Source organism: Lepisosteus platostomus, chromosome 2 (assembly GCF_059453375.1).
Source record: "Lepisosteus platostomus isolate fLepPlt1 chromosome 2, fLepPlt1.hap1, whole genome shotgun sequence".
NCBI lineage: Eukaryota > Metazoa > Chordata > Actinopteri > Semionotiformes > Lepisosteidae > Lepisosteus > Lepisosteus platostomus.
The window spans coordinates 58,123,503-58,267,681 of NC_142612.1; the positions used below are offsets into that span (position 1 = coordinate 58,123,503).

At 36.4% G+C, this 144,179-nt stretch overlaps 3 protein-coding genes, 1 long non-coding RNA gene and 1 pseudogene across 8 annotated transcripts; 2 read left to right on the forward strand and 3 right to left on the reverse strand.

Moving 5' to 3' along the window:
* Window positions 1-24,468: 24,468 nt before the first annotated feature.
* LOC148676599 (uncharacterized) lies at window positions 24,469-48,688 on the reverse strand. Its single transcript, XR_015927794.1, has 3 exons — window positions 48,504-48,688; window positions 30,105-30,200; window positions 24,469-24,829 (listed from the first exon to the last, which is right to left on the reverse strand). It is a non-coding gene; the product is annotated as an uncharacterized LOC148676599 (long non-coding RNA).
* Window positions 48,689-48,815: 127 nt separating this feature from the next.
* Window positions 48,816-60,108, forward strand: pnpla4 (patatin-like phospholipase domain containing 4). 3 transcript variants are annotated; one of them, XM_088609375.1, is made up of 7 exons: window positions 48,816-50,241; window positions 50,890-51,074; window positions 51,634-51,728; window positions 53,749-53,884; window positions 54,765-54,830; window positions 58,563-58,715; window positions 58,955-60,108. In XM_088609375.1, exons 2-7 carry the CDS (start codon window positions 50,895-50,897, stop codon window positions 59,084-59,086), a joined length of 762 nt encoding a protein of 253 aa, XP_088465501.1. In that variant the 5' UTR covers window positions 48,816-50,241; window positions 50,890-50,894; the 3' UTR covers window positions 59,087-60,108. The 3 variants fall into 3 exon arrangements, with proteins under 3 accessions (XP_088465501.1, XP_088465506.1, XP_088465510.1); XM_088609380.1 differs by having other exon boundaries at window positions 48,817-49,480; XM_088609384.1 differs by having other exon boundaries at window positions 48,818-49,211.
* Window positions 59,478-61,493, reverse strand: LOC148676601 (cytotoxic T-lymphocyte protein 4-like). The gene is made up of 4 exons (XM_088609392.1): window positions 61,321-61,493; window positions 60,713-61,069; window positions 60,190-60,293; window positions 59,478-60,083 (listed from the first exon to the last, which is right to left on the reverse strand). The coding sequence occupies exons 1-4, from the start codon at window positions 61,376-61,378 to the stop codon at window positions 59,946-59,948; spliced, it is 657 nt and encodes a 218-aa protein (XP_088465518.1). The 5' UTR covers window positions 61,379-61,493; the 3' UTR covers window positions 59,478-59,945.
* Window positions 61,494-76,497: 15,004 nt separating this feature from the next.
* Window positions 76,498-95,092, reverse strand: sts (steroid sulfatase (microsomal), isozyme S). 3 transcript variants are annotated; one of them, XR_015927796.1, is made up of 11 exons: window positions 95,018-95,092; window positions 94,106-94,255; window positions 93,627-93,748; window positions 92,972-93,094; window positions 90,677-91,091; window positions 89,629-89,765; window positions 84,289-84,426; window positions 82,896-83,055; window positions 81,619-81,740; window positions 77,097-81,165; window positions 76,498-77,061 (listed from the first exon to the last, which is right to left on the reverse strand). XR_015927796.1 is itself a non-coding variant. In XM_088609401.1 (10 exons), the coding sequence occupies exons 2-10, from the start codon at window positions 94,249-94,251 to the stop codon at window positions 80,792-80,794; spliced, it is 1,737 nt and encodes a 578-aa protein (XP_088465527.1). In that variant the 5' UTR covers window positions 94,252-94,255; window positions 95,018-95,092; the 3' UTR covers window positions 76,498-80,791. The 3 variants fall into 3 exon arrangements, 2 of the variants coding, with proteins under 2 accessions (XP_088465527.1, XP_088465533.1); XM_088609401.1 differs by having other exon boundaries at window positions 76,498-81,165; XM_088609407.1 differs by lacking the exons at window positions 76,498-77,061; window positions 77,097-81,165; window positions 81,619-81,740; window positions 82,896-83,055; window positions 84,289-84,426 and adding an exon at window positions 87,188-88,645.
* A 9,833-nt stretch (window positions 95,093-104,925) lies between these two features.
* On the forward strand, window positions 104,926-108,211 carry LOC148676603 (uncharacterized; annotated as a pseudogene).
* The last annotated feature ends 35,968 nt before the right edge of the window (window positions 108,212-144,179 follow it).

Below are 144,179 nucleotides of genomic sequence, written 5' to 3' on the forward strand. Positions count from 1 at the left end.
AAATAAAAAACAGGTGCAGAGTGCTTGCTTGGGGGAAAAAATGTTGCTGTTTCTTCCTGAAAAGATTTTCTTCATATTGTCTGGTTGTGCTAAGGGTGGCCATGGTGGTGGGGTGTGTTGTTCAGCATTGGGGTGTCACAGCTTCCATGTTCCGGGTACAATTCCAGACTGATGTACAGTACCTTGTGTGTTTCTCTAGGTGCTATTATTTCCTTCCGCCTTCGAAAGACATGGCTACAAAGTTATATGTTGTTTCTAAACAGCTCTTTTGCAGTTCTTGTGTGTTCTGTGATGGCTGGGGTGGCAGGATGGCTGTGAAGGCAGGACCCCATCCTGTCTGGGGTCCCGCCTTGCTCCTGGGTCTTCTGGGATGGGCTCTGCTTTACTGTGACCCTGCATTGAATGAACTGCCCATGGTTAGCTCTTGAGTAAACCCTTGATAGAGGTTTCATTTCACATTTATTTAATATTATGTTCTGTGTTTTAAAAGTTGTGCGCGTTTAACAGGCAAGGGATATGAAATGTATTTTTGATATTGAATTACCTTGCAGCTTTATAGTTAAAAACACATCACTAGTTATTTCCATTGGATGCTGTTATCCGAGTTTTGAAACTCATTTATATTTCAGACTGAATACATTTTTTTTTAAATGAGAAATTTCCAGATGTTCATCCTAACCAAATAAGTATAGCCCTGACTTCAGGATTCATTCATTTTTCACAGTTCTGCTCAATAAAACGCTTAGCACTTTATCTTTTAGCTTTAGGCAATATGTGTAAGTGAAAATGAGTTAATGAGTTATTATGGGAGGGTGCAGAGCAGAGGGTACTTATCTAGTACATCAATTAGCCAATCTATTTTCTGGGTGCTGATTCTCTGTCATCAAATTTCCCATCATTGCTTCTTAATCGTGAAGCTTTACTTGGATTAGATTACTTCCAATCATGTGCCTTCTTGACATTCAAAATTAGATTAAAATTAATCTTGTTTCCAGGCACATCAAACCTGTCAGGAAAGACTAATATGATTCTCTTCAGCGATATTGATCGCAGTAACAGTTTTATCTTGTGATAACACAGTTACTGAAAGTCCATCAACATTTTATCAAACATATTTACAGAATACTTTAAGGGGATATTGATCTGAAAATCATATATATATATGTGTGTACAGCATGACTTTACTAAATTACTAAAGGTCATGCAACAACGTGAGAACTTGGATTATGTAGAATTACATGTGTTTGTTTTGTTTTCCCCAATACAGTTAAAATCATAGTGAGGATTTTTTTTGTACTGTAACATAAATTAGGCTGTTTCTCTCACTTTGCTATTTTGGTTATTTTTTATTACATCTCAGTGAATAGTGTCACAAAACCTTTAAATTAAGCCTTATGTCCACATCTCACATTGAGGATTTGTTTTATTTGTTGCCTCTGAATAGCTGAAAATTTGAAAGTACATTTATGATATTGGAACAAGTAATAGGTTTATTCCATGCTGAAAAAAAGAAAAAAGAAAACACAACGTTTCGGCCGTGGAGCCTTCTTCAGGTGTGAGCGGAAGATGATGTGGAGCTGTCAGCCGTAGAAATTCCTTAGCCTCTTTGATGTTGTTGTCATAATCTGTTTTTTGAGGGAGAAAATGATAGAGAGCATTAGTTTCCTAGAAAATTGTTTTAGAAGTCTCTGAGTGTTACTCTGGGTGGTATCAGAGTCAAAAGAAAAGGTATTAAATTTCAGGCGAAATTCATTAGGGATGATATTATGTTGACAACATCTGTAAAGGAATAGAAGGTGGTTAGAAAGCCTGGTCTTGGAACAGATAGCTGTGAAGAGACGGAATGCTGGTTTAGTGAGAGAAGCGGGCAAGTGGCCCAGGGAGGAAGAAAAGGTGTGAGGCTCACACCTGAAGAAGGCTCCACGGCTGAAACGTGTTTTCTTTCTTCTTTTTTTCAGCATGGAATAAACCTATTTCTTGTTCCTTTGCAGCCTACGCATGCTGACACAGCTACCCACCTGAACTATTTATGATATTGACCAGTTTATTCCTCTTGGTTTGTTGCTTATAAATTCATTTTCCTTTAAGGAAAACTCTAGGCTGTCTGTTGTTATCGACTGTCCTTGATACGCCTTTTCAAATTCATTTTTTCTTTTGCAACCAGTGTAAATTGTTTTGTACAAATAATATGTGTAACAAAGTGGAACAATGTATTTAAAAAAAAACCAACACCTTGAAAAACACCTGGATGATTATTCAAGAACATTATGCTTTGTTAATCCAATCAATTATAGTCTCCTAGTCAGTATCTCAAGCATTTTTTTCCAGAGCTCAATATATTCCCAGTTTTCAGAAACAGATAAAAATCAAAGCAGTTTTTTTTTTTTAAAAAAGCAAGTATAAAAGCAGATGCAAAATGGAAAACCATCTTCATAACTTATAAAACATGCTAAGGCAATAGTATTCTCGATAAATAAAGGAAAAAGGTGTTTGTAAAAGGGAAAAAAAATTAATGGAAAGGCAAAAACTGAAAAGGTACAGGAATAGAAAACTATTTACACTTCTCTGGGCCAATGATTTGCAGCTCTCAGGGGATCAGAAATCGAAAATCCTGAAAAAACCCTGTATGCCCTCCATGCAGAAAACAATAATTCACAGTTTCAATGACATAGACATAGACAACTGACAGCCAGGAGATGTACAGTACAGCATTCCTGAAAGGTCAACCCCACCTCCAGCAAAAGGCCCTAAAAATTGCCACTTCAAATACAAACCAGTGAAAAAAAGCAAGTCAATGCATTTAACCCAAAGCATTTCAGATGCACTTTTTTCAGCTGAGGAAAGACCGGGCAATGCATGCCAAATTTTCTGGAAGAACACATTTTACAAACAAGCTTTGAGGAGAACAAGATATTAAAAGCAATATTTATTGTATTAAGGGGTGGCATAGTGGTTAGCCTTGCTGCCTCACAGCTCTGATGCTCTGGGTTCAATTTCAGACCTGAGGTGGTATCTGTGTGGAGTTAGTATATTTTTCTAATGTTTACTGTATGTGGGCTTCCTCTGGGTGCCCTGATTTCCTTCGACACATAGACATACTTGTAGGTTAATTGGCCTTGGTGTGAGTGTGTGCACATTTGAGCGTCCCATCCAAGATGTATCCTGCCTTGCGTGCATTCCTTGCCTTCCTTGCTCCCCTGTGACACTGTATTGAATAGTGGTTAGAAAATGGATTGGTGAATGAATATACTGTACTACCTACTTAAATGGAAATTTAATTCAGCATAAGTCGCAATGCACAAGATAAAGCCCACACTTAAATTAAATGGCACATGCTTAAAACTTGCAAATGTACTGTACAACTGAGTGAGAGTAGGGGTTAAAGACAAATAAGACTAAAATCTGTATATGTGTTATATAAATATTGATTAAATATACTGTACCTTGATGACCTTTCCTGTTTGAATTCATACATAACTATTGTTGTTATAAAACTTTTATGTTAAAAGAAATCTCGAGGAGGCTTATGTAAAGACATTTCTGGTTGGCTTTTCTTCAGCATAATGTCATCAGGAGGCACAAAGACCTCTGATCTAAGGTTGGAATGACAAAGAATTTTAAATGTTGCTCCCTTTCAGTGCCTTTCTTATCGAAACTCTGCTCCTAGGACACACCATGAGTGAAGTTCCATTGGGCATCGTGAGCCTTTTGTAACACAATGTACTGGATTGAAAAACACAGATGGTTTTGTACAGAATATCCCCAGTGGGTTTGAAATATGTCTGGGCTAAAGGCAGAACTGAAAGAAGAAAACCCAGCAGGATTACTGGAGATGAAGCACATTTAGATTTAAGAAACCAATACTTATGAGGTGGAACCGCACATTCTGCTGCCAACAACCAAAGATAAGGAGAAAAGCAGTTTCAATAAATTAACTGATATGTAACAGTGATTCAGCTCTCATATTCAAAAGAAGCACATGAGCAGAAAATACCTGAAGATGTTAATGGTCTAATCAAATCTTAGAGTTCAGAACCTAATGGTGTTAAACTGAATATAATTATAATGAAGACTCTGCTTGAATAACATTTGCTTCACCTATCTTCTTTTTCTGAAGACCCAGATAAGCACCAGAGTTTGTTTAATCGCCTTTATTAACTGAAACTAACTAACTATGTAGAAAATGAGGACCTCTCCTTCCCCCTCCACCTCACAAAAGGAATATGCGACCCCTTATTTTTATACTATGTGTACTGAGAGGTATTAAAAATAGAACAGATGAGATTAGCATCAATGTTGAGTAACCAGAGGAGTCCCAACTGGTAGTGGTGTTTGTCTGAAAGTAGGCAGATCCCTGTGGTCATGTGTTCAAGCCTGGGTCATGTCAATGGCTGATAGTGAACGAGATTCCCCAAGAAATCATCACCAAGTAGAGTGGGGTTAATCAGATTTTCTCTCTCTTAGCTCCTGGTGACCTTGTGACCCCCTGTGGTGTCCAAGGTGCTTATAAGCTTGCAGTGCCTTCAGAGAGGGCCACACCTTTCCTGCCAACAGAGCTTGACCTTTGGTGCAGGTTTCTGCCACATTTGAAGTGTGGAAAGACGAGTGGCCCAATCATGGGCTGGAATCTTGGGAGATCAAAGGTGCAAAGTCCAGTCTGGCTTTTGATCAGGTCACACAGCTGAAACAACTCTACTCTCTGTTACCATTTCTCTTCACTCCTGCTTCTTCCCTCTACCCCATATTTTTCCTGGATGATCTCTTTCATCCAGCCTTTGACACTGTGGATCACTTCTGTTCTGTTTAAGAGTTGTGGAAATATAGAGCAATATACTGAGCAATGATGTTGAAAGCCAATACTTATAGTGCCATATTCTATATATCTATTTTCCTGTCTACACTGGCTGACCTAGGACTGTCACTGCTCATACCTTAAGTACCGCTTATACTTGGGTTTCCTCTTACCTCTTACGATTACACAATTTTATTTTTTGCTGATGATGTTCAACACTTTCTCTCTTTTCCTTCCTCTAATACTTATGTCTCCTCCTCCATTTCTAGCCATCTGCCACTAGATGCACTCCCATCTTTTCATACGCAGTCTCTCTAAGTCTGACCTCCTTTTTCTCCCTTCCTCTATATTCCCCTCAGTTGACTTTCCCACCACCCTCTTCTCTTCCTTCTCTGCCAGGAACCTCAGTGTCCCTCTTGATCCCTCCCCCTCCTACTTCTATCAGATTTATTCTTATTTATGCTCCTGCGACTTCTTCTTGAAAAACATTCACAAAATCCACCCCTTCCTTATCAGCTATTCTACATTCTACATTGCTCCTAATCCAGACCTGGTTCCCTCTCTCTCAGACAATTGTAACTCCCTTTTGACTGGCCCCATTGCCAACACTATCCAACCAGCCTAACTCATCTAGACTTCAGTGCGTCACCTTTGCTTTTCTAATGCCTATCCAGTCCTTCCACTGACTCCCTGTTGCTGTATGCATCTGCTTCAAAACTAAGATCTACTGTAGCTATTTGCTGTCTCATCAACTTTGGTCCCACCTATTTAAATTTTCTTAGCTCTCCTTTCTCCATCTTTGTGTTCTTTATATTTTTCCATGAAATTTAGTATTCATTTTATACAAAGAAAAAGGTACATGTGAGGTTTATGATGTTGAGTTGAGCTCACATCCCAGACTTAACAGTGGTTTTACTGTGCAAACACAGACTCAAATGTATTGCAGATTCACAATCTTAACAAGACAGAAAAGTTCCACAATTATACAAGGTCATAGGTGTAACACAAATGTATAGTGAATTACATGATAGGAGGTACTGAATTTTAAAAGCAACATGATAACACATTTCTGATAAGCTATGTCTGGTATCTCTACATAGTTACTGAAAGTTATCAGTAACACTGTACCAGTACCTTTCAGTGAATTTTACCCAGGTTCAGCTGTGAGAAATGTTATATATTATTATGAATATGTATTTGCCTGTTATACAATTTGGATGAATGGTCAAAAATGATTCAGAAGGCTGATACAGCCTCTTGTGCAGCCTCTATGAAGGTATTATGCTGTCTACATATGACCACATTCAAGCATTGCTGAACGGTCTCAGTTGAAGATTTATAATGCTTTAAGTGGTGATATTCTAGAGTCTGCTTCCAAAAGAATATAAAAAATGATCCTGTTTAATATTAAAGAAACATATATGCCAGCCTTAATCATGTGTTCAGGTATAGACCAGATAAATGCAATTGCCTTACTTTCATTTCCACTAAAAGTGACATGAAGTAAAGGTGTCATTTGTGCTGTTGCTTATATATTAAATTACAAGATGATGTGTGTAATGTGTCAACTGTTAAAAAAAAGAGTAGGTGCAAATCAAGCTTTGTAAATAGTAAAAAAATATTCATCTGTACTGTAAGTGCAGATATGAAACTTTGTCCATTGATTTGTCCTCAGAAGTTCAGAAATCCAGTCAATTTATAAAGGCAGATTATGAAAAATGCATCGCAATATATAATGAAAACAGACATGCTACTTTTAGAAATGAACCACACAGCATAGTGTTAGCATGGCTAAAGATGTCATATAGAAATAGAAACCAGACCTACTGTACATAATAAGTAATAGGACCCACCTGAACTACAGTACATAATGTTCACTATAGCGCTTCTACAAAAGTTTAAATTATATTTTAAAATAAGCAAGCATATGAGAAGAATGAAGTCACTAAAATGTTAGAAAAATCAATGTAATTGAAAAAAATATTTAGGCCATAATGTAAAGTTTCTGTGTAATGGATCACAGGTATTGACACAGTGCAGTGTTGTATAGTACAGCAATACTCAGGTGTTGTATAGTAACCCAAAGTAATAATCCTAACCTTATAAAAATGCAGATGTATGCATTTCAGGTCAATATAACACTTTTATGCAATTGATGTCTTTTTCGTTATTAGTTTTCTGTTGGATCTATTTCTTCTAAGTAAAATCCAAGCCTAAAATAATAGGCTGTGATATGGATGTATTCAAAATGAAACAGATACAAATGATCTTATTAAAGCTGGGTCTGATAATTCTACATCAGCAAAGTTTCTTCATAATAGAGCCAAGCTGGCAGAGTGAAATCTGGAACAATAATATGCAGCTGTGAATTGATGTCTAATTTTAAATAGTAACTCATATGCATTCATTTGCTATTGACTAATGACATTCATTATTAAGTACTGTGGGTTTATGCACGAAAAAATAACATTAATTTGCAGATAAACCAGTTATAAAATATAAACAACAGAAAGGAAAATCCCTCCTTTCCCTACAACATTTCTAATCAGCAGCTGATTTTTTTTTGTTTTACTATATAAGTCTCTTTTATTCGTAATTGGAATCCCCATGGTGATCTAAGCATCACATATTCAAATTTAGCTAATATAATTTTTTTATGAGATTTGAATTTGCCAGGATTCTTAATACCTAAATATCAAAGCACATGTTCCATCACAGCCATTTATTAACAATAAAATATCTAATTAATCTTGAATGCTAGGGAATTCTTGTAGCACCTACAGTATCCTGCAGAGATAGTGCATTGCACAACAGGACTTTTCTTGAGCAGTTTCCCTCTGATGGGCCAGGGAAAGTTCAGAAAAGTGCCAACATTGATTACATTTAATGGACTGCAAGACCTAAAGGTCCATCTCTGAATGGAAATGCTGTAGCGAAATAGACTGTTTCAAGAAAATTGGAACAGCAGCAATAGCCAGGAAATTGCTTCATTGGAGAACAAGAAAAGAAACTCATTTGTGAAATCATTTAGGGGAAACTGTAGAGAAGAAGAAAAGGCTGTTAAATGGAATGTAGCCAGAATGTATCAGTGGGTTGGCCTACAGTTCAGATCAATGGAATGCAGAAAATTAATTCTTTCACTTCTGGTGGCTGAGTAGGATGTGTTGATGTGTCATTTAAAATCTGGAGGCTCACTGGACTTTACAGGGTTCATTCCGACCAAAGTAATAAAGGTTCTTGACTTTTGTAACATTATAGTCCTGATGGTTCTTTTGTAAAATGCCACTAAGATTGTACATCATGAAAACAGAGAAGGGCTGGTTACAACAACCTTACTGGCTTCAGCAGTGGAAAGAGTTTATTGATTCCTCCTTTAGCTTTTGTGTGCTACTGTATGTGTGGAAAGTTTCTTGAAGAACTTTGCATAGCCTGTAGATGTTTCTATGTGTGCAAAAAAAATGTATGAGGTATTATTAAATGCATATCTGTTCTGACCTGAGAGTTTTAGAGTTGGAGAGAAAAAGTAAGTCTTACAATGCAAAGATTTCTATTGATTTTACTTTTGGCATTTTAGTTACACTGTCAGCCATAGAGTGATTAGCAACTGCCGCACTGTTGTACTGCATACAGTATACATAAATTCAAAATGAGCACAAAATCTGTTATTATTGAAAGAGGTTTGCTTATATTTATACAAATTAAATTATAACACCTGGTAACCATGTATGAGTATGGGTTTGCTTCAATTAGAAAAAAGTCTATACTTCTTTTATTTATTTTCGGGGTTTAAACAAACAAGATTCACAGATTTTCTCCCACCTTGCTCAAAGTTGACAAGAATTGCACAGCTACAGGGAGACCAAAAGTGCCTTAATAAGAAAACACCTTACTTTAAATGTCAGTGTTGGTGTTGACCCAAAGAAAGAAAACTACCATAAGCCGTTTCGTAAGTTATTGCCTTTAAAAATCTATTAAATAAATACAAAAATTACAAAGAACCTATGATATATGCAAGGATTCTCTGCCTCCAGAGAAAATTAATGACACTTTTTCCCTTTTGGCCAGTGTACCTTATATTCTCTATCAAATATGTTTTGCTTATACACTCCACTGCCATTATTTCTTCAGTGTTTTAATGAGGTTAGCCCTTAAAAGATCACACTCAGCTCCATTTTCCAAAATCTTTCCTTGCTTCGTCTGCGATGAAGAGATGAGATCAGGTACAATAGGATGTGACAGACACTGGGCACCAGTGTGTCATGACCAATGTGCACTCTTGCTTTCTAACCACCACTGTTGCTAGGTAACCTCTCTTTGATCTTTCTGTTTTCATGACAAATGGCATGAGGAGGGGCACGACCAGGAATAGGTTATGTATGCAGCACAGATACTGAATAATGATTTACAATGATTTTTATCTGAGACTGGCACTCCAGGCACTCAAAAACATTTTAAGCTTTTAAACAATTTGAGACACAATTAAGTGACGCATGAAGCATGCAGTATTTTTCAGGGCACACTGTGTTTTCAGGGCCAAGTTTCATTTCATTGAGTTACCTTATGGCCGGTGAATGTACTCTGAACAGCTAAGTGCGGCCAAAAACAAGTAAATAAATTAACAACAGGGCAGTAAGAAATGACCTTAGTGTCATGAAAAGTTCACTTTATCAATTTTCATAAACATATAAGACTAAAATGTCAGACACCTTAGCCACTCAGTTTTCTTCAAATACTGTCTTGTCATTCCTTAATCACAGATGTCAGTGACAATTAAAATGCAACAATCATTGTATTAGTTAAATAAAATAATCACTTTAAGCATCATTTTACTGGAAGCTATTACAATTATTTGGACAATAAATTACAATTTAAAACAGTTGATAGCCTTATCAGTACCTCCTCAACTCAGTAATTTAGTATGGTGACAAGTCTTTGAGTGTTTAATTGAAATACACATTCATGAATTTAAAAAGTCTTAAATAATTACACAATTCTTTTGTTTTCAGATTTAGGTCTTTTAGTGTTAATGTGTCTCAAGGACTACTGCACACCTTTTCAGTAGGGGCTATGTTGACAAATGAGCTAAATGTTTTATCCTGAGCATATCTTCCAAACACTAAAGCATTTGTCATCCCTGTCCTTCGTCAGATGATGAGCCAAGTATCTGAAATGACTTAGTGCCTCTGGATTAAATATATTGACTCGATTCCTGTGTGTTACACCTATGTGGGGCATTGACACCTTGTTCTTTTTTGACTCCAAAAAAGGCTATGTTGGCTGAATTCAAGTCTTCGTGTGAAGAGTGCACAAGGAGATCTTTATAAAAGAGGAAAGCGGTAATGTGATTGACAGGAGACATATTTCTTACCAATGAAACTCTGGGGATGCTGCCAATGACAACCTCTTAATATCTGAAACTTGAGTTAGAATCAGGTTTAGTGTGTTTAATGAGGTATCAGCTCTTACCTTACATGTAATATTAAGTGAAATAGGCTATATGTATAAGTCACAATGTTGAAATTGTCTTGCGTCTCTAGGTGATCTTGTCTTTTCTGCTTTACCTGTTATTTCCAACTTCTCTTTTCTTATTCAGTGCACTTATGCTGTGTTCTGTTACTCTGAACAAGAGTTTATATTAGAGCCTTGGATTTATGTAATAAAACTGGCATGAAAAAAATATTAGAGTTAGGGTTTTTATAAACTTACCTCTCTATTGTTTCTGAGAATGTCAGCTCACATTACTGTTTGTAATTGTGTGGGTTTAGACTCCATCTTTTTAAACCATTCTGTTCCTTATCACCCCACACACCTACAAACACTCATCGACAACAAAAACAATCTACAGGTTTTGGACATTTTTTAAAATGGCAGGGGACATTTTTTTGCGATGTGAGATATCTGATGCAAAGGTTTGCATAACTGTGTTACATAAAGCAATGTACTGTAATATGAACAATTTGATGACTTTCATAAGATTTGGGCAGTAAAACTGTTTTTGCATCATATTCTTTCATTAAAAAAACAATATTGCACAGATCTTATAGTGTAACTCTAGAACAGCTTTCTAAAATGTATTGATTTTGAAAGGAGAACTAAAATATTCCAAGGGACTCATTCTGCGAAGAGATGCTCCCACTACAGTATATGCTGAGCATTGTGGCTTAGATGTTTTAAGTTCAAGTCTGGGTGATGACCGAAGCTCGCTGCAACCAAGATTTCCCTAGTGAAAGTACACAAGTGTCAAAGTGTCCCTGGGGGAAGGGTAACTTTCTGGACACCTGTAGAATTCAGGTGACATCAATGACGGCTGTGGCTTTCTTCCAATCAATGCTAACCCTCCTGTAAGGTGGACAGTTTGGAGACATCTGTCTGCTCGACCTTCCAAATTGAAACAAAAAATGTGTTCAAAGTGTACTCATACTGTATATTACAATTCATCTAAGAATTTAAGACCTGTGACAGGATCATGCAAGTGAACTAGTATAAAAGTATATACAGTATGTGAAGGAACAGGTAGCGGGTTTATTCTTCAGGTCAATGCTCCACAGCTGAAACGCTGAATTGCCTTTCTTTTCAGCGTGGAATAAACCTGCTACCTGTTCCTTTGCAGCCTTCACATGCTTTGATGCAGCTACCTACTTGAACTACTTAAGTATATATGTGGTCCAGTGCTCAAGGAAAAGGTCCTGTCAGCATGAGTTGTACTATAAAGCCCTGGCTCTATCACTGACAAAGTGAGATATTGAATCTCCTTGTACTCCATCCTTTGGATGACTCATAAAACTGAGGTGCTATTGTAAGTGACTTTGAAGAAGCAGTCCTTGATATATAGCTCATCCCTGGTCTCTCTAAGTCATTCTGGATAAAAGTGTCTGCAAAATGATTCACTATTATTACTCTCTACCTGTGCACTAGCATTTGGGATTCCTTGCAGTCTTTACATAAACCTCCTCAGCTTAACAGCAGTTTACAGTATGCGAGGCTAAATGGCTCTTGAATCACACCACTGTGAGACAAGTTCTTCCTCCTGGAAAGACAAGAATTCAAAGTCCTGAGTCTGGCTTGTGTATTCTGCAGATACACCAATGTTTTTGCACAACATATAAGTATTGCTTTTACCTTATTTATGCTGAATTATGAGGGAGGGAAACTGAGTAGGGGGATTAGTGTCTTGATAGCAGTGAGTATGATTTGAGCAAAGCTATCAAAAGCCCAGTAATTAAGTCAAAATCTTCAAATTGATTGGTAACATTGGATAAAGTACACTATATAAGTAATTATGCATGAAGTGACAATTATTTGAGTTTACTAATCTTTAAAAAAAGGAAAAGGCTGCTGACAACTGCAATCTCAATAATTACGGTGTAGCATTGTATTTGCATACATTTACACTTTGATCGTTGTTCACAAGTTATGCACACAGAAAATCACTTGGCAATGTTCTAGATAAGTGCTAAATCAAAGCTCAGTAAAGTAATAATTACTGTACTAAACATCAATAATACTTAAAGAACACAGATCCACCCCACACAGGCAATTAAAATCTGTTGTCCTTAATCAAGGGATCATGCTACAGTTACTTTTTTTTCTGATTTTAAAAGATGTTAATTAACATACCTTGATTTAGATTGAAATTAAAACATTGCTCAAAACAACTGTAATGAATATATATTAACTACAGTATGATAACCTACTGGCCAATTTTATGCTCTTTTGTAATGTAATTGAATGAAATAGCTGAACATAAACATGAAGCAGTTACACAGCAGAATATGAAATACTATAATGTTTAACTGTAGAATAAAGTGTAGTCTGCATCTTGCATAAAACAACAAACTGATGTGGTACAGAACTTGCAGGACATTAATCCATCAGACCACTTATCAAATGTTGGATTTGTTTCAAGCAAATATTTTTTTCCAAATATGTCCAAATTTATGTCTTAGGATATGTTAGCTTGGTGAAATTGACAGGAATTCACTAAAGTCCGCCATCTTGTTATCACATTCATGCTCCTGAAAAGGGTAAGGAATTCCTGTAAAAAGTCATAGAACAATAAAAAAGAGAATAACTTACTGTAAATATGCACTTTACCATAGTTCGTGTCATATGAAGGTTGCTTCTCACTTGCAAATATTGGTAGTTTTACATTACTGTATATTGAGATTTGTTTGGCATATTCAAAAAGTTCTGCAGTTAACTCTGTTACCAGTTTATCTGTAGTAATATTACTTGAAGAATGGTCTCAAAAATATGCTTAAAGGAATGGATATCACTCACTCTTTTTTAATTCAATTAAATGAGTTGCTAGAGTACATTTTTGTAACATATACTGTAAAATGTCTCAATAAACATGCCATCTCATGATTAGAAATCGGTACTGTGTAGCTTGGAGCATGGCTATTATACAATCTCTGATCTTTGCTGCAAAGGTTCACTCTTCCTCCAAGCTATTTACAATAAGATTAGGATCTTAAATGTTTTCAAATTTCCTTTTTATCTTGTAAAATGAGCAAAAGACCTCATTAAATGTTGGAAATTATTTTTATAAAATGGTCTGCATAGATTAGCCCCAGTGAAACAGTCTTACTGACATACACAAAAATGTACTTGATATGACAATTACATGTACTTCTCAATGACTCATGCTACAGTTGAGGATATATCAAAATGATGTGATATTTGACATGGCATGGGACAACTCGGCTTCCAATCCCAGGTGAGATGCTGCTGTACCCTTGAGCAATGTCCTTCATTCAAACTACTCTAGTAAACTCTATGCTGTATAAATGGGGTTGTCAGTGTAAATGGGGATACGTAACCGACTTATCTGGGAAAGCAAAGGATTAATGTGTTTCATGCAAGATTATGTCTACAAGAATGGATGTTGGCAGTTTTATGAGCAAGGATACAAGATACAAAGGATACAGGTCTGGACATGTTACATACAGTATTTACTTTATTCTGTTAATGTGAAAATGGCACGATGGCATTCAGGCTGTGCTTTCGAATGTTTAAAAATGTATTTCATAAAAACCATGAATATTTGAGGTGGGGTTGAGATGATACATCTCAGACACTTTGATGGATTATAACAATAGTTGTAAAAACAAGATGACATTGATATAAATGGATTCTAAGAATCAGCTTTTCTCTACACAGCCCAGTAACTTGCACAAGGATTTGATTTTATTTTCAAAGGGAAAGGAATAATAATGAATGTATAATGAATTATTCTAGCTCGGACATTATTCTCCCTTTTGTACATCAATTTTACTGATTTTATGCAAAGGCATAACATAATTCAGGATATAGCCTAAATATAGGATCATGTGATGCGGAAGATAACTAGCAGAAACAGGAAAGTATACTGTATGTAACAGGTTCACACTGAGTCCTAAACATATATTTTCAATTCAAAGCTCAATTCTTCCTCCAAAACATCCAGTTGATCCAGTATTGCCAGTGAAAAGATGGTGTTTCAAGTGACTCTAGACTTCATTGTCCATTCCTTGCCCTGTGATTGTCCTCCTTACTCAAGAGGAACCTTTTGTGAACCTGCACCTTAATCCCAGTAGTAAACTGATGTAGCAAACCAAAGTTGTGCCCAAACCTTTCTGTATTCTGTCCCAGAGGTCCCAAAGGATATTACTGCCTAAAGCCTGTTTCATGACGTTTTTCTGGATGGATGGATCCTCATTGTAAACCTAATACTTTTCACCCAAAAACAATGTCCTTGTTCTAAGGGATTTGTCTGTTTAAGGACACTTACACAAGCTATTATGTTGCTCATACGTGAACATGTTACATCAGTTAAGATGTATGAAACGCATCCATTTTAGTGTCATCAAAGTCTTACATGTTATTTATAGCAGAATCTCCAATAAGTACAAGGTGAAAATCCCAGAACTGCAGTGGAGCTACAGTGCCATCAAGTGACTAAGATAAATAAACATGTCTCAGAAGGGCTTTGTGGAATACCCTTTTCCAGAACCCAAGAAGAAATCTTTATTTACACTGATGTAAATAAAAGAATGTTTTAAATGACTAGCTCATTGGGCAAATACATAAAGTTATTTACATTTAAAACAGTGAACAGATTTGTTGATTGTTTCAGCGTTGTTATTCCATGGGATAACACAATACTGAGCTCAGGCCATGTGATTTCATAAAAACACAGGTGTTCAATGTTTGGCATTTTATTTTAGTTAATGTTGCAAGAAGGAGTTGATTTACAATATTTACAAACTGCTATTTAACAGTTATATAAGAACAGAAAAATATATGATAATGCCCTGCCTGGGTAAAACGTGCCTGGTTACTAGCAGCATGATGGAAGGAGATCTTAAAGAGAAGTTACACAGATACTGAAATGCTCTGCTTCAGAGATCTGCTAACTAGTCCAGAGATACAGTACCAGGAAACCAACTCAGTGAGGGACATATCCAGGAAGGCAGAGTGTCATCATGCCATCTCAAGATTGTCACATCTTTCTCTGTAATCATTTTATACTGCAGTGGCAACAGCATGTTTAGTTCCATGGAGAAGTACAGTAAGTCTCCCAACAGCAAAGTAACTGTAGCTCACCGTATGCAGTAAAATGATCTGTATGCCTGAAAGCCATTCAGGAGTGTTCATAGGTGAAACAACTGTATTCTATTAGCCAGAATACATCTGGCAGACAGGGCAGGAGTGTATGATTTACCAATGAATGGCATTCTGCTTCTGACAGACATGAAAAAAGCTGTGTAGAAAAGATGTGCTGCACGCTATGTTGTTAGAGCCACCTTATTTTTCCATTATTACAGTGAGGATGGGGAGATTGTTGGTCAATGTTTGGACATTGGCTTGATGGCATCGCTCAGTTTTTTATCTGACATTGGGTGTCGCGTGAAGAATGCCTGCTCCCACTGCAAGCCATGAGAATTGTGAAAGAGAGATATTGCAGAGAGGAATTTCCTTTTGCATAAGAATAGCAGATTGAGGACAACGTGACAGCTTACTGACAACACTGTGATAACATGATTACATTGACAAAGTCCTTGAATCAGCCAAACTGGAAGTGCTAAATCTTCAACACAGCAAAGAAATTTAAATCCTTCCCTTTCTTTCTGCTTTGGGATAAAAGGATGCATCTTGAATTCATTATGCTTTCAGGGGGACATCTTTTTTATTTCCAGGAGGGTTTCTCTCATATCTTACTATCCTCTTTGCTCTTTTCCACTCACACCTCCCTAGGAGGCAACGGGGAGATTATGGGAAACATTTGGTGAGGCCAACAGGAGGGGTCTGCATTACAATAGCTTACTAAGTTTAAAAAAATAAATATAAAAAACTTTTATCAGTGGACAGAATTGTGATTTTTTCCTTCTCTTTCTGACATTCAGTGGACAGAATTGTGATTTTGTTTCCTTCTCTTTCTGCCTTTCAATCACAAAAGAAATGCATTTTAGCCTCTCTCTCTCCTTAAATCCACATTTAGATATTTATCAAAAGATTACAGAAAAACACAGTCCATGCAGTCTCTCCAGTCCACTGATGTGCTCCATGTATTTCAGCTCTTTACAAACAAATGTAATTTTACCTTGTGTGTATTAGAGATTAGAGGGTGATTGCAGTGTGCATTCTTGCAATATAAATAATATTGAGCTCAAGCGATGTGACATAAAAATGCCAGGTGCTCAGTTTTGGCATTTGCTAGGGTTCAACACTCTGGTGTTCTGGTGAGATTCCACTTTAGCCTTTCACAATCTGGCTTTCCTAAATTTCTCCTTTCTTCCAGCTGGTGAAACAATTCCTCATATCTCTACCTGATCTGCTGCATAAAGGGGCTGCTTCAGGGGTGGATGAAGCGGGACTCCCCTTATATTGTATGTAAAGTGCTTTGAGATTCTTTGGAATGAAGATTGTTATATAAATTAAATTTTTAATAGTTGCACTATCTGAATTGTAATAAAGTGACAAAATGAACTGATAAAAAATTGTAGCGATGTTTGAAATGTCCATCTAAAATTATACAAGGCAAGAGAAAGACACAACTATGTCCTGCTTGATTAATTAAGAGCTACTGGTTACTACCAGTATGACTAAATATGCTGGTGATGGGGTAGATTTACAGTTTACACTTCCACTCCCCATCAGCCACTGCATCATCTCATACCAGCAGCATACAAAAACCCTGGTGCTCTGTCCTGCCTGTGGCACTTTTGTCAGCCTGGGCAGAGAGAGGTCTTCGCTCTTAGTTTATCTTTACCTTCTTTCTGAAATCTAAAGTTCCAAAGGGGAACCCAGCAGAATACATTTTGATTTATCCAATAAGAATCTGTTTTCAACATCACATGGGGGTATAAAGTCTATGAAGAGATCGCAGACTGGAGGTCTTCTCTCCTTTGCATTACTAAAATATTGTGACAAATTCCCCTCATCTCATGAGGTAGTTGTTGTGGTATAAAATCGTGATGCAGTATACTGTATGATCAATAAGCACTTAATGTCTCCAATTAGCAGAATCTTTCATTTTCACTCTTGATATGATTTTTGCACATTTATCTTCACTGTATTAAATGTCTTTATATATTCATACATGCGTACATATATACAGTATACTGTCTCCTTGCCATTGCTGAGACATTGCCACTGGTGGTTACATCCCATGGAAATGGGATAATCAGAAAATGCAAGCTCAGAGAGGGCTTCTTATTGGGTGAGTCTACCTAAATAGACATCCATCCGCTTTCTAACCATTTTCCAGTAGTGGGTTGAAGGGGACCCCTCCTGGCAAGCAATGGGTGCAAGGCAGGATACTAGCTCATTGCAGGGGCACACACAGACACAAACACAGCACACACTTACACCAGGGCCAATTTTCCCAGGAGCCAATTAACTTACCAATATGTCTTTGGACTGTGAGAGGAAACCAGAGCTCCCGGAGGAAACCCACACGAACATGGGGAGAAAATACAAACTCCAAGCAGATGGCATTCCAGAAATTGAACCAGGAACTCAGCACTGCAAAGTAGTAGTGCTAACCACTGTGCTACCGTGCCACTTCTAAGACAGATACAGATAAATCTCCAGCTTTAGAAATGTTATAAATATATGTTACAGTGTAATTATAATATTGTAATTTTACAACATTTTGTTTTAATGTTGTCATTTTTTAGCTCCTAAAGTGTGACCAGAATCTGAAAGTACATGTAAAGAATGTTAACCTAACTGTTAATTATCAGCAATTTATGCAGCTGATGCTTTTATCCAAAGGACGTTTATGCACATTTTAAAACTAAACAGTTTATTGCAATAATCTTAAAATACTGTATCTTGCTCAACAGAAACAGCAGTGTCCCATGAAGTATATAAGTCACCACCATTACAGTGAGAAGACCACAACCCTGACCCCTATTGCCCACTGCTGCATGTTGGATTGTCTTTATTATGAGCAGAATTAGAGGAAATATAAATGTGCAAAAAAATTATTTGAATGACATGCCTTCTAAACCTGCTTTACAGATGTAATCTTTAAAATACATATGTATTCTGATTTAAAAGCTACCTGAAAAAGATGTATTTTTAACATGCAGTAGGTACAAATTTGAAATAACCAGATGGTAGTTTCCAGCAATTCTAGATATTTAAAAAAGAATAAAGAGGTCATGATCACTTTAGGCATTGACTCTGTAACAAGCTTGTAGGGCACAAATGGAAAATGTATTTTACCAGCGAGAGATGTTAAATTTTTTTCAACCTGACTCAGAGCGGATTAAGAAGACTCTGAGAAATTTTCCTTTAAATAAGGGAACCATAACTTGATTTCTTCAGCCAAGCTTCAAGGGTCCAGCTAATGTGACCTATTTGAGAACTTCATTCTTAATAATAGTATGAATACTACAGTAGGAATCATTAATTATGTATGTAAAGGTTTTAATTTAATCTATAGAATTTATCTGTAAGCAATATGAAATGGTTATGCACCCAAGCTTCCAAACGGTTTTGTCATGAGCTCAATTTATGTCATCTTTCCACAATCTGCATACTGCAACAAATTACTTGCTATTTAGCATTTTGTGTTTTGTTGTAATGGGAGTTAAGGAGCTTTGCTAGTATAATATAGAAAGCCATTTAACATCTGTTGGAGGATTTTCATATAGTAGGAGTTTTCAGTTATAAATATACAGAGAGGTATTAAAACTGCAGCAAACATCTACTGGTTCCAACACTGATTTGTAGCAATTATATTGCTTCTCAGTATATTTAATGCTATGTAATTGCTTTGATTTTGATAGGAAATAATTAATCAGATCTTGCTCTGATTATAACTTGTATTTAGAGGTTGAAATATGATATGTTATTGCTATAAATATTTATGATTAAGATTCAGTGTAGACCATTTAAAAGTTAATACACAATAAAGCTTCTGTGTTTCTGTTTTTTCTTCAGTCTGACAGACTTACTTATGGTAGTAACAGTGAATATTATCAACTGTGTTTGTCCAATTTCAGAGTCTTTGAGAATAGATTATAACCATCAAAAAATTTATTATTATTATAATTGTATGATTCAATCCTGTAACACTGAAACCTAAAATTTGACAAGTCTATAACAGAAGCTACCCAGAGTTTGAAAATAAGAATGCTCAGAGGTCAGAGTGATGATGTCAGGAGGAATCTCTTTTAACACAAGATCATGGCTTAAGACTGAAGAAAACCTTACAGCTTACTGATACACTGACAACTTCCTAGAATTGAAAACAGTTTTTGTGTTCTAACACGGAATCTCACATTTCTAGCAGGACAATGCAACAACACATAAAGATTACAATGGAATGACTTCATGAAAACTATAACAAAATCTTGGCATGAACTTTTTTTTTATCGTGACCTGAATCCAAAAGAACACCTGTCAGACAAAATCACCAATGCTATCAACAGGACACAATCATGACCGGCCAGCATTTCCAGTAGCACAGTAAGAGTGGTGGAAAACCCTTTAGCAGTCTGCCCAGAGGATAATCACTTATATGTGTCAAGATTGTCAGGACTGTGTTAATGTTGAGAGAAGAACCTATCAGTTCTAATGTGATAATGTTTTCATTTTGATCAGATTACGATTCTTTGAGTTGTATTTTTCTGCACATTTTTCCCTGCTTTTGCTTGGTGTTATTGTGTTGTGATCTTATTATATTTCATGAAATCTATTAGGTCTAATCATTGCATTTATTTTGTGTCTTATTAATATTTTTCTGGAACATGAAGCAAATTGGATTGTGCTTAGATGTTTGAACTGACATATTTTAGAAATACACATTACAGTTAAAAGTAATATGCCAAAACCCCTCAGAAAAGGCTGACAGGTGAAAACTAGAAGTGCACGTTGAAATGTTCAACATAGATCAATGGCCTTTAACCTAGAAACTGCTGTCTTCCAGTTTATTTTTTTTCTAAAATGCATAATGCTGATATCAGCTGTGCACTTCAACTTGGTACGTAGATAGCACCACTCTTCATTACTGACTTCCCCATTAAAGACACTCCTGATGTTTTTTTATTAATACACTTATTATCATATGATATTATTATGTGATGATATACACTAATGATAATGTATACTGGTGATAAATATTATCTCATTATGATATTATACTATTGGTTCTACAATACTTTTCCACAACGGTAATAAAGAAAGAAATATTATTTTACAGTCCTGTTAAGCACAAATGATTGGATGAAAAAAAATGTTTTGATTTACAAAGAATGAAAAGATCCTGTGAATGATATGCATGCATCTCCAGCAATGAAGGCTCTGATAATCATTTCATTGAAGCCATCTGCAACTGCTATGATACCCTCCTTTGGCACTTTAGCAGTATAGGCTTTTCAACTGATTGCTATCAAGGTCAGATAATTCCATCACCAAGTGACCTGCAATAAATAAAGTTGACTTTTATGTAAAAAAATAATGTAATCCATTAGATGCTACAATTGCTTAGTTTCAATGCCTAAGAATGCTTTATGTTTTATGAATACTCATTTAAAGCCATTATCACCTTGACATACACAAAATAAAAAGGTGACTTGGCAGTAATGTGATGATGGACTAGGCATGACACTGACGGTTATATAATTTCATCACCTAACGGGCTAAAAGAAAATTGATTATAATTTTTTATTATTATTTGCTGAAGTAAACTGAAATAAGGCAGTAAGTGGCAAAATGTATTTACATTTTTTTAAAGAATGATCTCCAACAATTTCAATCCCACCATGTACAGTATATATTGTTTATTATTCCTTCTGTATTTTTGCTTGGTGATATAAGTGGATGACACTACGCAGAACAATTACCTTCTCTTACAAAAAAGTAATGTGCTTTTGAACATATGACCTTGAAATACATAGGCCCATAGAAGAGTATAGGAATGAGGAATTGGCTCGCTGTAAGTTTGCGTGTACAGTATGTACAGTACAGTAAATTTGCATGCTTTTAAGGCATTTGCTCTCTAATGGAAGCACAAAATCAGTCTTTGGGAATAGAAAGGCACTGGTTCATCTACCAGTAAGGGATAACAAATAACTGAACTGAGTTAACTCTTTGTGAATGGTGCACAGCCCATTGTGCCATCTCATGCATGCTGAAGTCTTATGTGAGAGACTTTGCTGACTTACTCTGTATTCTGATCAGTCTATTTCTATGCTTCAGTGTTGCTGAGTTTGAATGCATGCTGCTGTTTCTGTGCAATTGAGACTGGGTTTTCTCTAAACAGGGAAGATAGGTAATGGATGACCTCTGTGGGCTAAATGGGCACACAGCATATGTGTATAAACTTGAAACCTGCTGTTGAGGAATTTCCAATTTCCGCAGAAATGGTAATAACGTCTGCCTTTGGATCAAAGGGTCATTCATTCATATCCTAGCCAGGGAGAGTACACAAGCAGTTCAGAAAGTTACAAAAAAAAATACCCGCAGAATGGGGCAGAAAATTACAGATCAGTCATCCATGTTTCTGAGCATCCAGCAAAAACCCTTGTGAACATGGTGAGAGCATACTGTTCAAATTGTGATATACTATACTGTAGCGACACTAACCGCCTCCTTTTCCTCAGAAGGTAACTGTCCTTAATAAAGAAAAATCAGGGCAGAACCAAATGTATTCCCTCTGTCTTCTTCCACTGGATATTATGCATATACAGTGGATTGCATATATAGATTTTAAAATCCAGTATACAGTATCCTGTACATACGTCCTAAAATAAACTACAATTATTGATTAATTCCTAGGATGTTTTCTTTGTGATTTGGTTACACTATTTATTGTCTCATATTGAGAGTTTAAACTTCCTCATGAGTCCTCCACTCAAATTACATTTGCTGATAAGTCTATATGTACATTGTAAATATGATATATGAGTACATACAGTACTTCCAGAAAATGTTTGTGAACCCTTTGGAACCCTCTGTATTTCTGCATGAATGGCTCCTAAAATGTTATCTGATCATCTATGTCATAATAATAAATAAAGACTTACTGTATAAATAAATAAAGTCTTATTTAACAAACAACACACACACAATTTACACTGCCATATCTTTATTGAACAAATGGTTTGAACAATCAAGGTCATTGATGGAAAAAGTATGTGAACCTCGAGGATAATGACATCTTGAAAAGAGGGTAATTGGAGTTAGGTGTTCCAATCAATTCAGGCCTGGGTTTGACCTTCCCTGCCGTATAAAAAATCACACATTTTGGTTACCTGCTCTTCGCAGCAGAATTCTGTTGAAGTGCATTATGGCCCAATCAAAAGAGATTTCAGATGACCTTAGAAGAAGGGTTGTTGAAGCTCACAAGACTGGAAAGGGTTACAAAAGGACTTTTAAAGACTTGGACCACCATTAGTCCACAGTCAGGCAGACAGTTTACAAATGGAAGAATTCCTAAGGGTTCACAAAGTTTTTCTCACAACTGTAAAATAATTTATAACAACCTCAACCCCACATAAGCTACACAACCTCAAAACCAAGTGAAGTTGCCTCAGTAATAAAAAGAGGCTGGTCAGCTTCCTGTCAGAGAACAATTTAATAAAAATTAAAAAAAGTTGTACTAGTTAGATTTAAGTCTAATGCTGTTGAAAATGTTGAGATTTGCACAAACAATTAAAGCACCAATATAGTTACGATTGTGTTCTGTGACCTGCAAAGTTAGGAATTTCTTCTCTTAAAGAAATCTAACAGCATTTATATAAAATCAAATTAAAACTAATTCCAAATGAATAATCATTGCTTTCAGTAAATTATATATATAGTTTTAGGGTTTGCTAGGTGTTTCTGAATTTGCATAAAATTCTTGGTAACACTTTGTATTATTGTATTTATTTAATGTAGAGGTTTCAAAGGTTTCAAATGTTATTTCTCATTGTTTTTGAATGAGTGTCATCAATATGATAATACTTTACATGAATAGCACCATAGATTAATCGCATGTAAGTAAACAAACTCACAACAATAGCCTTAACTACAGTATGCATAGTCTTCCATATATAATACTTTATCAATGTATTGACATCTGGCTTGTCCATTTCTGAACCTTTCATTTGAGTCTCTTGAAGTGTGATCAAAATAGTTTTATATCTATTTCACAGTTCTTCATAGTCTTCCATTATCATTGGAATATCTATAAACTACTATTTGTATCATATGACCCCCCCATAATGCACTGCCAACCTTACTTCTTAATACACATTTATCCATCCTTACACAGCTCATTAGCCATTACCAAGATGTAATAATGGCATTAACAGTTGGTATTACATAATGGTAAAGGTATAATTCGATATTATAAAAGGTGAGTCATTATTTTGAAATGTGTCCAGCATTTGTGACACCATACTAATAAATTGTTTTATTCAAAACAGTGTAGAGAACAGGGGGGTTTGAAATTATCTGAAATCACTTTGTTATCTATTCTTTCTTATTGCTTTATAACACAGAAGGACACTTTTGTCAATGTTAACAGTTATCAAAACAATGAGATTTTACTATGGGTTTCCTTCCTGGTGGTCAAGTTTAAGAATTATCACAACCACATCCTTTGGTGTTTAACTCAAGCAGTATTTAGAAATACGGCAGTAGATAAAAGCACACTAAGAAAAATGTGCCAGGTTAGAAAAAAATGGCTGCTCTTTGTGTCTATTGTCTATTGTTTTAGCCGGGAAATGCAAGCTGATATCCTGAAAATAGTTTTCATCCGAAAAAGCTCCAGTCAAATACATATCAAACATCAGACATGTAGTTTCATTATAAACAGTGCTTTGTCTATGCAAAATCATATAAAATCAATGTTTGTAACATTGAGGAGGAATGATGACAGCCAAAGAAGCCTTCATCTCTGCTCCTCTTTGTTATCCTCCATGATGTTACTTCCTGAAAGTTTATAAAAAATCCCAGCAAGACCTTTTCTACCTCACAGTCTGTTGCCACGCTCCTCTACATCATCTCCCCCTTTGCAGCTGGGCCATAGTTCACTCTTCTGCCTGCCAGCAGTCCTGACTTCCTTGTCCAATGGCCAGGTGGTGGAACCTCAGCCAGAAGGATTAAGCTAAAGCTCTTTATGTTTTCAATAAACATATTGGAATGCATATTCTTATCCGGTGTTGTTATTCTTCATGACATATAATACAATGTTTGACAGAACAAACTTTTTGGATTTTTTATAAGAGATAAGATATAAGATCACTTTATTCGCCATATACAATTTCTTGCATTAGGAATTTGTCTTTTCACGTACCCCAGCTTGCTCTCTATGAGACACACAGGCACACAGACAGGGAGAGAAGCTTGGGGTCAGATCGCAGGGTCAGCCATTTATACAGCACCCCTGGAGCAGTTGCGGTTAAGGGCCTTGCTCAGGGGCCCAACGGTGTAGGTTCCTCTGCCGGCCACGGGATTTGAACGGGTAACCTTCCAGTTCTGCCACAGATGCAGATCCTTAGCCACAGTGCCACCGCTCCACCCCTTGGAAGCAACTTAGCCACCTTAAGCAACCTTGAAAATACATGACATCAAGAAATTAAATAGGATTTATTGTATATACACATTAATGGATAGTAAGTGCACATATACAGTATGTGTTATCTATCATTAAAATAATATATATATATAATATATATATACAAGAAGAACAGTGTGACAGTTAGCATTGCTGCAGAACTGAGGACCTGGGTTCAATTCCAGACCTGGGGTGCTATTTATGTGAAGTTTGCACGTTCTCCCTGTGTTTGAGTAGGTTTCCCGCAGGTACTTTGGTTTCCTCCCACAGTTTAAAGACAGGTTAATCGGCTTCTGGGAAAATTGGCCCTAAGTGTGAGTGTGTGCGTGTCTGTATTTGTGTCTGTGTGTGCCCTGTGATGGACTGGTGATCCATCTAAGGTGAACCCTGCCTTGCACCCATTGTTTGCTGGCACAAGATCCAGCTCCCCATGTGATCCTATATTGGATTTTAGAGGTTAGAAAAAGGATTGATGGATAATGCAGCACTATCCTATTTTCAGTGACAAAAAATACAGCTCATAACTGCTCTGTTACTGAGCCTGGCATGTAGGGGTAAGAAAATGAACAGATAATAATGATAAACAAGGCTGACTGAAATACAACCTTGACAGGTTTTTCACTACAATAAAAATGAAGCAAATGCTTGCACACAGAGCTGGCCTTCGTTATTGTTCTTTGACAGGAATGATAATCATGAAAGGACTGTTCTGCTTCATTTTTGCTGTGTGAAAATGGTTTTCTTTCATGTGCTTTTCACTATTCTACTTTAGCATCAACGGTTACAGTTGATAAACACGCTGTTGCTATGCATTTTGACATTTCTTTCAACTATGTGGAGTTATTAATGGATTGTCTCAGGCAATAACATTCGAATTGTTATGTGTGATTCCAAAAACTAGTTTAAGCTGAGGCGTACTGTCAAATGTCTGATGGGAAGACGGACTTATTATCTCTAATTAAAAAAGTTTGGTCACGGCAGCCTCGTTACAGGAGGAAATCAACATTTGCAACAGCCACACAGTTCAGCAGTTTGGCATGATACTCAGAGCAAACAAACATCCTAGACATTGAGCACAATACTGTACTTTAAAATAACAAGGACGCAGGTTAGACCATTAATTCTGTCAGTTACAGTATATTATTATACTGCATTCAGCTACCAGTATTTAAACAGAAATCGCAGAACAACCATTAGCTTTGAATATTTTGCATTGGCTGTTTATCCTTTCATTTGTGAGAAAATTTCTAAACATGTATTTTGAACTATTGGCACTATTCCATATGTTGATTCTATAATGCATTTCCACTAACAAATATTATACCGTTTTGTGGTTTATGCTCTCATACCATGTCCTGTGCCTGTACTTTTTACACTTGACACTAGTGCTACATATTTCTGGGGGTAAAAATATAATTAAAGGTTTTTGGCTGTGTCACCCTTCATTAGTATTCATTTATTTTCATGTGTGTTCAATAAATAAGAAAATATACTATGACCATGGTCAACATCACAACAGAAATTAACTGAAAAAGACCAAAAACAATCTTACAAATACATTTAGCAATTGTTTGATAAAGATTATCTCAGATTAGGCTCTTACCTCAGGGTGTCCATGGAATCCTGGGCATTTTTTCATATGGACTTCCTTCTATTGCAATATCTTGCAATTGCGACTTAAAATCTCAGAATTACGACTTCATATCTCACAATTGTAACTTTATATCTCACAATCGCGATTTATAATATCATAATTGCGACTTCGTTTCTCGTATTTACAGCTTTATATCTTGCAATTGCAACTTCATATCTCACAATTTTGACGTCACTGGCGCCAGCAATGAATGTAGCTAGGCCAGGTTGCTCATCTGGCAAAAGAAGCCCATCGTTGTGTTATACCTTCTTGTGTCTCCTTTTGGAATGCTGTGTTTAGGAATATAATTTGAAAATTAGTTTGGGCAATTGCTGATAGATACTGTCTTACAAGATGACTTATGTGTATTTTGTAATAATGAGAAGGAATCTTTGTTACATTTGTTTGTTAATTGCACATAGTATATACAAAATTGTTTTGGATAGATCTGCAAAATGTTATTGCTAAACATTTAAAGGTAAATGTCAAATTTAAAGATTTTGATATTCTATATTTTGTTTGATCTGATTCGGATATAGGATATGTTTTTATTATTAATCTGTTAATTATTTTGCTTCATCCACAAAAGTAAATGGTCTAATACTTCTCCCTCTATTAATGCTTTTAAAGTAGAATTCCTTTTTTTATTTTAATTCTATTAGAAATTTAAAGGATCAAAAGGCAAGACATACAATGAAAATATGTAACAAGTATAATTTTCAGCTTTTATAATTGAGAATTCCTCTGGATGTGAAGTGTCTATTTCTGTGTCTTTTTTTCATATTCTGTCTCCTTTTTGTATTTCTGGTGTTTAAATAAAAACTTTTTTTTAAATCCCACCGTCCACTATTCCTTCCGGGTACTATGGAAGCCTCCCTGACGGAAATGGGTAATTAATTTGATTTTTATCAGGGCACTGTACAAGACAAGTCTTCAGGCCTATAGATCCTGCATGATTTATGAATATAGTGTAACGGAACGGCCGACATATACTGTAGGTTGTACGATCTGGTTGCAGTGTGGTGACGGCACCGCCCTCCACTGCGCATAACAGGGATGTTGACCGCTGGGGCTAAAAAAGGTCTTCTACAGCTCAGCTGGCATGGTTTGAGCCCATGCTGTGAGGGACGAACTAGGGTGGGAACGGCGAGGGCACAAGCCCTAGAACCCGAATCCGTTACAATAACAAAAGGACAGATAATGAGATGTGGGTTATTTCGAAGTCGCAAATGTGAGATAAAAAGCCGTAATTCTGAGATAAAAAAGACCCAATTGCGAGATATGAAGTTGTAATTCTGAGATTTTAAGTCGCAATTGTGAGATATAAACTCGTAATTCTGAGATACAATGTCGCAATTGCGAGATATAAACTCGTAATTCTGAGCTTCAGTGTCGCAATTGCGAGATGTCATAGCACTTTTTTTTTTACTCCCTGGCGGAAATAGGCTTCCATATCCTTCTGCTGTGTCCCTTTTCCCAAATTGCTATTTCTGTCCTTTTTGATGATTTGCATCTAGTCTTAAATACTTTTTTAAAAAATCTGGGAGTTGGAGAAATGACCGTGCAGATAAGTGAACTAAGTTTGTAACCTTAATGGAAAATGTAAAATATTACCATTAGGTGAACATCACTAGGTTCAACAGAGATAGCTGTTCATTTTGTAGAAAGAGCGAGGTCTTCATATCAGTCAACAAAAGTAAAGGTAATGGGTAAGGGACACCTTGTTCCTGACACCTATCAGATTGATCCAAGCACATTGATCCTTTGGCGCATCTAGTGAATCATATCTAACTGGACTATATTGTAAGAAAGTGTCAATCTGATTTAAACCAGTAAAGCTGAAGAAAATATTCCAGTGAAAATTAAATAGTAATATAAGCACACTTTGACTCAAAGATTCAAAATATGTGAATTTAAGCTAGAAATTTCTAAAAGGATCTCTAGGGTGAAGGAACAGACTGCTGCCTGTCTGCTTGTCTGTTATAGAGGATTGAGAGTCCAGCTGAGGTTTTAAATGTGTGTTACCCTACAAAAACCTAGTCCTAATATAACAGAGAAATAATAAATAGAAGAATGTAAAATATCTTATTTTGGTATTTTTTATTCATTTTTTATGAATACTTGGTTTAAATTAATCTAGTTCAAATATATTTTCCATTTTAAATGAGGATTTCGGCAATACTGGTGACTAGTTCTGGGACTGTACTGTATCTTTTATACTGAAAGGGATGGTGTGTGATGTAGGAGCAACAGAAACCGAGCATTCTTACAGACCTTAGAAGAGGTCGGTATATGTGTCAAGTTTCAGTCTTGAGCACTTGTTCACCTTGTGAGGCAGAATTACAATTATTCTCTAAAAAAAACAAAGCATTGGAATGTGATGAAGGTGTATTTCCTATATGATACAATAATAGCAAGTTATACGATCTGTACAATACTTTTCCTAAGTATAAAAACAGAGGTGAAGAGTAAAGCCATTTAACTGAAGGACAAAAGCGTGTGTGAAAGAAAAGACTCAACCAATCTCAAGAGATTGTCTATTTTTGCATCACTTCTGAAAGTTTGGCTTTCCATTACTGCCTTCTAAAACTTGATATTTAAATGTATTTCTTTTTATGTCTTCCTTTTGCATAGAGTGAATGAATTGAATGGTCTAGTGATCTTTTTGCCTTATATAACAACTTTTATTTTTAATACACATGACATAAGGAGGTTGGCAAAGTGGTACAGTGGTTGGCATCACAGAGGCCCTGGGTTCAATTTCTGGTGTGCTGCCTGCATGGAGTTTCTATGTTCTCCCTGTGTTTGGCTTTCTTTCAAGTGCTCTGGTTTCCTCTTGCAGTTCAAAGACATACTGGTAGTTTAATTGGCTTCTAGAAAAATTGTCCCTGCTGTGAGTGTGAGCATATCTGTGTGTTTGTATGTTTCCTATGAGTCCTGTCTAGGATGTATCCCTTCTTGAGCCCATTGCTTGATGGGATAGCTCCCTGAATTTGATGAGATTAACAAATAGATGGATGGGTGACATAAGAACAGTGGAAAACATCGAACTTCCTCTACCTTCCTGTGAAACATTCTCAAATCACCTCTATTAATATACCAGGATCTTGAGCAAGCTGAATATAAATAGATGGCATTTTAAATATGCACTCTCAAAACATAACAGGATTGTCCCATTTACCCACAACACTTCTGTACCTACAGCTTAAAAGTAGCTTTCTACATGGGCCTGTACATAAGCCCTTGTATGATACACAAGGCAACATAGTTATGGGAAAGCTCTGGAGACTCTATAAAACACATCCATTCAACGTCTGATATTAATTACATTCTACAGTGTATAGTGCTTTTAGTGTCAAAGGATTTTTTGTATAAAATACTTTTTACAGTATATAGGAGGTTACCCTCTTCACTGACCACTGAAGTGTAGCACTGACCTGCATTAGGCATGGCTGCCACTGTAAACCAGCCAGTCCTTCCACACAGGCGCATGCTGTAAATGCATGCTCAGAACTGTTAACGTAAACGAGTTCCAAAAATATAACTTGAGTGATTAAATGTCTTGATTTAAGCCAGAATACACATTTGCAAAACATTTCATTTTCTTAATTTACAAAAGAAATCAGCTATTATTTCACCTCTTAAGGCAGTTTTCACCCTGTTTCCCTCTTGTGTTCTCTCATTGTAAGGTGCTGCCTGCTGTGTCATTCTGCGCACCTCCTCCAGGTTGTTTTCTAAAAGAAATACATGACCAGAACTTTGTGACTACTCTTAAATCCTGTCAGAGGACTAGTACATAAGGTTCTGTACTTCCGTCTTGGCCCAAAATCAATATGACCCCCACTGTGTTCTTTTCAAGGCATCAGGGTCATGTCATGTGATGTGACCAGTGCATTAGCTGGTGTTTTTATTGCTTGACTAACAAATATGACCACATTGCACTCACAGTCCTTCTATGAGCCACGGATTTGGTAAATAACTAGCTTAGCATAAACTGTATTATGTTGGTTTGGGGAAAAACTAATGCTAATTGTGCACTTTCTTTAAAATAAGGACATTGTTTTTTTTGTGTGGATTAAGCCCAGTTGAAAAGGATCAGTGGAGAAGAATTTGTTGCATCTGCATTTTTGCTTAAGTATCCCCCGTTCTCAGGGAAAGAGGTGTGAAATGTAGAAAAAAAGCTGCCGCATCAGCGTTAAAAAAATCTAGTTTACATTTTAGATCATGCATGGCTTCGCATTTCAATTAGTGTGGGACAGCCTTCATTAGCGCTGATTAACATTCCATTTCACTGCACAACTGACCCAAGTGGAAATTCAAGCTTGAAGGTCTTCACTGTAAACATGCAGCTTCTGTAACTGAAAAAGTCAGCTCTCTTCCCATAACATATAGAGAATGTCTTTTTGAAAAGTCACATTTATATGAAACTGCACACATAATTATTTAAAAGCTGCATAAGGCAGTTGTTTGTAACCTCTACGTCTCTACAGCCTTTTTGGTTTTAAAATCTGCTTAGAGCGTTGTGTTCACAATGATTCTGATTGATTTGATCAGAAACGGCCACTTTATTTTTTATTGAATTTTGTAAGTAGTTTTCTGCGCTTCATTGTTTTTGTTAAATACACCTTTTTCTCACAGTTCTCACAAGAAAAAAAGCACTTTGTGCCCTCAGAAAATAAAATGTCACAGTTTATTTTGGCTGAAAATATAGAAAAGGAAGCTGAATTAAATATTTTTATTTAACATACTTTTTACTGTTTAAAAAGGTGCATTGCGAAGTAGTTTAAAAGCCGTTGTTTCCACAACATTAAATTTTAACCTCTTGAATGCTATTATCAGTACATTACATTTTTAGTTTTTTAGTATTGTATTTATAGAATTTAATCAGACCTTTTCTAATTAAGCTGATTACATGTTTAATAAAATTGTGGGGATGGTTACCTTATATATTATCTTTGGTAGCTTTTAAATACCACATTAAGCTGTTTTAACATCTAGCTTGCATTTTTCTACTAACATACAGAACTGTACTCTCACTGACAAAATATTGAACACTTAATGGATACACTAAGTGTAATACTAAAATCAGTGGATGGAATTCAAAAAGTACTTTTTCTAATGAAAAAAATGGAAACAAGTTTTCAAAAAAATTCAAAAAAAAATCATTTTCTATATTTTCTATATTTTTCTATAAGGATTCTATCCTTGGAAAAAATCCACTTATTTGTAATCAATACGTATTACGCATAGCATTGATCTGTGTCTCTGAATTGCAATTGCCACTAATTTTAGCTTTAATCATTTAAATACAGGGATCCAAACATTAGTCTTGTTTTATCACTTTTCCAATATCTCTTTATAATTCTGACATTTTATTATTAGAGTAGCATGATTATTTTTAAAGTAAAACATCTCACTCAGAATGTGATTGATTGTAAGGGCATATATCAGGACTAACACATTATATAGAATCTGATAAATTGCAGTAAAACAAATCTGATAAAATACAATGTGAAGCTTTTTGATAAGGCAAACATTTATTTGTGCATGTGACTTGCCCATGATAGTCGTAGTTGACCAGTCTTCTTTAAATATTCATGGCATGCATATCAGTAAAGTGAACATCGGAGACCATAGATAATGAATTCTTTTAAATATGTTAAATTTGGCCAAAGGATGTTTTTGTCCTATGAATAATAATTACTTTGTTGTTTATGTCATTCTTTTCTATCTTCTTCAGTATATAGTTTATAGGGGACACAATGTTTAGTTAAAACTAGTTCTTGACTAGCAGACATCTAATAAAGTTTGTATAGGTTTTAAATGTTTTAATTAGTTGCCTTCTCAATAATCATCGCAATGATTAACTGTATTAACTTGATGTTCATAAAAAGTAGGAGTACAGGATATACTGTATTTTTAATATTACTGTATGTGCTCAGGAGTTTTAAACCAGTTCTGAATATGTTTAAACTAAGATTAACAGACAGACTTATTATAGAATTATTTTGGCAGAAAGTTTTTTTTTATATATGTATCAGTAATCTTGTTCAAAACTCTAGAAATTTAGAAGGATTAGAGTCCTAAAAGAAATGTACAAACTTTTTAAGGCATTTTTACTTTTGAAAAATTACCTGAAAGGGGAAGGATACTTCATCAACATGTACTGTACTGAATAAATATATTTGAAAATTTACAGGATATTAGAGATTGTAGGTCCTGGTGTTAGTGGGAGAAAAGTCTAGTTCATATTTTATTATAAGGGAACATTGTTAAGTGAAAAGGATTTTATCTTGCACTTTTGTGAAGTAATTTTCTCAATAGCTTTTGTGTTGCAGGAATCACAGAAGAACTAGGAATGTTATCAGTCTCAGCCACCTGTCAGAAAGACAAGAGCCTGAATTTAACAGATTTTCTGTCTGGTTTTGTGAATAATGAATTATCAGATTAATACAATTCCTCTGAACCTGTGGAAGATAAATTTCACAAATATGTAAAATAAATAATTTTGTATTTAGCCATTATATTTTGTTGTCACGGTTTTAAAAAAAATGTCTGTATTGATTAGTTGCCCCTTATCTTTAAAAGAGCCTTCCTATGACCAGTATCATTGAAATTGATTGATAGATAATAATAATAATAATTAATAATTGCTTACACTTATATAGCACTTTTCTGGACACTCCACTCAAAGCGCTTTACAGGTAATGGGGACTCCCCTCCACCACCACCAATGTGCAGCATCCACCTGGATGATGCGACGGCAGCCATAGTGCGCCAGAACGCTCACCACACATCAGCTATCAGTGGGGAGGAGAGCAGAGTAATGTAGCCAATTCATAGAGGGGGATTATTAGGAGGCCATGATTAGTAAGGGCCAATTGGAAATTTGGCCAGGACACCGGGGTTACACCCCTACTCTTTTCGAGAAGCGCCCTGGGATTTTTAATGACCACAGAGAGTCAGGACCTCGGTTTTACGTCTCATCCGAAGGACGGCGCCTGTTTACAGTATAGTGTCCCCGTCACTATACTGGGGCATTAGGACCCACATGGACCGCAGGGTGAGCGCCCCCCGCTGGCCCCACTAACACCTCTTCCAGCAGCAACCTTAGTTTTTCCCAGGAGGTCTCCCATCCAGGTACTGACCAGGCTCACACCTGCTTAGCTTCAGTGGGTTGCCAGTTGTGAGTTGCAGGGTGATATGGCTGCCCCTTAGAACTAGATAGAACTTTAGATAGAATTTAGATAGAATAAAGATAGAACTTTATTGATCCCGAAGGGAAATTGAGGAAGAGAATGTACAGTATCTCAGATGCAATACCTAATAATACATGGTAGAATCAGACTCATATGTGAAAAGATCCTAAATTGTAAAAACTCGCATTTGAAGATCTATGAGACAAAGATTTTACTTTATTCTTTTGTATTTTCTGGAATATTATCTTTACCCTATCTTGTTTGCATTGCTTAAATTGTTGCTTTCCTATAATATAATAATGTAATTTATATAATTAACCCCAAGGGAATGGTAACCAGCTACCGTGACAATTTAGGAGGCAGGAATTTCCCCTGAAATATTTTCAGTCAGTCCCATCTACTGTAACTAACATTGTCTTTTAAGAAGACATCACAGAAAATAACATTATTGTACGGACTCAATCTAGATTTAACTGAAAGCTTCCTTGTTCGTAGTTGTGGAAATATTTTTTTCTTATTTTTAATCTGTGACTTTTGTCATTTATATTTACACTATATTCAGATGGAGTGTTCCTTGTAGTCTGTGAGATAAGCATTAACACACAACACACAGAGTTCTAATCTGCAGAGTATTAGTTATTGTATGGAAGCAGATTAGTGTTCTTTTACAAAGTTTTGTGTAGTAGGATTGTCTATTTTAAGAATTCAGTATGTAAAACTGAATCCTTTGTTTTGGGCTCTGGAACTCACTCTTGTGTATTTTGTGTAATTATTTAACTTTTAAAAACAGTACTCAAGTTAGAGCCAGGACTGACTAAACCTTATGTGTAATACTACCTTTTCCTAATGTAACAATACTAATAACTGTGCGCAACATGCTATTTAGAAAAATGAAATAAATACTTATTTTATTCCATTTGTTCTTCAAAATTCCATAAATTCACCAACCATGAACTACTGTTCACATAAGAATACACTTTTAGCTTAAGAGATAAAGAACTGTTGCCATCTAAGATGTCTCTCTCCTTCAGTAAATATTAGTATGCAGATAAGTCTACCAACTGCTGGCACTGACAGTCTCTGGAGTTCAAAGTAGTTCAGCAAGATGTACTATGAAAGGAACATGATATTAATGTACACATCAAAGGCAACTGCAGCTGTGCCATGACAGTTTAATTAATGAGACTGTAAAAACAGGACTGAATCTAATTGTATATTTTCCTTACGTTACAAATAAGAAAAAAAGTATTTTATTTACTAGTGTCTGACAGACAGTGGCTAGCAAGAGAGTTCAGTTATTTGCTTAACAAATATGCTTAGTACAGTTCTCAAAATCTGGGCCTGGGCGGTTCAGTCAACCAAGATCTCTAATTCTTACTTCTGACATTGAGTGTGTCAGTAACTGTTTGGCATTTCTCAAGTTCAAGAAAACCAAGTAAAATGAAAAAATAAAAGTAAAATACAGAAAATGTATAAGGCTTGTGACATTACCTCATATTCACAAATATTAGATGGAATTAAAAAAGCTTTACACTTCGGATGTGATAATTTTTAAGAACGGGTTTCTACCAGACATTGTCATACAGTAAGTACCATGTGTTATGGATTGCTCATCAAGCCAGGCACTTCTTGTTATTTTGTCTACTATTATTTTGAGCTGTAAACAGCACAAGATAGAAGCTGCACTCTATTTGGTTAATAAACCAGCTGCCAGTTCAGTGACATTAATTTGCACTTGTGGACCCAATTTGTACATACTGTATGTGTGCTTAAATGGGTTGAGTTTGGGCAATACAACCCACTACATAATGCAGTGAGAATCTTATGAACAATAAGATTACTCCTCAGCAAAAGAGGAATTTCTGCACAAGCCATGCCACCGCCAAAACAATGTAATTCCCCTACACAAGCCTTAACAAGTCCACTTGATATGTACCATAGATAAAAATAATGTTATTACTGCATTTCTGTGTGAGCATGTTCACAAAAGGAAAAGTACAATATATAAATATTTTAGATATTTATTAAATGTTTTTGTTGAATGTGAACCCTGGTGAAAATCAAGAAAGAAAAGCACAGAAAAGAGCCAGATCAAGAAATCAAAGCCTTCATGCCATCGGTATGATTGAGGCTGGATTAAATCTGTGAGCTCACGTTTGCCAGTCACTTCCAATCTAACAAAGTGTGGTGCAGTTCATCAATGATAGACTATGATCTGGGAGACCAAGAGTCAAAACAACTTACCATTTTGACAGGGAGGTCCTAATGGTCTCAGCAGATGATTCTAGTCAATACAGAACTCCACTAGTAGTGATTGATAGAAATCTAACAGCAGAGTGCTATACTGATCATGTCCTGGGGCCTTGATCACTTGCTGCCCTTCCTTCCTCCTCATTCCAGCAGGACTTTGCCTGTCCTCATGTGACAGCTGTCTTGATAAATGTGAATGTGAGAGTGTCACTGACCTTTGCGTTTGATGAAAGTTGGCATCTAGGGCTCAAAGAACAGTGAATGGAGATACAGTACATGCTTGTCCAATCTCTATGAAACAAATGGGAAAGCATCCCAGAATAACATATGCAATCTTGCACACAGATGTACAGCTTGCCTTGCCTCCAGCAGTGGCCACATACATTATTAGCCTGTGACTTTCACATTAGATGAACCTCATTGATTAGAATTGTTAATTAGCACAATTAATATATCTATGTCATGTCCAACCAATTAAATCCTGTGCCCCTGCTGCAAAAAGGATTTTATTATTTTACTGATAATAACTTGAGCTGATTTGTAGCCTTTACTTAACTGGTTCCATTCTTCACCCCTCTGCTCTTCTTAATACCATCTTCCACGGTCTCCTCTATTGTTATTGTTGTATTGTTGTAATTATAATTGTGTCCTGTCTTGTGAAATTTTCTTATTTATTGTTGTAGTCTTCTTATTTATTGTTATTGTCATCCTGTAAAGCGCTTTGAGAAGCCACCTTTAAAGGCGCTATATAAAATAAAGTTTATAATTATTATTATTTGTTGCAGTTATGAGTGCTTTCTTTTTATGCTTACTGTACATGCATTAGACAGGAGACAACTGGGTCTTATTATAATCACTGCTCTTTACCAATATACAGGGGACTGCAGAATTGCAATATGTAGTTCTGCACTGATGTACTGAGTCTTGGGTCCACTGATTTATGACATGATCTTTGAGGCACCTTATTTTGGTATAGGGTGCTGTTCTGGAGAAAACCACTCACAATTCACAAAAACAATTGTTATTATTCAATTCTTGGTTAAATGGGCATAAGTACTGGTTAATGTACATGTTTGTTGATTTACTGGGACATGGATTGACTAATGTGCATCTCTACTGGTTTGCTGGTAAACACACGAACATCCTGTTTAAATTTTAGACTGTGTTGGCTGTTAACTGCAAAGTTGGTTGGTCTAGTCAAAACCTTGATTGTGACCACAATGCATGAAATTCACTACCTGTACAACAGTTTAATCAGATCTGGTCCCATGGTTAATTGGAAATGCCATGGTCAGATTTCAATCTGTGATGGCTTGTGTAACGGGAGGTTCATGGCATACCACTGCATGTGTTCAGTGTCAGTGGTCATTGGTAATGACTTGACATAGAGAACCCCTACACTATTGATTTTCTGACATAAATATTGGTTTGTTTTTGCAGTACATACATTTTTGGTCTAAAGTTTTTTTTCTCACTTTTGGGGACAGGTGTAATTGTATTTCACTTATATATCACTTATATTTTATATTACATATAATTGACAGTGTTATGTTTATATCATGTTAATGTCTGCCATGGTGTTGAACGGTGTACAGTATATACGGCATACGGTAGGTTAATCAGGGACGTTTTGTGGATGACAGCATAAACTGTCAGATATTTTGAGAAACAAAGCAGAAACTGATCCTTTGGGAATGTGAGCACAACACGTCAATCACAAATGTATCAGCTCAGAAACATAATCTGCCTATGAGCACTTTGCAATATGTAAAGAGATTACTTTGTACCTTCATACAATTTCATTTAAACCTAACCGAATACAATTTGCTGAAGAACATAACAATTCTATCGATTGCTGTCCCTTTGGACTAATACCTAGGTGATAACCCATCTATTAAGGTGAAATTACTGGAACCAGATGTTGGAGGCTTTATATTATCTTTCATACCATTTTATTTTAACATCACTGGAATGTATCTCAGAATACAGTTTAAAGTCAAACTAAAAATTCAGTAGATCAAAAAACACAACAGCCAATATTCTTCTTCTACATCCTCTTAAACATAAATCACATTTTATCCTTTCAGGAATTTATTTTTAAATCATTTAAGGAAAGCGTGCCAAATATAAAAGTTCATATTAGGTTAATTGGACAGAACAATAGAATTACCATGGAATTTAATTACAGTAAATTGTTGGGAATAAATATATGGCTTTGCATTCAGTGTAAACAGAAGGAGATCAAAGGACTGGAAAAATTTGTCTAATTGACTTATTAAATAATCCTTCACATCATAAAGATACTGTCAAATGACAGAATACTAATTTACAAAGATAAATGACACTTGGGTATGTTCACATTGTCACCACAAAAACTGCATGCATCAGTGTTAAAAAAATTACAGATGACAGCTTTTCCCAAGCTGGTTCAAAACTAAATATTTATCCATCCTTCCTCTTTTATGCTAGTGTGGTGTGGACAAGAACCTATGAAGTTTAAATACACAAAGACAAGCCATGAAAGATGTTTAACAGTGACTGACATTCAGATTCATTCACAACATCTGTGTTAGTTTTTTATACTGACTTTTTTAGTAAGTGAAAGCAAAGGAAGCATATTTATGATGTTATAGTTTTATGGAATAAATTTATTGCAAAACTATCCATTAATTTGAAATATTGATATTATTTCTGATACGTTTCACACGTATTTATTTTTTTCTACTTTTCATTAAGTCCACATCCTATTGTCTTCAATATTTATTATATTGTTGGCATATAATCAATATTCTTGAAAAGCAAAAAAAAATATTTTGCTTTGATGTCTATTTTATAAATATTTCAACACCTATTAAATTTTTTATCACATAAAAGCAGAATACACATTAGCCAGTCAATAATGTTTAAATTGGGAAGTAAGCTATTTAGACGTACAATATATTTAGAATTTTACAATAGTTTTGCTGATAAGAATAGATTTTATATGGTACATTATCAGCTCACATACAGAAAATGCAGACTTACTGGAGAGCCCAAATTGTTTAAAAAATATTTCTAGTTATTTTTAAGTGTATCTTTGTTAATTAATTTTGTCATGGCAAATCAGAATCCTGAAAAAGACTCTACTACACAATACACAAAATGCTATAGTCAAAATCTTCAAACAAAGCTATGTCTAAAACCTAGATGCAGCAGTAATTTTTAAATAAAAATGCCTCCGAAGGTATCTAATAATATTGGGCCAAAGAGAGGATACAACCGCAGCCTCCTGCCTACCTTTGAAGGTAGTGAAAGCAATATCTTACATGTGCTGAAAAATAATGTGAGACAAATTCATCACACTGTAGTTCACATAGTCTGCATTAATAAAATATGACTTCGATATTGCTTTAACCTTTAAGAAGAAGATAATCGACTAGTTATCTTTCTAGATGTCACATTAGAACAGCGTTATGATGGATTTTCACAATTAATGGAATTTTAAAAGTTGTTTAGCTGCACAATCATATGCCGTCTACCAGTGTTCTACAGTGGAAAAAGCCTGAATGCTCCTGATCCTTAATTAAAAAGAATACACATATTATTTTAAAAGCACTTTACTGCTTTATTGCATGTAAAAATTCTACAAAATGGATAACTAATCCTAATAAACTACATATTTTTCCTTTAATGAAGTCAAAGAGACAGCAATGAATTTTATGGCCACCATTACTACTAATTGAATTTCTCTTTTCCTGTAAGTTGGCATTTAGCTAACAGACAAGAGTGGCAATGCTGTGTGTGAAGTTCTTGAAGCTAGCAATTTCACTAGTTTGTAACTTTTTTCTAAATTTCTAAAGTATTCTAAATGATCCATCACAGAGCAGATGAAGAAATATAAAATAGTCCAAAGCAGAGTTACTATGTATTATAGTGTAGGCAAGGGTTCTTAAAAAAATATTGAACCACATCTGACAACTACCATATTTGTGCTCAAAATGTGACAAGGGCATAAGGGAGAGTAGCATATTGCTGCAAAGGAAATACTAAACATAACAGACTGGCAAATCCTTTTGCCATTTCTAAAATAATTCCCCTTCCTTTTTTAATTTTTCTCTGAGATTTGTCGGAAGCACGTTATCATCATCTTCTATACAACTTCAGCTATATAATACCAAGATGCTGATTAAAAATATTAAAGTAACTTTTTACAATTTTGTCTCCAGTAGTTTATTACAGCTCGAGAATTCAATTGTTATCCCAACCAGTTGATATAAATTTAATTCCTAAGAGTTATGTACTTGTTTTGAGTATCTAATGTAGAAGTTATAACCAAGTTCATTTACAAAACGGTAAATGAGTTTAGAGGCATAGGTAGAATATAACAATAATCATGGCACAGCCACAGTTGCAAAGATGTGCAATGGTGTTTTATTACGAGTGAAAAAGTGAAAACCACAAACTAACCAGGAAAAAAGAAAACAACACAAACCTATAGTACAATAATATATACATTAATTACTATACAAAAAATAGATTGTTGTAGACAGATCCTATTCTACCCCCACAATCCACTTTCTCCTATCTCCCCCTCCTCTCTTGAAGAGCTCCTTTCTAGGTTAAACTTCTTCCCCTAAAATATTCCACTATAAAGCACAAAAAATAATTTGACAAAATAATAATCAATTGCATAGCGTCATAGTTCTCTGCTGCGTCTGTTGTGGCTCTTAGCTCGGAGTTGCTGGTTACTTATAAGAACCCTCTGTCGACAATCAGTACCCCTCATACATACTGAAGCAGCTGCTGAAGTATTTCAAATTAAGAATCAGAGAACACATTAGCAGGTGTCTGCAAGAAAGAACGGCATTTCTTCATAATACAGTAATGTTACTGTACATCACTGAAATGGGACTCGTGACACGATCTAAGAATGTAAGAGAACCAACTTGCCGGGCAATAGACAGCCAAGATGGGGAACCTGCAAGCAGTGCATAGGGAATAGCCTAGACGTGCGTGTTACTAAGGCCAGAGGGAGCAGGGAATGTGCACTCTGGAGACAAGTAGCAGGCTGTTTTCTGCCAGGCGAGCTGCTAACCACGCAAGCAGATGGACATGGTGCTGTGGCTAGGCTAGGGAACCAGGAAGCTTAGTCTGCAAGTCTAAGAGTCGTAGTGTAGTATCAGCCCAAGTCCATCGTCGAGAAAACACTGGGTGGTACGTGGGTGTAGAATCTGAGAAATGAATTGAAGAGATGAGCAAGGGTCAGAGCTGAGGAACGCACTAAACCGAGGCGTGATCCGGAAGATGACATAATGGAGGTAATGAGCAAGCAAGCAGAGGCCCGTGTACTGAACAAAGTGTAACTAGGGAAATTTAGAATCAAAGCTTGATAGGTTCAGTTTCGAAACTCAATGACAGAGCCCCAAGTTCTGACAGGTCCGATTATTTATGTTCAAGATTACCTGAGATGCACGTGGTCATAAACCGACTCCAGGTGCCCTGAGTCTCCAGTTGATTTTTTTCTGCAGTTTGCCCCACAGAGCACCAGTTGGTAAGAGCTTGACAGAACATACAACAAAGATTGTTATAATTCATGTAACCCCCTGTCACGATTTTTAGATCTTGAGGTAGGCCTTTGTCATACTGTACATGCACATTTCATGATTTGCAGATTTATTTGTTTGTTGTGTAATGACAATGAGTATCTTGAAACAATACGCTCTGACTTAACTGACTGTATGGAAAAACTGCAGACATTAATTATTTAAAAAGTCAGCTACAAGAAAAATGAAGATAGATGTTTGCTTTTTCCTCAAGCTTTCTTGTTTTATTATTCCAGATTGCGTAAGAACAACTGTGCTGAAAAACTTTTATTTAATTATAGCTCTTTAAAAATATTTTTCAGTTCAAAGTTGCAACACTGCAACATGTAGTTAAAAAGTGATATGACTTAAATGATGAATTACATTAAATATGCTCTAACAAGATGCATTTCAATTTCCTTTGTTGAGGCATATCTGTAGTGTTTTAATTCATTTATATAGAGACGGACATACTAAATGCTTTCGTAAGTTGAAAATGTTTTACATTCAATTTCAATATTTGCAAAGTGCAGCAAAAAGGAAAGCTTTGTTAATTTTTAACAGCACCTCAGTATCTTGTATTATGTATCCTAAACAGTAGCAATATCACCTTGTGGGATATCAATATTAAAGTAGAAATATTGTTGTGCTGTGATTTATTGACTCCTTATCCTGTTTAAACCCACAACATCACCTTGATGCTCCTTCTAAACACATTGCATATGAAAAAGGTCTACTGCCAAAGAAATTGAGAAACTTTGGATGATTGGTTCCAAATTGATCTGAACATCCTACAGGATTTTGTGTCAATACCTGATAAATAGCAAGGCTAAAATTAATATACATATTTTTGGGTTGGGTATATACAGTACTTTCTGTGAATCCAAATATTGTTGTGCAATGACCAGAATTTGTAATGCACTGAAATGTTTTTTTCCCCTTGACTCACATAACATACTGTATGCAACAAGAGGTACAAATATTTTATTATGTTTATTAATAATGTTTATTAAATATTAATCGTGTTTATTATGTATTACCCACAGTACCTGCAAACAATTATTTTCATTAGTCAGTAATTGAAGGCTTTTAGGTATAAAGGAAGTAAATGTTCTCTTTATACAGGGGATCTGGTCCGATCTCCTAGATGGTAGAAGAGTACAGTATATTCTAAAATGAGCAGATGAGAGGCATCATCTAAGTTTTTATGTGCAAGATTAATAATATGCCCCCTCCACTAAACATTTTATTGAGTCCAATAATGCCACCAGTCCTGATCGCTTCATTAAACTAATTTTTGTTCTGCAAATAATCTTCCCCAGCTTTGAATCCAAAATACATTTGCTCAAGTTCTGTAAATCTGGAGCTTCTGTAAAGCTCAATATTCAAATCCTTCAACTGAGTCAAGGGCATTCACCTTCTTGTTCTGAAGCCACTCCAGTGCTGTTTCTCCAAGTCTGAGGTCTTTTCCTGACTTAAGCAGGTTCTTTTCAAGGAGTTGCCTGTATTCATTGTTTCCTCTATCCTGATGAGTGCAATAGTCCCTACTGCTGAAAAGCATTCCCATAAGATGATGCTGCCATCGCCATGCTTCACAGTAGGGATTTTGTTAGACAGGGGATCAGCTGTGGTTGGTTTGTGCCAGGCATAGCGCTTTGCATTCAGGCCAAAGAGTTTGATTTTTGATTAATCAGACCAGAGAATCTTTTGCCACATGGTCTCAGGTCTGCCTTCATGCCTTCTGCAACATACCTTTTTGCAATCTCCTGGTGTGCTGTTAACTTTGTGATCTGTGATCCACACTTTAACATTTCAAACATCAGTGCGAAGCAGCTGGAATAAGACTCAGCAACTCCAAATGTAAGACCATGGATCTCTTTTAAAAAGAACAGTGGATTGCTCTCTTTGGTTAAGGAGGTAGCAGATACCCTTTGTGGAGGAGTACCTTTACACAATACAGCAAGATGGTAGTGCAGTCATCATCAGTCTCTGAAATGATTTACCATATGAGTGTTGCTTTGTCAGGTACATTTTGGATAACGGTGTCTTGCATCTGCCATACATATATCAAATTTGTGTTACTGACTTGAATGCGAATAAGTTCACATTGCTGTACACGTACAGTAGGGCAGAATGACCATTGACGTTTCAACCACTGACCCTTTCTAAAAGCTCTTGATTTGAAAAGCCTAAAGTTGAGCCTAAAATTGTATTTATCATTATAAAATGAGAAAATTATCACAAATAAACAGACATGTATTCGTTTTTGTGTAGTGACAAATTTTCTATTTATATTAGAGTATGTTCATCATTTCTTTAATTCCATTTCAGGATCTTCCAATTTTCCTAGCATTTCCAATAACCTTTCCCTTTCAGTTTCTGTTTGTTCCCAATCTGTGAATTACACTTTCCCTCAATCTGCTGGAACTATTTGATCTTTTAACCGATTTATTTTATCTCTGTGACCTTGCTCTGTCTTTGCTGTAGCTGTATCACTCAAGAGAAAAAAAAACGAGAAAAAATTCATTTCGACTTTATCTCTCTGCCGAGCACACTCTGAACTTTAATTACTTCACTTTACTGGCTCGGCTTCCTACATAAGAGTGATTAATTTATTCTAGAGGAAGAGATTCCTCTGAAGCAGTACCGGCCAAATCTATTTGAGTTTTAAAAATCTTATTTGAAAACATACTGCTCGAGAAGGCATTTCTTAATTATTTTATATATTAACTAGATAGCTGGAATTGGCCTTCTTAATTAGACAAATCCATCCAAAAGCGACATCTAACATTATCATTTAAATAAAGACTGCAGAAATGTATTTTTTAATATGAAAAAAAATCAATCCTTTTGATATGTACTTGAACTTGACTGCAAGAAACCCATTTAAAACCCCTTTTATTACAAGCAACTTTAAATTAAGTTGTACATTGCTGGACTATGAACTCAAAGTATTCAAAGAATACCAATGTTTCTAAATTCCGAAAGACAGCACATTGCATGGATTACAGGGTAAGCTTTGAATACTGATGATCTCCTTGATGACCTCAGACTGTGCATTGGAAAAAAAATACTCAATTGGAGATTATCAACTGCCTTTCTTAAGAAAATGCATATCAGACGACCGTTAATCTTTCTTTTTTCTTTCAGTGAATGGTAACTATCTGATAGAGGCCACTTCGATTCCTCTTACCTTGTAAAAACCACTGATGAAATGCACTACAGGTGAAGACACTATGGATAAAGATGGCAGATCTGATGTTTTGCTGTATACTAAGAGTTTCTAATAACCCAACCACATTTCACCATTCAACATTCTGCAACAGCAGTCCAGATATAATATCTGTTTTATTATTTTATCACACACTTAAAAAACAAGAACATCATCTTGCACAACAAAAAAGGAATAGTGTTAGACTACTGAACAAATGAAGCATTCTGTCAGTTTACAGAAGAATCTTCTTACTAAAGCATATTAAAGCCTTTTCAATTTCTATGACTATTAACAGCACCAAAGGTATTGGGAAGTAGCTCTGATTTGTCAGAATGGAGCACATAGTGTCACAATTATTTTTGCTCCTGTTTCCCTGGGAAATAAATAGTAATACAAAGACTGTATTAAAATGATAAAGTCTCAACAAGTGGAGAAAAGCCTCCCTATTATACAGTATTTAAAATCCAATCATTGTAAATTCAAAATTGAGAAAGTAATGAATATGAATACTACTTGCTTTGTACCCTGCCTACATTGCATAATTGATCATGGCAACCTCTGCAATAACAGTATTGTGCAGTATCACAGGTAGAGACATTAGAGGAGCTCCTCTATAATATGGACATCATTCCATATTGCAACTGAAGATTGCAACCTTCAGTGATCAGATTTCCTCTCATTAATGAAAATAACTTGATTAATTTAATCAATGATATGTTGCCCTCCAGTACTGCAGAGTATTTTATCCCGATAGTAATATCACAATAATTATTATATTATTGTAATGGGTAGGTTGTTTGTGTTTGGTCAAGGGAAAAGAAATAGCTTAAATGTTAATTGCTTTTTTTCTGCAAATGACCTGTAGGTAATGGAAATTCCTACACAAACAGCTCACTTAAAATAATTCCAGCACTTGTTTAAGTTGAACTAGTAGATGTTTGGCCCCGTGCATTTGCAACTGAAAATTAGAGCCAGCATTTGTCATTTGTCATTAGTAATTTGTTTTGCTGCAAACATTTTATTTTTCTGTTGTAGTACTAACACACGTCAGGTGGGGAACTTAACCTGCTAAACAGAGACACAACCTTGACCCTCTTCCACTTGCAATATGAGATCTCCATTTGCTGATGTGCTGGAGAGCAGGTGGGTGGGGTTGGTAAAACTCTTCCATTCACAACCTATCCTCCCCGACGGTTTTTAACCCTCCCCACGATGATGTAATACTCGTACCTCCTCGAGCACCGGCCCCTCCACCGAACATACCCATGGTGCAGAAGAGCTGGAACTTTTCACATAAGAAAATTCTGTTAGTCTTAGGGCTCTGTGACCGGTGACACTATTTTTTCTTTTTGCAGTTTAATGGGTAGTATGTTACAATGAAATGCAGAGGATGAAAGGGAACTATCTTATCAAAATCCCTATTTTAATTCAGAACTCAACTTAAACTTTACCTGCTACAGGCAACAGTAGAACTGCACAGCAGAAAATAAATTATAATAAATGCTCTCTACTTTAGCTTCCTTGTCTGGCATAAAAGCAATATTGAAATTTTCTAGTGAAATCCAGTGGGGACACAGCAATCAACCTACCTGGGCTCACATTAATCTCCTAAAAGTTTATAGCTGTGATTTTTTAATAATAAATTAGTTGTCAGAAAGAGTCTTGTGAGTTGAACACGGCATTAATATTGTCTCTCCAGAGATAAGAATGAACATTTCAGTAATAGAGAGAGGCAGAATGTAAAATACAGACATTAAAGCTGACAGTAATGAATAAAAAAAACTGTATGCACCACATCTCAGTGCTTTCTAATTCATTTTGACATCCAAGAATCAACTAGACCAGAAACAAAATCAGAAAAAGAAGTAATGCAAAAAAACAAATTTTATTTCCCCCTTAAGATTTTACCATTACGCACATTAACCTCTATATCTCCCAAATACATCATATAAAAACTAATAAGACATGTTCATTAGAAAAGATTAGTTGTTTTTTATACCAGTCTATTTTAAAAATGTGTTTAAAGGTGCTAAACATTATGGTATCTCTGAATATAGTTTTTGTAGCATCAGACACTGATGGTGTCAGGTGTTAGTCCGATCTTGACAATGTACAGGATGAAAGATGAATTGTGAAGAATGTCAGAGGAAGAAGTTAAAAGTATACTAAAAGGGCATTTTTTTGAGAGAGAGACTCAGAGCTCATTTCAATAAACTCTGTTTTCCGAGGCTTTTGTAAAATACATCTTTCTTCAATGTATCTTTTGTGTATATATTCCTATATAATGTTTAGTTCTAAAGGGAAATGTAGATATTTTCTCGTTGCACTATAACTGGATAAAAAAAAACATTTCATTTATTTAAAGGGAATGAGCAGTTGAGTAGCCAATTAGTTCTAAAACAGCAGGTTTGACATGGGAAAATGCAGCTGTCTATAAATCTACTGAGAAAACTATACACATAAAACTGATCAAAATAAATGCATAACCATCTGCCTGTGCTTGTTATTCTGCATAATGCTGAGCATAAAGTGTAGTTATGTTTTTCATCAAATGTAACAAGAAGTACAAGATCAAAACCAGCCCATGCGGTAGTACTTCCCAGGCCCACTCCAGACACAAATTCAAGAACCTCAGCACTTAGAAACTCTAGATAAGCATCTGGACAGAAGGCAGAGACAGAGCATCACATAGTGAATAAATGTCCCACGTTCACCCACTCTATTTAGAATCACACCGCAAAGTTGAAATAAAGTCTCTATAGATGCTTCTTGTTCTTTATTTTGGACTTGGAGTTTTCCAAAAGCTATTCTGTTATCTTTGACATAAGGCCGCTGTAAAATACAGCCCAGATAATCATGCACTGCTACACTATATTCTATATTCCTTATTATCCATGTGGTAAACTTCTGTTAGATTTGGCCTAGTATATCTATTCTTACACTTATCATGTAACAAAAATAGCAAACTTTTGCATTTCTGAGGTGGTTGTACAGTACATACTAGAATGTTTATCTCAACATTGTAGGCATCATGGTTTATTGTGTGATGGTTTTTCAGTACAGAATGATGTACAAAAAACATTATCTGAACAGGTTTGTGTACAATAAGGAAAACATTTTTGTACCATTCATGACATTTAACTAAGACTGAAATGTCCCACATATTATTCAGTTCTTCTACTTACAGCATCTGTTAAAAATATTCAATTGAAAATATTAAACTCACTTTTTGGGGCTTACGTCTTCTGTTTATGTTCTTCTTTGGCCTGTGTTCCATGGAGTAAAACACTAGAGAAGAAAACCTCTGCTAAAAGTAAATGGAAGACTGCAAATGGCATTATTGTGTTGAAAACATTATTTGTCTCTTATTTGCATGCCGTTGTGTGGGTGGAAATGACATGCATCACAGAAAGGTGAAAAAACAGCTATACTGTATGCAACCGATGCTTAAAAAAGAAAGGCACACAAATCACACTAATCTGTTCCTTATGAAAAGGAGCCTTTCAATCTCACCCCAAGGTCAAGGCAACCGTGATTGTGATGAAAAGCAAAAAGTTTAAATGTTTCATTATGCAGATGCACTGTACTTGTATTTTCATCTCTACGTTTCTAAGAAATGAATGCAAAAGCACAGACTCGCTGGATATGTCGTGCCACAAAGCATAAAGCACAAGAAAAGGCAACTAACATGCAAGCTCACCATAATTTCTTTTCCAGGCAGATACCGCAGTTTAGCACAATACTGACATGCTCACACAACATCTGTTACAATAGAATGAGAAGCCTTTTTCCGGGCTTTAAGTAGATTTTTACCTTAAATGTCTAGAAAGTGCATGAAGGATTTGGTCTTTCTGGGGCTCATCAAATGAAGCAGGGCTGCGAAGTTTTGCTGTGAGGTAAAGCTTCAGTAATAGTTTTTGAGTGAGAGTAGATAAAAGCTATTATAAATTTATCAATTATAAAATAAAGTATAAAAGTGAATACCGAATGAATGAAAGTAAAACTGTACTGTAAATATTAACACAGTTTACTGTACATAACGTTATGCATGTTTTGCTTTAGAGGTCATGAAGTAGTACTCAAGATAATGTCATGCAATGGATATATTCTTAGTGTTAGAATTTTCTAATAGATATGCAATCTTATAAGGACAGAAAATTTGTTGCTATGGCTGTGTATTATTACTGACAGCCTTTACAGGTCCATTCTGCATCATCAGCTGCAATCTACAGTATAAACTACCTGATAAATGGCATTATGTATAAGTATTACTACTTAACATGCATTCGAAAGTGTTTACTACTCTTTTTGTTCTGCTGTGTCCTTCTCGCTTGCCGTAAGCTAGTAATGCAGTTCTTTGGTTTGTGGCAGAGAGAAAGGCGAGGTTTGGAGCGGTGGTTAAATCTGTGAGGAAACAAAAAGTAAAACTACAGTATTGCGTAAATACTGTGTGACAGTAAAGGGTAGCTAATCTTTTAAAGTGTTATACTGTACATAACTAATGTTGTGCAGTTAGTGCAGGTATGCCAAGCTAATCTTCTTTTGTTTTGGTTCAGTAATTTGAAGAAGCATCCGAAGTTCATCGTTAAACTTTACAGGAGGATTTGCCATATGCCGCAGGAAAACCTATTCTTTTCTAGCAAAGATAAATATAAGAGCGACTTTTATTGGGCTAAGAACTAAAAAAAATGTGCAAATGCACGGATAACACACATGCGATTTCTTAGTATTGATTTACGACGAATGAACAAGTATACAGAGATCTTTTGTAGCAGCAACTTAAATCGCAGGTACAGACGTTTGTGTCCACTTTGTAACCTTCCGATGGTACAAAAGCAAGAGTTTCCACAATTTTAAATTATCCATTTTAGCACCTAATCGTATCAGTTGCAAAGACAAAAATACAAAACATTCTCTGAGGCTTTTTTTTTACACTTGCATCTGGTATTTATTTTGTATGCATTAATGTATTACTTAAAATCATTTAGCCACAGAGTGGTGATAAATTGAATTAATTAAAATGTTACGTTGTGATAAAATTCAGCTAGAAAGCTTTTATCTTGAGCTTGGATTTTTGTGTTTTAACTGTACTTGAACATTTTTTTTCATTCGCTTTTGGTTTTAAATAGGCAAATAAGAAGAATTTAAAATTAAAGCACTGGTTTCCTGGTCCTGATCTTTGTTTTAAACTAAGTGTTACCGACCCCAAAACAAAATTAATCTCGTTGTGTTTGTTAATTTAATTATGTTGAGAGATCAATTAAGTTTTTTTTTTGCACAAGACTTGCTGCTAAGAATGTGTCAGCCGGACATGTTTTTGTCTTGTATACTGTCTGTGCCACTTGCCCTCATTTTGACCGCGTAGGTAGTTTACGGAAATAAATATTTTCATGTCTTTTGCTATCTTTGATAGTAAAAAAATGAGTGGGAACATAAAGCTTTATATGACTGTACTAGTATTGGTATTAGATACTGACAAAGCAGAGTAACCAGTTATAAGTAACTCTTACTAGTTTGAATATAATATGTCACGAAAGGATAGCTACTGAAAGTGAGCATGATAGAAAAGCAAACATGATCTAGAAATGTTTTTATTGTAAATATGCACTTAATTTTTAGATAAATTACTGTCTGAAGACTGTTGCTTTCAGATGTAGCAGTGCATTAAGATGTGATTTTATTCACTTTTTTATGAGCAGAGGACTAGCTCTGTTGCTGTGTTTTTGTGTTTGTATGATGAACTCTCAAGGCTGCTGCTAAACATTGTGGTCCAGGTTATGTAATTGTCAGATTGCAGATTATTACAGAATCAGACTATAGAATTCAATTAGCTCGAAGACTCTACAGCTAAAAACGTTGTTTCGCCTTTGTGTTTTTCAGCGTGGAATTAACCTGTGCTTGTTACTACTGTATATCGACATATTGTCAAGATTTAATCCTTTGGATATTAATCCACTGTTTTCACTTAGATGGGAGGATGAATGTTAAACTTTACGAATAAAAGAACAAGTGATTGAAAATACTACAAGTTGTTTTCTGCGTTTTATCACTTGTGCTACACATGTATGAATTATTTATATGGTAATATGAAAATGTATACTAGATTGTACAGTACAGTATATCATTGTTTCCATGTGTTGTTGAAATTACGTGAAAATTTATTTTTGAGGGCCAATAATATATATTTTTTCACTTTTAGCCAAAATGACTCTCTTGAACCTATCTTTTGCTGCTTGTGGGTTTCTGGGAATATACCATCTTGGGGTTGCCTGTGCTCTTCAGAGACATGGACACAAGCTGCTGAGATCAGTGAAAGCTTTTGCTGGGGCGTCAGCAGGTGCTCTTGTAGCCACAGTGTTGGTAACTGGGCCAGACAAAATAGAGGTACAGTACCTGTGAAATGAAAATGGGGAAAAAAATGTAATGTTTTTATGTGTGTGTGAAGAAACATATATCGTGGCACTGAAATAAGATTAAAATTACTGTAGCAATCCAAAGGGCCAATCAGGGAGCACAGTACTGCTGATTTCATTATTATTGTATATTGGGAGGGTACTACTGTTAATTTCTGGCTTTATGCGGAGAGCCTATGGGAAGCTCAATCTATTTGATCATGAACTGAATCAATACAAATACAGTATCTAAAACCCTGAAAGGTACTGATAAACTCAACCTAGAGGAATATGTCCTGACCTCTAGGTGGACCAAAGACACAAGTGGAAACAGATATTTAAATTATTTTAGAACAGATATAAGAAAACACATAGGGTTTCAGGCATCAAAATGCCCACACATTGGGTAGAGGCAGATTATCAGGAATTCTTTAACAAAATGGCTGGACAAGATCTTTTAGCTTATGGACAATAATCTATAACCAATTAAATGAGAAAAATAGGGGTCACCCCATTCACCAGCTGTTTCTTATGTTCTTTTTTGTTGCTAGCATTGCAAAGAATTTACTTACAGTTTTGCAGAAGAGGTCCGCAGACAGAGACTAGGAGCGATGACCCCAGGATATGATTTCATGCAAAAACTGAGGTACTGCATTTATTTGTAGACTGTAATGTGACATTTTTAAAATTTTCTGCCCGTTTTATAGTGGGGGGAGTAGTTCTTTGTAATTTTGATTGTAAACGTATGTACTGTAAGTTCTAGAGTGGAAACCCCAGTTGCTATATTTGACCAATTTTATTGCATTGAGCTGTTTATTAATTTAATTTGTTCATGGGTGTGTTACTGGTAGGGTAATTAGTCTCAAATAAGTGAACTCTTGTCTCCAATCCTCACGTCCTAAAACAGAATACAGACAAATTCTGGGCATTCCATAAATGTAATATTTTCATTTGTATAGTATTTTTCATACCAAAGTATGCAAACATTTTTCACAAATTGGACGACTGCATCCATCACTGAAGTACAGCACCCACCTGGGTGAGACTTAGCAGGTGTTATGTGACAGAAGTGCCACTAGACAGTTGATCAGATGGAGAAGGGAGAAGTTACTTCAGCAGTTGAATTAAGGAGGCCAGATTGTATAAGTGTAAATTAAGGTTTATCTTGGAAACCAGGGTTAACACTCCTGTTCTGAGCAATCTGTCTTTTCTGAAGAATGGCAAATCCTATAGCACAGTGTCCCCTCTCACCACACTGGCACATTGGGTTGAAAAATCTGGTCCATTGGGAAGAGCACCTATAGGACTAATACCATTTCCCCCATAGTTCGTTTCCCATCCCAGTACTAATCAGGGCCAGGCTTGCTTAGCTTCTGCGATCTGCTATCAGTCTGCACATCAGTGACTCCACTGTTTAAAATAGGGGAATTAAGTTAAAAAGTCCAGGGCATCTGAGTTTTGAAACTGATTGAGTATGTGTTTAGATCCACCCCTATAGTCAAGATTAAAAAATGCATACAGTATGTCAGTTTTTCAGCAGACACATGGATATGAACAATGATTACAAAGGTGGAAAAATGTATTGAGTATGTGCCAGAGTGCGATTAAACAGGGCACCAAGATTCCTAACTTCAATAACTCAGCTAAGGTTGTCTAGAATTTTTTTCTCAAGAGTGGCACTTTTATAAAGTTAACCAAAGATTGACTTGAGTGATCAAAATTTGTGTTTTAACAATATTTTAGTCATAGACAAATTTAAGTATTTTATAGAGTGACTGTTCACTAGAAGAACCCTCTCAAGATGCATGATTGTAAGTTTTGTCACGGTTTCCACGCAGAAATGGAAATGGTATACTCAAGTATTTCAAAGGAAAGATGGAGCTAAATGCTGTTAACCACATTGCTTGTTGAATTTTTTTCAAATACTTTTTTTTGTCAAACACTGGATCAGATCAAGACTTGAACAGAACAGTAAATTCATTGACCTTATCAGACCAAATAATACAAAATATATGCAATGTAAAAGGTAATGAATGATTGATGGCATCTCCCATTGGTAGAAATAATGTTTTTTTTTTTGTTTCCAGATGCATTATGCATATCGTTCTTGGCTGTCTGAGCACAATTCATAAGATAATGTGCTTGTAAATTAACCTCATCTGCATAAGAGTCTAGTGAAAAATTGACCAATGAAAATCCCATTTGATACTTTTTCAAATGCCATGTACTGTTTTTGGCCAGCTTTTTCTAGCTGTGAAATTGTAGCTGCCATTAATATTCTACTTATGACAGATTTTGTCAAGGGAGTATTTCTAATTACTTGGCTAATTTTATAATTTGTATGTCCTTCCTGGAGGCCAAGAAAAAAAAAAACACTTAACAGTTTAGTTTTTGTTTTGTGACACCATATTAGCTTACTTGAAAATAATGTTTGATCTAAAGCTATATTTAATTTAATTTGAAGTGTATTATTCTATTACACTGTGTACTTGTTGGAATGTGCTCCAAAACGCAAAAAGTAAAAAATAAATCAAGTCCTCTGTTGATTTGAGCAAGCTGGTTTCTTGCCAATTTAGAAAGCCCAGCTATCTGTCTGTTAAAATATTTACGAAACAGAGGTATTAATAATTAAGAATGAAAAATGAGTATCATTTCCTTTTCTCCAGGGAAGGGATGGAGCAGATTCTGCCTCCAAATGCCCATGAGATTGCTGGGAATTGCCTCCATGTATCAATCACACATTCCAAAACTGGAAAAAATTGCATCGTCTCGAGCTTTGCCTCCAGGGAAGAACTAATTAAGGTATCCAACAAATGTGCAGTACTTTCAACTCAAAGAAATATGAGGCTGCAATTAAATGCAGATCAGCACATTTATAAAAATGCAACTCAATGAAATACATCTTGGTAATTGTGTTATATGCAAGGTGCATATAAGTCTGTTCACCATCACTTGGGTGTACACATGTAAACACAATTATAAATACAGTATATACAATTAATTGAATCTTAACAGTGGGAAAAATAAATGATAAATACTGTTCAGAGGTTAAAGGGTCCAGTATTGTAACACAGATTTTTTTTTCTTTTTAATAATCTGTGTGTTTAGGCCTTAATAACATAAAGCTGTACAGGAAATTAACATGCATTTTATTTCTTCTTTCCTGCATCTGTGAAATTCAGTTTTTTTAAAGAATCAAAAGCATATAATGAACTGTTAATGAACAGTACTGATGTGTCTGTGTCCAAACATTTTGTCCTTCTGAACTGAATGCATTTTAGTAGGATTTGTAATTCTGTATTGTATTAAACACAATGTGTCTGTAAAAGCCATATTACATTGCAGATAATAATGTGCACTTTTCTCTATTAAGACCAGGCCTATAAAATAGTGAAGCTACCATACATTTTACAAGTAAAGGACTCCTTGGACTTTGAACGCCAATTTCACCTTCGTCAGTTTGAACTTACTCCATCTACACAAGCAAAAGCGCTTTATGTCAAGTGCAGGTCCTATTGTCCGTACAGATAAATGCACTAAAAAGCACTTTATATGCAGCATTTCCAATCACAACCTTTCGCTTTTAATTAGCATTTAAAATGTCATCTTAATTGGAGATGTACCTCAGCCTCCAGGGTATAATAGCCTCACTTTTAACTCCTGTTCTCTGTTTGTTCTGAAGGTCCTTTTAGCCAGCAGCTTTGTGCCTGTTTACGCTGGGATTAATGCTGTGGAATACAAAGGAGAGGTAGGGGCATTTTCAGAACCGGTGCAGCTCAGTTTCATATCTAGGCCCTTCTCAGTTTTGTGCCATACAGTTGTAGTTGTCAATAACTGTCAATTTATACATCTTATTTTTTAAATCATTTTTGACATGAGTGCTCTCTTAACGGTATTTTTTTAAAACTGTTAAACTATGCAGGTTTTTACAAGGAAAAGCAAAGTATTGATGATTTGGGGGTCTTTAAATACACCAGCGCTGTTGAATCAATTTTTCTGATCATGTTATGGAAATATCGCAGGTTTCACAGGTCAAAGTGAAAAACATACAGTAACTGTGGTTAAGCTCAGTTTGAAATCTGTATGACTTTCCAGGGATGTATTGATGCAAACTTACCATGAATAGGCTATGACACGTATTGAATCAAGATTTTGACTTACAGATCAATCACAGATTACCAGTCCAGGTTTCCAAGGGGTAAAGCCAAGAGGTCCCTATTCAAATTAAGTGTATTTTTAGTTTATATCTCAAAGTATAATGTATAAGAATTTTAAAGCGGAAAGTGTTTTTTTAAATCTCTGTAGCAAAATAAATTCATTGACTTGATAACATTTTTTTACAAATTTCGAATTGAACACAAAATTGTGCCATGTTGTTGCACACTCTTGGTCTCACCACGGGCGATAGCACGAGTTCCCGCTAATTGCGACTTGATATGGCCCTTTCTGCTCACTAGTCACCGTAGTGACTAATGTAATGTGATGTGCAAGCACATAAGCACATGTGGTACCGCAGACATTTCACCACAGAAATGTTTCAATGTGATCTGCATGCAAGTAAGTACAGTAAGTAGTATTTGTCAGCAAAACTGTCTTAGAATCGATAGAAATGTTTCTATTGCATTAAAAGATGTATTCAGAAGCCTGCTTCTTTATAATGTAATAAGGCCGCAAATTTAGTCTATTTTTTAATGTTAATTGTAGGTTTTACAAGTTACTGTGTGCATTTTACTGTTATTGTGGTTTGAAATGCACTCATCCGTGCAGATTCTTTCTGACCCCAAAATATAAAAATAGCATTGGAGTTCCCCTTTAATTAACATAATCATGATAAATACGGTAAGCTTCTCTAGCTGTTCTTTTAGATATAATATATAGAATATATATATAGAATTTTATTACCCTGTGCATGCTTATTCTTAGAAAATCATCTGCCTTTGACTGACCATGATTCCATTGAGTGACTTTGAATGTTGCTTAAATACTAAATCGCCTCTCTCATGAAAGAGCAGATTGGGCTCTGTGATGAGGTGAGGTATCCTGTTGAATTCCTGGTAAAAATCAAGGGGAGTAACATAAGAAGGAACTCATAGGCCCTGGTTATCAAGAGAGCAGTTCCTTTGTGTCTTTGGTGTGTGGAACACTGGCATCAGGTGGACTCGCAGGCCATTGTAAGTGTGTCATCTTTAGTGATGAACCAAGGTTTGGTGTTGACCACCTAGATGTAGGAAGTTGTGGCACAGACGTGCAAAATGGTCTGGACAGCAGACCAGTTGCTAGGGGAGTCCAAGTGTGATGGTCTGAGAGTGGCTGGTGGCTGGAGAACTCCGCTGGTATTCAATGATATTAACCTTAATGTATGGTGTTACATTGATTAAGTCCTGGCACCACATTTGTCACCCTTCCTGAAGGTTCATCCTGATCTAATCACATTTAATGCTGCTTGTGTAATGATGACATCCTTATGAAATAAGAATGTGATAGTTGGAAGTCCCACTCACCAGCCATGAGGTGCACCTCACATATGTGAGCTGAACTGGGGTAAAATGTGGCACTTAGCGCTCAGAGACCAGTGAACAGGCTCTAAAAGAGAAATGAGACTTTCACAGTAGAGGTACTGTTGATGACTAATGTTAATCAATGAATGTACCCGAGCCTTTTCTGTTCAATGAAATGTCAGTACAACAGCTACAAAATGGATGGTTTTCCTGTTTATAAGTTTATCATTGAATTTGAACTGACATTAAAATTAATTTGTTTCAGTCATAAATGATATGTTTCTTTTGAAACTAATCACAGAGATTGTAAACAAATGCTGCCTAACCCTGTTTATTTGTGGTTTCATTTTTTGGATAGGCAGCCAAGTCCTTTTTTGGTGAAACATTAAAAATTCATACTGTATGTTTCAAGTCACTTCTTTCTTTTTCAAAATATATCCTGCTTGTCAGAGGCTTACCTTCAAAAATCTTAGACATGAAATCTGTTTGCATTTTAACAGAAGAAAGTTCTGTATTTTACTTTTTGCATTTTGTTTCAATCTAGATGAAGTGTCAGAAAATCCAGTAAGAAGTGCCAATATTTTAAAACTGAAGGACAACTCACTTTTGTCCTCCAAGTGTAAAAAAGAAGGCATGATACTTGCTAATATTCATGTGTTAAGTATTTGTGTCAAATTACTTTTCACAAATGGTGCTTTGTACTGCAGATGTTAAATACAGTAGGAGTACAGTATAACAAACAATTGATAATAAAGTTATTTAACCGTGAGACAAATCTTGACCTCTGCGTCACCCTTTTGGATCACAGCCCCAGCCAATACATTTTGCAGCTGTGCTGGGCTGTGTCTTTTCAGATAACAACTCCAAAAGAACACAAAGCTGTGCAGGATTGTGAAAATCTGTCCTACAAGAGCACAACCACTGTGTGAAGTAGAAAATGTAGAAAGTACATGATGCAGAAAACAAATGCTATGTGCAGTGGCACTACTGTACAGATTTCATTGGAAGATTGTAAAATGCACTTTTACATATTATGGTGCTAAATTTTCACATTGGCAATGTCTAGAATATAAACACAAACACAAAATCAAAAATTAAAATGCATTTTCTAATAGATTATGTTTGCATATGTTTTCTTATGAGACAGGGCTTGATGTCTCTAATCATGCGCAAAATAAACACCTCAGAACCTTACAGATCACAGAGCAGACAGCGCTTGTGGGCTTTGTGTTCAACAGTTTTATCAAACTTATTAGTCAGTCATCCATAGCTGCTTACAAAGTAAGGTACAGGTCAACTGCATAGAAGTACCTCAGTAGAACAAGAAGATGTAAATAGTGTGCACAAGACAGTGTAATTCACAAATTAACATAAATTATTAGTTTTTTTAGATATTTGTTTTCCCTAAGGTAGACAGTACCCATAATCAATTTTAAAACTGACCTGCATTTTATTACGTACCCTACAGTATATCCACTTCACATTACCAGTTTGTTTAAATATATGCTTTTTGTTTTTGTACCATGTGTTCATTTGTATTGTTTATTGAAATTTCTAGTTAGTAGTAATCCTTAGTAATCTGCCAGTACATAACCAAAATTATTCATTTGTACTATTATTCATATAATTAATGATCTAAGAAGTAAATATTGCACTATTGTAAATAGTAGTCTTTTATTTTCTTTTTCTTTGCAATATGCTTGATTGTGCATCAGTAAATTACAAATGAGCCTGGTGGTTTTCTTACTGATTTCTTTTGCAATATTCAAACAGAAAACAAAAAAATGACTTTGTGGTCAGATTGTGTGCCAGTGAGGTCTATGACTTTTTGACCTCTCGTTTTCAAAATCTTTCAGCAAGTGATTTGTAAAGCATTTCGGTGGTCAATTTAAGAATTGAGTCTGACAAAAAATATCTTCGGAACTTTGAAATGCATTTAGAAAATTTCATATTAAATGAAACTTCTATTTTTCTTTTCACAGAAGTGGATAGATGGGGGAATCACAAACAGTGTTCCAATTCTTCCAGAAGGCCGTACTATTCTGATTTCTCCTTTTAGTGGTCAACTGGATATCTGTCCAGAGCATGATGGACTTTTGAATTTTTGTATCAAAGTAATGAACCAGAATATTATGGTGAGTGTTTGAAACATCTTTTCTGTACTGAACTATGTTTTAAGAGAGCCATTTTTCCTTTTATCAACAGATTTTGGTCTTCGTTTTTAATTAATCAATAACCTGGTCAATTGTGTGTAGTTTATTGTTTTAATGTGTTTGCTAGCTCGTAAAATAGATGGTAACATCCTGAAAATGTTAATTGATATTTTTCTTTACAACTTCCTTAAGTATTTAAGTACTTCTTTATTATTTTATAGCTGTCAAAGGATAATTTCATAAGACTCAATCAAGCCTTGTTTCCACCAGAGCAGAAGAAAATGGAAAAGCTGTGTCAAAATGGATACAACGATGCTGTGAGGTTTCTCGGAAAAGAAAATTGGTTTCATTAACTTATAATTTTAGAAATATAGGTATAAACGTTATGGAAGGGAATACCCCATTCCACATTTTTCCACTAACATGTATTTCCTCTGTATAAATGTTTTCTTTGTTTAACTGTTGTAAATTATATTTTGCACTCAAAAGAAAAATGGCAGTACTGTTCTCTGTGGAACAACAAACTTTTCTGTTTGCTGGATGAATGTCTTGTGGTCATAAATTATATTGTCACCAAGCATACAGCATAGTAAGAATATTATAATGTTACGCATATGTAGTGTAGTTGTGACTGTTTTGATTTGAATCTTGAAACAGTTGTAAGAAAAACATCACTGATGTATTTTACTTTGATAGTAAGTGAAATTAGTTTCATCTTCAGTATAAAAAAAGACAGGAATATGGTAATGTCAAATTTTCTCTTTTTTGAAATTATTTACAAAATAATTGCAATTTTTGTCAGCAATGTTTTTACATTTCACAAAAGATAAAGAAGGATACATTTTATACATTGCCTTGAAGATGTGTGTAAAACTAGGAAACGGCCTCATTTTCCCATGTTACGTTTTGTGGTACTTGAGAAAAAAATATTTCTTATAATACAATTTTAACAAATGAGGTACAGTAAAAATAAGCTTCTTTTTTAGTTAAAATACTTGAATAATTTCTACAAAATGAAATGTTTTTTTTGCATTAAATAGCTGTAATTATGTAGAACTGCAAAGGTTAATAAATTTAATTTTACTTACAACACATCTTACTGTTTAACCCCCTACATATTGTCTCTGTACTGTACTGCAAAAGTACTGTCTTTTCTATTTTTTCACACAGCCTGTTGATTTGAAGTTCCACAGTTAATACCACTATTCTGTTTTAACAGGCAGGTTGGCTTCTTAAAAATGTCATATCTTCGTACTCTTGATTGATGGTGGCAATAGGTTCCATCTTTTTTTCACTCTTTCTTTGTTCTTTATTTGTTATATGCTTGGCTCTGCCCAGACATTTCCTTACCTATGGAGTAAATAATGTGAAATTATTAATTGTGTTTATTGTGTTTTATAATCTAATAATAACTGTGCATTACATTTCTTAGAATCATGCCATTGAAGTTTCTTACCAGCATAAACATTACAGCAAATAGCAATGTACAGGAGGTTGCAGACAAAGCTATGAAAATGTAGTTCCACCAGTAGCTTTTCTGATCTTTGCATTCCTCTTTATCTGCAAAGAGTACAAATAGATGCAGCCAAAAATGTTTGTACTATGTAAGAAAAACATTATTTCATCTTGATTATTGTTTTATTAAAAGAAGACAACTTTGACTTTTATTTAAAGAGATATGTCTCAAAAGTATTCTGCTACAAAGTTTTCTTAATAGAAACAGAAAAATATGTATAGGATTAGAATTGTAATTTTAATTACGTAAATTACGTATTATGAAATTTCTATTAGAAAAATGGTTATTTATCAAGCATTAGCTGTATGAAAATCTAGAATTCCTGAAACAAATTCCTGAATACAATGTAAGCGCTTTGAGAAGCCACCTTTAAAGGCGCTATATAAAATAAAGTTTATTATTATTATATAATTCACGTGAGTGCAAGTGAACGATGGGAGAAAATTGCCTTAATTTATCTTACCATATACTTTCAGCACTGTTCCCTTTCCTGTAACCTTTACAGGTGGGGGTTGAATTAACAGAACTTCACAGAAGTATGTACCAGTGTAATTTGGCTGAATGTCTTCTATGACAAGAACTGAAAACCCCTTGGAGAAGTTGCCATGTAAATGAATATTTGAACTGTACTGAACAAGACGTGCGTTGTCTTTTGCAAAGGTGTATTGATGGACATCACTCTGATGATGCCAGGACACATCTATTACTAGAGGATTAGCTACCACATAGTTGAACTCGCATATGAAGGCAACACTTCCACCAGGGAAACTTGTAATCTTCTGAGGATGCTGCCTTGCAGTTATTTGTGATTCAGTGGCCACTGAAAAAGGAAAAGCAAGAATGTAGAAGACTACAGTCCAACAGTGTTAATTAGTGTTCACACTTCACTATTACAGTATCAGAACTAGAATTTCAATTAGGTTTTTGTGCTAATTGCTATTGCCAAAAATTATATTTCTATAATTTATATATTGTTACACTGTGTAGATTGTAGGAACTAGTACGAATTACCTGGCAAATAGAAAGGGTATTAAAAAGCAATTAATTAATATTATTAAGAAATGTACTTACCCATTAGCGACTCACCTATGATTCCTGGTATGAACATTAGTTTCAGTAAATGAAACATGTTTTGCTTGTGTGTATCTGAAATTGTTGTATATTCTGCTCGGTATACCAGAAAACAATGTTGAATGTGCTAGGGAGGGTTTGACGTCACAAAGATATATAGTACCCTTTGCACTTGTGGTTTACTTATAAAAGCAAAATTATAAAAATGTTTTGCCAACTTGACTTCTCAGCCTAAAAACAGCCTACCATAGAACACTTTATCAAGATGATTTGAAAATAAAATTATGATTATAGGGAAAGTTTTTGGCTTCTGTCAATGCTGTAATTTCACAGTTGAAAATATACCTTCATCATTGATGTATGGTTTGGGACAACCTCCTAAGAACAGGGTTTTACTGGAGCACAAAGCAAGGGATATATTAACTGATACGTTTTTAAAGCTACATAAAGACATGTCATGACTTGAGTTTAAATTAAATGCGTTCACAAAGTTAAAACAAAAACCATTTTGAATCAATGGATCTGGAAGAGTCCATAAGAAATAACAGTTAAATTACACTTGCTGTGTGTAAAATATGGTTCTGATTCCACTATGTTAGCAAATGAAACAAGGCAATTTGCAGAAGTAAAAGAAACCTGCTCATACAGCTTTAGAGAAATATACTTTCAGGAATAAAACATTTAGTAAATAATGAAAAGGACTCTGCATCTACCTTAAATACTACTGAAGTGTTTTGTAGTAAGAGATGATCTACAAAACTATTCTTGATCTGATGACAATCTAGTAGCTGGTGACTGTAATACTGATACAGTATACAGTAATAGAGCGTATAGTTACAAAAGGGGTTAAAAAAATAGAAAAATACAGAAATAGACCGAGTGGGTTAATGAGCACTTAGAATAAAGTTCTGTATTCTCTTTCCTTTGGTGAAAGTAATAAATCAGGCACATTGGGTTAAACAAATACCTGTTAATAATGCAACAACAGAACATAAACATACAGTACAACATATAATTTACACTATTTACAAACAAGGTGTCTCGAAGGCCTACTTCCTGACCAACCAGGAAATCAGCCCCAAAATAGAGATAAACCTGCCTTCTGTACCTAACAGAATACAAGCTAGAGTTTAATCTCTCTATATATAAACCCAGATGCTACAAGAAAAATGGGAAGCTAACTCCCTGTTCTAAAAATTCATCCAATGACCAGGAAAGACTGTTTTTAACCTATGGATTTTAACCTATGGATTTTCTATACAGGAAAGCAGCATTTCCTTAAAATAACAGAATGGCAGGTTATCTTGCAAAGAGTCAAATACTTAACTTGAATCTGGTCTTAAAGGCTGATCAGTGCCTCTTGCCTGGCACTGTCTCTTCTCTACTTCTCTAGTGTCTTCTTGTCCTTTTTCTGGTTTTTATCCTCTGGTCATCAATTGTTAATATCAATCATTTACCCTGAACTTAATTAACCAAGGTAAATCGGACAATTCCTATGATCTGTGTGTCTTAGACTCTTCCACTCAGCCAACAGCTCTGCTCCTTTTTTGTTTTGAAGCTCCTGAGAACTACAAATGTTGATATTTGACCACTGTCCCTATATTCCGGAGACACCTCAATAGTTACTTCTAATAACCATAACAGTATTAAAAAGATTAAACATAATTATTCATCAAGGTCTTCCTGTCTAGACTGATATGTAGGTGGAGACATAGATGTTCAAAAGCATATACTCATTTTGAAAGAACTATAGAGCAGGCTTATCTTATGGGAGCAAACCTGCATGACACATTTCTGTCTATAAAGTGCACACTAGTCCATGACTATAGGTTTACTAATTTGTTCATGACTAATATGAAAGCAGAAACTGCTTATATGAAATATGTTTCATAACACTTTTATAGATTGCAAAAAATATTAGATTTTTTTGTCCTAATTTCTTCTATTGCAAAAAAGCTGCACCTTTTTGGTTCACTTCAAAGTTAAGTAAAGATACAGACATGCAGAAAATATTTGTCTTTGCAGATATGTTGGTATATATTCTCTGAAGGCAGTGGAGGAAGTGCTCAGCTTTCTAAGTCAATATGTACTCTTCAGGGTTTTTTAAAGCTTCCTTACAGAAACATCTGTAGAGATGTACAAAAACTCTTCCTGCGAAAGTCTTTTATAGTAGAATGTTACGAAATCCTGCAAGATTATGATCAAAATAATTTAAACATAAACATGCTTGCTACTTGCAAAATTATAATTATAATAATCTTTTACAGGAGTGGCCTCTGATGCATCTAAAAAGGTCAAAATTGCATTATAGACTGTGCATGGTTTTGTAACTTGAAACAACCAAAAACAAATAAATACATTAATTTCAATTGTGAGTTTAGTATATAATAAGGTTTTCCTATCCTATGGTAAAGAAGGGAATATGAAATCTTGACTCTGCCCCCTCATGTTTGAGGTGACAGTCTCATCTCTGCAAAATGTAATCAGAATCAGACTGTATTTAGAAGTGTCTCATCAAATTTGTTGACCGTACTATTTTTCCTGGATACGTGCTTTTTACTTCTACCTTGTAGTAGGGTGTGTACGAATAAAGTGCGTTCTTCCTATCAATTTTTCTTGTGCGTTGACACTAAACACTGCACAGATATTACTCTAAGGGCTGTTCGTTTTCAGTATTCATTTTCCAACTGCTAACTTATTTTAAAAAGTAATTCATGAGGAATGAACTATAAGAAAATGTGTTATTGCAGAGTTGTGAATAAGATGCTTTGATTTAACCCACTTGGCTGTGGCCATCTCTTTGTGACTCCCTAAGGACTTGGAGCCTCACAGCATACTGGCAAGAGTTTCAGTGTAGTTGGTGAAACTGTGGAGAAAAGGGTTCATCGTCTGTTCACCTCACATAATGGTAGTCCCATAATAAGGTAAATAAAATAAAATTTGTCTCACTTTCTTTTCACTGAAAAAGAAAATTGTACAATTCAGTCTTTTATTTTCATCTAAGGACACTAAAAACAAAAGACTGTTTCAAGAGCTCTGCTCCAGTATTTTCAGGCACCATTGACCAGTACCAGATTTAATACCCAGAAAAGTCCTTTTCTTTACTATACTGCAGATCAATTTCTTCGCCTCTCAAGGGCACACTGCCCATATTATATCTTCATCTTTTGCCAGAAAAGGAGAATAGTTACTAATATCGGATCTATTCAGTACTGTCAAAATCTTTATCTTTGAAAGTCTAAGTCTGTCCTGAAAGTTTGGATCTTTTTTTTTTTTTAAGGACATTGTAAGCAAAATGAGCTGTTAATTCCGTTTGGCTTATCCAATTTCAAAGAGCAGCTGAAATAAAATTGCATTCTCATTTGAGGTCTCATTTCATCCATGAAGATTTCAGAAGTTCTCATTTACATTTTATTCCAGGACTCACATTTTTTGTTTTCAAAACAAATTGATATTAAATGAAGTCAGAGGGAGAGGGATAAATATTATACCAAAGGTTGAAAACAATACAAAATAGGGCACCTTTGAAGAAGAGCAGAGTTTGGGTGTGGTATACTGTATAGACATCCAAGGGAAATTACTATAATGCAGATTTCCTTTACCCTTATTTATGATATGCTTACTCTGGTTGTTTCTTATTTTCTTTGTAATTCTTTAATTTTGATCTAGTGGGTTTTTTTTTACTGTAATTGTTTTTAAAGCTCATACCCACCAAAAAAACTTACAATGTGCAAGAACTAGACTACTTTATTTTTGTATTACCAGAAATAGTCTGTCCTGTTTATAAGGATTTGCTAGAAAGGTGCCCTTTTTCAGTGTCAGTATCAAAAAGTATGGCCTCACTTGGTAGAGTCTAGGACCACACACTCCTGGAAAGATAAACACACGGACAATATAGTAGTATCTTTTCTACTGCAATTCCAGCATACCAAAGTGCGGCTTTAGTGTCAGAACAGTGTTTTAGTCCTATTGGCTTTTTGGTCCATAGCTGGGTTCAATAATTCCACTTTTTCAGCCTCTCTCTATGTGTCACCACCCACAGCTGGTTAGAGCTACGGTCTGAATTACAGTCTAATCCAACCAAAATTGAGACAGAATATCTATACTGTATCACACATTCTTCAGCAAGGATGGAAACTTTTGCAATATGTGATGACTCTCTCAGGTACATATTCGTGTAGATTTGAAGACTAAATTGTCTGTTATGAATTATGAAATGCAAGATGAGAAGAAACATTTGTTCATTTCCTTTGAATACTGATGTGGTAAAGGTCATTTTTACTTTCTAATGAGTCATACTTTTTTTTCTTAGGTTTTGAAAAAAATTACACTGAATAATTCTGTAAATAATAATATATTTTTGTGGGATTTCTTTTTGTCATTACATGATTTACTTTTATTGTTTCCTGAGAAAAACTAGTTTCCTCAGAAAAATAATTCCTGGATTTGGAGACTTTAGCTGATACAGTAAATGCATAAGTGTTTTCAAAATTGTGCTTACCTTTTTAACCTAACGGGGACTCCAAACGTTCTCTTCATGTCCATTTTTGTTTTCAACATATTTAAAGAGTAAATACTTCTAACTTCAAAGGAGAGAGGTTGTTTGCTGAGGTCAGGGGAAGGGGGGGGGTGCCTTAAGCAGACAGAATGGTAAAGTTTAGTATGCCTAGGGAAGTTGTGGATTATTTATTGGCAAGGAGCAGCACAGAAAGAGACAATATGAGATCACATTAAGAGCACAGGAGGAGGGAGAGAAAAAGAGAAAAAGAGGAAGAAGGAAGAAACAATGAGAGCAGAGAGATGAGATAGGAGTCCAGAGGAGTTGGTTCTTGAAACTTGTGCCAGGCCCCAACGTCTTGATCGAACGCCCCAACGAACCTGACTGGAACTAAGTATTTGAACCTTATTAGAGCATGCTATTCTGTGTTTTTAGGGAATTTGGGTTTCCTGGGTAAATGATACCTCACTTAGAAATGTCTTTCCTGATTAGGGTGCATTTTATGGATAGGAATATAGGTTCCCATTTATATTGTGGCATCCAGGGTGCAGAGATAGAGATTTAACTGCAGGTTGCTTGGTATTAAGTTAGAAGGCAGCTCATCTCGTCTGGCCTCTGTAGGCATATTAAATGTTTAGTGCTTAGTAGCAGTCTGGGGTTTTTTGGGTGACCAGAATGTTAGGGCTCTGAAATGCCTTATCTGTAACTTTTATATATAATGTAACCTTGTTGTATGTGTTGTGTTTTGTGTAGTTTATTCTAATAAATATTTGTTTTAACCAAGTGTGCCTGGATTATTACTCCTCCCAGCAAAGCTGAGCCAAAGAATAAAGATTTCACGTGCCTCTAGTTATACTAGCCGATTGGGTATATGATTAGAAATGACGTACAAGTTGGGGATTATGAATAATTATTTCACTTATTGACTAAGCCGCTCGGTCAATTACTGATTTTCACCAGTTTCGGAACCGCCCATTTGTATCACTATTATAACATTTGTAAAACTAGGAGTAGGAGACAGCATTTATGTGCTATATCTGTGTTACCTGTTTTTGAATTTTCCAGATCTCCAGAAATATAACTGAACAACCAAATATACTTCAACATTTGATGTGTATTTGATTCCAAATAATGTTTAGAAGATGAGCATGTTAAGTAGTGAAGCTCTAATTGCCAAAGATTGAGATCTGCCGTTGTCATCTTCCAATCAACTACTCTGACTGTTATTTCTGCTGTAAACCCAGGCTGCTGTGGACAACCACAAGCTCACTATAATGTTCGCAAATCCGGTCTCGTCCATTCCAACAGCGTTCCTGCCATTATCAAGTGGACTGTAGCAAAACATCAACAAACTATCCATTGACGCAAAGTTCCATTCACAAATACGGCAAAGAGAACTGTTTTCTTTTCACCTATGAAAGGTATACAAACGTCATTGTCATAACCTGCTAATACAGAAATAGCTGGAAAACTAAGAAAATAATATCCTGCTCGCTAGCATATATTAACAAATGGTTGCTGTACCACTTCCACGTCGCCTACTTCTGTACAGGTAGCTCCAAACCGCTGCTGCTTCTTGGTCAGTTACCGAATTACAGTCCAAGTCCAAACTAGTGCCAATACTCCATAATATACCGAGCTGCCTGGAGGGGGGAATCCCCTGGGACAGCATCCCCAAAGGATTACTGTATTTTCTCCCATGGGAGTTTTTTTTCGCTCTCCACCCTGGCCACATGGTCATATTCTTCACTGTCAACCACTCAATGTGTTTGTCATGTGTTTCGTCATATTTCCACAGGAAACCCTGTCACACAACAGTTGGTTCCCTGCACCTACAGATGCAGCCATTGAAAGTGCGCGGTACAGACACGTACCGGAGGTAATTGGCTCCGGCCTCGCGCATTGTGACGCGCGTTGACGCAAAATACCGCGGTACGTGATTGGTTGACCGACAGGGGCACTCGTGGTGCATTGGTTGGTCGTAGAAAGATTTAAATGTCTTTACTGTGCCCGTTTTAGCATTGAATATTCATATGGAATTTTACCACTGAAGGGAAATCTTCGTAGCTGAGCATAAAAAGAATAGGAGCATACTGTAACGAGTGTGAAGGCCATAAACGATATTGATTTTGGAACATAAATATACATAATATGGCTGGTCTCGGTACTTTAAAGAAAACATACACACCAGTATTCCATTTCTCCCTAAACATTTTAAACATCGAAGTCTTTAACTAACGTGATACCGGAGTCAACAAGCATACTTTTAGAATTTGATTAAAAGGGAATAAAATATGGAATCACGTATCTAAAGAAATTAATAACGATATAATTATATTCATGTACCACAACACAAGAATTGTACACGCTGTACGATGTCTGTTGATAATGTTTTGTAGGGCTTTTTCAACACTCCTCATGTGACCTCGCCGGTGGCGCTGTGGGTTAGGTTCCTGACTACCATGTCACACGCTGGGTGTTTGAATCCTGCTGGAGCCATGACTTCTTTTTTTAACAAACATTTCTTTGAAAAAATAAAACGTTTCCCTGGCTCAGAGATTAAATAAAACTTCACTCGCACCAAACAAATTTATATTTGTAAATATCACAACATGATCGAATTTAAGTAATTTTAATAACAATGAATAGTCACCTATGCGTTACAATATAAACATTTATATTGATTTAACTCGCGTTTAAATCGCCTTTATTTAAAACCCATAAATAAAGCTTATACCGTTTAGACTTTTAATTATTTAAAACTGTATTACAGCAGCACAATGCACAATGCAACGTAAATCGCTATCTTTGTCTTCTGTGTAATAATGTTCACCTCTCTGTCCAGCAAATCAACAATAGTAATAATAATTAACTTTATTGTATATGGCGCCTTTGAAGGTGGCTTCTCAAAGCGCTTTACAGGATAAAAACAATAACAACAATTCTGTTAGGCTGGACAAACGATTTTTTTAAAAAAGAAATACAAAATGAGATATAATGATGTGTTCCGGCTTAGACATTAACGAAGAACATGACACATGGGCGGCGTAGCGGTCGGCTCTGGCTTTCCCATCTATACCGATGCACTGCAAGTACACCCCCCCTCTCCGCGGGAGTGCTGGCTGTGATGAATTAAACCTGTTTCACAGGTATTTTCAAAGTAGAAGGGGGCGAGGTTTCCAGCGAAAGACACCTCCCCCCCTCCAAAACCAAGTAAGTACAGTACTTACTAGTTAAGAAAGCTAGGCTCCTTAATGAAATAGCTTTAACATGCTAATGCGTTGGTGTAACAGTCCGGGCGTGGCAAGCTTCTAATGTCAACCCGACTATGACGAAAGGAACCCTTCTTTCATTGGAAGACAATGAACATATTCTAGCCCTAAATGAATTAATAGCAAACATGGTTTACATAAGACATTTTTCCAAGAAAGTTTAGCCTTTGTCACTAATGAAACCACTAAATAAAGACATAAATATAGAAATCTTAAGATTTTTAAAATACATGACTTTGCTAAAATTTATTTAAAAATAAAAACGATTACAAACGCCAGCGGAGAGAGAGAACATGGGAGGGATGTTGGTTTTGCATAAGGGGCAGGGCTATGAAAAGGAGGTCTATTTGGAAATGTGGAGTTACATGTTCTGGCTGTTTGTGAGTTATCGTTGTTGAGTATGGAGTTTTGAGGTATTGATTTTGTGTAATGCTTTATGTTGAAAATTGAGGTGGATTTTGTTTATGATAAAGAGGATAAACTGGGATGGGAGGAGGGTTTGGTTTTGCATAAGGGGCGGGATTATGATTATTGAAGGAATTTGAGAGAGTTTGCGGGCTATTTTTGGTTTGTATTACGAATAATTCGTACAAGATATTGAGATTTGTTGATAATTGGAGGACGGTTTTGCTTTAATAGTTTGATATATTTGATTTTGTATTGTGGTTGTTATCTATGTTTTTGGTTGGTATTATGTTTATATGGTTGTTTTTGTTGGTTGGTCGTTATTATGGTTATTATGTTTATTGTGTCATTTTTTTTCAAAGTAAAGTTTTTTTACTTTGTCTTCTAAGTATATTAATAAACTTTAAGCATAGCTTTCTCCCCGTTTAGATTTATTTTTCTTGGGATTTTGGGATCAAACGTGGAAAGATTAGATTAGTAATCGTTTTTATTTTTTAAATACATTTTAGAAAAATGTAATCTATACTAAAAGGCTGTATTTATTTAATACCACTCGATTCTTATATTAATGGAGTTTAGTTGATACTGTTTAAACTTTTAATTATTTAAAATTGTATTACAGCATTGTACACATGCTTAAAAGAGGAGAAAACGCAAGCCTTATTCAGGTGTGAGGGTCTTCTGCTCAGAATGAAACACTAAAATGTAATGTAGGCTCTGAATGGGTTCAATTATGATTTGGGCTTGATTAAGGTCGCTGCCTTTCATCCAAAATCCTGCTTGAATCCTTCTAAACTAAAAATTAGACACGAGAAGGGGCTCTGGTGAAATTTCTCTTTTTTTAATTTCTCTTTTTTTCTTGGAAAAATATCTTACCCGCTGCAATCTGGGCACAGAAGGATTAAAAGAAGCCAGACAGGCAGGGGGAAGAGTGAGTTCTAAATAAAGAGGTATCCAGCTAACAGTGAAGGTAACAGCCGCAAATGTGGCCTACTTAGCCCGCCAGGGTTACCCTACTCTCCCGGAGGAGGCCCACCTGGAGATAGCGCTCCAGGCATTCCTCTGGGCCCTGGCGCCGACTGAGGTGCAGTGCCACGTGATATTACATTCCCTTTTAATCAAATTCTAAAAGTATGCTTGTTGACTCTGGTATCACGTTAGTTAAAGACTTCGATGCTTAAAATGTTTAGGGAGAAATGGTATACTGGTGTGTATGTTTTCTTTAAAGTACCGAGACCAGCCATATACTGTATGTTTATGTTCCAAAATTAATATCGTTTATGGCCTTCACACGCGTTACAGTATGCTCCTATTCTTTTTATGCTCAGCTACTAAGATTTCCCTTCAGTGGTAAAATTCCATATAAATATTCAATACTTAAACGGGCACAGTAAAGACATGTCATATGTCAAATATCATGTCATATAAAGTCATATGTTTATGTTCCTAAATCAATCTCTTTTATGAGCATGTGAAAGGCATGGATCGGAGATTCTCAAAAATTACTGTACTTTGCATGATTGGAAACAAATGCGTGATTGCGAAATGTTGTGGTGTTACTTTTACAAAGACAGTCAATGAAAAAAAGAATGTGAACCAGGGCAATACTTTGAGTTTACAGCTTGTCCAAGGTCATTCATTATTAATACTATTAGTAATATCTTCGTTAAAGACTTTGATGGCGACAGCTCAAACATGAGAGGTTGAGCTTTATTAGCTCCATCTTGTGGAAATTCCGGATACTATTATTTTACTTGCGGTACTATAGGAGAATTTACGGTAAACCGCGGTAGACTGCGTAAAGCGCACCGCAAAATAATGCGGTATCGCCCGCTTGTTTTGAATGGCTGCATCTGTACCTGTTTCAGCCACACTTGGATTTTGAAAATAGTCACCAGATTTATATGCCTCAGCATCTTCTTCAAGCCAGCCACTCCTTCCCCTCTCTACAGGTCCTATCTTTCACAACACAGTCATCACTAAAGTTATACCTGTTTAAACCCCAGAATCCTGCACTCAGCTCACAACAGTAGTTGCCATTATCGTGCTAGCTCTCCCACATCCTCAGATTAGTTCTCGGTTTAAAAAATCTTGCACTCTCTGCCTCGTGACAAGCTTGACCGCATTCAATTGTATCTTTCCACATTCCTGTCATTTAAGTTTTGCACTGCAGGAACGTCAGTTAATTCAGTCTTCTGAAGTACCCTCAACTATGCCAAGCACATTATACCCCATGCGTGTTCTTGTATTTCACAACTTCTCAAACTTGCATAATCAGAATGATTTTTACACCACTTTTACTTCAAATTGCAAAGTAGAACTTTAATTGTGCCATTTATTTTTAACAAACTGGAAAAGTTTGTCTTTTTCATCTGATTGGTCTTGTTCTCTAAACTCTAACACACACTGTAGAGTTTCTACAGTCACAGCCCTTCCATTCGACTTAATCAGTCAGTGGTTAACAATATACTGGCCTTCTGCGTCTACCTTCATCCCTCCTTTTTTCCATTTCTCCACTTGCAGTTGCAGCTCACATCCCAGGTCATTTCAACAATATTGCCGATTCTCCTTTTCACTTCCAATTTCAGATGTTCAAGAATCTAGTGCTGGATGCCAACTAGGATCCCTGTCCATTTCCTTCTCATTCAAATCCTGTATTCCTCTGAATCAGTCTTTCCATCACTACTTCCAGCTGGGTCAGATTACTGTTCTATCCAGTATTGCGCCTCGCAACCTCAGGTCCACCTGAAAATGTTTTCCATTCTGACACCTCTCCTCTAATGTAAAGATGTACTTCTTTTGATCTCTTTCTTTCTCTTTTATTGTAAGGAAAATCGTAAGATTGGGTTATAAACAATTAATTTTACCTACATCAGCCCTTTACCTCTACTCATCTTTAACTTTGCATCTCTCAAGGTGCATCTCCCTCTGATCCTCTTTTCGCAAATAAAGTTTCGTGTGTCTTGTAACTGGTTTCTCTATCTTCTGCTGCTTCTTGCTACTGAGCAGTTCTGGCCATTCCTTTCAGATTGAAGCTGCCTCCTCATCAGCTTATCAAGGCATTCCTAAATATATCATTGAGCATGTCAGCCACTGGTCACTTGAGGCCTACCTCAGTTAAATAAACCTATACAGATATCCTTAAACTAGCACTTTTCCAGCTCTCTATCCAACAGCTCAAACAACCCACAGACAAGCTATACTTTCTCAGAACACTTCACTTACTTTCCCTATGCTTTCCCTAATTCTACGTTGGTGGTTTGAGGTCATGCTTGGCTCTTTTTCAGGGTCCTAGTCTTCTCGTTCCATGGCCAGGAGATTAGCGTTCAGTCAAGTGGGTTAAACCAGTTTTTCACTAAAATACTTCATAATCCTTTCAGTATATGAAATTCTTTGGTGCTGTTATTCTTAGTGAAATGGAGTTTATAACGAAAGTCCATGAGCGATAACAACAGCCACGTTCATTCAGACTCAGCTTTTAGTAATCCTGGTCACTCATGATGTCATTTCCTCACCTAAAACATTATAAATACTATAGTTATCCCCTTCTCTCCCTCACATACATCTTTTTGCAAACTACCTCCGTCCCGTCTCCACCTTTGCAACTACCCCTTGGTTACTGATCACTCTGCATGTGGGTTCTAGCCCCCTGGTCCTATGGCCAGAAAGTTAGCCCTCAGCCAAGTGGCTTAAGCTAGATTTTGACTAAAACACTCCATAATGCTTCCAGTATGCTTAGTTTTTGGGTGTTGTTATTCCTAGCGAATTGGGTCAGGTCTTGAAAAAGGTCTTGATATTAATTTTTTACATGGATGTAAACCCTTAGCAAGTTAATAGGGTTCTCAAGTTGGTTCACTTTAAAAAAAATACTTTCCAGTAATAAGTAAGGGAATACATTACCATGTTACCTTTAAGATAAGATCACTTGATTGGCCATATACAATTTCTTGTATTAGGAATTCGTTTTTTTGTATACCTCAACTTGCTCTCCATGAGACACACAGACAGGGAGAGAAGCTTGGGGTCAGAGCGCAGGGTCAGCCATTTATACGGCGCCCCTGAAGCAGTTGGGGTTAAGGGCCTTGCTCAGGGGCCTAATGGAGTAGGATTCCTCTGCCAGCCACACGATACAAACCAGCAACCTTCCAGCCACCGGCACAGATCCTTAGCCACAGAGCCATGACTGATTATGAATTATAAACAGCTTCACTAAAAGTAAATAAAATTAAAAGATCTAAAAAAAGTCACATTTGTTGTTTCCAGTAAACAACTTCCCTCTTTATTTCTTCTATTGTATTCACAAAATGCTGTGTTATACTGTATGTTTAAGTTTGTTGAAAAAGAATAATTGATTTTGGGACTGTAGCACTTTTAAGCATTGAGAATTTATTTTTAAAGCTACACTTATCTACTATCACTGTTGTCATTCATGTAGGATTTCTTTATTTTATAGTTCAGAATAACTATAAATATAAATGTTTAAATATTGAATATTGCATTTTTAAGTAGAAATAAAACATGAATGCAGATACAATTACAGTAAGAATGAAGATACTGTCATGTTATGCTTGTTAGTATTCACAACTAAAAACTGAATAATTCCAGTTATTCCACTGTGTTGCTTGTAAATACTTTTTCTGCCCATCTTTTATTTATATTGGTTTTCCCCACCTGAAAATTGATTTAGGCTATAAATCTCAGAAACTTGTTCATATCTAAAATATGTTCTCATGAACCCTGCAGTCAGCACCAAAATGTAGAAGGTTAAATTTTAGTTTTCCATCAATTATACACTGAAAACAGGCTCAAAAGCCTACAGTATATCTAAATGCAAAGCAAGCCTTAGCATATCAGAGAAGAGTTTCATATCAAAGTGTAGAGTTCATTAAAGAGACATTTATCAAATTAACATTATCTTTCTCATTAGAAATGTTTTTTTTGTGAAATCTGTGTTTGACTTTTATTTTTGTGACTGTTATCATTGTATTACCCAGATAACTGTCTGGGTTCTATGATATGACAGCTTTTCAACTAATATGCCTGCAAGTTCTCTTTAATATTTAACATTTGGGCATCTTCAGCCAAGCTAAAAAGTTAAATGTTCATTTCATTCTATTTTCAGTGTCTCCTTATTCACATGGGGGTTGTAGAACTGAAGTATGTAGAAGGCAACAGAAATTCCATACCATTTCTTGTATTTGCTTTATTGATTTATTTGTTTTTCAGTCATAAAAACAGGGGCATCAACTGCTACACATCTTGCTTGTTCCCACTGGTCCGGCTGTGTTCATTATTTATTGTCTTGGAGCAACAATCCTTCCTGTCCTTTGACTCTATTGTTCTGAAGCCTTCCTAGAAAAGTCACTACCTCTATGGTTTACAAGTTACTGGAGGCTATAACATTCATTATTTCAGCAGGCTCAGTAAACATTTATCTCTGTGATTGACCCAAAATGAAAACTCTTTTGGGAGCCTTCCAAAAAGAATCATTAAGTAAAAGAAATAGGTTTTGTAAATATTTTTTTTCTCTTAAAATGAATGTGCATTTGTCTTTGGACCTTTACCAGGAAAATACACACTGTCATCTGTAAAAGAAGAATCAAAGTGGAATACCCACCTCCTATCTTGTAGCATTTATCTTACTTACAACATTTATTTTCTAACAGAAAAAAACAACCGCATTCTTTAATAATCTAAAAAAGCTGGCACCTGCAGTACAGTACAGTACATGCAAATTAGAGTGGAGTAAATTAATAATAATAAAAACATTTAGAATCATTAAAATCATTATGTTACAGATACATCAGATAAATGTGTCCTCCAACAGATAAATCCTTTTACAAATATGCTCAAATAAAAATCTTTTTTGCCTTGCGTTTTAAGAACATCACACATTTAAATCCCCATATATAAGATCAGATAATTTGAATGCCTATAATGTTGAATTGATTTAACCACTAACACACTAAATGTGTTTGTACTGTATATTACTACGGTATATACAGTACATGATATATGTATCATATAATACAGTGAGTGAACCATTCTAGGTTTCAACCATTATAGTGATCCTGAGATTCAAGTTGGAATCTGGGAAACATTTCTATACAGTATGTTATTTCTTTAGATAACTACTAAAAATCTGTCAGGATTAACATTGCTTTAAAGAGGACAATACTGCTATGACAAGTGGAAGCTATCTTCTCTTTGTAATTGTCTACAAAATTTAATCTGGTAGCTTCACAAAATGCAGTTAAAACATTTACCAGCATACTATACAGTATATCTCCACTGAGAAAATAAATGAAAACTGTATTTGATTTCTTTTGCTTTTAAATTTGTATAGAAAAGGATGTATTTTTAAAGCTGTGCCCTTTTAAGAAGAATATTTGTTTTGTTTCAATGTACTTCAGTGTCTTTGCCTTTGGCTTGTGACTAAGCAAAAAATATCTAATTATTGCAAAAAAAAAATTATTCTCACAGCTGCGTGAATGCCATACATATTGTTTATAGAAGATAAATCCCAAGAGGATAATTTGCCAGCACTTAACTGTGTACAGAATATATTATATTGTATAACTTATAAAATATACTTTCTGAAAAGTACTTTGAGTTCTGATCAAGGTTGTTTATAAAATTCTCTTTGCAGATTCTTGCTTATACACCATTATTAATCACTGCTATAACTCACAGAGAGTGCTGAACGGCACTTCTATTCAAATTAGATATAAAGTTAAAAAATAGGGTTGAAAATGCCGAAAGATAAAATAGATGGTTTCTGCTAACTATGAGACCAGATTGATGTTTAAACTGGGATATCTTCACTGTGCACATGGGCATAATTTGGCAGAATTGTGATGCACAGTGTTCCATTTCATTGGCATTAACTCACTGGAAAAAATGCAGCAAAAACAGAGTCAACAGAGGGGCAAAGTGAAGATAAACAGCCGACACTTATCACACTGAACTCAACATTAATTCAAATACTGATGAAACCGTATTATTACACACGTTAGTTTTATTTAGCACCAGAACCCCCCTGACAACAGAAAGAATGTATTTAATTACTAATTAAATGCACAATATCAGGTTTTAATTAAAACAGTAAGCAGAATTTAATAGGATTTCCAGGACTCATATGTACAGGATATGTTAAGGCACAACATTTTTTAGAAAACATTCAATAGCTATGAGGGTCACATCTCCAATAAGCTACTTCATGTTTGACATACTGTCTGGTTTTCTTTTGCAAACCCAAGTCCAATTACTGACTTAACGTGCTTTTTAAATCCAAAGCGAGGAGCTCAGGCTTTTTTAGGGCCTGTTAGTGAACTAAATAAAACACTTGGAGTTTTGAATATAGTGTTTAGACAGGACAGTCAATTGATTGACCAACCAGATAATTTTTTGTATTGTCTGGTCAACCCGTCTGTCCCAGACCACAATCAGTACATGTCTATTAAACAATAATATCCATCCATCCATTTTCTAACTGTTTTATCCAATGTAAGGTCACGGAGGAGCCAGAGCATAACCCAGCAATCAATGGCTGCAAGGCAGGACACTCTCTGGATGGGATGCCAGTCCATCTCAGGGCATACACTGACACAGACACACACACTTACACTGGGGCCAATTTTCCCAGAATCCAATTTACCTACCAGAATATCTTTGGACTTTAGGAGGAAACTGGAAACCCATGCAAAACCTGGGAGGAAATAACTCCACTTAAAACAATGATAGCCTTTGAGAGAAATATTGTGCAAAATTAACACAATGTTCTAAAAGAGGTTTTACAATTTGATTTTAAAACCTGAGCATAAACTCTATAGGTTTAAATTAGATTCCACCCTTTGCTTTATACCCAAGCATTTTGTTTGCAATTTCTTTTGCTTCCCCTTAGTGTTTTGATAAGAATATAGAAGAATCTACATATACATCCAGACCTGTTTTATGAGTAGCTTCCTGCAACTCAGGATCATCCGTGTAATATGTATAGTAAGTTAAAATTCATTTTCCAAGTGTTGTCCTAATTTTAACTTTTTGTAGGTCCTTTGCCATTGGTTCTGTGTATGCCACTCATTTTTGTGGCGTCTGCCAATTTAACTCATTTTTTGACTACACCTTATTCTAATTTATTGACATAAACAGCCAGCCCAGTGGGCCTAAAACAGATCCCAGTTGTACACCACTGCTTTTGCATTTACCAGATAAGAGGTTATGTGTCTTGTGATAATGGGTTGTTATCTGTTACATAGTGCGCATTGCATGTGACAACATCACCATGAATTCCTATATGGGACTTTTGAAGGTTTATCAATAGCTTTCTGAAACCTTAATGTACCATATTATATGTAGATTACATCATATATACAGATACATATAAATGTTTTACTGTTGCCTAAACCGTTCTGGTTGTTTATCTGTAGAAATGTAGTATGGTTATCTCTTAAAAATCTCTTAAAGTTATCATTTCCATTATTTTGTAAAAATGTTCGTAGTATCCTCACTTTTGCTTTCAGAATTATCAGTAATAGAAGACTGATTGATTTCTTGTTACAATGTTACATTTTCAGTCCCCGCCTATGGATTGTCCCCTTAGTGAGTGTTATAATATCTACAAATACCATCATTCATGTTAATAAGTACAACTGCAAACAAAAAAAAAAACAGATCCTGGCAATCTATTGTTTCCCTCAGTCTCTATTATGCTAAAGTCACCTGACAATCATGAACCTTTATCTATAACATGGCATATCTTATCAATGTCTTCTGCTGTGAAACCCTGCATAAATATTTAGCATGATTAATATTTCTTAATCTTCTTTGGTTATCCATCCCTTATCACCTTATATAGTACTTCAGCTTTTACTGTTTACAGTACTGATAAAATACTTGTCTTTTTTTTTACCTCAGTCGCAATATTCTTTTCTGTCACACTTGCCTATTCTACTACATTTCTTCTAGCTGTGCCTGTGTGATGGTGTGCATGGAGAGGCTTTGGTTAAAGCCACCTATCGGATTGAAATTAGACACAACTTAATTACTTAATTGAGTAATTGGCATTGAATGTGAATGGAATTCCACAGGTGGAAAAAGCATATCTGATTGGTTCTGTGGGTAAGTGGCCACCCTGTGGATTTATTATCAAGTGTATATTAGCAGCCAAGAGTAAAAGGGCTGGCAGGCCGTGTATAGGCTCTTGCAAGTATGGCAGGGAGTGAGAACTCCAAAATTAATGTCTAGATAGCACAGGTGTAGTCTTTTGGCTCCTGTGCTTTACCATCACCAGGCTTGCAGTGTTTGTCAGAGGGTCTAATAGGAGTGAAAGTGTGAATGAAGACCTTGCAATGACTGAAATTAAACATTTATGATGATTGTTGAAAGGGTCAGAGGGATTTGTAGCTCAAGCGCTGAACTATTCCACTATTTAGTTTATAAGGTTCCAGTGTCTAATTAGGTGTCTTCCCTAATGACATGACATTAGTTCTGATTTAAGGTAATGTTGGAAGAGTAAGTGTAAAGGGTTAACCAAGTTAGATACAGCAGGGTGTCTCAGGGTAGAAAAGGACAAGTTTGTGTTTCGTGTAATGGAGAGACAAGGAGTTGTTGAAATTCACATGTTCTGGCCTTCCAGAGAAAAAGAAGAGCTGAGCTGAAACTGGAAGAGGAATTTAAATGACTGTGCTACTTGAATGATTTGAGGGATGAATGAGTGAACAGTGTATTGTTCAGGATTCTCTGAACAGTTGTTGATGTAGGGACCTCTGTTTCTTGCTTTCAGTTCGTACAGCTAATTTTTACCCCTAACCCTGACATATAAGCACTGCGGAACAGGACTTATTTCCTTAGTGTTACTCTAGGCTTTCGCAATAACAGCTGCTCCCTGCAACCATTTCTCTAAATACTCCTATTTAGAATAAATACTCCTAAACTGCTTTACATAAACACCTCCATCTATGGTATTTAATCTATACTGTAAATCCATATACTGTATACATGCATGCACACACATACTGTGTATATGTGTATAGTGTGGTTATCTCTAAAACAAAATGAATGTATTTTTTTGATAAACAGAATTGGATACTGCCAACTTGTTAATAACTGATTTTGTATGGCTGGCAAAAGGTTGGATAGAGATGGGCTCCTTGGTAATTAAATAACTCTTCTAATGTTGCTGGTGTTTTAAAAAATAAGAAAAGTGGTCAGCTTTAAGACACACTGAGGTGGACTTATAAAGATATTGGCATCTTTTTTGCCGTAAAACTAATTTACACTTTGAATTTCACCCAGCTCGTTAGAGTATATATCAATTCTTTTACTGCATTGAACTGGGATGGCAATCGTGGACACAATTAATATGGTAATAAGGTTTTCTGTGCTTTAGGCCATTATTAAGATATGGGCTGTCCTCGTAAAGTCTGTTGCAGCAGTAGTTAACAACTGTTGAGGCTGCTTGTTATTTTTTCACAGCATTTTGCTGATTTTATTTTAGAAGTGTGACATTGAAGGAGAAAAACAACAATTGCAATGCAGAAAGAACATGGTTAAAATGTCATCATGGCCATCCTCAAGTCACCCCAAGTTTAAGTTCCAGGTTACTATGGTTAAACTATTGTTTGCAATCCATTTACTAGACAGTCTTTACTCAATGAGAAAATACTACTACTGTATGTATCAGTTATACTACATAGTTTAATCTGCAGACTGATAATTGAATTTCTCAATATTGAGAAGTCCTAGAATTTTAATTGAAAATCAATTTAATTCTAGGACACTTTATGATTATAATTAGTACTGTCGCTATACACAGTACAACACATTGCTAATATATCAGTAACTGCAATATATCCATACAAATTCATCCATTTATCCAGCTTGGAAGAGTTACAGCAATCCAGAGCCAATCCCAGAAACTAAGGCACCAAGGCGGGTTATGTCCTACATGAAATGCAAGGCTCACAAAGACAGTCTTCAAAGACACCTATAGAAAGTCCACATACACGTGAAGGAAAGAAGAAAAGTCCATGCAGAAAAGCATCTTCATTCAAAACTGAACCTAGGAACCAAGAACTGTGAGATTGGGGAGCTGTGAGGCTAACTATATCCTAGTGCCGCCACAAGAAATGCTCTTTAATGTTAAATACTGTACACACAGTTTAAGAAATCCCAGAGAACTGGTTTGTGAACACTGCAGTTGCATTTTGAACAACATGGAGATTACCTTACTCAGTGTTTGGAGATGTAGATGTGGCCCACCCCTTGGATTCGCCCAGGGAGCTGCCCTCGTCATTCACACTCTGCCCTCCTGCAGCGCGCGGTCCTCCTCGCACGCGCACAGCTCAAGCAGTGAGGAGCAGCATGGCTGCAGCCAGGGCTTCCACACGGCGTGGCTGGGAGACAGCTGGCTTGGGGCACGCTCCAGCGAACTGGTGTGCTGAGCCACGGCATCCCGCACGACACCCAGGACTGCGTGGAAACTGGGCTCCGTTTCCGGCGTCAGAGGCCGACGCTCGGATGGGTCTTGGGAAAGCTCAAAAAGCAGTGGGGGATCGTGATACGTCACGTAAGCCTCAGTGCAAAAGCACGCATGTGTATGGAAACAACCGGTTGAATTTTCCGGATAGAAATCCGGAGTGAAGAAAAAGGCTTTCCAGACAGCACTGCCTAAAACAAAAATCATAAAGATCAACAATGGTGGAATTAGGCCATGAAACTTTGTGTTGACTTGCTTCTCATATTTAACTGTCAAGTCTTCATGAGTTATAACAAAGACAAATTACAGTACAGTATTTTTTAGGTGAAATAGGATCCATATTTTTTCCATCATAATCCCATTTTCAATTATTTTGTATTAAGAACTTAGAGCTGTTTAAATATGTTGTAGGTTGTATAGCAGTAATACAAAAATACAGAATTACATACCTCTCACTCATATTATGCAAGAATGTATTTTCAATTCTTGCCTGGTGTAGCAAACAGTCATATTTTACCTCTAGGTTTACTTTAATTAGAAATCTGTACATTCAACCTCAGGGATGAAATTTGCTCTTTTGAGACCCTCATTTCTCTAAAAAAGGATCACAGAAAATTGTGAAAATGACTTAATTTAAGGCTTACTGTTTCTAGGGTGCCACCGCACTGCACTTAAATATGCATTGCAGTAATGGAAGAGAAATTCGTGGTCAGACTGCTGAACCTGACCTTGCAGCAGAGGCATCAGGTCATGTCCATCTATTACTCTAGGATGAGAGACAACGTTAGTCAAAAAATAAATGAATACATTGCATGACTGTAACATTATTCTATTTATCCATTTTCTAACCGCTTCATTGAATTTAGTGTTGCAGGGGAGCCAGAGCCTATCCCAGCAAGCAATGGGCACAAGGACAGGACACCCTGGACAGGACACTGGTCTGTCCCACACAGACACAAATACGCACACTCTCACACTAGGGCCCATTTTCTCAGAAGTCAATTAACCTACCAGAATATCTTTGGACTGTGGGAGAAAACTGGAGTAACCGGAAGAAACCCATGCAAACATAGGGAGGACATACAAATTCCACGCAGATAGCACCTTGGGTCTGTAACTGAACCAAGGCCACAGCACTGCAAGGTAGCAATGTTAACCCCTCAGCTTTAATTTTTCTTTAACTACAGAAACAGAGAGTTTATCCAAAAAGAACAGATAATCTGTGTTAGATCATGTCCTACACTTAGTTAGGTAAGCCTTTAAATTGGTAATTTAGCTATTGTAAAAAGCCATTTATGAAACATTTAAGAATGAAGCAATTAATTATAAATAATTTAGAAGATGGACAGTGCTTTAAATACATCACTTTTTTGTTGTGTAAACTCTGCACAATTAAACACCTTTAATGGGTTAGGAGACACATTTCCTTAAATTTATGTTAACTGAAATTATGTGGTTTTGCCTGGTAGCTTTTCACTTACAATCAATTCTAAGTAATGACAATTAAGCTATTGAACGTTGAATATGAGCTTTATGGTTAAAAATTGCAAAGCAAGGAGGATGAACAAATAAAGTTTTCATAAGAAAGTTATAAAATATCTTCTCCATAAAAATAGTAACGCTTGTATTGCACATTAAAACGTGTACAGTAGTTGTATTATATTTCCACCCACATGCATTATAGGAATGATTTAAATCTGCAGGTGTTTTATATTATTCTGGGGTGAAATACCCCAGATCACTAGCAGGCAGTCAGCTGCAGGTCAGGTCAGAGTCTGAGCCTGTGCAGCAGCATTCAGAACCCAGGTTTACTGAAAATGAACCTTTAAATCAGTAAACTGTCATTTCATCATATTGTGATATTTCAAAGGACTCATCCTTTATGATGCACTGTGATAAGAGCCTTACAGTATTACAGTACCTGTCATCTGGCATTTTTAACTCTGCAAGAGTGACAATGGTAGGGAAAATATCCATGTTGCTTGTGGGTTCATCAATTTGTGTTCCCACAGGCAGCACTCCACTCCACTTAATAATCCCAGGGACACGGATACCTCCTTCCCAGTTAGTTGATTTTCCAGCTTTTTAAAAAAGTAATGTGAAATAACATCTGTTATTTCCAAGTAATCACCAGCATGTCATCTAGAAAGAAGTCACACCTAAATATACCATAATGTACTGTAGGAACGTCCCAACAGGTTCAAGGTACAGTACCTGCCTTACAAGCCTCAATTATTTGAAATGCTTTGGAACATAACAAACAAAAAAATAAAACACAAACATTTCCCACACACAAACATCTCCTCTGATGCCATCCCCTCCCCCCTTCAGTACAACCAGACTGAACTTTGAAGATATCCGCGTAGTATATCAATAACAAGATCAAATTCAGAACCTGGTCTGTGGGTTGGGAATTAGAAATGATCCCTAGACATTTTTTTTCCAACAACCATTTTCTAGCAATCCAATCAAATGCCCTACATGACAACAAAAAGCATAGCATAGGAAAAAAAAGTATAGCACACTAAACTCAAGGACACAAGAGTTTATCACAAAGGACTGTAACTGTGAATTGCAGAGTGCAAAAAACACAATTCTTCCTTTTTTTGTGGAGCATAATTAACACTGCAATGGTGATGCATGAAGATGTGATTACAAGACATTATTCTGCATACAGTATATGACTATGGGATTCTGCCATTAAATTATTCTTTAGACAACTGTCCTAATAAGGAGCACAAGTGAAAGAATTTGGTGCCACTTACAAATCCACTGTCTGTCTTTATCAAAACATAATGCTTTTCTTAAAAAATATTTTTTTCTAGTTGGTACATTTTTAGGGTATTTTAAAAGAATCCTCCTATTATGTAAAACAAAATAAAGTATATAAATGTTCTCCGTTGTTTTCTTATAAGGATTTTGTTGTTTCTGAAAAATATTAAGCTGGCCTGACAAAATCATTGAGTTGAAAAAAGGCCTAATTGTGTGTCAGAACAGTGACATTGTGAAGTTAGCTCAAAGTAATCCCAGTTCTTCTGTTTTAGACATAAAACCCAGATCACATCGTCCAAACCACTAACTGCAAATCACAAGCTCAGTATCCGATTTTGGGTTTTCACCAAGCTGAAGGAAAAAGACTCTGACAAACATGTCAGCATCAATTACTGCGTTTATAATTTGCGACTGGTGAATTGATGAAAGATTTGATTTAATTCTAGGCACAGATAAAGCTGTTATGCTGCCAGAATGTTTAATAAGGAGAGAGAGTGCATTTTTTTAAACTCCATGCATGTATTCGTTCAGATATTATTTACCTTTGTATATGCCATTCCATCCTCTATGTACCTCACCTCTGATTGATATTTCTTCTAGATGGGCACCCTGGTCCGAAGTGAGGTACACAAGTGTATTCTGGCTCATATTAAGCCTGTCCAAAACAGTCATTATATGACCTGAGAAGACAGCCATGATGGAAATAGCAGAAGATAAATAGTCAGTGATTATGAATTCATTTTTTATCTGCTGTCCATAAATGAAGGTACAGAAATTCTGAGCTTGCACATTAATATTGCTTAATTGTAAAAGATACCAATTTACACAACATTACATTATTTCCATCATCAGGATACATCCATCTGTTATTTTTAATTAAACCAGGTCAGGGAAATGATATCCTTGTGTTAAAATATTCATATCACAATAACATCTTGTCAGCTTGTGATATTTAGCTTAGGTCGAGAGCAGTGAACTCTAAGCAAATGTCAAGGTGCTCATCTACTGTATGATATGGAAGAAGCACAGAGATTTGGAATATTAGATCTCTTCTTCCAAAATGATCAGTTTGTAGCCTCTTTATGCTGCATAAAACCAGACATAAGATGACTAAAACACTTCAATGTCCAAAGAAAATAAAAAATAAGTGTTTGACCAAATGTTGACCAAATATCTAAAGAAGCAAGAGTGCATTCTTTGACACAACAAAAGGAAAAAAAAAACATATAGTTCCGAAAACTTAAAGCTAGCATATAATGTATAACATATATAAATATACAATATAAAAAAGGTCAATTTTGGCATTGTGAGTAGAAATTTGCCTAAATAAGAAGACAGCCACCACGTTCCCCCCTAAGGCAGCAGTATGAAGAAAACACTTGTAAGTAACATGTTTTTCAAGGACTGCAGGTTTCCAAAGTGCTTCACAAACCGCCATCAATTACTCACCCCGCTGTTCAGCCATCTTTAAATCACACTGTAATAGATTACTTACTACATGTCTGCTAATGCTGCTGTGCACATGAAGTCCCCACTGTGCATCTGTCATCCATAAACACCCTGATCCAACAATTAGGTTTTTTGTGCATTGTGCTGATATTGATAAGAACAACAGCCAAAGTAGCACCTCAGGCTGCAATCAGCAATCAGGCTGATTTGGGCTGGAGAGCTTCACACTCCACCTTTTAAGACATAACCAAGTAAATGCCCGTAGTAATAAAGCAGAAGTGGCACTGAAAACATCACTGTGAGGAACCAATTTGTTTAGTGTCTATCCAAGAGGGAACACTTTTAAGAAATTCACGCTACTGTTCAAACGTTTAGAACCACCTTGTAGAATTCTTGATAAAGAAATGTGTGTTTTTCTAAAAAGAATAATGAAAAGAGGCAAAGGAAAAGAACATACTGTATACACCATAAATTATAGGATAATCCAGGAGTTACAGTATAAATGTATTTACCAACCAGCAAAAAACACTGAGAAGTAACATCCTTAAAATTCCACTTTTAAAAAGAAAAGGTTTCCTTGCATAATAGTACATACAGTATATGATTATCCAATAGAGCATAATCTAGACCAGAAGCATTTGGTTTCTAAGCAACCAAATAAAACTCATTTCAACCACCTTCAACCACCTATGTGGATACACAAAAGGCACACTTTCAGTCCTAGTTTATTTTATGATACTGTGCCTTGCACAGTTTCCTCCTGCAAAGTTTCAAAATTTTATTGTGATCTCAGCATTCAGTCATGACCCTTTCAAAAGAACCTAAGTTTCAGAAACTACACAATCCTACACAATCCATGCTAAATTCATAAATTTTATGTAAATAAACTAGATTTTCAGAGACAAAGATTCTCAAAAGTGTAAGTATCCAATCCCTCTGTTTCAGCAAGTTTAACTCACTTAGGTATAAAAGATTAATTTGAAAGATCACAGAATTAGTGTAGTGGTTTACCTTCAATTCAGAATAAATGATCACTGATCATCAAGTATTGGAATGTGTACAATACCACCCAACACTACCCAGATTAGACTGCCCTTCCAAGCTGAGCATGCAGGTGAGAAAGAAACTGGTTAAAGACGCATCACTACCAATCCAGCAGAGTCTTTGAAAGATCTGCAACCGTGTTTTAACAAGATGAGTGTCAGGGGTCATACAAGTATATCAAATCGTTATCCTTGCATAAAGCCGGCAGGTAATGGTAAGTGGCAAGAATAGAAATCATTACTGAAACGAAATCTGCAAAGATGCATGTAAACTTACAGTAACTGAAGGCTTGTGGCAGAAGGTTGTGTAGTCAGATAAAAGAAAAATAGAACACTTTGGCCTGAATGCACAGTGTTACATAAGGTGATTAGATGAGTAGTTGAAAACCTACTTTTGCCACCCAAGATTCTAAAACTGTGTCACAACTCACATTTCAGCACAATGGTGACCTGACACAAGGCCAAAGCCACACTGGTGTTGTCTGACAAGGAGAGATGGAAAGTCCTTGAATGGCCAAGTCAAAGTCTTGACTTCAATCCAATGGAAAATTTCTAGTTCAATAAGATAAACTCAGACAAAACTCAATATAAATAGAGCTGCTATGTGTCCAGGGTGAATGCAATACATTATGTCCAAGTACTGCAGTATGCCGAATACAATGAAAACTGTATGTCCATGTTGCCATTACAGTGATTTGCTGAAGGAACTACAGCTTGGGTATTTAGCAGTAATACTGCCTGGAGGTAGAAGCTGTTCCATAATCTGTTGAACTTTGACTGAATGCTTCGATACCGTTTACCGGACGGTAGGAGAGATAACACTTTATGACTGGGATGACCGGGATCCTTGAGAATGGACCAGGCCTTCCTAAGACATCTAGCTGAGTAGATATCCTGGATGTTGGTAGCTCACAGCAGGTAATGAGCTGCGATGACTTCACCAACCTCTGCAGCACTTTGCGATCCCGGGCGGAGCAGTTCCTGTACCGGACAGTGATGCAACTAGTCAGGATACTCTCAATAGTGCACCTGTAGAAGTTGGCTTGAATATGTGACGGCATGCCGAACTTCTTTAGCCTGTGGAGAAAGAATAGGCGCTGCAATGCTGTTTTGACCACGATGTTGGTGTGGTGGGTATAGGTTAAGTCCTCTGTGATGTTAAATCCCAGGAACATAAAACTGCTGACCCTCTCCATTGCAGTCCCATTGATATAAATAGGTATGTAATCTCCTCCCTGGTGTTTCCTATAATCCACGATCGTCTTCTTGTAAGTGCAGTCTTACTAATGTTCAGAGAGAGGTTGTTCTCCTGGCACCATGCTGCCAGGGTTTCAACTTCCTCCCTGTACACAGACTCTTCACCATCTGTGATCAGGCCGAAGACTGTTGTATCGTCCGCAAACTTAACGATGGAGTTTGAGTTATGCCTGGCGACACAATCATGGGTAAATAAGGAGTAGAGGAGAGGGCTAAGCACACAGCCTTGGGGGAATCCAGTTTTTAGAGTCAGGGTAGAGGATATGTTGGTGCCCACCCTCACCACCTGTGGACATTCCATCAGAAATCCAGGATCCAATTACAAAAGGAGGTTTTCAGTCCCAGGTCCTGGAGTTTGACGACAAGCTTTGAGGGCACTATGGTATTGAATGCTGAGCTGTAATCAACAAACAGCATTCTCACATATGTTCCTTTCATATCCAGGTCCGAGAGGACAGTATGAAGGGCAGTGGCAATAGCATCCTCTGTTGACCTATACCGCTATTTACCCACAGTTTTTGATTTAGGTATGTGTGAACAGTAATCCTGGGAATCACGTCTTCAATGCATTTATTGATGTAGCCAGTAACATAGTTAGCATTGATATTATTTCCGACAGCTTTGCAGAAGATCTGCCAGTCAGTGGTAGCAAACATTGTCCAACGTGTTTGTTCTGCGCGTCGGGCAGCTGATATGTTGATGTAGATAAGGCATTGTTTTCTGTTGTTAAGGTGACCGTGTAATTCATCCAGTGTCCTTGTGAAATTTTCCACACCACTGTGAGAACTACCGATGTGAACTCCCTTGGTAGATAGAAAGGGTGACATTTTATTGTCAGTTGTGCAAGATGTGTAGAGCATGATGTTGGAATAATCTCCACGTCTGTGCACCATGAATTGTTTAACATGAAGCATTTCCCGCCGCCTTTGCTCTTCCCTGAATCCATAGTTCTGTCCTGATGATGAATAGAAAATCCTCCTGGGAGGACAGAAGTTGTCATTAATGGTCCTGGGGATAGAGTGTGTTAGGGTGATAGGGAAGCACCAAAGGAATGCGGTTGTTAGGCCGGGAGTTCCTGATCGAGTTGATGGTTCAAGGGCCGTTTCTGGCTCGGGAGAGGGCCCTGTCAATAACACACATGGGGTATCCTCTGTTGATGAAAATAGAGTGCATTTTGAGTGCTTGGCTCTGGAAATTGATGTAATCACTGCAGAAAGTTGGCTCACACCTTCCCCATTCTCTCAACGACAGTCTTGTTTTCTTCTAATTCTCTCTATTCACCTGTAGGTTTCGTTTCACACCTCTCCTCACCTCTCAAGACCTCACACCACTTGATTGGCCACTCTGCCTCTCCCCTGCTCCCTCCTCCTCCTCTGTCCTGTCTTTTGTTTTCCCATGCTATATTATCTTTGCTGACTGCCCTATCTTTCTTACACCCGAAATGTGTTTTCTTTCTTCTCTTTTCAGCATGGAATAAATCTATTACTTGTTCCTTTGGAGCCTACGCGTGCTGACGCAGCTACCAACCTGAACTACTTCACAGTAATTGCTGTCTTTCCAGAAAATGCTGACTCAATAAGGAAATTTCAAATTGTATACTTTCTTTGCAGTTTTTGCTAACATTCAATATCATTCATATACAACAGGGTTCCTTCTGATCATATACATTTTGAATAAAATTTGTATACATTATTTTTAATTCTACAAAATGTGACATTAGTGGTTAGGGGTAAAAACCTTTGCAGCACTTTGTTAACAAGGGAAGATAGCATCTAATTGGGTGTTATAAGGTCACAATAATAATCATTGTAAGTCCTCAGTGTTCTGGGAGTGCCAGTACCAGTCATAAATTATGAAACTGAGTTAAAGTAATACAAAAATATACTGTAGTAAAAAACACAAAAACACTAAGAAAATACACCAGTATGGGGATAGGAGATGGTCTACTGATGAAGGTTCAGCCTGCTCAGTCAGTAAGATTTCACCCACTGTGTACACTGTGAAGGCCACAAAGAAAAAAACCTTATCTCTCACTGCATGCTGTAGATTAAAATCAAACAGAATGAGTTTAGCCCGTTTGCATCTTCCTTAAACATGATTATCTCTGATGCAGCACTCAACTGCACAACATACCTACACTCCAGTCCACCTCTTGCACTGCATCTCCATAAATGCCATGCTGGCTTGACCCCCTGAACTTCTCAGATGCAAAGAGTGCAGTATGGACTTGAACAAAGGAAAAGAAAAGTATGAAGGGCTGCTCTGTGTTCCTGCAGAGAAAAAGAAATCTGTCAAACTATTTTTCACATTTATTCACATTCACATTAAAAATAAACTTTTTTCCTGAAGATAGCAAAGATCTAGCATCACTGACTGTAAAAATTCCACATTTTCTACTGTCCTAAATAAGCAAATTTACCTTCTTATCCAAACCTGCATTTGTTCGCGCTAAGGTTTCTTCAATAATTTAGGAAAGAAACAGACATTAAGCAGTTAAAACAATGTTTTAGTAATATGTTTAGAAGACAATTCTAAACCTTAAAAGGGTGTGACTAAATGAAACAAGAAATTAATTCATTTACATTTCTAAATGTAGAACACACTGTTATTGCAATTTGTATAAAAAGGTGCAAATTGAACTATTAATTAATTTATCTTCCATCACATTGTAAGAACACTTTATTATTTGATTTTATACTTTATTGCCTTTTTTTGTTCTTCCTTGTCTGTGTAACTGAATGCAACCAAACGGATAAAACTAACAGTCAGAAAAGGATGTGTGTGGTTATGTCTCACCTTACCTTTAAACTACTTTCAGCAAACAAAATGAAACAAAGGGAACAACAAAAACATTTCCTGTGAAAACCACAAACATTTACTACATTTACACACTCATGGCAAGAGACTGAGAGGGGAATTTATGAAGGAATTAATCTGACTAAAATATGTTCTGTATCCTTAAAGTTTAAATATTATTATATTTATATTATTATATTATTATTATCATATTCAGCTTCAACAATGTGCATCTAAGCAAGAGACAATGAAAGTTGATTTGCAATGAAATGTGATTTTGGAAGTCCTCTTAGAATTTAGCCTTTCAAAGTTGGATCCTCTGAATTCTGCCTTAGCAATTCTACTCTAAACCCCACATGACAAAAATGTAAAATGTTTACAGTACCTTTGTATAAACTGTACTGCTTCATAAGTCATCCTCTGTGTTAGATCCACAGAAGAAAATGGCTGCTCAACAATCTTATGATTCCTCATGAGGAAACAGTTGAAATACGGAAAAGTAAAAATGAAAATAGCAAAGAGTACCAGAATTAGAGCAACGATGACAGCAAAGCTCAAAACTATCTTCCTGGACAGGTTGAGACACCCAAAAGCATGCAACACCAGCACAGTAATTACAGTCGTTCCGATGCTTTTAAAGGGTATGTGGGCAAACAGGTTGAAGAACACAGTCCCATGGCCGGGCTGGCAGTCTCTCAGATTGGTCATCGTAATGCCATAAAAATAGTCAAAGCCATGATTGTTTGGATGGTGGCAATAGTCATTGTTCTTTTCACAGTTCAACCCCAAGTGCCACTTTCCTACAGTTAAGAAAGAAAAGGAAGAAGTGAACATACTGGCTCTTGTAAAAGTAACACACACGTATTAAATAAGTATGATTTAGTGGAAAATCCAACCATTTGACTGACATTTGCCTTCAATTGTTTCACACAGACACAAAACGTTGTTTCAAACAAATAAGAGGACCGAAAGTAAAAAATCCCGAATCATGGGCCAGGTACTGTACCTTAAGGAGGGTAAACAATCTTGTTAATACTGTCCCCAATAAAAGAACAATTAGCTTTTTATTAGGAATGAGTCTCATCAACTTTAGAATATGTGAGTCCCCCCGCAGAGAGAGAAGTGAACCAAGGGAAAGCTGGAGAGGTGGATGGAGAGGCCATGTGATGAGAAAGGATGCTCATATTAAATGCAAAAGAAGAGGGATCTGCACAGGCAGATGTTACAAATATAGATATGTAATGTTTAAGAAATTAGGCTGCGATGATTGAGACTGTCTTGTCCTCACCCCTCTCGAATCTCAGTTATAAACTTCCATTTGGGCATCAGTGTTGTGAAATTGTACTTAAATGAACAAAGACAGAGCACTGTCAACAAAACAAATCTTTTGACTACAGTCTTCATTTTGATATCGCTAAACAAGAACACATCTACATGTACAGTTATTTAAATATTATGGTCTGATAATATCAGTAGTATTGTTTAGGAATGTAAATGAAGAACATGAAGAAATAAGCAAGGAAAGGTAAATGTGGAAATATGACATTTTAGAAGAATGACCCTTCAAAGGAAAGACAGACTCACGATTTTCATTGAAAAAATAAACATCTCATATGCCAATGTGACATATGGGATAATCCTTTCCTCAATAAAGGAAGACATCTTTTTTCATATTTTGCACAAAATGACAGACTGCCAATAACTAGAACTGACCTTATTACAGCCACACATGGATTTGTAGATATCCTGTTTCTGAGAAGCACATTGGGGAAATAAACTTCCTAAGTTACATCACTCTCCCTTCTGACTTGCTGCACTGCGGCACATGTTGTGGGTTTTTTCCTACTTGCACACATTTCTGACCACTATCCTTCTAAATCGGTGTCCATAATTTTGGGCAAGTAATCCACACCCAAATACATACAGTACCATAAACTCTCAACAATATACTCCTTATTTTCATGAGGAGAAATACAAGTCATTCTGCTTTCGTAATGCAATTTGATTATTACTTTTATCTTCTATCTGGCGCATACAAAGAACACAGTTCTCTTTCAAGTTACAGGAGAAAGCTGTCAAATGCCTCTCCACATTGAAACTCCATCCTGTGGCACTGTTGGACACTCTGTGATCTGGGGCTAAACAAGAGTTGCATACTTGCCCTATTTACTATGCTATTTATTTGATAATGTCACCTGTGTGACAGACAGCAGCCAATCTGCACCAGCAGCACCACCTGGGTGACAGACAACAGGTATGGTGCACAAGGCATCAGGAAGAGAAATGAGGAACCGGTTCACTGATTGAATTAAAGAAGAACACTTAAGTAGGCCGTGGTTATCATCTCTGCTCTTTAATGGCCTGGGAAGATACAGTCCATGAAAAAGGAGCTTGGTGTTCTGCCATGAAGGAAGCTGAACAAACAGCAGCACATTACTGCCACCCCTTAAATGACAACAGAAGGGAATCTGTGGGCTAGATGGGCCAAATGCCCTCCTCTCATTTGTAACCATTCTGATGTGGAAACCGATTTTCAATATCAACATTATTTGTGCCTGAATATGAGTCGCAGTCGTTATTCCAGTCCTTTAACTACATTTTCATTTATGTTACTACTGTATACCTTCATTGATCTCTCTGTATCACTGATCTGTCTGTATATACAGTACAGTACACTTACCTATGAGTGCTGTGGAATAGCCTTTTTTTTTGGCAAGTTCAGCAAATGTTACCTCCTGTGTTGGAAGACCTCCTGAAGCAGCAGCTACTATGTACACTCCTACTTTGCCATAGCTCACCATACCTGGAGAAAGAGTTGGAATATTTGTTGAAGAACGCAAAACCAAATTCAATCTGACACCGCTACAAGGAAATCATGTTAAATGGAGACTCCACTACATACGGTTTTTACTTTTTTCTTGCATCCAAGATCTTTAACAAACATACATTTAGAATAAATCAACTATATGCAAAGAATAGATTAACTTAAATGAGTCTTACTCAATAAATAAAAATAAATGATTTCAAATATCATAAGTGTACCTACTTATGGTATAAGTATTAAGATAAGCTGCAGATAGAACAAAAGTTCAAATGTGGTTTATTGCTCAAAACAATTTTAACTATAATACTAATATCACACAATTATATAACAATATATTGGATGGTATAAATAAGTAGCATAAATCAGTATACCATTCCACAGCTTTCTGATCTGTTACAATAAGAGTTTCTCACGTTTTCACTACACACAAGCTGTGTTGCTCACATCCCTTACATGTACAGTATGTATTGTATAAAGACTGTAATAACTGGTCGAGTTTCCCTGCCACTACCTGATCTAATTGGGTATCTCCCTGTCAGGAAGGCTGCTCTGCTGGGAGTGCACAGGGGAGCCGCAGCGATGTGCTGCGTCAGCTTCACTCCCTCCTGGGCGAGTCTGTCAATGTTAGGAGTTCTGCAGCAACAACAACAAAAAAATAATAATAACAATTTAGAGAAACTGGAGCAATGCTTGAGCTCGACTTTAACAATCACCAATAAGCAAACCAGCACAACAGATACAATTCATAGCGATAAGCGCTGCTGAAGACAGACGCATGTGGTTTGTTACTGTATTTTTAAAATGTATAGAAACTAAAGAGGTATTTGCACATCAAACACTGCTACGAGGAGCAGCATTAAATAAATGATTAAATGATTTAAAGTCACCGAAATTCAAAATACCTGGGGAGGTTAGCCAACACTTAGAAAATATAATATGCATAATATAAATGAACGCGAAGTAACTTAAATAACGACATAAAAATCAAACCTTAAAGTAGTATTTCCATAACACCCTAAATCACCAATGCCTAGATCGTCCACCATCATCAGGACAAAGTTGGGGGGCTTTTTGTTGTCTGCACACAAAAAGCCTGCAAATATTTGGCAAAGGCATAAAAGCAACACGGTCCTCATAGTCCTACAAAATAAAAAAGAGACGGTGAAAAAAAGACTTGCTAAGTCATAATACTAATTGAATATTTACTTTATCCCTTTAGTTATTTATTTATTCTTTATTTATTTAGTGTTTCTTCAACGACTGAATTATTGATTAAATGCTTAATATACAAACACTACGTACATTTTATGGTTACGACACTGTTCATTAAAAATTAAACTAAACTAAAGCTTGTAAAGCAGTGCACTGTTTCTTTAAGGGGTGTGCAGTGTACTGTAGTTTGGTTAAACTTTCTTTGGTGCACTTGCAAAACGTAGAGATTTAAGACGTCTGGTGTGCCAATTAAAACAAGTTCGGAAAAACTGGACATATGCAGAAAATGTAAAGGGCCACTATATCATTATACAGTAGGTGTTTGGTCTGTATACTTGTCACGCGTGGAAACGTACTGCTTTTCTTCCTCGGTGAACTGTGACTAACAGTGTGAGACTTATTGATCCTCGTCAGTTACTAGTCGGAGAGACTGTCTTTAAGGGGCAGATTAGCGAATAATTGTATTTGCTTTTGAATAAACTTGTTGCTCAGAGTTAATAATTGTAAAGTTTTTTTTAAACAAATTAATCCCGCAATATTATACAAACCATACGGCAGCATTTTATTTTACTGTAAAATAATTTATACTTAGAAAAATATTCGTTGAATCTTAACACTTTAAACCACAAAGCGTTTCTTAATGTCAGATGTTCTCAGAAGTCGATTATAAATATTACATTTTCACATTACCTTCTAACGCAGTTTACTTTTTGTAGATCTTTAGCTGTGCAAACGAGACAGGAAGTGTTTGTTTTTTATGTGTCACGTGTTTTGGAAACTGATGTCAATACTCAAACTGTATGTATGCACACCTTTGCAGTCTTACATGGCAAAATTGGAAATAAAAGTCCTGTGCACAAAATACGTTTTGTGAACTTGCACGTTAGTTTCTCATTATCGAGTGTATCAATTTACTTTTATTGTCATTTTATATCGGAGCCACCATTTTTAAATACAAATGTTATGTAGAGGTGCACCTTTTAATCTCCTAACTGCATATTTAAATGCTTTCTGCTTTGTGTGGAAACAGCCAGTTACATGGAAGCATACCAGTGTAATTTTCTTCTTAATAACACTAGAGTTGTGATTACCAGTTACAGGATTTGCTCAACAATTTTAGTTTTTGTTGTTTTGTAGTAAGAAAAAACAGGAAAAACATACTATATTTAAATGGCCTTTAGGGGAAAGCTCAGTCAAAGTGAATGCCGAGTTTAGAAGTTGTTAATTAATCATTAATCTTTTGCAGCTGTAGCAGTGAAGTAAACTTTGAACTGAAACTTTCAACTTTGAAAATGAAGTCCTAAATTAATTTAGAGTCCAAAAACATCCTACTTGCTAATCCAGTTTTGCTTATTGGTATGTCATTTTCAAAATAAAATAAATCTGAATCAATTACACAAATCAATGCTTTTGTGCCAGCTAATAAAAAAAAATATTTATTGAATTTGCTGTCAATATTCTATGGCAAATTATTTTTGTTACAGGCAAATATGAAATTGAAATACATTTCTTTGAGAGAAAGAAATAGGACACCACTGGGATTTTGATTTGATTATGAAATGCATCAAACTTCAATCTGACATTAAACAAAGTTATTGAAAACTTTTCCTTAGTGTAAGACTGAACACAAAGGCTCATTTTTCACTTCTTAGCATCAAACGTCCATCACCTGAAAATGAATCACTCATTTTCTGAGTCGAGGCTTATCGCTGATGTTAAAACACAAGAATGACTTTGAGTGCCAGAAGGTCAAATTGCTCTGTTAAAAGGTTTCTCTAGCAATGGCAAAAAGACCCGAAAAGAGCCTACAAATCACTCAAAATATGCACTGCTGAAACTACAAAGCACTCAATGTGATATAACAGACATTTCGGTTCTGTGTATTAAAATCAAGAAAAAGAAAAAAAAAACATTACCAAACATTGTGTAATAGACAAATAAACACTATTTTAAAATCATTTATTAATTTCTAGCAATAAAATCCAAAATAAAAATGTATTATTGGGTGCTGCTTGTGTAATGGATAGGGACCACAAAATTCAGGAATTACTTTACTTTGCAGGCTATGCCACCTAGCAATTATAAAGATTGCTAGGACCCCTCTTTCCTTACCACAGGTTCTGTTCATCCCCCAAAATCACCTGTGCATGCACAGACCAGTAACAGATAACAGTATTGTTTAAGTGTCCTTTTTATTTTGTAGTAATTACAGCATTTAACATTGTCTACCTTACACCCAGTGCAAATTATACAAAACCAACACCAAAGGGCACTCATTCCAGGAAAGGACCTGTGTTGATACCCCAGTGAGCAAGTGACTGGTAGGTGTTGGGGTTTTATTTAGTCTTCAGAATTGTGTGTTACTCACCACAAATACATGCTGTACAGAAGTTTGAAATAACCTTGCTCACATGTGGTCTAGAGTCAGCAGCAAGGTGTTTCTTTTTCATTGCAAGAAAAAGATCTCATTTTAAGTCATTGTAGTGTACAGTACGTATTTTCTTCCCTCCGGTTTGTATGGAAATCTTCTTGCCAGAGAAAAAAGGTCAAAACCTTATCTTGATGCTCTTGAGACTTTCTATCTAATGTAAACAATCGTGTCTTTTTCATATATAAATTGGAGAAATAGATTGATCCACAGGTGTGGCATTAAAGTGGATGATATTATCAATATAACTGGACAAACTGGACTCTTCATATTGATCAATTATCAATCCATTAAAAACCAAGAGGCACAGTGCTATTGGGGTTGTATTTCGGGCTTCTATGAATTTCCTAGATCACACGTTTACAACTCTTTGAATAACATAATTCACTATTTGTTTTAAAATAATGGGTTTGGTTCATACTGTGGTGCTCAAGGATATGACTCAAGGATAAAGGAGTGGTTGTGTAGCTGTTAACCAAGCGCTTTGATTTGGACCATAAAACCTTCAAACTATTACCTATTGCAAAAAAAGATATAATCATCATGTATCAGTAAACAATTTGAAAATTCTAACATTTCTACAAATTAGAACTGATTAAGCATTGGTGAAATTAGGGTGCAGCACACGTCAGTTGAATTGTGTATAGCTCATAGTCCATACAGGTTCACAGGTTCACACAATTAATTATTCTTAGTCTCAGAAGCCATCATAGCTATTGTGCTGTGGCTCAGTAAATAACTTGTAATAAGACTTGTAACACCATCATACTTTCTGATCAGATTTAAATATTATATCGAACAATAAGCTATAAAATAACCATTTTATTATGGGTACTTAAGCCCTGCCTTCTTCCTATCTGTGCTATTATATATGATGTTAGACAGGTAAAGCTTGGGTGAGAACGCCTGCAATAAAATGCTGAATGCAGTTACAGTTAATAAAATAAAGGCAAAGCATTCAAACTAATCGATAACTACTGTGCCACAGTTGTCTTCCACAACAAAAGATTCATCATCACGTGTGAAAAAATAGGTAAAAGCTTAAATGCTCAGCAAGAAAATGCTTTGGTTAGAAACTGCATATATTTCCTTCCCATGAATTATGTTGGATTTTGATTTTCAGTCAGGGTGAGCCAAGGATTAGCTAACACTTTAAGCAGAATAAAGTAACATGTCTCCCCAAACATGTTTTAAAATGTTCAACTGATATTCTGTGATCCCAAATCCAATTGACTGAAACATTACATGACATCTCAGGATTTCAGCCACATGCCAGAGAAATGCAACTGTGTCGAATATTGTGCTCATTTTGTGTGCAGTGCTTGTTGTCCTGCTATTGATCCAGTTCAGTAATGAAGTGCAGATTAGAATTCTGATGTCCCTGTTGCACTTGAAAAGAAAGTCACGCTCATGTGGAGGACAGAATCAAAGAGTGGTGTGTGTGTGAGGCTTACAAGCAAAGCAGTAGCTTTCAAAAGGAAACCACGCTTAAGAATTTGAACACGGTATGAAATTTTTTTGCCACAATGGCCTTTTAACAAAAATAGATACTTCTTCCCTGGAAATGCAATTATTTATTTATTTTATGACAATTTCTGCAACATGTATTGCTTTCATACAGTATGGTTTTGTTTCTGTGTACAGAACCCTATATCAGGAAATAATTTGCATTCTCAAGAAAACAACATATGCAGTTTATTTTGTGAAATATTTTTAAAAATCAAAACAAGTACAGCTTATACAGATAAGCCTGTCGTTAAAGGCAGTGTTTTTCATCCAATAAAAATATTTAAACACCAGCTGTCTTACTATGGAAAGGTATGGTAGATTAACTCCCTCTACTGGTAAAACAATAAATACAATAAATTGTATTCAAGGTCAAACATTTGTTAGAGGCTACATTTTTATTTTACTGATTTGTCGATGCAAGAAATGTGAAATCTACCATACAACTAAAATGTTCATACATCAGATTAATTTTTTTCTTTGAAAAAGCACCTGTGCTGAAAACTTATTTCCCCACACTCCTTTGGTTCAATAAATTACATTTTAAGACAGCAGTGTTAGCCCATCTATCCTAATCTTGTCAGCTCCCGGAAGTTAACAGGGCTGGCCATGATCAGTACTGGGACGGGGGACCTCCAAGTGGGTGCCACACTTCAGTGCATGAGGTGGGTCCCTTCCTATGTGTAAAGCAATTTGGGATGTATTAGAAAGGAAACACTATAGGAATGCAATTCATTTTTTGTATTTTTTTTAACACAGTTTGCATAAATTAAGGAAAGAAGAGGAGAAAACTGCAAAAATCAAAGGGAACAAAAATCCCACAGCATGACGGTTGATATACGAAAACATACATCAAAGACAACATTCAAGCCTGCTCCAATAATTCCAACAGTGTTAATATACCAAGTGATATTCACACAGTGAAAATGATTTCCAATTGCTCTTTTTAAATGAGTACAGGTTGTAGGGGGTGATTCTATGATGTTCAGTGGGTTGGAAGAGTGGTTAGGCTCTATAGAGTACCAATATGCCTTGCTTGCTCAAATACAGTACCAATAGCTGGCTGTGACCGAAGGGGAGGATTTGTAGCCAGCTGGTTATGTTCATCTTGCTGTACAACATTGCCCCCTATGCTCTGCTTGTGAGCAGTTCTGTCATCTGTAAGAGTGTCTCTCTGATACTGCATGCTGCGTGAAAGAGAAGCCAGTGGTGTAACATCATCTGCATCATCTGCAGGACATGCCTGTTCTGATTTGATCACTACTCTTCCTTCAAGGACTGTAGCACTGAGCTGAAATCTGAAAGAATTGATCATTTCAAATAGGGGAGGAGAGTAAAAAAGACAAATATGCAGTGATTTTATAACATGACACATTCTTGTGTATGCGTGTGAACCTCTCACAGTTTGTTTACTTTCTGTATTGGCCTCATGGGATTAATCTAGTGCTTATCTTAAATTACGTTTAGGTGTAGAGTTAAAGTTGAATGTGAAAGCCTAGAATTAATGTACATTTATTTTGTCATTGGCAAATTAGAATTTTACCCAAACACACATTTTTCTTTCCTTAATTATACTGAAGAATCCTTCAACAATTTCTGACATGCGCATGTGAATTGTTTCCCAGGTCTGTATCTCTCTTCCTTTCTCTGCTCACCCATACTAAATGAGAGGACACTTGACGAGACACGCATAGTTTAGCTGCTGCAGTCAGCAAAAGAAACAGATAATCATCTCTTATTAGTAGAAAGGCAGAACTGCAATCTCCTTTTATGCCACAGTTCAAACATACACATTTTAATAACAAGCCCGAAGTACTGTTCAACAAGTATAATAATTTGCTGAAGTGAAAACCTTTGAAAAATAAACCAGCAAAGATGTACTGTAAATTCCAAAGATTCCACAATGAAGAGCTACTCTTGCTTACACTGAGTTCAATATTATTAAACTTTGCTTTTCACGCTTAATGTCTTATTGCTGAAAGACATTTTGAAGGAGAAAAAATGAAAAGATCAACAAATTATATACTATATTTAATACACATCTAGAATATTGGTTCTTTTAATAGTCAAATACTTTGTGAAAAAAAGAGTTTAGATGTATACTGAAGAACTGCAATCTAAACATATCCCATCTCCATATGCACTAATTCTTACACATTCTTTAAATGACATAAATATTTGTTGTTACACATTAGGTGCTCTTTGAACCCTCTTTAAGTACTCAGCTTTGTACAAAACACATTTCATCTGATGTGCACATAGAATATCTACGCTTCTTGAGGCTTTTTTTTTCCTCTGCAAAAATAACGGCTTTAATAATGCATGAAACAGAAATAGGAGCCCTCACTGTGGTTCACACAGACAGTAATGGCACTTTCCACAGCGGGCTTCGCTTTTGATCTTCACAGCTTGTTACTTTTTTTATTAATCTTTTTCAATGAACATGTCTTTCCTGAAAGCATATAGACTATCAGAAAATGCATAGATAAAGAGCAAGAAACACTTAGTTGCAATATGGTTGATCTTCATCTCTAAGGCATGTCTTTGTGAAGCAATGAAATGGAAAGTCCAAGAAGCATGTGGGAATATGAGGCTTGGAACTTAAACAAATCACGCAGGCTGTTCAAACTCTTATTACGGTTACACATCCTAGTGCATTACTCTTTTTAACACTTTTAGCTCTGCAGAGATTAGGTCTGGTTCCCAAAGTTGTGGAGGTTCATATTTTATTTCTTCGTGACTCGGATCTCTCATTCATCTGTACTTTTATAACACAAGGATAATTGATACTGTAGTTAATACCAGTTACTAATTTGGAAAGCAACCTTAAAGATTAATGATAAAAATTACCTTTGCCGGATATTTAACAATACATCAACTAGCCTGAACCTATCTTGATATACTATAAATGTCTATATGCAAAAACAGTATCCTATAATCACATAAACCGTAGTTTATATTCATTGAAACATAATATTTTTGCTTCAGTGACAGATGAACTCTATTTATAATTTCATTCACATCTGTTTGTTATATTATATATTAAATAATAAATATATTAAGAAACCCTTAAGAACCCTTAAACATGGAGGGAAGTTTTTCAAAAAGCAGAAGAAATTTGTTCTTCCTCTGGTTCCAAAGAACAATTAAATCTTCTTCAAGCTCAGAATGGAAGGTTAACAATAAAATAGTGTTAGAAATTGCATTTGCTACATATTGTTATTCATTTTAAGTGATAATGTCTAGAGTTAAGTGGAGCACTGATGCCATATTTTATAAAGGTGGGTCGGGTTTAATGTAGAAATAAAGTGGACACTTTTTAATAAATACAATGTATAACAAAGAATTAATTATCATAAAATACCCATTACAGTCAAGATGATTCTGAGCAAGGCACTGTAGTTTCTTTGTTTCTGACACAGTTTAGTGATGGAACAATAAAGAAAAGGCAAACCTAAAAGACATCCAAATGTTTATATACATTAATTAGAAACTACACACAAAATGGGAGGCAATAACTATAATCTATTTACAAAGAGGCCATCCATAATCCAAACATGTCCCTGCTTGTCCCCTCAAGGACAGACCAACCATAATGTGAACTAACCAAAATCCAGTTGTTGAGCAATGCAGTTCTGGTTTCCACACAGCACAACACTCTTTAAAACTAATGCTAAACAAGGATAGCCATTTCTCTAAGACAGACACCATATTCCAGAGATCCTGTACAAGCAGGTACTAAAAGGAAATAAATATTCCCTCAAATATAAAAACACAGCCCTTTTGTCCCTAAATGTGCTTCTTGTGCCTTCACTGTTTGACAATACAGATACCAGTTTGATTTCAGTCCTCAGTGGATCTTACCTGCCACATTCTTGCATTAAAGTGCTGGAGATAGAGAGAGTATGGTGGTCTTTGTATCTCTGAAGTCCTGGGCTGGAGTTCTAGACTGGTCACTTGCTCCTTAAATTGCAATATCCTTACTGTATCTCCGCATCTGTTACACACATTTCCTTCTATTTCTACTTCCCACTCAGAGGCAACAACATGTGATTAAACTGCACCTTCCAATCTGATTTTCTTTTCCAAACCTGACCTCTGTTTCAACTGAGTGGGAAGCTCAATGCTAAGTGGCTATGTAAACCCATGTTAGTACAGTATAACGAATATACCCCTGACATGATACAGAGAAGATTTAATAAGCTGGATCAATTTAAAACACTGTTGTTTCAGAATTGTTTATCATCAAATGTCATTACTTTTCAGAACATTTCTGACAGCATTCCTTTACATATCCGGATTGGTTAGTAAAATCAGAAATGCTAGAATTTTGGTAGTCGGCATGTGATTAATGTTACTAAAAAAAACTGAATGTGGCATGGGCAGCGTTCTTTAATTAACTTTCAGCACAAGTTACTTGAAGGCCAGGACAAGGGAGTCACAACAGTGATCAAAACTAGAGACAAATCAGTCATCACAGGAACAGTAATTTAGAAGGAGCCGTATCCACTTTGCCCTCTGCCCTATTGGCGCGTGCCTCTAATACATATGCCCTTCTGTATTACTCCCAAGGTGTCCATACGGAACATGCACCACTCTTGTTCAATGTTGCTTTTAAAAGTCAGTGTTTTAGGAAGTAATGTATTCTTTTCTTAACTAGATAAGTGACTATGATTCTTAGTTACTAAGAAATCCTGAGTAAAGCTCATTAGCATAGCTATCTTCAAAATGTCATGAGGAATTAAAGGTTTTCTGTATTGTACGTTAGGTGAAGTGTTCAAAGAAAAAGGCGTATGAAATCTGTGGTTAAAATATTGACCAGGTCAATTGAATACTTTTTGTTATGGACCAAGTCTGCAAGAATGACAAATGTATTATTCCAGTATATATCTAAGTAATCTTTTCGGCACCAGCAGCCACTTCAAAACCAGTTCCTGAACTTCATGGTATCGGTTGAGGTGCATCTATTCAGCAACACTAGAAGTTACATTAGAGTTATGTTAAATTCAAGGAAATTGCTTGAGTAAACAGATCAAACAACCTATCAATTCCTCTCTCAGAAATGTTGAATTCAGAGCAGTGTCACACAGCAATTTCCAACAGTATAATACAGCTTTAATGTTGGATGTTAATGGTGATTGAGGACAGTGTGACATTGTTGGGGATTTCAGACACTGCATTATAGATACAGTATGTACATCACAGTGGAACCATCTGTTCATCGTGGATGATAATTTCTTGAATAGGCAACATTAGTAACATGATTATTGACAGCATTTAGTTATTCTAAATGTATTTTTAAAAAATGTATAAGCTAAATAATACACAGTGAAATTGAAATATCCTAACGCTGTATATTGTAAATACAGTATGCTTTTACTATTACATTTTACTTTTTTTATTTGCTGAAATGTGTGAACCTGTTTTTATCAATTATAGCTTCTTTATAAACTCCATCAACACTTCTACCTGGGCATACGTTTCACCTATTCAAAGTATGGATTTTTTTCCGTATTATGTTATTATCTGAAATAGGAATGCACAACTCTTCTAACCTGGATGGGATGCTGGTTCATCACAGGGTTACACCCCGCAGTGCTGGTAACCTATTTGGACAGCTGGGAGGCCATGAGCAAACAGAGTAAATTACCTGGATCAAGGAGGATACACCTGTATCTGCAGTGTGGACTTGAAATCCAAACCCTCCCATTATGGTTTTGTGCCTTAGCTTATAACCATAAACTTTCATGTTATAAATGTTGTACTGGGGTGCACAGCTCTCAATTTATACTGTTTTGATTTAAAAAAGAAACTATACACATTATTAAAATGTGTGTGTAAGAAGGGATTGGATTTTTTCCAAGAACATAAAGATGAAACACCATTAACTAAGACAACTCTAATAAAAAACGTTTTTATTGTAATTATGCAAGCCAGTGTTACCATCTCTCAGATCTCTTAGACATATAAATCTGGCTCATGCCGTGTTATAAACAACATAAATTGTTTACTTGAACAATCTATTCCTAAAACCTTAACTTAGCTATTCTATTTTATAGTTACTATAGCCAGTTTTTTAATAGTGTTCCTTATTACCTGCTGAACTAAGTCATCCTTAAAAAAATACTTCTGAGAATTCCATCTTCGATTAGACTGGAGCTATGTGCTACAACTGCAGCTTTTCCCAATTAATGGAGTTTTTAATGAAAGTTCGGGAGGAATGAAGGCAGCCGCGCTCATTCGACACAGCTGCTGCAATTCTCACTAATCCCGACGTAAGCAACCGGTCTCCATAAATATCAAACGTCACCCTCTCCTCTTCCTCGTTCGTTTTCTGCATGGTTTGTTTTTGCCTAGCTCGAATCCGTGCTCCCTTCTCATGGATCTACAAATCCGCCGCTCCGATGAAGACCCTTTCTGCAGCGCAGGAGACTCTCCTACCCTTCTCGTCCAGTCCACCCCCCACAGCTCCCCTCACCTCCGTCTCATCGCCTCCTTCAGCCGCCGTGCCACATCAGCGCCGCTCATCTCCCAGCCAGTCCTCACAAGATCCAACTCCTCGTCGAAGACTGCGTTCCGCCGTCGTAGTCCCTCTCTCATTACAAACCCAGCCTTCCCGTTCCTCCACGGCAAAATCTCCAAATAACCCCCGCTTCTCTTGAGGATGTCCCTGCTGCCGCGCTTCATGCACATCGGCTCCCCCTTCTCCTGGATCATCTCTCGCGATTTCCAACCGGACCGTAGCAAGCCTCCAGAGGATACTTCGAAAACATGGCGTCCATTTTAAAAGAAACGCTTCCAAAAAAAAAAAAAAAAAAAACTTTTTCCCCGTACTTAACCGCAGTCTACACAAGGAAACATCAACTCCCCAGCTTCCCCCGGCGCTCTCTGATGACATCACCCGCGCCGTCGCCACTCATCCCAACGTGAGGACCCCGAGGCCGCCCGCGCCTCTCCCTGTCGCATCTTCTGTCTTGTCTTGTCCTGATATATCCGTGTCTGTCTCTTCCCCCAAGCAATCCATTCCTCTGCTGAACAACTGCACCTAGCCTCTCCCACCCAGCCTCCTGCCCTAAACTCCTTGCTGCCGAGTCTAAGGCCCCAGGCTCACGCCCCTTCCCCCCCCCCCCTTCTCCGCTTAATCTAATTTCTGCACTCTCCTGTCTCTACCTCCGGCGTCCAACACGGCTCAAGCTCCGCCAGCTTGGTGCCTTCGGCCCCGGTTTCTTTTCTTTCGGCCCATGCTGCTGTCTCCACGGCCCGAAGGCCAGCTAGTAAACGACCCCCAGCTCAGCTAGCAGGCGGCCCTTACCCTCCCCCACCCCCTGGCGTCCAAGACGACTCGGCAGCCTCCTCAGTCCTTAACGCAGCCTTCGCTCCTGCTTCAATTCCCAGCAGTCTTCGGCTTCCATATCCCAAGCCACCGGGCTTCAGGCCCCAGATCCGTCAAACCCCTCCTACCACAATCTGCTTTCCGCTCTTCTTCTCTCCTCATCTTCTCCCTTCCCCGGTGTCCAACACGGCATCCGTCATCCCATGCCTTCGGCCCTGGATTCCAATCTCTCCTTTACTAAGGACTTTTTGTCCGAACAGCCGTTCCTCTCCCAGCTCCTCCTAACACACTAAAGTTTAGTCCTCCTCCCATTCCCTTTTCACTCTGGCAGCAAATTCTGAGGTGCGGACGTCAATCTAGCTCACTTTCTCTCTTCCTCCACTTACAACTCCGATTCTAGAACAGTCGACTGCGGCTCGATTTCCATTACTCAAATCTTCTGACCCTCACTCTGCTTCAGTCCTTCGAATTTCCGACTTCTGCTTGGCTTTCAGCATTTTCCACGACATCACGTGCTCCGCCTTTCCCCAACGTCATCAGGAACTCGACGATTACATGCACAGCATCCCCGATCTATCTGTCCTTTTCGAGGGCTCCCTGTTCTACGATTACCATAAGCAGTTCTTGGCCGAGGCCGCTGCCCGCCTACTCCAACGGAACCAGCGCACCTACTAGGGAGCCCTGGACATTGAGCTTTACCGTCGCACTTTCACTGGTGTCCAAGCTCTTTCCTGCGACTTCTGTTCCTCTTGGACACATTCATCAAATCTTTGCCCAGGTACCGTCCGCAAGCCCAACCTCGACTCCGCCCCTTCTCCCCCACAGCATCTATTCTCCCGCCAGGTCTTCTTCAAACCTTCCCGGTCCAAAGATGTTCGCAGTCGCCCCATCGTGATGATCAGAGGCCAACAAATTCCCAACATCTTCAATTCCTCTACACGTACCTCTCCCCTTCGTCGCTTCCTTCACATTCGCAGCTTCTGCGGCGAAGCCCATGCTCGCTCTGCCTGCCCCTGCCGGCCCTTCCATGCTCGCTCCACCTTCAGCGTTCCCAAAAGACTACTGGCTTTTCTGTCTAACCCAATCGACATCCCCGCTCTTGCTTTCGGCCTGCTCCATCACCCCGACCCCTCTTCCACCCACATCTTACTCGACGGCCTTTCCTTCAGATTTTCACCAGGCCCGTGCACACTTCCTTCTTCCTTTGTCTTTTGCAAAAACATTTGCAATCTGCCACCGCCGATCCCCAGTCCGTTGATTCCTTGCTAGCATCCAAAGTCGAGAATGGTTTTACGATTGGCCCACTTGACTCTTCCCCATTCCCTGCATACCACATCAATCCCATTGGTATAGCGGTCCGTCTGGGCGCCTGGCTCGCTAAGGCCAACATCTCCAGTGCCGTTAAAATTATGCCTCCTGACCCAGACCTCTGGCACCTCTTCGGAGTTCATTGGCAGAACAAGTTCTTTGCAGTCCGCCTTACCTTCGGACGTAGGAGTAGCCCAAAAACATTTTCGGTACCTTAGCCGAAGCTCTCGGCTGGATCCCCTCGAATAACTATAAGCTTCCTTTTCTCGTCCACCTTCTCAACGATTTCCTTACCATAGACTTTCCTCACACCCCACTTGCAAGAGCCTCCACCACACTTCTTTCCGTTTTTAGGAAACTAGGGGTACCCCTTGCCATGGACAAAACAACTGGCCCCTCTCATATAATCCAATTCCTCGGGATCACCCTCAATTCCATCAATTTCTCCGCTTTCCTGCCTCGCGACAAAATCGACAGGATCCAGATGTATATCTCTATCTATTCTTCTGCCAAATTTCGCACAAAGAGGGAACTTCTCTCTCCGCTCGGCCACCTCAATTACGCCATGCGTATCATCCCTCAAGGACGGTCTACCTTCTCGACCTCGCCTCTTCCGTGCCCTCTCTTTACCACCACGTAAGCCCTTCAGCCAACTGCAAATCCGAGCCCAGGCTTTGGCAGCTTTTCTTGGCCAACTCGAATGGCATATCTCTTTTCTACGATGACCTCCTCTCTGACACTGAAGATATCCATCTTTTCACAGACGCAGCCCCCTCAGTCGGTTTCGGAGGCTATTACAAAGGCCAATGGTTTGCGGCCCCTTGGCCTCCTGATTTCTCTCCAATCCCTCGCGCCAACCAGTCATCAGCCTTGTTAGAAATATTTCCAATTGTCGTTGCTGCTTCTCTTTGGGGCCACAATTGGAAACATAAACCATCCTCATCCATTCGGCCATCCATGCAGTAGTTCATATAATCAACAAAGGAAGGTCTTCATCCCAATCCATCATGAAATTCCTCTGCCGCCTTAAATGGATTTCTCTCACACATCAATTCATCGGCGTAGCTGCTCACATTCCAGGTCACCTTAATGAGATAGCTGACTCTCTCTCTCTCGCTTCAGGAACTTGGCACCAGATGCAAGACCGAACCCGTGCACAGTATCTCCCTATTCGGAACTCACGTTCCTCCGAATTATCCTTTCCATCGCTATCTCCAGCCGGCCCAGCAAACTATCGCCCCTTGAACTCTCGATTCTTACTGCACTGCCTGGAAGGGCTTCCAATCCTTCCACCTCTCTGCGAACATAAAATTCTGTTCTTTCGACATTCTCACCGCATCATCCTTCGTTCGCTATCGTAGAAACTCACTCAAGGTACGAGCATCCACCACCAAAGTATACCCGTGCGGCATCCACTCCTTTTCGGCACGATCCGTCCATCCCTTATCCACCCTCGAATCACTCTCCTTAAAGGCTTTTCAGTGGCTTGAAAATCACTTCCGAACCTACGCGCACCACTTACCTCAGACATCCTTGAATCCTGCATCAACGTTGTCAGGTTACCACTCACCCTGGGTCGACCGCCCTCTTGAATCTTTATTCTTGTTAGCCTTCTTTATCTTCCTAAGGTGCTCTGAAATTACCGCTAATTCCACATCCTTCGATCCTTCTCCTCAACCCTGCTTATCCAACATCTCCATCTTATCTTCTGAGACACTGACCTTCTATCTCAAGAAAAGCAAAACCAACCAACTCGGATCTGCCACTCTCATCTATTATTTCAAACTCTGTTCCTACATAAGCCCTTACGAGCCTCTATCCCATTACGCACATCTTCGCACCTCTGCCGGAGCTTTGCCTACTGCCCCTCTGTTCGCAAATGAGAAGGGCCGTATCATGATACCCTCCTAAACAATTCTCGGGGCACTCCTTTAGATCAGGGGCCGCATCCTCCGCCGCTCGCCAAGGCATACCCGAGTATCTCATCAAGCAACTTGGCCGTTGATCCTCCGAGGCTTACCATGCATACATTAAAACTAGCCCCGGTATCCTCAAGCAGGCACTTTCTCTCCTCAGCTGAATTGGTCCAATAATCTTTTGTTTTTGTTTTTTCTGCACTGGTGACTGGGGGTCCCACTTGGTTCTTTTGGGGGTCCTATCCTCCCCGTCCAACGGCCGGGAGGTTGGCCCTCAGCCAAGCGGGTTACGCCAAATCTCCACATCACAATAAACGATTCTAATTTCTCCCAAGCTTTCGGCTGCTGTCATTCCTCGTGAAATGGAGTTTTTAATGAAAGTTCGGGAGGAATGAAGGCAGCCGCGCTCATTCGACACAGCTGCTGCAATTCTCACTAATCCCGACGTAAGCAACCGGTCTCCATAAATATCAAACGTCACCCTCTCCTCTTCCTCGTTCGTTTTCTGCATCCCTCCCCCACCCCCTCTCCACCTTTGCAGCTACCCCATTGGTCGCATGGGGGTCCTATCCTCCCCGTCCAACGGCCGGGAGGTTGGCCCTCAGCCAAGCGGGTTACGCCAAATCTCCACATCACAATAAACGATTCTAATTTCTCCCAAGCTTTCGGCTGCTGTCATTCCTCGTGAAAAGTATGTGAGCTGTCTCATAACTGACATGACTCTCTGGTCAACTCCTACAATGTCAGTAATTCTGTCAGTGAGTTTATAACTGATCTGAATGTTTTTCTACAAAGACTTTGCAGCTCTTCCCAGAGGAATCTTCCTCAATAAATTGTGATGAATAATGTATACAATGCATTTCACACGAAACACATGTGATAATGCCATAGAGCAATACAGATATAAGTATACTGCCAGCTCACCACCCTTGGTCTCTACTGTTATCTAAAGCATGAAACCCATTAGCTGTCTTTCCTAAACATTAAGAAGGTTTTTCAAGTTCACCTAATGCACAACATAATACATACATTCAGCCTGTATTTTATGTGATTTTTGAAGATGCTGTTTTTAATATAATTATTAACAAACATTTTCTCTGTTTCAAAACTACAGTAACACAAAAGCTAATGACCTAGAACAGTATAACATAAATACTGAATTTTCGATTCACCACCAAAACAAAATTAGGCTGATAATCTAATTTAGACACTGCTGAATCTAAAAACAAAAATAAATTTGTTACATCCACATGATAAATGGTATGATTTGTTTGCGTTAGGTTCCTACTTAATTTTCTCAGTTCGCAGGCAGCAGTTTGATTAAATATCTGTATCTTCTTATAAAGGTACAGTGACTGTAATATGTAATATGAAGCTTAAAGTGTGCTGTTGTTTAAAGGTTTTAGGTATCACTGTGCAGCAAAATACATTTTTATCTCAGTATTCAGTGTTTGTTGCTTTTATACAGTACATGTGTACTTTTTCACATTTGGAAACATTTTTAATACTGTACAAATAACCTAAGGCAATATTTCGAACATCCCTCTAGAGCATGTTTATTATGTAACATGTCCACCTCCGAGGAACAATTAATTTTTTGTCTAGAAATTTGCTGTTGTAGAGCCATGCTTATCATGATGTTGTATTTAACTTGATCTATTCACATTATGCATATTTTCATTGCCAGTTTTAATTGTGCTAATTAAAGTACAATAAGATAATGTATGAATAAGGGAATATAAGGCAGGCAAGAATGTTTAAAGCACACAAGCACTATACCAACCAGAAGTATTAAACTCTGTCTAGGAAGCAGAACAAAACCATATCACCAAGAGTGATCCACATCTGAAAGTGGAAGGTTCAACTTTTCAGCATGCTTTAAAGACTGCATTCTGAACATTTTACGTAATTATTAGGAAATAAGATTAGAGAGAAAAAAACATACTCAGTCATAATAATCTGATATAAAGTTAATACATTTTAAGAGTCATAGTTTGTCTGATACCATTTGACATTATTAGATCATGAAGTGCACTGCTATTGTAATGTGTTACTGAGTGCTATTAGTTTTGGGTGGAATCCAATGCTTCCAGCAGATGGCACTGTTCCACTTCATAGTCATCTGCTCTTTGTTGGCTAGAACTGCTATAGCTGCCTCAGTTAAAATAATAATAATAATAACAATAATAAAACATCTCATTGCGTATTATACAGAAAAAAAAACATTTTTAGAACTGTAGTTTCTTAATTTGCGTAATAGTGAACACTTTAGCATGGGTCAATCCCCTGTTAAATCTCACCTTGTCTTATTCTAATGTGCATTTTAAGTACAATATATCATATATTTTTTAAAACAATATTTGTTTTCAATATCCAAAGTATTTGCATTATCTGCTTTCTGAATTTCAATATCAAACCAAGGCAAGGTAACAAACTCTTAAAGCAACCTGCTTTAATTCAACTAAACCTGATTGATATTTAATTTATTTATTCTATCTAAATTAATTTATTCTACCTGCTAAAGACCCTGCAGTGACATAGACACATTGGTTTTACAGACACATAAAGGAAACCAAAGTCTGCATATTCAAAGATTAAACTGTCTGCTTCTGACTACAAAATCTGAACTGATATATACTGTAGGCTTTGATTAAAGAAATATGCAATATTTCCCATGAAACTGAAACATAATGCATGTTACATTTACTTGAGGACTGATAATATCCAGGAAATATATACCTTTCAATTTTAAATAGCTAATCTGTCTGTTGATCTTTGTTAACCTCTTTAAAACGTAAGAATGTGTCACACTTTGCACATATCAGGCAGATTTGTTTATGTTATTTAATTTGCGTTTCACTGGATTTTGTACATGCTGTAGGGACATATACAAATAAAATATTTTATTTTTTCATCTTGATTAGAAAAATCAAGAGCATGTTCAAGGAATTGAAAGATAATCTTTGTGTTAAACTATTTGTTCAAGGATCAAATAACCTTTGACATTAAAGAAAACATAAATTTTTCCTAACATGAACGGAGCTTTCACCTTGGTCCTGGAGACTCCTGGTGATTCAGGTGTTAGCGATACAGTGTCTGCAATCAGTGTCTACAGATCTTTTTCGTCTTGGTTACAGCACTTTGCTCATTTTAGCAATTGAGAACTTGCAAGATGGGAATGACAGAGGGATGGACACCAAGAAATAGAATAAATGTAAACCATTGCATAGACTCACCATGAAAGGACCATACATTATTAACATAAAATTGTAAATTGTAGAAATTATATAAGGTCTGCGTTTTGAAAAGGGGCATAACGACATCATGATTAGTCAATATGCTACAGGTGAGATGAGGAATTATGATGAACAACAGGCCTATTGATGATATATTGATTGATCCTATTGATAATACTGTAGGAACATGGCACAGACAATGCTATGTACTGTAGGAAAAGAAACCAGATAACATAACTAACAAAGTGTAAGCTTTGCATCCCAAGCCTTAACATCAAAATAAGCCAAATAATGCTAAGCAGAATTGGAAATCGGTGATTCTGCAGTGGGACAGAACTAAAAGTTATGTGTCACCTGATCTCCTGTGGTGGCTGATGATAACGGTTTAGGTTACAAGGTAGAGGTTACACAGGAACTGCAGGTGCAGTCTGACTGTGGTCAGAAATTTTGAAATGTTTCTGTTCACAGCCATTGGTTTTCATCCAAGGACTAAATGAGCCTGTTCATTATGTAGAAAAGTGAGTGTAGGTATAATTAAAAAGCAGATAGAAATCACAATAAAGTAAAACATAAATCTCATACAGATATAATGTGACTTAACTTTAATGTTAACTTGGAAAAAACACAGCATGTCTTTTAATACAAGAGAATTTCCTTTGTTCATCAATATACCAAGTTTCAGTGTTTTTTTCCATAATCATGTACCATTCTTAAAGAAACATCAAGTGCACTGAGCATCAAAAGAAATCACTTACAACTGTAACAAATTCACAATACCATAAGCATTCAATCAATATCTAAAATCTGTATACTTTATTTTTCTAAAAACATACACATGGATTGAGTAATAGGTTTCTTTTAATCTTCAATTTACTTTATAAATCATATTATTTTTTATAATTATTTAATATTATTTTTTATATTTACCAAGAAAAGTTATGAATACAGACAATGAAAGAACACAGTGTGAGTGACTACACATCTGCCACATAAAAACAGAAAGGACTCATCCACTGATAAATCACTTCAAATTTATTTTTTGCATTGATAACTATAAAACAGCAGGTATCGGACACTGTGTAATGAATGAGATGGAATTTGGTGTAAGAAGATTGATAAAACAAACATTATGTAAGAATTGTGCAGTCGGAATTCACTTGGGAATGCAATTGAGGAAATATAATTATACAATATTATGTTTCATTATTTAATTATAATTTTATAATTTTCCTCAAATATACTGTATACTTATTTATGTACAGTAAGTATATATATATAAACATAATCAAAATATAAGTGTATATAGCTTGAGCAGCTAGATGGGAAAAATATAACATATTTCTTTGTCTGATAAGAAGCTTTTATTGTTTTGATGTATCTTGTCAGTTTGAAAGGTGCTTCCAGTATTTAAAAATATTTCTACACTCTCAGTTCAGCGATAGTCCTAAGTGACCTCAGAAAATACGATCTGTTGTATTAACATGTGGAAAGCCTGTGTTCTTTTCTTGTGAAGGCAGTATTGGGGTGTTTTCTGTGTATAAGAGGAGCACAATGAGTTAGGCTGATTCCTAATCTGAATAAACTCCACAAAGTAGAGTTCATCACTGCCCGTGATTATGGAGTGTAACAACTCAGACATTGGCAACCTTGTTGAAGCAGAGGAGGTCGAGGCTCTGATAAAAGGGACCTCACAGGGGTTTAACATTACCCACACAGAACACAGTGACCTTATATTCAAACGAACACAGAGTTTGTGGATCAGGTTTCCCTCTTTGAACAAGCTGCCAAACAGGGCCGTATTGAATTGAAGAAAAAACAAAAGACCACTGCACAATTTAAACTTTTTGTGATTAGACGTGTACATATTGTATTGTGTCTGAGGATAGTCCAAGCAAATTAAAATAAGATTTTTTTTCTCATCATGTTGAACCAATTTAGGAGCTCATCGTGGACTAGCTGATTAGCAGGTTGGATGTATGAGTAGAAATGCGAAAACTCAGCAATGTTTAAAAATAATTCTCAACACAGGAAGCCCAAGGTGAAACAGTAGATACTGTAGTTGGGTTTAAAAATAGCGATATTGTAATGTAGTGGTTCAACCAAACAAGCTACAGTAGACGGGCCAAATAGTCTCCTCTCCTTTGCAACCTTTCTTATGTCCTCATAATCTGTGGATAATAATGCCAATTTGAGCTGGAAACATTAGACTTTTACTTTCCCTTTTTAGTGTTTCCTCTGAAGTCACAGTATGTATTTTCTGCAGTTTGAACAGAAATAAATTATGACGTGTACCCTACAGTATGTCTTCCTATACAGTACATACTGTATTATGCAGAAGAAGGAACCACCTCCAAGACACTGTATTTTTTCTTATTCACTCTTCACTACTGAATCAAGACCTGATTGATGCTTTGTAGCCTTCCACTGTAAACTCTATGTACAGCAGTTTACAGTATATATATATATCACACTTGAAGAAGGCTCCACGGCCGAAACATTGTGTTTTCTTTCTTCTTTTTTTCACCATGGAAAACAAAATACTTGTTCCTTTGCAGTATACAGTATATGTATGTGTATATTGCATGTAAATATCTGTGATATGTAATTTCCATCCTCGAGGGCTAAGCATTCTCTGGTTTCCTTTCCACTTCTGATTTCAATTACTTAGTTGTTCCAATCATTTAACTAACATGTCAAGGAAACTTTTTTTTATGTGTTAATCAGTTGCTAATGGAAAAATACATGTAAAACCACTTCGAAAACTGAAATTGTTCATCCCTGATTTAGGTCAAATGTTACAAATGTCAACTATCAGAGCAACAATTAAAAGAAAGTTTAAATTTGTGTTGGACAGAAATGTAATTGTTGGCACTTACAAATCTAATGATGACATAAAGCATTGATATTGATTACAGGTATTGTATGTACTGTATACTGTATATTCAAATACTGTATACAAAACAATGCACTTTCAGATAAAGATATACTGTGTATTAATAATAAGGAACAAGTAATAGGTTTATTATTCCATGCTGAAAAAAGAGAAGCACACCAGAAGAAGGCTCCATGGCCGAAACGTTGTTGTTTTCTTTCTTTGTTCAGCATGGAATAAACCTATTTCTTGTTCCTTTGCAGCCTATGCATGCTGACACAGCTACCCACCTGAACTATAATAATAATAAGATTAATAAGGCTTGTTTTTCAAAAGATGTTGCAAAACATGATTTACATTTCCTTCATCATTGTACAAGACTTCAATCCCAGGGCCAGTCAGGCCTTTATTACTAAAACTAAGCCAGTTTGGAGACAACTACAATCAAAAACATGAAAGCCATTCTGTGTTTTAGTGCTTGGGCCCACCAGTCAGACCTGTGGTTCATTAAACAGCAGAGGGGGCTGAAGTCATATACCAGTGCACATAGTGCTTTCTTCATATGTGAATATGCATATGGTACAGGCTCCTCTGCACATGCAGAATGGGGTGTATTGGTACCATATAACACATGAAAATTTATACAATAGAGACAGTGTCCAAAAGACAGGTGACCTTTTTGACTTGTAATATAATAGAATTGTGTAGATAGAGCAGACATTAACTCAATTAACCCATGGTTAAGAGTCCACATGTTGCGGATCAGAAGAAGTCAAATTCTGAATTGAAAAAGGGCTTTCTGGCAGACACTACTCATATTTGCTACCTCAACAATATTAAAAATCCCCTCCTTAAGTGTCCTCTACTTGTTAATGAATGAAACCAACATGTACAATATAAAGTATATACTGTATAATTAAATTAAAAATATACAAATGTCGTTATTATCTGTACAGCAAGAAGGGAAAGAAAAAATATTTATCGCCCTCATTGTTTAATATTTCTTTAATTGGCATTACTGATTCTTCTCCCCAATACCTTTTCAGAAGTTTGGTCAAAGAGACAGAAGAGGAATGATTAAAACAGTGAGCTTTACTGGGGTAACTCGCCTGGCAGAGGTGAACGGAAACCAGAGATTCCAAAACAAGGACTGATAATATTTCACAAGGAATAACAACACACATAACTGAAAACGTTTACTGACTGTTGAGTGAGAGTGAGATTTAGCTTGAACCGCTTGGCTGAGGGCCAACCCCTCGACATGGGACGAGGAGGCTGGGACCCCAGCAGAGAGAGGGGTGAAGTGCATTGTGGCTGCACAAGTGGAGATGGGCTGGAGGGAGGATGAGACAAATACGAAGGAGAGAAAGGGCTCGCATACAGCATGGTTCCTATAATTCTTGATTCAACTGAGGAGACGACATCTGGAATGGTTACGAGTTAGAACAGCTGAGATGAGACTGAACTTGGCTGCTGTCATCCGATCTGGACTTTTCATGTAAACACCATTTCTTGTCGTTGGTTTTCAGTTTCTTTCTTGTTACAATCTCACTTTCAGGCTGCAAAGGAGGTACAACGTTTTACGTAGTAAAATCACATATTTTGATTGATTCCCAGATAGCTTAAAGGAAATCCCATTTGGATGTTTCTGCAAAGCCTCATGACCCCTGCACTTTACAAGTCACTTCCATTTCTTGAAAATTAGCATTAGCATTCAGCTTGAGCCAATACACCATTGCACTGATTTTCAGATAAAGAGTGAGTGATATTTGAAAAATAATCTTTCGTATTTTACTGAAAAGGAATCTTGACAGGTTTCACAAGAAGAATGGTCACTATTTTGACTTTGACTTGCCCTTTGTGAGTCAAGGGGTGTTCTGCAGGTTATGAATGTATTGAGTAAAATGTTAAATAGAATTCAGTTAATGTATTTTATTAAATTTATTTACAAAAAAAAAACTTGCACAGAGCTATAAATGATTTCAAAAACAGATTGTATCGTGAGCGTTCCTTTGAAAAAAATACTTCCGGAATGAATGCATATCATTCTTTCTCTGGGGCCTGTGTTATTCACTGTAGGCACGGTACTCTCTCAGCAGTGAAAGGCTGCAAGGCAAGACAGAAAAAAGAAAGCAGGTAGAATCAATCAGACTAGAATTAATGTGGGTGATCCTGATGTTTTAGTGCTATGGAGCCACAATGGTTAGTTTCCGCCTCAAGGAAAGTTATGGTTTTAATTAAAACACTGGAAATTGCAGAGTGTATAATGTTAACAAATATAGAGTGAACAAAGCTACCTATGTTTAATAGTGCAGCTACTATATTTATTTAAGACAAAACATTATCTGAATCTGATACAATGTATTTCTTTTTATTGTATCAGGCAAACAGAAACCGTATACAGTATGTGTCATGTACAGTAACTCCAACTCTACTGAAAGTGATGAAAACAGCCAAGTGCTTGCCTAGAAGATAAATGTCTTCCTGGAAAGATCAGAGCGTACCCGAAGCTTCAAATTCAGACACAAATCACCAGGAAACAGCTTTGCCACACCACTGACAAACTATTGGCATCATCTGTTTTCTTAATCTCAATATTACATCAAAGCAAGGTACTATAGTAAACTCTTCAAGCGAAGTCTGCTTTAATTAATATTTTAAAACTACTGAACATCTCATTTGTTTTATTTCCTTTAACTGGATTGAATTAATCATACCTGCTAAAGTCCCCACAGTATCGCAGAACATCATTCAAGAGGCACAAGACTGATGGAGTGTTTCTCACTACTTTGTGATGAAACATAGGTTTTACACTTTGTGTGTGCATAGCATTGAAACATGAATTATTTTAGACATGAACCTGCAACTAATCTATTGTTCTCTCTTATGCTATAGAGAACAATAAGAATTCTTTTCGTTGGCCATTTCACACAGTTGTTCCTGCCAACAGAAGTGCTTTTTTTCCATTCAGCCTCCCTGTCTCTTTTTCCTGCAGCTAATTCCTCTCATACTTTCTATTTATTCAACTCCATTACATTGTTAGAATATTATAATCCAATTAACTTTTTTTCAGGTTTATTCCATTGTAACCCTGCATTTTTCAGCTTATTTTGTTTGGGGGTAGTGGGTTCTCCTACTGAGTGATGTTCTGTAATGGATCAGCCCCCTGTGGGGCTTCGAAGGCCACAGCTCCACAGGCAGTGTCCTGGTAGGCTGCTGTTCAGAAGACAGGCAGCCTGTGAGAGACCACTCTGCCTCCTGTCAGTGGATGGACAGTGGTCTTTCACTGGCAGCTCTTATCAAGAGAAGAAATCAGCACACTGGGCCCCCTGACCTTCACAGCACCTGGCCAAGATGGCATTAAACATTCCATTTGGAGAACGGTGATGACACCAGCCTTCAAGTATTTACTAGCGAAGATGACAGTTTTTATTGGGGGGAGGGGGGCACTAGGGGTTACAATGCTGACCCTTTTGACGGACTCTATGAATATCTTTCATCTGCTTTATTCAGATGTTACTGCTCAACTGGAGCATTCCTGACCTTTTGAAAAGAATAATAATCCTGTCAGGTTACCCACTGGCGATCTTTCTTGTGTCGGCATTTACATTTCTCCTGCTGTTGCCTGTGATCAGTTTTAGCATTAAGATGAAAATCCAGGGCTGGACTGGTGCCAGTCCAGACTGCAGAAACAACAGAAATGACAGGAGTAAAGTTTTGTTTTCTCCTGGAATTGCTAAATCCTTTAAATACTAGATGACTAGGTCAAACAAACCTAGAAGTCCATACGCATTTTCAGCAAACCCACTGAATAATTAAATTATGGAGTTAAAAATATTTCCTTCAGAGTCTTTAGGGGATATCGATTTTTTTACAGATACATACAGTAAATATGCCTAGATTCTGTGTCACTCCCAAACCATACGGAAGTCCATTAACTAACTGATTTCAGGAAACATCAAAGCAAGATGTACTGTATGGCTGGTTGAATTTTGGAACAATTACTACAGATATACCTTTTCCTTCTGAATTTCCCATTTCCGATATTTCAGATATTCCCTAATGACACACCTTAAGATTATTTTGAATATCAAAATTCAAGCTGGAATTTGAAAGTCAACCAAAGGTCTATTTATAAGAAGAAAATTGGAACAGTTAAGCAAAAAACAATAATATCCAAAGAAAGTGTGAGGAATCAGTACAATATGTCCAGATAAACTAATTTAACCTGTTGCCTAAAGCTTTGGACTTACTTTAGTCTGCACTGTTAGGGGGAAACAGGAATGAAAGTGTTTTACAACATTCCTTCATCATGGATACATCTAACTGGATTATTTAGGAAAGCTAAAAATAACAAGATATTTTACTGTAGAGATGAGAACAAGCATTTGCATTTTCTCCTATCTTCAAAGAAAAAAATATTAATTCATGCTGGATCTGTTAACACTTGGGAAATGTGAAAATCTGTTTTATGTTAAATTTCTACATTGCAACATTAGACTTCACCAAAGCTAAGAAATATTTTGCTATGTTTTTAATTTTACAATATAAATTGATTTAAAAAAATAAAAACTAGTATATCTTTTGAGCAGATTTTTTCATCTTCTGCCTGCTTTCATGTTTTAGATTTCCAGTTTTGGATGCCAAATTAAAATATCTAATGTTCTTTCTTTTTAAAGTCCAACTTTATATGCCAAACAATCATTCTTGGCTTAACTAAAAACTGCAGGTGATTACAAAACAGCTTTCAAGGAGTAAATTATTTAATCTGCATTGTTAATTTTTTAGAATCATAAATATCTGTAGGTCTTATGTTGTTATTCTGTGTTTTTCTTCTTGTTTGGGCTATTTCTTGGCAACAGATAAGTATTGATACAAGAAATAACTGACAAAAGCACAGTGCAAGCTAAGCTTAGAAGAACACAACTGATTTTCAATCTTTGTTTGTTCTTCAAAGAAATCATTCTGAAATAAAAGCATTCTGATTAAGCTTTAAAAAATCAAAAATTTTGTTTATGCTGCAATTCTAAGTTAGCAAGAAAAACAACAATTGTATTGTTTATGTATGTTTACAGATGCAGCCATTCAAAGTGCGCGGTACAAACACCGCAGTACAGATAGGTATGACACCGCAGGTATGATGACACGCGATACCGCGGTGCGTGATTGGTTGACCGACAGGGGCACTCGTGGTCCGTTGGTCTGTCGTAGAAAGACTTACTGTAAACGTCTTTACTGTGCCCGTTGTAGATATTGAATTTTACCACTGAAGGGAAATCTTAGTAGCTGAGCATAAAAAGAATAGGAGCATACTGTAATGCGTGTGAAGGCCATAAACGATATTAATTTTGGAACGTAAACATACAGTATATAGCTGGTCTTGGTACTTTAAAGAAAAAAATACACACCAGTATTCCATTTCTCCCTAAACATTGTAAGCTTCGAAGTCTTTAACTAACGTGATACCGGAGTCAACAAGCATACTTTTAGAATTTGATTAAAAGGGAATATAATATGGAATTGCGTATCTCAAGAAATTAATAACGGTATGATTATATCCGTGTACTGCGGCAGGGCTGTGTAGGGCTGTATATAATATGGAATCGCGTATCTAAAGAATTTAATAACAGTATGATTATATCCGTGTGCTGCGACAGGGCTTTGTAGGGCTGTTTCGCCTACCTGATCATGTGAGCTGTCTTGTAGCCTACTGGTCTAGGTGCGTGACTACCAACTGGCAGGTTGTGTGTTCAAATCCAGCTGGTGCTGGACTTTTCATTTTTATTTATTTATTTTTTAATCGCGTAACATAAACATATTACCGTATGCAAACTGTACTGTATACAGTATGTATATGTATATTTAATGTCTTAACTGTGCCCGTTTAATTGAATTAAAAAAAAATTATTTAACACGAACATTAAGCTGTTTACATCTTCCGCCTGAGAACAGTCACCCGTTGCTACCCAACGCAGAATGGTGATTGGCTGACACTATCTGACACCCCTCTGATTGGAGAAAAAAGACGTGCTGGTGTGCTATACACACTACCAGGAAGAGGATTTCTTTCTATTCAAAACGTGTATTTTAAAAGTTTAAGAAGTAAAAACCTTACAGCGTACACAGATTTCTAAACTGATCAGGATCGTTATCTTTGTCTTATGCATAATAATGTTCACCGCTCTGTCCAGCAAATTAATAATAAACTTTATTTTATATAGCGTTTTAAACGAATAAGTAATTAGATTGCTCATAAACCTAATCACTTGCTTTTTCTTTTTATTTAGGCTCAGATTTCAACTATAGATCGTATTATTAATAACCATAATAACAACCAACCAACAAAAACAACCATATAAATATAATGGTGGTGCTGGACCTTCCAGTTTTATTTATTTATTTTTTAATCGCGTAACATAAACATATTACCGTATGCAAACTGTACTGTATACAATATGTATATGTATATTTAATGTCTTAACTGTGCCCGTTTAAGTATTGAATATTCATATCTAATTTTACCACTGAAGGGAAATCTTAACATAAACATACAGTATATGGCTGGTCTCGGTACTTTAAAGAAAAAAATACACACCGGTATTCCATTTCTCCCTAAACATTGTAAGCTTCGAAGTCTTTAACTAACGTGATACCGGAGTCAACAAGAATACTTTTAGAATTTGATTAAAAGGGAATATAATATGGAATCGCGTATCTCAAGAAATTAATAACGATATAATTATATTCATGTTGCAAAAGAACTGCAACGGACATAAAAACTCCCTTGCATGGTTTCATTACGACCAGAATCGGTCTTGAGATATTTTTAACTTGATTTACAGTATTTGAGAGGTATGTCTTAACACCGATACTACAGTGCTTAAGTACTGCTCACGTATATGTTTCTAGGTTTATATTATGCATTTCATACGGTCAAATTACTTTTGAGCAATAAGAAGTGCGAAACGGTATGCGTTTTACTTTCGTTTTGTGCTGGGACCCGTGGATTGATTAGAGATATCAAGTACATACAAGTCATTTTTTAAATGTTGTAGTTCGTCTTGAAAAAATGTTACGAGTACATCATCTATCAACAATTACACAGGTTCTGTTTCCAGATTGCGGATTTTGGTTACGTAATATTATTTTCTAGATTTCACGTTGTGAATATGATGGGATGTCTGATGGGATGTTTCTAAAAATCCATCCTCTGTAAAACGTCTTCTCTAGTTGTCCTGCATATGTATTTGCTAATGAAGCTGTGTGTTCTGAGCCTAGATCTCTACATTTCTGTATGAACCAGCTTAGAGGGCTAAAGACAGCTTGTGTTTAAATTGAGTGTAAGGCAATTTATGCTTCTAAAGTCATGGTCAGCATTTATTTTTGTACTGTGCTGTAAACTTGTTCTGTGCCAAGTCACATTATTTTATAGCGTTTTTATAGCGTTATCAAATACGGTGTTACTGTAGTTTACTGAGTCCCATGTCACATGGTCTGTGATTGAAACCTGTAAAACCGGTTTAATTCGTCACAGCCAGCACTCTTCAGGTGTGAGGGTCTTCTGCTCAGAATGAAACGCTAAAATGTTTGTGTATATTCTAATGGTAGTGGGGGCGGGGTGTGTGGGAACAGGTTTGGTTGAAACATTTTCTCTGAAAGCATTTTCTTCGCAGTTTAACCGATCTTGTTACAGCATGTTACAGTTTACTATTATTAACCATATTAATTTTAAGTGCTTAATGTAAAATCTTGTAAAAATATATTTTCATTGTTCAAATATACATTAAGTCTGACTATCATATAATAAGTTAAATACAAAACTAAAGAAAAAATAGGGTTAAATATAATTCAAAATATTTTGCTAACAATGTTAACTGTTTATGAATAATAAAATGTATTAACTAAGGAGTAGGATGGCACAGTTGTTAGTATGTTTTTTGTTTTGTTTCTTTTTCATAAATACAACAGTAGTACCTGATGTCTCAGTGGCTTTCAAAATTAAATTATGCATGCAAACCTGTGAACTAGAAAGATAACTAAGATATCCATCCATTATATTCCATAATATCCATGAAATATATGGCGCTGAAATACAGTATGTGTGACGCATAAAAGACACCAAGGGATTGGGTGAGCTCCCATCACAAAAAAAAAACTGCGAACCTGCACTACAGCGACCATAGTACAGTATGGAGACCAAGGCGTTTTACGGGAAGAGACGGGGTGCTTCTGCCGCCCCAGCTTCCAAAGAGCGAAGGGTAAGCAAATACAGCAGATTTCATCTGAAATACGCGATTACAGCGCATATTACAAGGTATTATTGCCGTTTTGAATTTTAAATTCAATTATAATTATTTCTTCGTAGCCTGTTCTTCAAGAAAACACCGCACGGGCGAAACGATCTACCACCAGGACAGTAAAAAAGAAAGCGGTAAGACGGAAAAAAAGAAAAGTTTATTTTGACTTCTGTTCCGCGACTGATGAATACTACTGTGTGACTTTATTTCTTACATGAATTATGTTATTTTGCCACAGGCCGTGGGTCTCTGCTCTCGGCCACTGGCCAGGGTGCCAACCTGTAGAAGCAGCACCTGTATGGAGACATTTCGGCAGCAGCGGGAGCATTACGATGCATTACTGGGGAGGATTGGGAGGCTAGAGTTCCAGCAGTCAAACAGTTGAGCAGCTGTCTCCCGAAAAGTGCCTCTCCCCGCCGCGCAGGCTGCAATGCCTGGCGGAAGCTCTGCCCCCCGCAGAGCACACACCACCTCAGGACACTCCATCCCGGCCTCTCAGTTCACCACCGCGCAGGAATCTGTTGATGCTGTCCCCGCCGGCTATCTCCCCCCAGGAAGCACAGCGGAATTCACAGATGCCAGTGGGATGAATAATTCTCCCAGATGTCCAACTGCTACCCATCACCCAGGAGATGGAGGGGGGGTTGTACTTGCAGTGCATCGGCATAGACGGGAAAGCAAGAGCCGACCGCTACGCCGCCCTCGTGTTTCGAAATCTTGTGACTTTTGAAATTTACTGGGGGTGGACCACGTCTGTAAATTTCGATGGGTCCAGAGGCAAAAGTGCCTTGCCTTGCAATTTCCGGGAAACCATTAGTACGATGGTGAATCGGAGATTCTCAACCCTTGCTGCGTACGACTGGAAAAGAATTCGTGATCGGATCAACGAAATGCTTCGTAGGAGGAGGCGGTCTTTTCCTCTTGTCTAACAGTCTGTCCACAAACAAAACATTCCTGTTAGACAAGAGGAATTGAAAAAAAACAATGTTGTCAATGAAAACCGGTGTGTGTGTCTCTCCCTGCTGGATGTCCCTCTCACAAACTGCTGAATGAATAAAATAATTTTATTGAAAACGAGTTTGCGATTGTCTGGTCTTTAAATTCTGGAGATACGCGATTCCATATTATATTCCCTTTTAATCAAATTCTAAAAGTATGCTTGTTGACTCCGGTATCGCGTTAGTTAAAGACTTCGATGCTTAAAATGTTTAGGGAGAAATGGAATACTGGTGTGTATGTTTTCTTTAAAGTACCGAGACCAGCCATATACTGTATGTTTAAGTTCCAAAATTAATATCGTTTATGGGCTTCACACGCGTTGCAGTATGCTCAGGCACTAAGTAAAAGGAGGTGCTTCGTATTGCTTGACTAATTTTAAAAACTAAGTTATAAATATAAAAATTGCAGGCGCTGCTCTGGTGCGTCGGCTCCTACACAGTGCCTGTCTGCCGTAAGCGTTACAATATACATACAGTACCCAACACTGCTTGTACCCATCTGTCATGCAAATAAAACACCTTGAATTGAATTGAATTGAGGGGAGAAGGGGGGGATACTAAAGCCAATACTGGTTCAATGGGCTTTGACGTGCTAATGCGTTGGTTTAACGGTCCGGGTGTGGCAGGCTTCCAATGTCAACTCGACTCGATTAGAAGACAATGAACATATTTTAGCCCTAAATGAATTAATAGCAAACATGGTTTACATAAAATACATTTTTCCAAGAAAGTTTATAATAATACGATCTATAGTTGAAATCTGAGCCTACTTTAAAAATAAAGGAAAAACATTTTCAGAGAGCAATCACGCTGTGTTTATGTAGAAAAAGTGATTAGGTTTATGAGCAATCTAATCACCTATTCGCTTAAAACGCTATATAAAATAAAGTTTATTTAGAGATGAATGATCAGTGTCGCAGTTTAAATAATGTTAGTCAGGAAACTAACACAGCGCCACCGGATTTCATAACGCAATAAAAACGCTATAAAATAATGTGACACAGTACAGCACAGTACAACAATACTGACCATGACTTTAGAAGCATAAATTACCTTACACTCAATTTAAACACAAGCTGCCTTTCTGTATGAACCTCTAAGCTGATTCATACAGAAAATGTAGAAATGCATTAGCCTGATCATGATTAAAAAACACATAATTAAACACGCGTTTGCGATTTAAATCAGAACACGATTTAAATCAATATAAATGTTTATATTGTAACGCATACTGTCCAGCCTCCATTTCTCTATAAAAATTTACTGTTGCACACACACACACAATAGAAGCAGGAACCGCTGTCAGAAGGGAAGATATGTTCAAAATATCGCAAATATCGATCATGTTGCGATATTTTGAAATATAAAAGTCAATTGATTGTCCATAATATCGCTTACCTATTTTTTCGAAGAAATGTTTGTTAAAATAAAAGTCCAGCACCAGCTGGATTCGAACACACAACCTGCCAGTTAGTAGTCACGCACCTAGACCAGTAGGCTACAAGAGAGCTCGCATGATCAGGCAGGCGAAACATTTTTAATCAAACATTTAAACATTTAAACATTTTTAATCAAATTCTAAAAGTATGCTTGTTGACTCCGGTATCACGTTAGTTAAAGACTTCGAAGCTTACAATGTTTAGGGAGAAATGGAATACCGGTGTGTATTTTTCCTTGTGATATTTTAAGCTCTAGTTGAATGATAGGTGTCGCATTTTAAATCATTTTCGTAGCTAGAAATTATGAAACGCCCTGTTAAAAGCAAGGAAGTTTTTATGCCCCGTTGAAGTAAAACAAAATGCCTGACAAAGTATGGCTTGGACAGATTCCAAGTGCTTGTACAAATGTGCTAAAGAAATTATACTTTGAGTATACAGCTTGTCCAAAGTCATCCATTATTAATACTATTAGTAATATCTTCAGTAAAGGCTTTGATGCATAAATATTTCTGATAAAGGTAGGTTGTGTACTTTTGTCCAACTGAGCAATCTTGCTTTCATAAAATATACCAACATTTTAATGACTGATGATTAACATGCTGTAATACACAGTTCAAAATTAAAGGCTCAAATGCTGTACATGAGAGGTTAAGCTCCCCCTGGCGGTTTTACAAGGCGACGCCGGATAGTTAGTCACGTGACACACGTGAAATGCGTGATACCGCGTGATACTGTGACACGCCCACCGGGGTATGCCGCGAAATACCTCACCCATTTTGAATGGCTGCATCTGTATATCAAGTGCACTGCATTGGACATTGGATTTTTTCATTCTGTGTTAAAATGCTGACATGTCAGCAGTGCAGTAAACCCCTACTACTTCTTTACTCTGACTTATTGTTTGATCTTGACCCAATATTGACAGGTTGGAGATTGTGCTGAATAATTGAGTCCCCCATGATATACAGAAAGCACTTTCTGTAGTCTGTGATCTCCGGAATAACTTTCATTTACTGCTTATTGTGGATTGTTAATGAAGTTCCAGAGTGGGATCACAGAGCTGATGCTTCCTTTATTGATGCTACAGCCTGGCAGGAGGAGGCCTCTCCATCACTGCCTGTGGTATACGCTATGACTGCCGCAAGGCACTTGCTTAAATTACTCTCTCACAGTGCTCTTTCATGATTATCTGCCAAAGAGTTTTTAAACCTTAGTTCCTGTTGAATCTTAGACACAAAGCCTCCAGATTAAACTAACTCATTACAATTTTTGCCTGTAGTTTTGCATGGGGCACCACAGCACAATGGAAAATGTAGATTGCACAGAATCTCCACAATACCTGGCAATACGAGTACTTAATATTATGGTTCTAGCTGGTGTGCACTTATCACTTTCAATCTACTGTATTCACTCTTGACCAGAGGATGCTTTGGATGGGTCTATTTAATATAACAATGCAAGAAAAAGTCCTTTTGTTTCTATCTTTTGTGTGAGTAAACATTCAGATCTTCCCATGTTAATGCCTGGCAGATTGATAAAATTGAACCTATACCTTACTCAGCAAATATTATTCAAGCAGTTGAAGAGGTTAACCAAACATATAATCTGAGATTGTTTTGGAATAAACTTCTTTTTACTTAATAAATAAAGTTTCATGGCTCTGTTGTTTCATTTAATATATATTTTAGATTTAGTCCTTAAATGTATAAACATAGGGAGATGCAAGGGAGATATATGATTAAGACAGAATTACCACAGACAATGCTCACTGCTGCATTTGAAAAGTCGGACAGGAGAATGTTTAGCTACAGTACATAAATAATCTACAGTTATCTATATAGTTCTCTAAAGACTATTCATCATCATATTGATTAATCATATTGAAAAGGACAAAGGAGATCAGACAGTTCATCGTAGCCAAAACATGATGCAGAATGTTACCTCAGAAAAACTTGGTATTGATTTCTGAATGAATTGGATTCTTAATGGGCTGAACTTTAGGTTCTCAAGCTCACAATGCCATCATTTAACCTTCTGAATCACACTGGTCAAAAAACAGTTCTAATATGACAGAGGTTGACCTAACAGGTCGGACCACAAGGCTGAGATGAAGAATATCACATTTCTTTGGTCAAGAAAAATACCTGGAAGAAATATTAGTTTAGATATTTGGGTGAAAAATGCATCCGACACAGGTGGAGTTGATATATTGCAGTTACCCACTGACCTGTGGCCATGCAGGAGGGGAAACAATATTAACTCATTGAGTTTAAGAATTTTATTGTACAGGAAAGCTTTGTTCCTAAATGCCTGCCTTTCCCTCAGCCCATACCCTGTACTAGAAAGTCTAATTTATAGTTTTAAAGAAAGTTGACCAAATTTAACTAATCCTGTTTTCGATAACCTGTAAGACATTTTAAGTATATTTGCAGTAAATTGTATGAACAAATAGCAGTTGCATCACAACATCATTTTGACTATAATTACAAAATGTGTATATACAGAATGTAATAAAATGCTCATGTGTAGAAATAAAGTAAATTGAGGATAAATAGAGAGAATAAATAGAGAGAAGAGGGCCTATATACAAATATATACAGTAGCTTTGTAATCAATTGATATAAGGTACAGTATGCTAAGCTCGATTTCATGGTTTACATAAAGGTCTATATTAAAACTTGTCTGCACAATTGATTACAAAGGAGTGAGCAGTCTAGTTTTGTTCCTGATTGGAAAAAAATATTGTTTTAATTCCCTCGTGATCAGCTTGTAAAATTCCTTTAACTGCCTGCTCATACTGTATGGAGGTAGAGTAGATACAGTATCTATACAGTATCCTATACACTATTACAGTAGGTAACTATTTTAATGTGTGGTTTAGTTAGGGGATAAAGCATATCCGTTTCCTGCAAGTATTTTAGAAGAAGCAGTATTATTTGTTTATGTAAAGGTAGATTTTGGTTATTTGAGGTTCTTAATGAGTTAGTTGAATATGTTAGTGGACAGGAGATAGATGAAGGGTGAAAGCCTATATTATGGTGATATAATTATTGGAGTACCACAGAAATCTCTATTAGGACAACTACTCTTTCTAATTTATATCAATGAGCTTGGTTGTGATATAAAGAACAAACTAGTCATGTTTGTAGATTATACCAAACTAGGATCTTACAGGAACTCCAAAACAACTAGCAAAAGACACAAATGCAGGATGTTGCATGCAGGTAGCAGAAAGCTAAATTAAAAAATCTAAACTGGGAAAACGTTTGAAGAAACTGCTTCTGAGAACAAAATTGTTTTCATCTTCCAGGTTAAACAATAAAAATGACATATACAATTTTATGATATGTAGATAAAAAATTTAAACCAAGGAATAGTATGTTACAAAATATTCACAGTACTTCTAATGACTTATTTAAAATACTACGTACAAGTCTGGTTACCCACATACAAAAGTATATTTCTACTCTGGAATCAGTAAATAAGAGATAAACCTGATACATTCCTTGACTTAATGGAATGTCCTGCACTGACAGGATAAAAGAATTGAAACGTTTTAGTCTTGAGCAGAGAAAACTATGAGGGAACCTGATTCAAGTATTCAAACTCCTCAGCTACATATACAGTAATTGATAAAGTCAATACAATGGATTTTATCAACAGTTAAATTAAAGGACAGGACTGGAAATTACAGTATGAACTCACAGAAGGAACAAGTGAAACCTATTTGGATTTAAAACTGAAAACAGGGGTTGTGAGAGTCTGGAACAAGTTACCCAGCCATGTTTGTTGAAGTCCATACCTTGTCTTCTTTCAAGAAATAGCTGGATGATATCCTTAGAACAATTAACTACTGAAAAAAAACAACCATCCTCAAGGGCTCAGTGGCCTCCTCCCAACTCTTTTTCTGAATTATTTTTCATAAATAAAAATCTTTGTATATGGTTTTCCAACATTTCAGTGAAATAAATCAATAATAATGCCTTGCATTGATCCTATGTACAGTATATTAGCGGTGAGGTAGGGTGTGTAACGAGTTAATGACATTTTTTTTTAGAATACTTTTATTTGAACTTGAATGCATTCTTGTGCCTAGCCTTTATGGGAATACCAACATGACATTCAAGTTCACATTTTTAATACTGGTGCTGTGTTTAATATCTGCATGTTACTTTTCAAATGCTTATTGCCATCAGACATTTATCCAAACACATGAGGCTATATAGGTCTAGATTCGTATTAGTTTCTTGATATCTGTCCACTGGGAATATCCCAGGTAGGTCTTCATTTAAGACAGTGGTCTTAAAAAATACAGTGTTTAACCATCAGCCACCACTGCTTTATGTGTGAATGCAAAGCAGAGAGTTAAAACAGAAAAACCACTAGAGACCTTTACACTTCGTGTCACTTATTAGATCCATCATGCAAAGAGAGGAATACTTCCCTTTCTTACATATGGGTCTAACTTCATGGGTTAAGAAATATGGGCTATATGCCCGACATGACCTTTCCTTCCTCTGTTTCAACTCAAAGGTGCCAATTCTGTATTAAGGGAGGGATAAAAATCTAAGAAATAATAAATTACACAAAATCTATGATGGTTAAATGGTACTAAAGATGCCAAAAGTTCATTAAAAACTTCAAGCCCTTTTTGCTTCATGTTCTTTTCTTTGGATTCAGTGATTCCACAAAAACTCCAATCAATAGTGGTTAATGTGCCATTTAGCAGTTTAATCTTACCTAATGAGCGCAGAGCTTAAATCTGAAAATTGTTCCAAGGCACAAAGCTTTATTTTTAGAATCTAATTAACATGATATCTATCCTCCAATTTCAGACAATGAGACTCAAGCAATATTATACATCTTCCATACAAGATGGATGCACATCTTTATTTTTCTGTTGAGACTTGTTCAAATTTGAAATTGAATCATATTATTTAGAAAGGTTTAAAGTTTTATTCTAGGGTGACTGAAATTTCACAGTACTTTTAATCCTAACTTTTAATCATAAAATTAGAGAAAAAACATGTTGTTAATATGTTATATATAGTTTAACTTATAATTCATGGCACACACCCAAATTAGAAACACAATTATATACAGTATATTTTTCAGCCGTCATCAATGCTCCTTACTAATGTTCATAAATAAAGAGGCTTTATTTCTTAAAATGTAAATAAAACTGAAAAGAATGATTAACTAGTATGATATTTTATTTCAAACACCACCATTTTACAACCAGTCTTCTTTACCTCAAAATGAATGTGAAACTTTAATTATATGGATAAGTCAGTTTTAACAGCAGTGAAGAACTCAGTGAATACTTTCTTAACTGAACATGTGAGCTGCATGCTTCTTCTATTACACTTGAAAAGGCAAAAGGCAAGCGTACTAATTTAATGGAGTCTGCTAATAACAAAATGCCATCACAGGAATGCAAACATTTGTAATTGCTCTTGGCAAAAGTAATTTTTTGTTTCTATAACCTGATAATCCTGGAATATTGAATTAAATTGAGCTTATCTTAACACAAGTCATAAATACTAACAAACATAAGCAAAACAGAACCAAAGACAAAAATAAAGTTTTAATTACAAAAGATTACAATTAAACTCTGCATGAAATGGAGCATTTATTGTCTTAATATTTATTTTTGTTTTGAAGGTGAAGAAAACTTAAACACTTGAACATTTTCCTTACATTCCTAGTCTACGGGTTGAGATTAGGATATTTAAAAAAAAATCAGATTCTTAATTCTTTAGGTACCAAAAGCATTTACAAGTAAAATTATTTAGGCTGTCTATACTGCTTCTTTATACAGTATATTTATATCCTGACTGTGTTTACAAGTCCCCTTTGCTTGAAATGTAACATTTTAAAAATTAAACACACAATTTATTGAAATCCTTTCGCTACTATGCTTCTCCCTAAACCCATTTTGACTCAGAACCTTTTTTTGCTACATTCTGCCTTTCCATGCAGCAGTAGATCTATATCAATTGAGCTTCTTAAAGAAGAAACAAAAAAAGAACAAAATGTTCCCATCCAGGGTAAGGGAAATGACACATTAGGTTTCACTTGAAAAAGACAAGTTCATTCAATGTGCAAAAGCACAGAATAACACACTATTTTTTCTAAGCATATTTACATATTAAAAATTTGTAAATTAATTTTAAGAAGCATATGTTTGCCTGTATTGTCCTGGAAAGAACTGCAAATACAAGACAACCTGCTTGCAAATGGATTTTCTCTTAAAGCTCATGACTTGAAGCTTTCAAGTTATTACTTTTAAGATTTAAAACCTCTAGCACTGAAAAGGAAAATTAAACTCTTATGTTTTACATGTTTTTACTAGCCATCATTTAGAATGATATTTTTAATAGTTTTGCGATTTTGCCAAGAAGTTTCAAAATCATACATTTTTAGAACATCAACCCATTGATCTCAGACAAGTTCCTTGAACCACATGATTATAATTGTTTGCATTTGTATAGTACTTTTCATCTCAAAGGATCTCAGTGTGCTTTAGATGTAGAAGGGCACTATTACACAGCAGATCAGGTCAGGGAAGTGAGAAATTGTTTCAACAATCAAATTTAAGGGGGGACTTTAGGGAGCAGAATGTAGATGCCCTGAGTAGAACTTAGCCAGGAAACTGAGGTAAACACCCCTACTCTTACACACAGTGCCATTAGATTTTGATTAATTAAGTAGCCAGTTTAACATCTCATCCAAAGGATGGTACTTTCTGCAGCACAAACCATGGTCGCCATACTGGGACACTTGTTAGAAAATTCAAAACCAATGCCAAACCTATTGGTGTGGCAACACCACTAACTGCTCCAATCTGGTTTTCTTTAGTTTGTCTCCCATGCAAATACTGACCAGGCCCTGTCTTTCCTGGACGTTTGGGGGAGTTCAGGCTACAATCTAGGAACAATCTGAGGAAAAGCCTTTTACAATTTCTATGGAAGGCATTTGGTGAAAGAATATTTCGTTTTTTTCTTGTCAGCCTCTTCTTAATCCCATTCTATAAATAGAGACATCTTTGGGTGCACTTCTTCGTCTTAAATGTGATGCAAGTAAAACACTTGTTCCTACTGTAACATATTTTTGCAAGCATTTAGTATGAGACTAGAAATCTCATATTTCATTGCCACTGTGTATAATGTTTAATCTCAGTTTTTTTACCTTGACCTGGCTCACTACAACATGAAGCCATAAAGTTGATACTTTGGTTTCAAAAGCCGATAACCCGGATTCTTCCAAGAGATGAGATCCTTGGATCTACTAACTACTAACTACCAAAGTACCAAACAAGACATATGGGCGGAATGGCCTCATCTCGTTTGCAGCTGTTCTTATGTTCTTATATGATTTTAATGTACATATTTTAAAAAAATTACATTGTCTCCTTTTTATCATTTTTTTGCATGTAGTTATTGTAATGATATACACAACTTCATTTTTCTGTAGACCATCTGCCATACTTGTCACTGTTTTCAAGGAAAATAGGGATGATCTTTTCCATTTACTTACCATAAAGCATTTTCTCATTCCTAAATAATTTTAAAAAAGGCAATTATAGTCAGTACATAAATAGAAACTCCTATTAGTTCACAAACATGTTTGTATGGAGTTTTTTTTAGCGTTTGATTCATATCCTTGTTTAGACATGCAGGGTCTTTTATTGGAACAAGCTGTGTGTTGAAAATATAGTCTCATGCATCCCTAGAGGTTTGACAACTATTGTATGACAAAATGAAAAATATGTCTTGTGCATCCCGCTTCCTTCATGTTGGGAAATGTGGAGATGAAGGGAAACCCAGACAACTTTTCCTTTATTCATGTCACCACGGCAAGACTACAAAGACCACCAAAGGGGACCACTTCTTAATATGACATCAGAGCCATGTAGTGCACTGTACACTTTCTTCTTCTTTGGCTCCTGCATAGCCTTGCTTTTAGAAGGTTATTATATTGATCAAAGTTCAAATGTTTAAACAAAGTGAGATTTGTTTGTGTCATTGCTGGAAAAAAAAAGTAATGAGCCTCCTTGCTTGTTGGGTAAGGAACATTATGCAAGCATGTTCCCACAGTAATAATCACACCCAGCAAGTGTTGTTCATGGGACACATCCTCACACAAACAGAAACCCATGGCTCGGGTTGACCATGTTATTAGAGACGCTGCTTGTAGAGCCCACTAAAACGTAGGACAACAATTAGATGTTCTGGCAAACATCAGCCAAGCCAGATGTAATCCTCATGACTAAAAATGCTTTCTTTTAAAATTTCATCTTTATGCTGTGAGTCTAGATCACAATATAAATCGATGCCCTTTAAAATCCATGAATACATGAAAAAAAGCGAATTGGGTAAAAGCGCAATACATTATAACTATTTACTCCAAATAACAGCATACCTAGCAGTGAGCAGTGAGAAAAATCAATTATGAAAAAATCAATGTAAAGACTGAGCAGTCTTTCTTTCATAGAAAATGTCTTGATCTAGCTGCAGAACATAATCATTAGACTTTGTAAAACTTTGCTTCAAACAGAATAGATTGTATTCTGATTAACAAGCTTTTGGTTATATGCCAGAGATTAAGGTACCTGGTGCTCTATACAATATGTTGAGAATGTGACTTTCAATTTACACCTTCAGGTACTGTAGGTTTAAACACAGAATTGTTTACGAATCGGGCATGTAGATGTGCAGCAAAATCTAGAACAGCAACAAGGAAAAGAAGAATCAAACAAACAAAAAGACAATGGTTTACTTACAATACAAATGCATGTAACTAAACATCATTTAAAATAAACTTTGGCAGAAACCATTTGCATGTAAAAGTGTGAATTGCACATGATGATTTTTGTCACATTAGAAAACTCCCAATTGACAAAGTACAACTTGAGGTACTGTATACAATAAACCCCAATAGAAATATTAAATATACCATAATTTTATGTTATTACAGCATTTAAATTCAACTTTAACAATACAATACCCAGATTTGTGTTTATGTGTTGTTTGTTGAAGACAAAATAAAAATGCAGAACCTACAAATGAGATGTGATGCGAAAGGAGGATGTAGTGCAGAGAATACACTGCATCTGGTACCCAGATACTACAACTCAGCCAAGACAGCATGAATCATCAAAGGCACTTGAATAGCTGGGATGTCCTCAATCCAAAGCTTCAGTGATGAGTCTTATTGACGGTCCTCAGACCCCAATATCTTCAGCAACAAATAAATCCAGACTCTCTTAAAGCTCTGATAACACTGTCTGGCTCTGGTTAGTCTGAGACCTGTTTTATGTCCCTTAAAGTAGGTCATCATGCCGATTAACAAATTTTCCAGTTAATAAGTTCAAATGCAGTGCTTGTACCTCTGTTTCTCCAGTAACTGTCAGGATTTGAATCTTATTGAATGTTAGTACACGAAAACATGTGTGCTTCTTTAAATCTACTAAATGATCCTGTTTATGTACTTAAGTCTAGAATTACTTGCACATAATTTAAATGTTTGAAATGTCTTTGTACTGAAGGCTTTACCATCAGAAATATATTCAAGTAATGGCTACAACAATGCTTAACAGTTTTTGGAAATCTATTCATTTAAAATATATATGTCTAAATAATATATCAATCAAATTATGGTTAAGTACACTTTGGTTTGTTCTTGCCACTACCAAGTAAAATATTTACGAAAGATCACATTTGTATCCTTTTTCAGGATTGGCCAGATCTGTGTCATCTACAGCACAGTTAACATTTCAGTAGTTCATCAGATTCTAATAACAATAAATCAGCTGACTAATATAGAGGGATAGCATGCTCACAATTTTAGTGTTAATTTGGCTGGCAGCACTAGCCAAAGATCAGCATTATCATGACCCCTTACTTATGAGGAATGAACTAGGAAGTCAGCCTCAAGGGTGAAGCTAGAGCAGAGGTATGGGCACTTGAATAGAATTGTGGGCAGACAGCAAGAATTCATATGTAAGAGAGAGAAATTGCAAGATTACAATATGACCTCCTTCTGAATTTCTGTTAAATGATAAAAAAAATTCAATAATCTGTCTAGTGCAGCAACAGATGAATATTGCTGTTTGACGAACATATGACCAAAGCCCCAGAAGTACACCTCCTTTTGCTTTTGCTGTTTTTTAAAAAACTATTGCTTGCATAGAGTAAATAGTTTGCGTTATTGTTAAAGCAAAATGTACAATTTATTTCAATAATAATTATTGCTTTCCTATGATATCCACTCCTAAATTCAAAGATACAGTATGTGAAAATCTCTTGATTTTAAGATGCCTTTATCATTTAACGTTCTGAGAAATACATATTTTTAACATTACAGTGTTTGCACATCAGTTTTTCCAATTTTATGGAGCAACTATTTATTGCTCAGCTATCCAAGAAGAAACCTTATTGAGAAAAGTTTGAATGCTTTGGAACAATGCCATTTCTAAAATGTCAAAAGGTTTTATTTTAAAATCTCAATATGTTTAATATTAAAATTTGAGAGGCTTTAAGCAACATATTTACTTCTTTATACAGTACTCTGTTTGGATTGGTAACCATATATTTCTTTAAAGTATCCTTATTTATACAGGGTGGTTAGGAAATTATAACTTTTCCAATATATTAAAGCCAGCAAAGGCAAAGGCTAATTTACAGCAGGCCCTGTGGTGTGAAGATGATACCGTGCATATAAATGGATTTCATTTCAGTCAACTTTAGTTTTAAGCACTAAAGGATAAAAGAACAGTTTCAGACCAACGAGTAAATTTTGTTTGACAAGTATGTCATGCTGTTAATGTAACAACAGTGTTGACTTCTATGCTGTTTTCCCAAGTTCCTGTGGTCCGTGTCCTGTGTTTAAAAACATAATTCATAAGAGGGTAACTGCATTACTCTTGCCCAGCTTGAGAATAGCCCTGGTATTCCTTTAACAAAAGTCTTACAGGTACTAGAAACACTTAATATAAACAAGGTATTTTATCATGTGTAGATAAGCAAACAAGAGATGTTATTCTTGGAACATTAGCTCAAATCTACAGCAATCAGTCAAGACAAGGGTAATACCCACTGACTGTAAAAATGTTCATGTCACACCCATAAAAGAAACGACAAAACCAAACCAAATAATTGTAGATCAATGAGTCGTACTTTTATCTTAGATAAGGCTACAGGAAAATAAATAGAACTAAACTAAAGGATCATCTGTATTATAAAAAAAGAATCTAGAATCTAGTCAAAATTGACAAAAAGGTAAGTTGTGCATAAAAAAATGTTAGAATTCTTTAAATTCTTTATTTATTTTACTTTTCAAAAAGATCAACAACAATAATGAATACACACAAAGCACAGGATATGTTGTATTTAGATTTTCAGATAGCTTTTTAATTAAATTTAAATTCATTAAACTTTTTAATGAATTATCCATATACTGTAATTCCTACATTGAAGGTGGCAGGCATGCATGGAAAATAGTACAATAGGATTGGGAACTGATTTAAAATAACATAGAGAGTACAGAAAAGGAGTGAATGCTCAGACTGGTGTAAATACTGTACTGGAGTACCACAGAGATCACTGTTAGAAGCCCAACAGGGACCTGCTCTCCCTAGTTTATATCAATGATTTATATTCCAGTATAGTTCGGAAACTAGCCTGGTCTACCGATGATACCAAATAAGTAGGTTTGGGAACACCATTGCAGCAGCAAAAGAAATTCCCCCCAAAATGAGATTTGATATAGACATGGGTAGATTGTTACACTACACGCAGATCACAAAATATAGACATACAGTAAATACAAGACAAACTGAGCATAAAGGTGCTAAAAAAGATTTGTGTGTTTATTTTGATCATTTACATCTTCTAGACACATTAAGGAAGGAATAAAGAAGGCAAACACAATATGAGGTACCATTATGATGCCCGATGGTTTTTTGACAAAGATATTGCAAGTCAATATCCCAACTTCCTGTTCCTGGTTGGCCCCTAGCCAAGTAATAATAATAATAATAATAATAATAATAAGAATTGCTTACACTTATATAGCGCTTTTCTGGACACTCCACTCAAAGCGCTTTACAGGTAATGGGGACTCCCCTCCACCACCACCAATGTGCAGCATCCACCTGGATGATGCGACGGCAGCCATAGTTCGCCAGAACGCTCACCACACATCAGCTATCAGTGGGGGAGGAGAGCAGAGTAATGTAGCCAATTCATAGAAGGGGATTATTAGGAGGCCATGATTGGTAAGGGCCAATTGGAAATTTGGCCAGGACACCGGGGTTACACCCCTACTCTTTTCGAGAAGCGCCCTGGGATTTTTAATGACCACAGAGAGTCAGGACCTCGGTTTTACGTCTCATCCGAAGGACGGCGCCTGTTTACAGTATAGTGTCCCCATCACTATACTGGGGCATTAGGACCCACATGGACCACAGGGTGAGCACCCCCTGCTGGCCCCACTAACACCTCTTCCAGCAGCAACCTTAGTTTTTCCCAGGAGGTCTCCCATCCAGGTACTGACCAGGCTCACACCTGCTTAGCTTCAGTGGGTTGCCAGTTGTGAGTTGCAGGGTGATATGGCTGCTGGCCAAAACGTCCCATACCTAACTTTTCAATAAACATTCTTAAATGCATTTTTCTTGTTTGGTGTTGTTGTTTCTCATTAATGTTAAAATAGCGTGCCAGGTTGGATCGTCACTAGGAGAATGCATCAAGCTGCCATCAGGGAAAGCAGCACTGGATAATAGTGGGCATTCCTTTCTGACCCAAAGAGATGCTGTGCTCTGATCCATCCAAGAACAAAAGATCACCTGAATCAAAGAGATGAGACAACCCAGTTGTTACTAAACATTCCTGGAAAACAATCCTGCATAATGATAGGAAGCGTAGATTTTCATTTGGCTAAAAGCATGATGGGGCTTCCACACCGCCCATAGTAAGTAGTAGTGAAAGTGAAAACTTGTACTACTTTGGTGTCAAGAACAGTTTATTGAAGTTCCTGTCCATCAAAATGTTATTATTGCCTTTGGCAGTCTTTATTAACGCTTTAGCAGTTTGAGTTATTTCCTGAAAAGCTCGCTCTAGGACAAAAACTATCATGCTTTTCTTTCATTTCACTTTTTATCTCATTTTCTAGTACTGAGCCTTTAAGACATGAACAGTGAGGCTACAATAAAGCATAATATGCTTTAAATATTAAACTGCTGTGAATTATACATAATTCCATGATCTGTTTTGAAATGCAGTATCACTGTATATGAAGATGTTAATGAAATAAGATAAGCATAGGAGACTTGGGGTAGATGGAGTAGAAAGGAAAAGGAAATCAAAAGAACAGGAATGTTATTATTAGATTTTTAAAAAACCTAAACATATTTCATGGTAAAACAAAAAATCTTGACTTATAAGGTAGGGTTTTATGACATACTATCTTAATAATTACATAATCAAAAATAAAATTACCTGTTAAGAACAAACCTAAGGGAAAAAAAGACTGCTGTAGTGCTGATGGATTATATGGCATAATTTAACTCTTTATTCCGTGGAAATTACCAACAGACAATCATTTAGAGATTCCATGGTATGAAGGCAAAGTCTCCACAAGAGCAGATGTATAAAAATAATGAATTTGTATAAGCATAGCATGCTTAGAAATTTCTTGTTGAATATCATATACAAACATAGATACTATAGGACTTGGCTTTATATTTTGAGAATTGCTTGTAAGTGTTCGTTGCCCAGAGAGACAGCCTCACAGTCATCTGGCTGTTTATAAACTGTCATTTGTTTTTACTTAATTGCTGCATCTGATGTGAGTGTCAAAGTGTTTATTGAGAATAGTTTTCTAGACAGAATCAGATTGAGCTGAAAATGTGTGTGATCCAGAGACACGCTGTGGTTAGAGTCTTTGAGCACTTCAGGAGATTTAAATTATGCCAGGGCTCAACCTAAAATCCAATCCAAGCATGATAAAACCATTTGAATGATCATCTGTTGTACATATAAGACAATTTATTCCTTCTACAGACACATATATCAAAAAATGAAAAATGCACCAACAAAAATATTGTTAGGCACTGTGACAGACCCCAAAACCTCACGAGGAAGAGAATTTCTTCATGTTACACTAATTCTGAAACTACAACAACATCCACAGTTCACTATGCACAGTATTAATCTAGATTTATTTATCCTTTTGATACAGAAGGTCCTTAAGTTTACTTGGTACACTGTACCTCATTTTTATTTTAAAAATAAAGTTTATGGGAATTGTAACAAAACATTTGTCTCAGCATTTCTAGATGCAATTAAACTCAATAAAATAAACATACAGTACAGTACAAAGATTAAGCACAGCCTTTGATGGTGTTATTAAAATTAAAAAGTATAAATAATTTAAAAAGCCTGCAACACAAAAGACAAATTATTACTGAATTATTTGGTTGATGCCTTCATCCAAAGTGCCATTCAAAACAAATAACTAGCAGTAAAAATATTAACAACAAAACATGGCAAACTGGCATACAAACAAAAAACAATACTATAATAATTCAGCATAATGGGATCCAAAACAATGTGAACAATAAGTACTGTATAACAGGTGATGTATAATGAATTAATGACCCTGAACGTATAGCAAAATGACGATTAGAGTATTAGAGCACTTAAAGATGGAGTCTGAATAGGGTGGTCCATCTGCTACTACCACAGAATAGAACATTATGTGCAGAGATGATTAGAGGAAGCATGAGAAGAGACAGGGGATTCGTTTTAAGAGAGCAAAGCAATGAAGGAAGTGGAAGGTGAGGAGAAGAATAGTAAGTCAGATAAGAGCAGAAACAAGAGCTCATGGAAGAGTAATAGGGAGAACTTAGGCAGAGAAACCACCATGTGAGTCAGAGCCATTTGGAAAAGGTGGCCAGTTGAAAAAGAGCTACAGTAGTTCCTTCTAGAGAGAACAAGGGTTTGGATGAGAGCCTCAGTAGAGAAGGATGTTAAGAAATAATTTAGTATTTGTCCATGGGGGAATGGGTTTGTGGATTTGTGCGTTTTTACAGAAACTTTATTAATAAAACCATAATTTTAAGACATTAAATGAGGCAAGATGAAGAATTATGTAACCACAGCACTAATATATGTAGTCATGCAGTCTATGTTTCTAATTTACTGTCTTTATCCTTCAGATATAGCAATGCTCCGACTTAAAGTCTTACACTCCCAAAATGTTTTTGGTAAATTTATTTATACCATGGGAAAAAAGTTCTTCATCAGTGCCTTGTTATTATTGATATGTTTCCAAAATAAATAATGCTTTCAATGAGTGTGGGAAACATTCTTTTTTCTGAAATATCTGTAACTAAGCTGTGATGAAAAAAAAATGGGGGGCAGCCTGATATCTGCAATAATGGTAAATATTAAAAAAGAAGATAAGAAAGGTTCATAAGAGGAGGCCATTCAGCCTATCTTGCCTGTTAGGTACTTAGTAGTTAATTGTTTAAAGGAACTTTCTGTAATTTCTTAAAAAAGCCAAGATATCAGCTTCAACAACATGGCTAGGTAGTTTTTTCCATATTGCTCGAATTTTCTGTGTAAAAAGTGTCCCCTGTTCATAGTTTAAAATGCATTTCCACACAGAAACATTCTTTTAATGCTAAAGTTACTTTGCTGAAACAAAGAATTACCTTTCATAAAAACATTTTAAATTTGTATTATGAAAGTATGGCTGAAATAATTGGAAGCCAAGCAATGCAATATTTAACATTTCAGTTTTACTTCTTCTTAAAATTTCCTGGACCACATTTTCAATAACAGGTGTAAGGCTTTTAAAACTGTATAATCTGAATATGCTTTCAGCTTCTTTGCAAGGCTCAACTATAGCATGTTCCCTGTCACATGTCGTTTTAAGTGGATGTGCAATTAGGGTACATCCAGGGTTTGATCTTGATCAAAATGTTTTATGAATGTTTTTTTTAATTAATTTACATCTAAGCACATACTCAATGAAGAACTTTCAGCATTTTAATAAAGTGTGTTATCGCAATATATAATTTCATGTATATACTGAAATTCATGTATATACTGTATATTATATTAAATTAATTTTTACATCTAGGCACACAGAGTACATATATAATATACTGTACAATGCATACATATACAATGCATTAATTTTAGTTTTTCATACAGTATTATCCAATGAAGATGTGACCTACCAGTCTCGTCTTCCACAGCAGCATTCAACAAAACACGAGTTGGTTGAAAATGTGAATCTTCTACCCATTTCTATGTCTAAATGGGTTAAAAGATGGTTATTGTGGTATTTCCCTCAGTAATTACGATAAAGTCTGAAACCATGTGGTTTATGGCCTGACTTTTGTGTGGCTTGGGTTTCAATGCCAGGACATTCCAACATGTGCTCTAAATGTGTGTGAACTGCTCTGAAAAGTCTGTAGAGGTTGACAGTGCTAATTCACTGTATAATGGCATGCAAGATTTATAATTATAAACAGCCAGGATTTGAAAGAGTAATCAGTTCTTTCAACTTTAACAAGGGAAAGGGTTATGCCATGTAATGACACTAAGCAATGTCGTTGACACTTTTCTTTAACTCACCCTCCTCAGCAGTCACCAAATATTTTTTAAGATGTTCTACTTGAATGAAATACAACAAAAAAATTAAAAGAACCCCCCCCCAAAAAAAAACACAAAATCTAAATTTCTTCCATATGTAAGTCATTTTCCCTCATTCTACTTTAGTGTTAAACTAAAACTAATACATTGATTTATTTGAATTTTACCAATGCTGTGGTCTCATTTTATTATGTTTATCATGTTTAAATGCTACATGTCTACACATTTTGTAGCTTTTTAGCAAATGTCACATCTATTGTAAGCAAAAAAAAGGTATGTTGCTGGTGCAAGATAAATAACAATACACTGTGAACTTATCCAACCTATCAAGTGGAGCCATAACACTATCAGTTCTGAGCGTATTCATGAAGGAGTAATCTGAAATGAAATGAAAAGTGACGTACTGTGTATGCTCATTTGAGGTTAATAAAAAATAGAATATTACAACAGAAGTAAAGGCAAACAAAAGTAAATATATCAAGCTGCATAGTAGTATATGAAACCAGAGAGGATTTTCTTTTTAACTGTAGGAAATGAATAATAGACATGGAACCATGGACAATGAAAATCAGCCAATGTACAATCTATGTGCTTCCAAGGATAAAATAACTGAATATTGTGTGGATAAGCTGAGAGAAGCCTTAGAAAGTTCACTTAGGACTTAGCCTTTCAGTACAAGAAGACAGAAATGGGAGATTTAAAATAAGATATCTTAACCCCTTAGCCCTAGAAACCAAATTCCTGCTTTATTAAAATGTCACCATTATTAAAGTATAATATTCCACCATTATTAAAAAAACTAAACTACTGTACATCATGGCGTTGAGTTTTACTTTACACCAATAATATGCATGGAAATGTTTGCGGGAAGAAAGTGGGATGCGCTGTCTCCAATTACTAAGAAAATCCAAATACATTTTTTCACCAACATAGGGAAAACTTCGGCACTTGAAACATACCACGAAATCCTTTCTTTCTGTGTTTAATTTTACGGTTCTCTTGAAAATACAATGTCTATTGAATACCTGTAAGAAACACTGGCAGCTTAAAAAAAACTTTATTAAAGAAGGAATTGAAATAATCAAAAGACATAAAGAACAGCCAAAGAGGTCAGTCAATTACAGAAGGTCCTGAAAATTTTCCTTTTTTTCATTTTTACTGATTAACCGTTTAACTGTCACTTACAGTTTGAGCAATATCTCAAACTGTAACGTTAGCCAGTCCAGGCTCCTGCGAAGCGTAGTTCAGGACCCTATGCAGATGGTATAATCGGGAAGTAAGTGGAGAAGGACAACAGAGAGGAGACGAAGAGGATCAGGATGGGTTGACAGACAGGGGGTCGTGACGATGGTGATCTGGTTCTCGGGGGGCGTGGTGATGGCAAACAAGTTTAGGCTGTCCAAAAGGGGGAATCCGGGGCGCAGTCCAAAGTCCAAAACCGGGGGATCCAACCAAGATGAAACAATCACAGTTAGAATCCGGAACGGGATCCGGAACAGGGACAGGGAATAAAACAAAGGTAAAGAGGCCAGGCGCTCTGAGCCCTGGACTCGGTTGGTCGGGACGCCGTGATGAAGCCTATGCCATCGGGTCTCTCCTGGACCCACTAGTAGGCGGGCTTCCGGGCCTCCATCTCCCAGTGCTGAGCCGGGAATAGCAAGAGCGCCAGGCTTAAATAGTGGGACAAAACAAGAGGCAGGTGCACATAATCAACTAAAATACGAAAGGGCCCTTTAAGAGGAGGGATGCCGATCGTGACAGAAACAATACGGAAACATGCTCATGAAAAAAACTTTTTTTTCTTAATGTTACTTTAGAGAAAGTGTTTGCACAGCTGCTCAACTCACTGGAA

Coding starts and splice junctions, on each gene's coding strand:
- sts (XM_088609401.1), bottom strand. CDS start 94,251: ATGAGGACCGTGTTGCTTTTATGCCTTTGCCAAATATTTGCAGGCTTT. Junction 89,766..90,676: donor GCAGTACAGTTTATACAAAG/GTACTGTAAACA, acceptor TTTTCTCTGCAG/GAACACAGAGCAGCCCTTCA. Junction 81,166..81,618: donor GCGGTGGCACCCTAGAAACA/GTAAGCCTTAAA, acceptor TTTTTGTTTTAG/GCAGTGCTGTCTGGAAAGCC.
- pnpla4 (XM_088609375.1), top strand. CDS start 50,895: ATGACTCTCTTGAACCTATCTTTTGCTGCTTGTGGGTTTCTGGGAATA. Junction 51,729..53,748: donor GATTTCATGCAAAAACTGAG/GTACTGCATTTA, acceptor CCTTTTCTCCAG/GGAAGGGATGGAGCAGATTC. Junction 54,831..58,562: donor CTGTGGAATACAAAGGAGAG/GTAGGGGCATTT, acceptor TTCTTTTCACAG/AAGTGGATAGATGGGGGAAT.
- LOC148676601 (XM_088609392.1), bottom strand. CDS start 61,378: ATGTTTCATTTACTGAAACTAATGTTCATACCAGGAATCATAGGTGAG. Junction 61,070..61,320: donor CATAGGTGAGTCGCTAATGG/GTAAGTACATTT, acceptor TTCCTTTTTCAG/TGGCCACTGAATCACAAATA. Junction 60,084..60,189: donor TTGCTGTAATGTTTATGCTG/GTAAGAAACTTC, acceptor TTTACTCCATAG/GTAAGGAAATGTCTGGGCAG.